This window comes from Oncorhynchus gorbuscha, unplaced genomic scaffold, assembly GCF_021184085.1.
Source record: "Oncorhynchus gorbuscha isolate QuinsamMale2020 ecotype Even-year unplaced genomic scaffold, OgorEven_v1.0 Un_scaffold_601, whole genome shotgun sequence".
Lineage (NCBI taxonomy): Eukaryota > Metazoa > Chordata > Actinopteri > Salmoniformes > Salmonidae > Oncorhynchus > Oncorhynchus gorbuscha.
The window spans coordinates 15,134-159,312 of NW_025745438.1; the positions used below are offsets into that span (position 1 = coordinate 15,134).

General features: G+C 43.5%; 5 protein-coding genes across 8 annotated transcripts in view; 3 read left to right on the forward strand and 2 right to left on the reverse strand.

Moving 5' to 3' along the window:
• LOC124019011 (brain-specific angiogenesis inhibitor 1-associated protein 2-like) overlaps positions 1-29,347 on the forward strand; it is a 36,800-nt gene extending 7,453 nt beyond the window's left edge. The window contains exons 3-11 of the mRNA XM_046334356.1: positions 4,040-4,192; positions 6,177-6,452; positions 14,533-14,700; positions 15,192-15,252; positions 15,705-15,915; positions 16,362-16,430; positions 16,969-17,122; positions 19,214-19,254; positions 27,554-29,347. Of these exons, the coding sequence (XP_046190312.1) occupies positions 4,040-4,192; positions 6,177-6,452; positions 14,533-14,700; positions 15,192-15,252; positions 15,705-15,915; positions 16,362-16,430; positions 16,969-17,122; positions 19,214-19,254; positions 27,554-27,647 (1,227 nt within the window). The 3' untranslated portion in view covers positions 27,648-29,347. The remainder of the gene's footprint in view (positions 1-4,039; positions 4,193-6,176; positions 6,453-14,532; positions 14,701-15,191; positions 15,253-15,704; positions 15,916-16,361; positions 16,431-16,968; positions 17,123-19,213; positions 19,255-27,553) is intronic.
• Positions 29,348-45,237: 15,890 nt separating this feature from the next.
• LOC124019021 (zinc finger protein 239-like) lies at positions 45,238-60,305 on the reverse strand. 3 transcript variants are annotated; one of them, XM_046334374.1, is made up of 4 exons: positions 60,021-60,305; positions 53,583-53,931; positions 52,936-53,113; positions 45,238-46,908 (listed from the first exon to the last, which is right to left on the reverse strand). In XM_046334374.1, exon 4 carries the CDS (start codon positions 46,840-46,842, stop codon positions 45,718-45,720), a length of 1,125 nt encoding a protein of 374 aa, XP_046190330.1. In that variant the 5' UTR covers positions 46,843-46,908; positions 52,936-53,113; positions 53,583-53,931; positions 60,021-60,305; the 3' UTR covers positions 45,238-45,717. The 3 variants fall into 3 exon arrangements, with proteins under 3 accessions (XP_046190330.1, XP_046190327.1, XP_046190328.1); XM_046334371.1 differs by having other exon boundaries at positions 45,239-46,908; positions 52,924-53,113; positions 60,021-60,304; XM_046334372.1 differs by lacking the exon at positions 53,583-53,931 and having other exon boundaries at positions 45,239-46,908; positions 52,924-53,113; positions 60,021-60,304.
• A 16,746-nt stretch (positions 60,306-77,051) lies between these two features.
• Positions 77,052-100,123, reverse strand: LOC124019020 (gastrula zinc finger protein XlCGF57.1-like). Of its 2 annotated transcripts, XM_046334370.1 has the most exons (4): positions 99,836-100,123; positions 99,579-99,615; positions 96,493-96,673; positions 93,593-95,266 (listed from the first exon to the last, which is right to left on the reverse strand). In XM_046334370.1, exons 2-4 carry the CDS (start codon positions 99,585-99,587, stop codon positions 94,332-94,334), a joined length of 1,125 nt encoding a protein of 374 aa, XP_046190326.1. In that variant the 5' UTR covers positions 99,588-99,615; positions 99,836-100,123; the 3' UTR covers positions 93,593-94,331. The 2 variants fall into 2 exon arrangements, with proteins under 2 accessions (XP_046190325.1, XP_046190326.1); XM_046334369.1 differs by lacking the exons at positions 93,593-95,266; positions 96,493-96,673 and adding exons at positions 77,052-78,391; positions 82,032-82,209 and having other exon boundaries at positions 99,579-100,117.
• A 5,987-nt stretch (positions 100,124-106,110) lies between these two features.
• On the forward strand, positions 106,111-111,644 carry LOC124019022 (zinc finger protein 501-like). Its single transcript, XM_046334375.1, has 3 exons — positions 106,111-106,610; positions 110,173-110,359; positions 110,473-111,644. The coding sequence occupies exons 1-3, from the start codon at positions 106,602-106,604 to the stop codon at positions 111,462-111,464; spliced, it is 1,188 nt and encodes a 395-aa protein (XP_046190331.1). The 5' UTR covers positions 106,111-106,601; the 3' UTR covers positions 111,465-111,644.
• A 6,017-nt stretch (positions 111,645-117,661) lies between these two features.
• On the forward strand, positions 117,662-144,116 carry LOC124019012 (zinc finger protein 271-like). The gene is made up of 5 exons (XM_046334357.1): positions 117,662-117,884; positions 123,552-123,729; positions 124,123-125,270; positions 141,320-141,497; positions 142,633-144,116. The coding sequence occupies exons 1-5, from the start codon at positions 117,876-117,878 to the stop codon at positions 143,556-143,558; spliced, it is 2,439 nt and encodes an 812-aa protein (XP_046190313.1). The 5' UTR covers positions 117,662-117,875; the 3' UTR covers positions 143,559-144,116.
• The last annotated feature ends 63 nt before the right edge of the window (positions 144,117-144,179 follow it).

Genomic DNA, 144,179 nt, shown 5'->3' on the forward strand with positions numbered 1-144,179 from the left:
TGAAAAGCTTCAAGTTCCTCTGCTTGCAATCACTGACAATCTGAAATGGTCCACTCACACAGACAGTGTGGTGAAGAAGGCGCAATAGCACCTCTTCAACCTCAGGAGGCTGAAGAAATGTCACAGGAAGGCTGGGGAAGATCATCGTGGACCTCAGCCACCACCCGAGCCTGACCTCAGCCACCACCCGAGCCTGACCTCAGCCCCCACCCGAGCCTGACCTTAGCCACCACCCGAGCCTGACCTCAGCCACCACCCGAGCCTGACCTCAGCCACCACCCGAGCCTGACCTCAGCCACCACCCGAGCCTGACCTCAGCCACCATCCGAGCCTGACCTCAGCCACCACCCGAGCCTGACCTCAGCCACCACCCGAGCCTGACCTCAGCCACCACCCGAGCCTGGCAGGCCAAAGATCCATCCCACCAAAACAGGCTGAAATGTCAGTCTTATCAAACGTGCTGGTCCAGATACTGTCTTTTCTCTCCCTCGCTCTCTCGCTCTGCAGTATGTAGCGTGACTCATTCCACAGCAGTCTAACTTTTTCACGAAACAGAAATAACTAATAAAGAGAATAAAACCATCTTCATCTTGTCAGACTTCTGTATTCCATTCTGTGCTGTAATGGTTCATTGAAATGGCTCCCATCACGACTACTGACTCGCTTTATTTCTCTACTCTGGCTGGGACACACACACACACACACACACACACACACACACACACACACACACACACACACACACACACACAGACAGAGACAGACAGAGACGGACAGAGACACACACACACACACACACACACACACACACACACACACACACACACACACACACACACACACACACACACACACACACACACACACACACAGACAGAGACACACACACACACACAGACAGAGACACACTCGGACACACACACAGAGACAGAGACACACTCGGACACACACACTCAGACACACACACAGACACACATACAGACACACATACAGACACAGGAATCTCTAGTCATGATCCTTCCATCTCAGGTTGTGTCTGCTCTGAGTTGTTGTAAAGGATAGTTGGTGGGTTTATCCTAATGCACAAGCTATTTCATCCATCTAAAGGAGTTTTCATGGTGTTCAGTTTCATCTGTCTGGTTTTGTTGATTCCAACGCAGTTGAAATTCCAATGTACAGGTGTCCATTGTTGGTCAGTGGGGAAACAGCGCCCAGTGCTGGTGAAGATGTGTAACTGCTCTGTCTCAAACACAACCATACAACCTAATGGAATAAAACTGAACTCTCCTTTTTGATGCAATGGTTTTCCATTTGGAGTAAACATTTTGCATAACAAAACATTTTTTTCAACTGTTTGCTACGGTCTTCGTCTAATGAATACACCCCAGAGCTCAGTGGATAGTGGTACATTTCAAATCTAATCAGCCTCGTTCCTTTCAGCTCTAATCAGCCTCGTTCCTTTCGGCTCTTATCAGCCTCGTTCCTTTCGGCTCTAATCATCAGCCTCGTTCCTTTCAGCTCTAATCAGCCTCGTTCCTTTCGGCTCTAATCAGCCTCGTTCCTTTCGGCTCTAATCAGCCTCGTTCCTTTCGGCTCTAATCAGCCTCGTTCCTTTCGGCTCTAATCAGCCTCGTTCCTTTCGGCTCTAATCATCAGCCTCGTTCCTTTCGGCTCTAATCATCAGCCTCGTTCCTTTCGGCTCTAATCATCAGCCTCGTTCCTTTCGGCTCTAATCATCAGCCTCGTTCCTTTCGGCTCTAATCATCAGCCTCGTTCCTTTCGGCTCTAATCATCAGCCTCGTTCCTTTTGGCTCTAATCAGCCTCGTTCCTTTCGGCTCTAATCAGCAGCCTCGTTCCTTTTGGCTCTAATCAGCCTCGTTCCTTTTGGCTCTAATCAGCCTCGTTCCTTTCGGCTCTAATCAGCCTCGTTCCTTTCGGCTCTAATCATCAGCCTCGTTCCTTTCAGCTCTAATCAGCCTCGTTCCTTTCGGCTCTAATCAGCCTCGTTCCTTTCGGCTCTAATCAGCCTCGTTCCTTTCAGCTCTAATCAGCCTCGTTCCTTTCGGCTCTAATCAGCCTCGTTCCTTTCGGCTCTAATCATCAGCCTCGTTCCTTTCAGCTCTAATCAGCCTCGTTCCTTTCGGCTCTAATCAGCCTCGTTCCTTTCGGCTCTAATCAGCCTCGTTCCTTTCGGCTCTAATCAGCCTCGTTCCTTTCGGCTCTAATCAGCCTCGTTCCTTTCGGCTCTAATCATCAGCCTCGTTCCTTTCGGCTCTAATCATCAGCCTCGTTCCTTTCGGCTCTAATCATCAGCCTCGTTCCTTTCGGCTCTAATCATCAGCCTCGTTCCTTTCGGCTCTAATCAGCCTCGTTCCTTTCGGCTCTAATCATCAGCCTCGTTCCTTTTGGCTCTAATCAGCCTCGTTCCTTTCGGCTCTAATCAGCCTCGTTCCTTTCGGCTCTAATCAGCAGCCTCGTTCCTTTCGGCTCTAATCAGCCTCGTTCCTTTCGGCTCTAATCAGCCTCGTTCCTTTCGGCTCTAATCAGCCTCGTTCCTTTCGGCTCTAATCATCAGCCTCGTTCCTTTCGGCTCTAATCAGCCTCGTTCCTTTCGGCTCTAATCAGCCTCGTTCCTTTCGGCTCTAATCATCAGCCTCGTTCCTTTCGGCTCTAATCATCAGCCTCGTTCCTTTTGGCTCTAATCAGCCTCGTTCCTTTCGGCTCTAATCAGCCTCGTTCCTTTCGGCTCTAATCATCAGCCTCGTTCCTTTCGGCTCTAATCATCAGCCTCGTTCCTTTCGGCTCTAATCAGCCTCGTTCCTTTCGGCTCTAATCAGCAGCCTCGTTCCTTTCGGCTCTAATCAGCCTCGTTCCTTTCGGCTCTAATCATCAGCCTCGTTCCTTTCGGCTCTAATCAGCCTTGACTGATGAAGCTATGGGAGAATAGGGTATTATGATTGAATATGATTGTTGTGAGATTTCTGTATTGTGTGTGGATCGAGAGTGAGAGAGCGGTCTCATTAGATACCGTCTGTCACTCACACTGTAGAGATATGATACAAGTCAATAACAATGGCTGACTGGCTGGGAGCTCCACTCTTGTGTGTGTGTGTTGGAATAGAGTCATATATCTGATCTCCAGTGTCGGAGATTAATAAACTCTCTTTCCCAGAATGAGTGTTCACACATAGGAATGCCACTGTTATTATGAAGTTCATTATCAACACACAGAAAGACCTGCCACTGTTATTACAGAGTTCATTATCAATACACAGAAAGACCTGCCACTGTTATTACGGAGTTCATTATCAATACACAGAAAGACCTGCCACTGTTATTACGGAGTTCATTATCAACACACAAAGACCTGCCACTGTTATTACAGAGTTCATTATCAATACACAGAAAGACCTGCCACTGTTATTACAGAGTTCATTATCAATACACAGAAAGACCTGCCACTGTTATTACGGAGTTCATTATCAATACACAGACAGACCTGCCACTGTTATTACGGAGTTCATTATCAATACACAGAAAGACCTGCCACTGTTATTACAGAGTTCATTATCAACACACAGACAGACCTGCCACTGTTATTACGGAGTTCATTATCAACACACAGAAAGACCTGCCACTGTTATTACAGAGTTCATTATCAATACACAGACAGACCTGCCACTGTTATTACAGAGTTCATTATCAACACACAGAAAGACCTGACACTGTTATTACAGAGTTCATTATCAACACAGAAAGACCTGCCACTGTTATTACGGAGTTCATTATCAATACACAGACAGACCTGCCACTGTTATTACGGAGTTCATTATCAATACACAGACATACCTGCCACTGTTATTACGGAGTTCATTATCAATACACAGACAGACCTGCCACTGTTATTACAGAGTTCATTATCAACACACACAGGTGCACAATCGCTGTTTACAATACAGTTGACATTGTCCTAACATATAAAGGTGTGTTTTGGAGGGCCACTGTCTCACCTCTTGTCTCCTGTGTTTTGTCCTGTAGTTTGTGGAGACCATCAGTAGTAAGCAGAGTGAATTGGACACCTTCATAGCAGAGGGCTACAAGACTGCTCTGTCCGAGGAGCGCAGGAGGTACTGTTTCCTGGTGGACAGACAGTGTGCTGTGGCCAAGAACAGCAGCGCCTACCACGGCAAGGTAAGGGCTAACACAACTGGCTCTGTGGGGGGGGGGTTGTTGTCCAGGTTGCAATGTAAAATGCATGGGTTTGGTATCTGTCTGTCTCAATGGTGTAATCAGTAATATTTTCTGCTGTTTATAATGGTCATATAACTGAATGATAAGCCTATACTTCTCTGTAATATAATCTATGTATACAAATATATAGATATATTGTGTGTGTGTGTTTTATTTTATTTCACCTTTATTTAACCAGGTAGGCAAGTTGAGAACAAGTTCTCATTTACAATTGCGACCTGGCCAAGATAAAGCAAAGCAGTTCGACAGATACAACGACACAGAGTTACACATGGAGTAAAACAAACATACAGTCAATAATACAGTATAAACAAGTCTATATACAATGTGAGCAAATGAGGTGAGAAGGGAGGTAAAGGCAAAAAAGGCCATGGTGGCAAAGTAAATACAATATAGCAAGTAAAACACTGGAATGGTAGATTTGCAATGGAATAATGTGCAAAGTGTGTATATATAACTCTGTGACCTTGGCCTGGGGTCATCTCATCACAACTCTATTTGTCAAAACTGATTAAGGTATCATTCCAAATGGCACCCTATTCCCTATGTAGTGCACTACTTTAGACCAGGGCCCTCTTTGAAAGGTTACCATTTGGGACATAATATATGACAGGCTGTTAGGAGATGTTCTGGCTTCATGATAGATCCAGTTGATATAATATTCATAGTCTATTTCATTGCTGCATATGAATAATACCGTATTTCCTGAGAAACGTTAAGGAGAGGAGGATATGTAAAGAGGTTGTACAGGTGTGGGTGGATGGGTGGGTGTTAGTGCAGCTGTTTCCTGGGATCACTAAGGAGGGAGGGTTGGTGTGTGTGGCGGATGGGGCGACAAGTACGTACAAACACACACACTGCTGCTGACCATTTCTAGAACATGGAGTCCAGTGGTTTAATCAGCACGGGGGTGTGTGTGGGAAGAGCTCAAAGGCTGTGCTGAAGAGTCCTCTCGGAGAGAGGGGAAAGAGAGAGATGCACAGAGAGAGAGAGAGAGAGAGAGAGAGACACACAGAGAGACGGAGTGAGTAAGAGAGACTGGCGAGCGAGAGAATGAGAGTACAGCTGCCGCAGCGAAGCATCGAGGTTGTGGTCTGGTGGTCTGAGTCACCTGGGACTCATTGGTGCAGCCTGGTTGGTTGTACACACACACACACACACACACACACACACACACACACACACACACACACACACACACACACACACACACACACACACACACACACACACACACACACACACACACACACACACACACACACACACACACACACACACACACACACACACACACACACACATACACACACACAGGGAAGCTGCTCTGCTCTCTGGGATGAATGGGGCTGAATAGAGGCTGTCTCTTAAATGGCACCCTATTCCCTACATAGTGCACTAGTTTAGCCCAGAGCCCATACAAAGTAGGGTGGGAATAGAAAGCCATTTGGAACCCAGAGAGAGAGGGAATATAAGAGAGGAACAGAACAGGAATGTTGGAGGGAGAGTGAAAGTTACCATGAAAGATGACTGGAGATCTTCAAGGTGATGATGTGTGTTAGATCAGAAGAGCTTGGTGTGGCAGACGTTGTAGTCAAGACGACAAGGATCTAAAGAAGTGGATCTCTAAATCTTAGTCATGTGTTATAGCTTCCATCTAGAGAAGTAGATCTCTAAATCTTAGTCATGTGTTATAGCTTCCGTCTAGAGAAGTAGATCTCTAAATCTTAGTCATGTGTTATAGCTTCCGTCTAGAGAAGTGGATCTCTAAATCTTAGTCATGTGTTATAGCTTCCGTCTAGAGAAGTAGATCTCTAAATCGTAGTTGTGTGTTATAGCTTCCATGTGTTACACTAATCAATGACTGTTGTCTATAGCCTCATCTGGTGTGTGTTGACTTATTGATTGATCTCTATCTGTCCAGGGTAAAGACCTGCTGACCCAGAAGATCCCAGTATGGCAGCAGGCTTGTTCAGACCCCAACAAGCTACCAGAGCGGGCCATGCTCCTAGCCCAGCAGATGGGCTCCGGGTCCAGCACGGGCACCGCTTCCCTGACCATGGGGGGCTCCAGCCCCCTGAACACCTCCAAGTCTAACCTGTCCAACCTGGTCATCTCTGACCCCATCCCCGGGGCTCAGCCACTCCCTGTCCCCCCAGAACTGGCTGTCTTCATGGGTGGTGGGCTGGGACACCAGGCGGTGAGTGGTGGGCTGGGGCACCAGGCGGTGAGTGGTGGGTCTGGGGCACCAGGCGGTGAGTGGTGGGTCTGGGGCACCAGGCGGTGAGTGGTGGGTCTGGGGCACCAGGCGGTGAGTGGTGGGTCTGGGGCACCAGGCGGTGAGTGGTGGGTCTGGGGCACCAGGCGGTGAGTGGTGGGTCTGGGGCACCAGGCGGTGAGTGGTGGGTCTGGGGCACCAGGCGGTGAGTGGTGGGTCTGGGGCACCAGGCGGTGAGTGGTGGGTCTGGGGCACCAGGCGGTGAGTGGTGGGCTGGGGCACCAGGCGGTGAGTGGTGGGTCTGGGGCAACCCGAGTTGGGTGTCACGGTTTTCATGTGGTGAAGGAGAGTCAGACCAAACTGCAGCGTGTATATTGCGATCCATGTTTAATCACACAACGTAACACGAATCCAAGTCACAAACTCTACAAAACAATAAATGTAGTGAAAACCGAAACAGCCTTAACTGGTGCAAACTAACACAGACTAAGGACATCAAGACAATCACCCACAATACAACCAAAGAATATGGCTGCCTAAATATGGTTCCCAATCAGAGACAACGATAAACACCTGCCTCTGATTGAGAACCACTTCAGACAGCCATAGACTCTCCTAGAACACCCCACTAAGCTACAATCTCACTAAGCTACACACCACATACAAAAACCCATGTCACACCCTGGCCTGACCAAATACATGAAGAAAACACAAAATACTACGACCAGGGCGTGACATTGGGGCAGTCTGGAAGTTGATTTCGTTTCAACAGTTTAAGTCGTTTAAGGGCTAATAATAATATGAGTATATAAGAAATGTAGAGAATACACACCTAATTACAACAAATTCATTGATACTCTTAATTTAAGCTTGGATTTCAGGCGAGTGTGTCTGTGAATAAATTGTCTCTGCTTCCTGAGTAAACAGACTAAATCAGCCTGTAAGCCAGAGACTCCTGGCCCTCGGTGGGGAAACTAAACTACTCATTTACATATTACACTTTTAATGATGCAGCGTATTAATTAGGTATTAAACTCGTTTTGTAAGATGAGAAGTGGAGGCTTTACATATGACCTATAAACAACACCTCTGTCTGAATATTCATTCTCTAACTGGATCTTTGCCAAAAGCTTTTATCCATCATTTCACTTTCTGAATAAACCCCCAGGAAGTCAGTCAACAAACTGGTTAAATCGTCTCTATGCTCCATGGCAGAAGGTGAAGAATTGCAGGAAATGACCTCTAAAAGTTCTCTCTGCTGTCAAGAGGGGGGCCGCTAAAATATTTTGCTCACAAAGTTGCTGCATGTGTGGGTACGGGTGTGGGTACGGGTGTGGGTACGGGTGTGGGTACGGGTGTGGGTACGGGTGTGGGTACGGGTGTGGGTACCCCCATCATATTTGATTTGGCCCCACCCCCATCATATTTGATTTGGCCCCACCCCCATCATAAGTAGCCTGTCCCTGTTCTAGACGAAACATTGAACGCAAGACTGTGTATGGATATACTGTAGCTTCTCCTACACACACTATAGATACCAGACTGTATATGGATATACTGTAGCTTCTCCTACACACACTGTAGATACCAGACTGTATATAGATATACTGTAGCTTCTCCTACACACACTGTAGATACCAGACTGTATATAGATATACTGTAGCTTCTCCTACACACACTGTAGATACCAGACTGTATATAGATATACTGTAGCTTCTCCTACACACACTATAGATACCAGACTGTATATGGATATACTGTAGCTTCTCCTACACACACTGTAGATACCAGACTGTATATGGATATACTGTAGCTTCTCCTACACAACCTACACACACTATAGATACCAGACTGTATATGGATATACTGTAGCTTCTCCTACACACACTGTAGATACCAGACTGTATATAGATATACTGTAGCTTCTCCTACACACACTGTAGATACCAGACTGTATATGGATATACTGTAGCTTCTCCTACACACACTATAGATACCAGACTGTATATGGATATACTGTAGCTTCTCCTACACAACCTACACACACTATAGATACCAGACTGTATATAGATATACTGTAGCTTCTCCTACACACACTATAGATACCAGACTGTATATGGATATACTGTAGCTTCTCCTACACACACTATAGATACCAGACTGTATATGGATATACTGTAGCTTCTCCTACACAACTGTATAGATACCAGACTGTATATAGATATACTGTAGCTTCTCCTACACACACTATAGATACCAGACTGTATATGGATATACTGTAGCTTCTCCTACACACACTGTAGATACCAGACTGTATATAGATATACTGTAGCTTCTCCTACACAACCTACTATAGATACCAGACTGTATATAGATATACTGTAGCTTCTCCTACACAACTACACACACTATAGATACCAGACCATATGGATATACTGTAGCTTCTCCTACACACCTACACACACTATAGATACCAGACTGTATATAGATATACTGTAGCTTCTCCTACACACACTATAGATACCAGACTGTATATGGATATACTGTAGCTTCTCCTACACACACTATAGATACCAGACTGTATATGGATATACTGTAGCTTCTCCTACACACACTATAGATACCAGACTGTATATGGATATACTGTAGCTTCTCCTACACACACTATAGATACCAGACTGTATATGGATATACTGTAGCTTCTCCTACACAACCTACACACACTATAGATACCAGACTGTATATAGATATACTGTAGCTTCTCCTACACACACTATAGATACCAGACTGTATATGGATATACTGTAGCTTCTCCTACACACACTGTAGATACCAGACTGTATATAGATATACTGTAGCTTCTCCTACACAACCTACACACACTATAGATACCAGACTGTATATAGATATACTGTAGCTTCTCCTACACAACCTACACACACTATAGATACCAGACCATATGGATATACTGTAGCTTCTCCTACACACCTACACACACTATAGATACCAGACTGTATATAGATATACTGTAGCTTCTCCTACACACACTATAGATACCAGACTGTATATGGATATACTGTAGCTTCTCCTACACACCTACACACACTATAGATACCAGACTGTATATAGATATACTGTAGCTTCTCCTACACACACTATAGATACCAGACTGTATATGGATATACTGTAGCTTCTCCTACACACCTACACACACTATAGATACCAGACTGTATATAGATATACTGTAGCTTCTCCTACACACACTATAGATACCAGACTGTATATGGATATACTGTAGCTTCTCCTACACACCTACACACACTATAGATACCAGACTGTATATAGATATACTGTGTTTCCAGAGGCTACATGGGATACCAGACCATATGGATATACTGTATTCTCCTACACACACTATAGATACCAGACTGTATATGGATATACTGTAGCTTCTCCTACACACACTGTAGATACCAGACTGTATATAGATATACTGTAGCTTCTCCTACACACACTGTAGATACCAGACTGTATATAGATATACTGTAGCTTCTCCTACACAAACTGTAGATACCAGACTGATATACTACAGATATGGGGTGTAGCTTCTCCTACACACACTATAGATACCAGACTGTATATGGATATACTGTAGCTTCTCCTACACACACTGTAGATACCAGACTGTATATGGATATACTGTAGCTTCTCCTACACAACCTACACACACTATAGATACCAGACTGTATATGGATATACTGTAGCTTCTCCTACACACACTGTAGATACCAGACTGTATATGGATATACTGTGCTTCTCCTACACACACTGTAGATACCAGACTGTATATGGATATACTGTAGCTTCTCCTACACACACTATAGATACCAGACTGTATATGGATATCTGTTAATTCTCCTACACACACTATAGATACCAGACTGTATATACTGTAGCTTCTCCTACACAACCTACACACACTATAGATACCAGACTGTATATAGATATACTGTAGCTTCTCCTACACACACTATAGATACCAGACTGTATATGGATATACTGTAGCTTCTCCTACACACACTATAGATACCAGACTGTATATGGATATACTGTAGCTTCTCCTACACACACTATAGATACCAGACTGTATATGGATATACTGTAGCTTCTCCTACACAACCTACACACACTATAGATACCAGACTGTATATAGATATACTGTCCTACACACACTATAGATACTTATATGGATATACCTACACACACTGTAGATACCACTGTATATAGATACCTCACTATAGATCCAGACTATATGGATATACTATTTTACACACACTGAAGATACCAGACCATATGGATATACTGTAGCCTACACACCTACACACACTATAGATACCAGACTGTATATGGATATACTGTAGCTTCTCCTACACACACTATAGATACCAGACTGTATATGGATATACTGTAGCTTCTCCTACACACCTACACACACTATAGATACCAGACTGTATATAGATATACTGTAGCTTCTCCTACACACACTATAGATACCAGACTGTATATGGATATACTGTAGCTTCTCCTACACACCTACACACACTATAGATACCAGACTGTATATAGATATACTGTAGCTTCTCCTACACACACTATAGATACCAGACTGTATATGGATATACCACACACCTACACACACTATAGATACCAGACTGTATATGATATACTACTGATACCAGACCATATGGATATACTGTAGCTTCTCCTACACACACTATAGATACCAGACTGTATATGGATATACTGTAGCTTCTCCTACACACACTATAGATACCAGACTGTATATGGATATACTGTAGCTTCTCCTACACTGTAGATACCAGACCATATGGATATACTGTAGCTTCTCCTACACACCTACACACTATAGATACCAGACTGTATATGGATATACTGTAGCTTCTCCTACACACACTATAGATACCAGACCATATGTATACTGGATCTATAGATACCAGACCATGGATAGTTCTCCTACACACCTACACACACTATAGATACCAGACTGTATATGGATATACTGTAGACACACACTATAGATACCAGACCATATGGATATACTGTAGCTTCTCCTACACACCTACACACACTATAGATACCAGACTGTATATGGATATACTGTAGCTTCTCCTACACACACTATAGATACCAGACCATATGGATATACTGTAGCTTCTCCTACACACTCTATAGATACCAGACCATATGGATATACTGTAGCTTCTCCTACACACCTACACACACTATAGATACCAGACTGTATATGGATATACTGTAGCTTCTCCTACACACACTATAGATACAGACTGTATATGGATATACTTAGTAACACACACTATAGATACCAGACTGTATATGGATATACTGTAGCTTCTCCTACACAACCTACACACACTATAGATACCAGACTGTATATGGATATACTGTAGCTTCTCCTACACACACTGTAGATACCAGACTGTATATGGATATACTGTAGCTTCTCCTACACACCTACACACACTATAGATACCAGACTGTATATGGATATAGTGTAGCTTCTCCTACACAACCTACACACACTATAGATACCAGACTGTATATGGATATACTGTAGCTTCTCCTACACACCTACACACACTATAGATACCAGACTGTATATGGATATACTGTAGCTTCTCCTACACACACTATAGATACCAGACTGTATATGGATATACTGTAGCTTCTCCTACACACACTATAGATACCAGACCATATGGATATACTGTAGCTTCTCCTACACACCTACACACACTATAGATACCAGACTGTATATGGATATACTGTAGCTTCTCCTACACACACTATAGATACCAGACTGTATATGGATATACTGTAGCTTCTCCTACACAACCTACACACACTATAGATACCAGACTGTATATGGATATACTGTAGCTTCTCCTACACACACTGTAGATACCAGACTGTATATGGATATACTGTAGCTTCTCCTACACACCTACACACACTATAGATACCAGACTGTATATAGATACACTACACTGTACCAGACTGTCTCCTCCACACACACTATAGATACCAGACTGTATATGGATATACTGTAGCTTCTCCTACACACCTACTATAGATACCAGACTGTATATGGATATACTGTAGCTTCTCCTACACACACTGTAGATACCAGACCGTATATAGATATACTGTAGCTTCTTCTACACACACTATAGATACCAGACCGTATATAGATATACTGTAGCTTCTCCTACACACACTGTAGATACCAGACCGTATGGATATACTGTAGCTTCTCCTACACACACTGTAGATACCAGACCGTATGGATATACTGTAGCTTCTCCTACACACACTATAGATACCAGACCATATGGATATACTGTAGCTTCTCCTACACACACTATAGATACCAGACTGTATATGGATATACTTCTCCTACACACACTGTAGATACCAGACTGTATATGGATATAGTGTAGCTTCTCCTACACAACCTACACACACTATAGATACCAGACTGTATATGGATATACTGTAGCTTCTCCTACACACACTGTAGATACCAGACCGTATATAGATATACTGTAGCTTCTTCTACACACACTATAGATACCAGACCGTATATAGATATACTGTAGCTTCTCCTACACACACTGTAGATACCAGACCGTATGGATATACTGTAGCTTCTCCTACACACACTATAGATACCAGACCGTATGGATATACTGTAGCTTCTCCTACACACACTACAGATACCAGACCATATGGATATACTGTAGCTTCTCCTACACACACTATAGATACCAGACTGTATATGGATATACTGTAGCTTCTCCTACACACACTATAGATACCAGACCATATGGATATACTGTAGCTTCTCCTACACACACTATAGATACCAGACTGTATATGGATATACTGTAGCTTCTCCTACACACACTGTAGATACCAGACCGTATGGATATACTGTAGCTTCTCCTACACACACTGTAGATACCAGACCATATGGATATACTGTAGCTTCTCCTACACACACTGTAGATACCAGACCATATGGATATACTGTAGCTTCTCCTACACACACTATAGATACCAGACCATATGGATATACTGTAGCTTCTCCTACACACACTATAGATACCAGACTGTATATGGATATACTGTAGCTTCTCCTACACACACTGTAGATACCAGACCATATGGATATACTGTAGCTTCTCCTACACACACTATAGATACCAGACTGTATATGGATATACTGTAGCTTCTCCTACACACCTACACACACTATAGATACCAGACTGTATATGGATATACTGTAGCTTCTCCTACACACCTACACACACTATAGATACCAGACTGTATATGGATATACTGTAGCTTCTCCTACACACCTACACACACTATAGATACCAGACTGTATATGGATATACTGTAGCTTCTCCTACACACCTACACACACTATAGATACCAGACTGTATATAGATACACTGTAGCTTCTCCTACACACACTATAGATACCAGACTGTATATAGATATACTGTAGCTTCTCCTACACACACTATAGATACCAGACTGTATATGGATATACTGTAGCTTCTCCTACACACCTACACACACTATAGATACCAGACTGTATGGATATACTGTAGCTTCTCCTACACACACTGTAGATACCAGACTGTATGGATATACTGTAGCTTCTCCTACACACACTGTAGATACCAGACTGTATATAGATATACTGTAGCTTCTCCTACACACACTATAGATACCAGACTGTATATGGATGTATGTACAGTATACTACTGGTGTTAATGTGTCATGTAGTGCACACTTCCCCAACTGGTGGCCCGTCAAATTTACCGTCTACAAATGATCATGTTCCGGCCCACCGATCATGCGCTCAATCATTTTGTTGTTGCCTGCAGGTAAATCTTGTTGATGATCCCTGCTGTAGTGCATGTTTCTGAATGTATATATTCCGTGTTTCCAGAGGCTGATGGGTTCAGATGGGATTTCCATGGTGAACGGTACGACAGGACTCCACGGAGAGGAAGAGTACTGGACAGAGGGTGGGGTGTCAGTCTCCCAGCTCCAAGGAAGACCCTCCTCCCCCCAGGCCCCTTCCCTACCCCAGGGACAGGCCCCCACCCAGAGACAGGTCAGCACAGAACACAGAATTACATATATAGTATATATACTGGTGGTATATTGTACAATTGATATACTCCAGGGATCCATCTTAGTGTCTGCTAATGCTAAAATGTTATGTAAATGTGTGTCTGTTAATATTCAAGTGGATGCAGATGATTCTGTAACTGTTGTTTCTACACTGGGTCAAAACAAGCAATGTGATTGGTGATCGCTTAGGTCACTTTGTTTTTGCCCATTCTAACGTTCAATTGAACAGTAACTGAATGCCTCGATGCCTGCCTGCCTGCTTTATAAAGCAAGCCACAGCTACGTGACTCACTGTCTGTAGGAGTGGTCTATTTTCATGAACGGGGTAGTGTACCTAATAAACTGTCTACTGAGCATATATATATATATATATATCTCACACACACACTGTATGTAGATAATATACAGGTCATGTAGATAATATACAGGTCATGTAGATAATATACAGGTAATGCATGTATCTCTATGCAGGTCAGTGAGCACTACTCCAATACCCTGCCCGTCCGCAGGCCCCAGCCTGCCAAGAACAAGAAAGAGAACTTAAGCTAACTCTGCGTGTCTCTGGTAGATAACTATATACTGTTACTGTCTGGTAAGAGAACTTAAGCTAACTCTGCTAGTCTCTGGTAGATAACTGTATACTGTTACTGTCTGGTAAGAGAACTTAAGCTAACTCTGCTAGTCTCTGGTAGATAACTGTATACTGTTACGTTACTGTCTGGTAAGAGAACTTAAGCTGACTCTGCTCGTCTCTGGTAGATAACTGTATACTGTTACGTTACTGTCTGGTAAGAGAACCGTATACTGCCAGTGTCACGTAAACAGGTTAATCTCCTCAAAGCAGATGGGAATAACAATGACGCTGTGAATCAGCTAGTCTTAGTAACCAAGTTAGCAACTAACATAGCATCTTCCTTAGTAAAAACTCTTCCAGGAGCCACATTGTGCTGTGTAGCGTGACACTGATGTCCCCCTTCTCCACCCCGGCCCCAGGTGAGACCCGTACCCTGCCCAGGTCGAGCTCCATGGCAGCGGGGCTGGAGAAGAACGGTCGTGCCCGTGTCCAGGCCATCTTCTCCCACGCGGCCGGAGACAACAGCACCCTGCTCAGCTTCTCTGAGGGAGACATCATCACCCTGCTGGTCCCAGAGGCCCGTGACGGATGGCACTACGGGGAGAACGAGAAGAACAAGATGTAAGTGTATGTCTGTCACAGAGACATGGAATGAAAGCTTGTGTGTTCAGTAGTACATATCAATGGAGGCTGCTGAGGGGAGGACGGCTCATAATAATGTCTGGAACGGAGTCAATGGAATGGCATCAAACCCACGGAAACCATGGAAACAATGGAAACCATGGAAACCATGTGTTTGATGCATTTGATACCATTCCACTTACTCCGCTCCAGCCATTACCACGAGCCCGTCCTCCCCAATGAAGGTGTCACCAACCTCCTGTGCTGCATATTAACCTGAAGACTGACATTCAGAACTGAGGATTTTGCACAAGTCTTTGGTTAAACATCAATGTGTGATTTCCACAGAAGTCCGAGTTAACCGCAGATCTCAAGAGGATTCAGATCTAATGTAGTTTCCAGCATGTGTCTTCATCTTAACTCATCTTACCTGTTTCCCTCCTCAGGCGTGGCTGGTTCCCCTTCTCTTACACACGTGTGCTGCCAGAGAGTGAGAAGGAGAAGCTCCAGGTGAAGTAAGTAGATAATATCCTAGCCAGTACTACACCGTTCAGGTGAAGTAAGTAGATAATATCCTAGCCAGTACTATACTAACAATAATATGATAGTGTCCATTTTTTTATATATATATTTCACCTTTATTTAACCATGTAGGCAAGTTGAGAACGTTCTCATTTACAATTGCGACCTGGCCAAGATAAAGCAAAGCAGTTCGACACATACAACAACACAGAGTTACACATGGAGTAAAACAAACATACAGTCAATAATACAGTAGAAAAACAAGTCTATATACAATGTGAGCAAATGAGGTGAGATAAGGGAGGTAAAGGCAAAAAAAGGCCATGTTGGCGAAGTAAATACAATATAGCAAGTAAAACACTGGAATGGTAGATTTGCAGTGGAAGAATGTACAGAGTACAGAGAGAAATAATGGGGTGCAAATTAGCAAAATAAATAAATACAGTAGGGGGAGAGGTAGTTGTTCCATCTCATCTCTTCACCTTCAGTAAAGATTGATTTGATTGACTGAATGATTGCTGTCCCCTCCAGTCTGCACCATGGGAAGAGCAGCAGCACCGGGAACCTGCTGGAGAGCGATATGTCTCTGCCCATGCCCGACTACGGCCTGACTGCCCGCCTGCTGGCACAGAGCCTGGCACAGAGCAGACCCAGGCCCTACAGCATGGCAGGCTTTACCACACAGGTCAGTGTTTGTGAGTGAACACGCAGTCGGACAGATGCTGACACACACCAGGACACGGCCCTACACCATTTTCTCTACACAACTGAAACAGACAGCCATATACTTCTAAAGACACACAACAAACACAATCTCCCGCTCAGAACACACCCTCTTCCCAGTAATCCACTGAGATTGATTCAGTCTGGAGAGTAGAGGTGTCTGGTCTGATTGGCTATCTGGAGGACTCCAGACAGAATCTCCCACTCAGAACACGCCCTCTTCCCAGTAATCCACTGAGCTTGATTCAGTCTGGAGAGTAGAGGTGTCTGGTCTTATTGGCTATCTGGAGGACTCCAGACAGAATCTCCCACTCAGAACACGCCCTCTTCCCAGTAATCCACTGAGCTTGATTCAGTCTGGAGAGTAGAGGTGTCTGGTCTGATTGGCTATCCGGAGGACTCCAGACAGAATCTCCCACTCAGAACACGCCCTCTTCCCAGTAATCCACTGTGTGGCTGATTCAGTCTGGAGAGTAGAGGTGTCTGGTCTGATTGGCTATCTGGAGGACTCCAGACAGAATCTCCCACTCAGAACACGCCCTCTTCCCAGTAATCCACTGAGCTTGATTCAGTCTGGAGAGTAGAGGTGTCTGGTCTGATTGCCTATCTGGAGGACTCCAGACAGAATCTCCCACTCAGAACACACCATCTTCCCAGTAATCCACTGTGTGGTTGATTCAGTCTGGAGAGTAGAGGTGTCTGGTCTGATTGGCTATCTGGAGGACTCCAGACAGAATCTCCCACTCAGAACACACCATCTTCCCAGTAATCCACTGTGTGGTTGATTCAGTCTGGAGAGTAGAGGTGTCTGGTCTGATTGGCTATCCGGAGGACTCCAGTCAGTTTGCTGTATTGTTCTGTTAACACTATGTACTGTAAGGAGGAATACTGCAGGAGAACACTGGGATATAGAGTAGGAACGTGGCTATGGCGCCATCTGCTGGAGGTTCTCTATCAATAACTGCTTTTATACATGAGAGTTTCTGAAAGTGTTTTCTATCCAAATCCACCAATAATATGCATATATTAGCAACTGGGCCTGAGTAGAAGACAGTTTACTCTGGGAACCTTATTCATCCAAGCTACTCAATATTTCCCCCAGCCATAAGAAGTTTTAGGGAGTGTTCTAATGTAATAATAATAATAATAATAATAATAATATATGCCATTTAGCAGACGCTTTTATCCAAAGCGACTTACAGTCATGTGTGCATACATTCTACGTATGGGTGGTCCCGGGAATCGAACCCACTACCCTGGCGTTACAAGCGCCATGCTCTACCAACTGAGCTACAGAAGGACCACATAATGTAGGAATGAACTGTGTGTTAAGGAGTGTTCTAATGTAGGAATGAACTGTGTGTTAAGGAGTGTTCTAATGTAGGAATGAACTGTGTGTTAAGGAGTGTTCTAATGTAGGAATGAACTGTGTGTTACGGAGTGTTCTAATGTAGGAATGAACTGTGTGTTAAGGAGTGTTCTAATGTAGGAATGAACTGTGTGTTACGGAGTGTTCTAATGTAGGAATGAACTGTGTGTTAAGGAGTGTTCTAATGTAGGAATGAACTGTGTGTTAAGGAGTGTTCTAATGTAGGAATGAACTGTGTGTTAAGGAGTGTTCTAATGTAGGAATGAACTGTGTGTTAAGGAGTGTTCTAATGTAGGAATGAACTGTGTGTTAAGGAGTGTTCTAATGTAGGAACGAACTGTGTGTTAAGGAGTGTTCTAATGTAGGAATGAACTGTGTGTTAAGGAGTGTTCTAATGTAGGAATGAACTGTGTGTTAAGGAGTGTTCTAATGTAGGAATGAACTGTGTGTTAAGGAGTGTTCTAATGTAGGAATGAACTGTGTGTTAAGGAGTGTTCTAATGTAGGAATGAACTGTGTGTTAAGGAGTGTTCTAATGTAGGAATGAACTGTGTGTTAAGGAGTGTTCTAATGTAGGAATGAACTGTGTGTTAAGGAGTGTTCTAATGTAGGAATGAACTGTGTGTTAAGGAGTGTTCTAATGTAGGAATGAACTGTGTCATGATAATGCTCTTTTCCATTTCAGCCTGCCCTTGAGGACTACGACAGTCGCTTTGCTGCTGCAAGGTAAGAACCTTATTATCAACCTCCCTGAACTACTGACCTGGTAGTGACACTGAGTGGTATGTAGTATGAATGTGATCTACTGTACTGACCTGGTAGTTACACTGAGTGGTATGTAGTATGAATGTGAACTACTGTACTGACCTGGTAGTTACACTGAGTGGTATGAATGACTGATCACCATGTAGTATGAATGTGATCTACTGTACTGACCTGGTAGTTACACTGAGTGGTATGTAGTATGAATGTGATCTACTGACCTGGTAGTTACACTGAGTGGTATGTAGTATGAATGTGATCTACTGACCTGGTAGTTACACTGAGTGGTATGTAGTATGAATGTGAACTACTGTACTGACCTGGTAGTGACACTGAGTGGTATGTAGTATGAATGTGATCTACTGTACTGACCTGGTAGATACACTGAGTGGTATGTAGTATGAATGTGATCTACTGTACTGACCTGGTAGTTACACTGAGTGGTATGTAGTATGAATGTGATCTACTGTACTGACCTGGTAGATACACTGAGTGGTATGTAGTATGAATGTGATCTACTGTACTGACCTGGTAGTTACACTGAGTGGTATGTAGTATGAATGTGATCTACTGTACTGACCTGGTAGTTACACTGAGTGGTATGTAGTATGAATGTGATCTACTGTACTGACCTGGTAGTTACACTGAGTGGTATGTAGTATGAATGTGATCTACTGTACTGACCTGGTAGTTACACTGAGTGGTATGTAGTATGAATGTGATCTACTGTACTGACCTGGTAGATACACTGAGTGGTATGTAGTATGAATGTGATCTACTGTACTGACCTGGTAGATACACTGAGTGGTATGTAGTATGAATGTGATCTACTGTACTGACCTGGTAGATACACTGAGTGGTATGTAGTATGAATGTGATCTACTGTACTGACCTGGTAGTTACACTGTAGATACACTGAGTGGTATGTAGTATGAATGTGAACTACTGTACTGACCTGGTAGTTACACTGAGTGGTATGTAGTATGAATGTGATCTACTGTACTGACCTGGTAGATACACTGAGTGGTATGTAGTATGAATGTGATCTACTGTACTGACCTGGTAGTTACACTGAGTGGTATGTAGTATGAATGTGAACTACTGTACTGACCTGGTAGTTACACTGAGTGGTATGTAGTATGAATGTGATCTACTGTACTGACCTGGTAGATTACACTGAGTGGTATGTAGTATGAATGTGATCTACTGTACTGACCTGGTAGTTACACTGAGTGGTATGTAGTATGAATGTGATCTACTGTACTGACCTGGTAGTTACACTGAGTGGTATGTAGTATGAATGTGATCTACTGTACTGACCTGGTAGTTACACTGAGTGGTATGTAGTATGAATGTGATCTACTGTACTGACCTGGTAGATACACTGAGTGGTATGTAGTATGAATGTGATCTACTGTACTGACCTGGTAGATACACTGAGTGGTATGTAGTATGAATGTGATCTACTGTACTGACCTGGTAGTTACACTGAGTGGTATGTAGTATGAATGTGAACTACTGACCTGGTAGATACACTGAGTGGTATGTAGTATGAATGTGATCTACTGTACTGACCTGGTAGTTACACTGAGTGGTATGTAGTATGAATGTGATCTACTGTACTGACCTGGTAGTTACACTGAGTGGTATGTAGTATGAATGTGATCTACTGTACTGACCTGGTAGTTACACTGAGTGGTATGTAGTATGAATGTGATCTACTGACCTGGTAGTTACACTGAGTGGTATGTAGTATGAATGTGATCTACTGTACTGACCTGGTAGTTACACTGAGTGGTATGTAGTATGAATGTGATCTACTGTACTGACCTGGTAGTTACACTGAGTGGTATGTAGTATGAATGTGATCTACTGTACTGACCTGGTAGATACACTGAGTGGTATGTAGTATGAATGTGATCTACTGACCTGGTAGTTACACTGAGTGGTATGTAGTATGAATGTGATCTACTGTACTGACCTGGTAGATACACTGAGTGGTATGTAGTATGAATGTGATCTACTGTACTGACCTGGTAGATACACTGAGTGGTATGTAGTATGAATGTGATCTACTGTACTGACCTGGTAGTTACACTGAGTGGTATGTAGTATGAATGTGATCTACTGTACTGACCTGGTAGTTACACTGAGTGGTATGTAGTATGAATGTGATCTACTGACCTGGTAGTTACACTGAGTGGTATGTAGTATGAATGTGATCTACTGTACTGACCTGGTAGTTACACTGAGTGGTATGTAGTATGAATGTGAACTACTGTGGCGGGCTGGGTGCAGTGCGCGCGAACCAGGTCGCCAGGTGCACGGTGTTTCCTCTGACACATTGGTGCGGATGGCTTCCGGGTTGGATGGGCGCTGTGTTAAGAAGCAGTACGGCTTGGTTGGGTTGTGTATCGGAGGACGCATGACTTTCGACCTTTGTCTCTCCCGAGCCCGTACGGGAGTTGTAGCGATGAGACAAGATAGTAGCTACTAACAATTGGATACCAAGAAATTGGGGAGAAAAAGGGGGTAAAAACTCAAATAAAAATAAATAAATACACAGCACTGACTAGACTGGGATATGAGAGGAAAAATAAAACTACAATGAACAAAAATATAAGCGCAACATGAGTTACAGTTCATAAGGAAATCAGTCAATTTGAATAAGTTCATTAGGCCCTAATCTATGGATTTCACATGACTGGGAATACAGATACGCATCTGTTGGTCAGAGATACCTTAAACAAAACAGTAGGGGAGTAGATCAGAAAACCAGTCAGTATCTGGTGTGAACATTATTTGCCTCGTGCAGTACGACATCACCTTCCCATAGAGTTGATCAGGCTGTTGATTGAGGCCTGTGGAATAGCTGTGCAAAGTTGCTGGATATTGGCGGGACCTGGAACACGCTGTCGTACACGTTGATCCAGAGCATCCCCAACATGCTCCATGGATGACATGTTTGGTGAGTATGCAGGCCATGAAAGAACTGGCACATTTTCAGCTTCCAGGAATTGTGTACAGATCCTTGCGACATGGGGCCGTACATTATCTTGCTGAAACATGAGGTGATGGCGGTGGATGAATGGAACAACAATCTCCTCAGGATCTCGACATGGTATCTCTGTGCATTCAATTTGCCATCGATTCAAATGCAATTTTGTTTGTTGTCCTTAGCTTATGCCTGCCCATACCATGACCCCTCCGCCACCATGGGGCACTCTGTTCACAACGTTGACATCAGCAAACACCATACCATAACCCCACCGTCACCATGGGGACCTCTGTTCACAACGTTGACATCAGCAAACACCATACCATAACCCCACCGTCACCATGGGGACCTCTGTTCACAACGTTGACATCAGCAAACACCATACCATAACCCCACCGTCACCATGGGGACCTGTTGACATCAGTAAACACCATCCATAACCCCACCGTCAGGGGACTGTCAGCAAACACCATACCATCCCCTCCGTCACAACGCAAACACCATGACATCAGCAAACACCATACCATAACCCCTCCGTCACCATGGGGACCTCTGTTCACAACGTTAACATCAGCAAACACCATACCATGACCCCACCGTCACCATGGGGACCTCTGTTCACAACGTTGACATCAGCAAACACCATACCATAACCCCTCCGTCACCATGGGGACCTCTGTTCACAACGTTGACATCAGGAAACACCATACCATAACCCCACCGTCACCATGGGGACCTCTGTTCACAACGTTGACATCAGGAAACACTATACCATAATCCCACCGTCACCATGGGGACCTCTGTTCACAACGTTGAACCACTGTTCACAACGTTGACATCAGTAAACACCATACCATAACCCCACCACCACCATGGGGACCTCTGTTCACAACGTTGACATCAGCAAACCGCTTGCCTACACAACACCATGTCTGCCATCTGCCAGGTACAGTTGAAACCAGGACTCATCTGTGAAGAGCACACTTCTCCAGCGTGCCATTGGCCAGTGAAGTCTGTTACGATGCCTGTCAGGTCAAGACCCTAATTAGGACTACAAGTATGCATATGAGCTTCCCTGAGACTGTTTCTGACAGTTTTTGCAGAAGTTCTTCGGTTGTGCAAAGCCTCGGTTTCATCAGCTGTCTGGGTGGCTGGTCTCAGACGATCCCGCAGGTGAAGAAGCTGGATCCTGGGCTGGCGTGGTTACACGTGGTCTGTGGTTACACGTGGTCTGTGGTTACACGTGGTCTGTGGTTACACGTGGTCTGTGGTTACACGTGGTCTGTGGTTACACGTGGTCTGTGGTTACACGTGGTCTGTGGTTACACGTGGTCTGTGGTTACACGTGGTCTGTGGTTACACGTGGTCTGTGGTTGTGAGACCGGTTGGACGTACTGCCAAATACTCCAAAACGACATTGGACGCGGCTTATGGTAGAGAAATGAACATTAAATTCTCTGGCCACAGCTCTTGTGGACATTCCTGCAGTCAGCATGCCAATTTCACACTCCCTCAAAACTTTTGGGACATCTGTAGCATTGTGTTGTGTGACTGCATATTTTAGAGTGACCTTTTATTGTCAACAGCACAAGATGCACCTGTGTAATGATCATGCTGTTTAATCAGCTTCTTGATATGTCACACCTGTCAGGTGGATGGATTATCTTGGCAAAAGAGAAATGCTCACTAACATGGAGGTAAACAAATTTGTGCACAAAATTTGAGAGAAATAAGCTGTTTTGTGCGTATGTAAATATTGGGGGAACTTCTATTTCAGCTCATGAAACATGGAACCAACACTTTACATGTTGTGTTTATATTTATGTTCAGTGTTGATCATTAAAGACAAATATTGCTTTGATGTGGAAGTTTAGCTGTTTAGTTTGAGTTAAAACTTGGAGACACTGTAGCTCTTCAGGCTATGGATAAAAGTGTCTGCTAAATGGCATATATTATATAAGACCAGTCTTGGATGTCCAGCTCTGAGGAAGCTTTTCATTTCTCCTCTTTTGGGTTCTTGCTTGCTTTTTCCTCAGACTCCATAGCTGCTATATTGACTTGTGTCATTTAATGACAACAGCATTTCATATAACTAGTGTCTAGAAGGTTTATTCTCCAACTGTTTCTGAGTCAATGTTTGTCTCTCAAACTGACTCTATCCCAAGTGGCACCCTATTCCCTACATAGTGCACTACTTTTAACCCCAGCCCAATGGCACCCCATTCCCTATAGTGCACTACTTTTAACCCCAGCCCAATGGCACCCCACTCCCTATAGTGCACTACTTTTAACCCCAGCCCAATGGCACCCTATTCCCTATAGTGCACTACTTTTGACCAGAGTCCTATGGGCCCTTTTCAGAAGCAGTGCAGATAATTAGGAATAGGGTTTGATTTGGGACAGAGTTAGTTTCTGTAATCCAATCAGAAGTCAGATCCACTGCTCTGGGAGGAGGGGTTAACCTAGGTTCATCCGAAGAGATTGATTTATTTCTGTCTGTCTGACAATGGGGAAAGGTGTGTGTGTGTGTTTACTTGTATGTATGTGTCTTGTGACATATCGAATGACATCATTCTGACCTCATGTTGACATCACTGCTTGGTGAGGCTGGGGCTCTGATGAGCTCTGGTCTGGCGCTGCAAGTGCTTCTACATAGAGTTTGATAGAGAGCTCTTTTTTGCATCTATGCCATAATGGCTTCTGTGACAGCATTGGTGGCACCATTGAGGGATTTCTCCATTTTAAAGGAGTATCTTTTGGTATTTGTTTCATTAGTACATTGTTGACGTTGTACCAAAAATGTTTTATTTGTCAGCAATCAAGTTTTCAACATATGTAACGTAAAAACAAACAGAAATCACACCCATCATATGATGCTGTATTTTATGGGGATGATTTCAGTTTTTTTTAAAGTTGCATATCTTGCTGACATGAAACTTGTTGGGGACTATGTCAACAATGGACCAATGAAACAAATACCAAAAGATCGCTTCTGGGTGGAGTTTTCCTCTGAAAGAAAGAAGGCAATTTCTTCTTCTTCTTCTATTGACAGTCTGTTAACAAACTGAAATGATCAACACTGCCACCTGTAGTCTGAACAGGTATAAATCCATGGTTGGCTATATACAACCACCTCCATTTATATAATGTTTGTTCCGTAGTATCATTCATTGGCTGATCCCTCCTGATGACCTGGATGGAATTATATGATCCTTCCATAATCAATAGGAAGTCCCACCCAGTTGACTACTTCAAAATGGTGAATGTCCTCAATGGAGCTGTCCATGCTAAAACAGGCTTCGTTGCACTTGAGCTGTCTATCCAAGTCTATGGTCGTTTCACATACTCCTTTTGTTCCTGAATATCTGATTCTGGGTCAGATCTTGTATTTATAGACCTAACAGGCCCAGGGTGTCTCCACCCTAGAGGCACTGAACTCATCTTACACCAGACGCCCACTGCCAATCAGATGACATGGATTACCTCATCACAAATGGCCTCTAGGTTACTTGGGTTCAATTTGCATATTGTTCAAAAAGACAAGTGATTCTGTGAAACATTCAAATATCAATACATTCCATTTCTTTACCCTTCAGAAGTTAGTTTTGTGCTATCATCATTAATATTCAGATAGATATAGAGGCCTGGGTTGTGTTCATTAGGTTACCAAACGGAGGAAAACTGACAAACAAGTGGTACTAACCTGGACTTGTACAATAAGAAACGCAAATGTCTGTTGCAAAGCGTTTTGTGTGTCCTAATGAACATGACCCTGATGAAGGGAGTCCCATCTCGGTAACTATGGCAGCCAGGTGTGTTTTGGTGTGGGAGGTTTAGGTGGGAGGGAAGTACTTGCTACTCGTGTGTGTGTGTTTTGAGATGGACGACACTGCAGTCTGACTGTGCAGAATCACTGATCTTCAACTAACTACTGATCACAACTCATTGTGTGATCAAGATGAGTGATTCTGTGCCTTGCCTTGTTCAAACTGATCCACTCAAAACACACTGATGGTACAGCACCCTTTTCCTCCCTACACCGCTCCTCCCAAATCCACCCCTGCCTGCCTGCCTGCCCTCCTTGCCTTGTGGCTGTCTTGTCCCTCCATCTTCTCTCGGTGTGTCTCTTCTCTTCCCACCTGGCAAGCTTCCTTTCTCTTTGTTCCTTGTTCCACAGTTCTGATCCCGATGGCAAATTGATTTCGACAGTGTGAGAACAGACAGACAGAGACAGCTCCCTACCGGATAGCACAGGGGCCGCCCCCTCTCTTCCCAGCCCCCCCCCCCCTGTCTCTCCCCCTTTCAGTCTCTTCCCAACAATCTCACCACTTAGTCTCTCCACCTCAATCTCACCACTTAGTCTCTCCCCATTAGTCTCCTCCCTGTCTCTCCCCATTAGTCTCCTCCCTGTCTCTCCCCATTAGTCTCCTCCCTGTCTCTCCCCCTCAGTCTCCTCCCTGTCTCTCCCCCTCAGTCTCCTCCCTGTCTCTCCCCCTCAGTCTCCTCCCTGTCTCTCCCCCTCAGTCTCCTCCCCCCCTGTCTCTCCCCCTCAGTCTCCTCCCCCCCTGTCTCTCCCCCTCAGTCTCCTCCCCCTGTCTGTCTCCTCCCTCTCCCAGTCTCCTCAGTCTCCTCCCTGTCTCTCCCCCTCAGTCTCCTCCCTGTCTCTCCCCCTCTCAGTCTCCTCCCTGTCTCTCCCCCTTAGTCTCCTCCCTGTCTCTCCCCCTCAGTCTCCTCCCTGTCTCTCCCCCTCAGTCTCCTCCCTGTCTCTCTCCCTCAGTCTCCTCCCTGTCTCTCCCCCCTCAGTCTCCTCCCTGTCTCTCCCCTCAGTCTCCTCCCCCCTGTCTCTCCCCCTGTCTCAGTCTCCTCCCTGTCTCTCCCCCTCAGTCTCCTCCCTGTCTCTCTCCCTCAGTCTCCTCCCTGTCTCTCTCCCTCAGTCTCCTCCCTGTCTCTCCCCCTCAGTCTCCTCCCTGTCTCCTCCCTGTCCCCCTCAGTCTCCTCCCCTCCCTGTCTCTCTCCCTCAGTCTCCTCCCTGTCTCTCTCCCTTAGTCTCCTCCCTGTCTCTCCCCCTCTCTCTCTCCCTCAGTCCTCTCCCTCAGTCTCCCTGTCTCTCCCCCCAGTCTCCCTGTATCCCCCCTCCTCCCCCTGCTTCCACGCACTCCTTCTCCAAGTGGAAGAGCTCCAAGTCTCATCCCTCCTTTCTGTCCTTTCTTCCTCTCCTTGATCCCTCCTTCACTCCTTCCTTCCTCGGGTCGGTGGCGGTGACAGTGGCGGTTGGTGGGTAGAGGATGAGGAGGGCGCTGAGAGGGAGAGCCAGGGAGAAGCCCGTCCACCAATCGGCTTGCAGCGTTTCCCACTCTGAACTCTTAACTTTGAATTTCTCTATCTAATCAATGTCTGTGCGAGAGACAAAATGGACACTACTAAACTCTCAATCTCAAACAAGAGACTGCCTTTGCCACTGCTTGTCTTTGACTGTCATGCATGTACATGGTTGTGTCATTTTGTTCAATCTGAAAAGACATGTTCGTGTACGGTACAAGTGCCAAAAAGATCAACATTGTATACAGTCATTGTACTTCACTCAGCCACTGAACTGGACGAAACTGCTTTTCTAAAGCAGGTGGAATGACTCAACATGATAATGGAGACTTCGGATGTGTCAAATGGAACCCTATTCCCTATGTACATTTGCCCAGGGCCCATTCTATGGGGAATAGGTGCTGTTTGGGACGTAGCCTTTGTTTGCATTGAGGCTGGTCAGATATTCTGTCTGTTGTTCCTTTGATATACACTATGTGGCGTTGCACTCATTGCCTGGTGTGACCTGTCAATGCTGAAGTCCATTTGAGGGGGTTTCCGACGGTGTCATTATGCCTTACTTCTGAAATGTTCCTTTTCTTCTGTGGTAGTTTAAATGTGCGACTTAGGTTGTGGAATATAAATATCTTACTTTAACTTGGACACCCCTTTCAAATTTGACGCAAGAATCAACTTTTGTTTTATCAACTTTTGTCTGGGTGATCATTACCATCCAGGACGAATTTCGTATTTTCCCCTTTTTATGATTCTTAAAATCAAGATGATTATTTTGTTAAAAATATAAATACATGTTTCATAGTGCAAAATATCTGGTTTCAAATTCAGATATCACTATATACATCCAGTCCTTTCTAGGACCTCCTCCAAGCCATCTTATGAGTGGTCAGTCTGAAATATTCATTTTCCTTCAAATACTCCTTGATGGAGCTCAGTTTGGACCTTTTCTGACCCCTGAATATGCTCTTTCAGCAGTTGGGGCAGTCATCATTGACCCCTCTACAACCATTTGAACCTTCCATGACCTTTGTCTAGTTTTCTCCATAACTGCTGTGATCTAGTTGAAAGAAAGTACAAACAATATGTTTAATAATATGATTATCATCGTATGTCCTGAGTGATTATGTCCTTTTTTGGTCTTCATTTCTTTGAAAAATGCGTTAAGTGTTTGTTGTAAAAAGATTTCCAGAAAAATATAAAATATTTATTTGAATAATATAAAAAGTCCTTATCTTTGAGCATGCTACGGCGCAATGATCAGAAATGTGATACTATTGAACTTTGACATTGAATGTATGGTGACTTTTTACAAAAAGTATTCTAAATAAAACATATCTATATATTAATAAACAGTTTGTTCAGAGGAGATATCTGTTCTGTCAAATTAATGACTTAAAAAATATATATATTTGAAATGATTTAATTTAATATTTTTTTCTATTTTGATTGACATCAGTATGTTTTGGACCAGTACTGGCCAAACATATGAAGTATTGTCTGTTGTCATGGCGTCTGCATCGTCCACACCTCATCCCTACCTCTCCCTGTCCACCTCATCCTCTATGCACTACCTCTGGCGTCCCATAGCAACCAAGCTCTGATCGCCACGTCATCATGATGTGATTTGAACCATTTGAGTATCAGTGTGTGTGGTGAATGTGTGTGTTTGTGAATGCCACTATAGATGTGTTCCTCTCCTTTCCTTCCTACCTTCTTTCCCTTCCTGCCTCCTCTCCTCTCCTTCCTGCCCTCTCTCCTTTCCTTCCTGCCTCCTCTCCTTTCCTTCCTTCCTTCCTTCCTCTCCTTTCCTTCCTTCCTGCCTCCTCTCCTTTCCTTCCTTCCTGCCTCCTCTCCTTTCCTTCCTTCCTGCCTCCTCTCCTTTCCTTCCTTCCTGCCTCCTCTCCTTTCCTTCCTTCCTGCCTCCTCTCCTTTCCTTCCTGCCTCCTCTTTCCTTCCTTCCTGCCTCCTCTCCTTTCCTTCCTGCCTCCTCTCCTTTCCTTCCTGCCTCCTCTCCTTTTCCTTCCTGCCTCCTTTCCTTCCTTCCTGCCTCCTCTCCTTTCCTTCCTTCCTGCCCCTCTCCTCCTTCCTGCCTTCCTGCCTCCTCTCCTTTCCTTCCTGCCCCCTCCTCTTCCTTTCCTTCCTTCCTGCCTCCTCTTCCTGCCTCCTCTCCTTCCTTCCTGCCTCCTCTCCTTTCCTTCCTGCCTCCTCTCCTTTCCTTCCTGCCTCCCTCTCCTTTCCTTCCTGCCTCCTCTCCTTTCCCTTCCTGCCCCCTCCTTTCCTTCCTCCTTCCTCCTTTCCTTCCTGCCCCCTCTCCTTTCCTTCCTTCCTGCCTTTCCTTCCTCCTCCTCTCCTTTCCTTCCTGCCTCCTCTCCTTTCCTTCCTGCCCCCTCTCCTTTCCTTCCTGCCTCCTCTCCTTTCCTTCCTGCCCCCTCTCCTTTCCTTCCTGCCCCCTCTCCTTTCCTTCCTGCCTCCTCTCCTTTCCTTCCTGCCTCCTCTCCTTTCCTTCCTGCCTCCTCTCCTTCCTGCCTCCTCTCCTCTCCTTCCTGCCTCCTCTCCTCTCCTTCCTGCCTCCTCTCCTTTCCTTCCTGCCTCCTCTCCTCTCCTTCCTGCCTCCTCTCCTTTCCTTCCTGCCCCCTCTTCTTCTTCAGACAGTATTTCTCTAGTTTTGCTGCCATGTGAATATAATCCTGGTTTGTTTGAACTTCCAGTTGTATCAGGGTTATAGCCTGAAGCCATAGGACACATCCTAGTACCCCCTGTGTATAGTCCTAGTACCCCCTGTGTATAGTCCTAGTACCCCCTGTGTATAGTCCTAGTACCCCCTGTGTATAGTCCTAGTACCCCCTGTGTACAGTCCTAGTACCCCCTGTGTAAAGTCCTAGTACCCTGGTTGTGGAGACCTGTAGTAGAGAAGGTGCTGTGCTATAGCAGCCACACAAGTCCCATTGACAGCTCTGTGGTTAGGCTTTTTACACATCATCTCTGCAGGCAAACATCAGGCTGTGACTTGGCTAAGTTGAGGGCATGAAAATGTGTATTGTCAGTCTTCCATCGTTCTTCACAAATCCAGTCCAAAGAGCTGGTTTCCCAGACACAGATGAATCCTGTAGTCTTGGAACAAAAAATAATCATTTCTCAAGCAACCATGATTTTTAAACCAGGAATAGAGTGCCTCCCAAATGGAACCCTAATCCCTTTATAGTGCACTACTTTTGATCAGGACTCTGGTCTAAAGTAGTGCACTATATAGAGAATAGGGCTCTGGTCTAAAGTAGTGCACTATATAGAGAATAGGGCTCTGGTCTAAAGTAGTGCACTACTTTTGATCAGGACTTCTGGTCTAAAGTAGTGCACTATATAGAGAATATGGTTCTGTTGTGGACATATACCAGGTTTAATTTGTGCCTGGGAAATTAACCGTATATCAGTATGTTCATCTGACATCCGACTAACTAGCTGTGCCAATGCCTTTAAGAACTGTGACCTCACTATGCATGACTTCACTATGAGAGATGAGCTTTAAGCACCCTATTCCCTACATAGTACACTGAAACGTAGTGCACTGCGTAGGGAATACGGTGCAGTTTTGGATGCACACTAAGGCAGTCAAACCCAAGGGTTTTCTTTACCTTCCAGTTTGGGTCCAGAAATGTCCCGGTTCTGAAAGAACAGGACGTCAGTAAGTCACCAGCCTCCATCGCCGCTCACTCACTCAGCCAACCAACTAATCACACTCTCTCTGGTTCTCTCGGCTGTCATTGGCTGTCTGGCTTCAGTAAGGTGCTGGACATCCCTGTTTTGTTTTTTCCTTTTCCAACCTTCGACCTCTCTGATTGGCTTTCCTTCCTGAGGCGGGGTTTCTTCCGGCCAATCCAGGAGGCCCTGGGTTGCAAAATAATGTTTTTCCATGGAGGTAAAAGTGTCACAAGGCTCTTTAAGTCCTTCTAACCCTGCCTGTCTGTTCTGTACTCTCAGAGTAAATGTTTAACACTTCACTCCAATAATAAGCACTACAGCATGGTTTGTTCTCGCCTGCATGCTGGCTCTAACATTCCCTTTATAAATAATAACTACAGACACATTGAGAAAGAAAAGTATTTAGTCAGTGGAGAATGGCTACTGTTACTGTACTCTGGTTTCTATAGGGGTCACTATAATCTACCAAACAGAAGACTGAAGATAAATACCTTAGGGTGGGTGATGAGTTGGGATTAGGGGTTTGACCTAAGTGTCTTCCATGTGTGTTCTATCCAGACTAAACATCTCTCTTCCTTGCTCCCTCTCTCCACAGTGACCGAGCCCTGGAGATTTACTTCAGACAACCCATCAATGATGACAGATCAGCCCCTATATTCTACTAGCAGGGGCCCTCACAGCACCCCTGTAGGTCCCTGGCCTCTCACCCTCCCCTCACAGCACCCCTGTAGGTCTCTGGCCTCTCACCCTCCCCTCACAGCACCCCTGTAGGTCTCTGGCCTCTCACCCTCCCCTCACAGCACCCCTGTAGATCCCTGGCCTCTCACCCTCCCCTCACAGCACCCCTGTAGGTCCCTGCCCACTCATCCTCCCCTCACCGCACCCCTGTAGGTCCCTGGCCTCTCACCCTCCCCTCACAGCACCCCTGTAGGTCCCTGGCCTCTCACCCTCCCCTCACAGCACCCCTGTAGGTCCCTGGCCTCTCACCCTCCCCTCACAGCACCCCTGTAGGTCCCTGGGGCTCCCTGGCCTCCGATCCTCCTCTCACAACCCCCCTGTAGGCACCTGGGGTCCCACCTCCCCCTAACCAGCTTGTGTGTCCCTGGCCCCTTGCCCTCCTCTTAAGACCCCTGTAGGTATCTGGCCTCTAGTCACAATACTGATAATGATGAACATATATTTTTTATTTCTATGTTCCTGTAACTTAAATAATGTACAGCAAACTGTCTTAAGAGGTTGAAGGTAAATATTGAGAGGGAGGACAACGTGTGGTATGTATATAGGTTATATTACAGTAAATTTATAGTTACACTGGATGTAGATGTACAGTATAATATAAGTACATTTGTAAATACTTTTTTCCTTTAAAACTATTACTTGATATTTTAAACCAAGTCTGCCCAACGCTCTTCCTGAAGATCTACCATCCTGTAGGTTTTCAATCCAACCGTAATCAAACATACCTGATTCCACTAGTTAAGGTCTGGGGGACCTGCTAATAATTAGAATCAGGTGAGTGAGTGAAAAAGTACAGACCGGTAGGTCTTCAGGAAGAGGGTTGGGCAGCCCTGCAGCAGGCCTACATGCTAGCCTGGAACTGCTGTCAACTAGGATGGGCGTTAGGGAGGCTCCACCACTACAACTACACTTACACTGCCTTGCAAAAGTGTTCACACCCCTCGGATTTCCTCACATTTTGTTGGTACAAAGTGGGATTAAAAATAAATACAATCTTTTTTTGTTGTCAACAATCTACACAAAATACTCAAGTCAAAGTGTTTTATTGATTTAATATGAATAGAGATTACATAACAAAAATATTGTCGTTGCATAAGTATTGAGCTCCCTAAGTCAATACATTTGACTTAGGGGGCGATTACATCTGTGTCTTCCTGGGATTTGATTTGATTTGAAGAAAAAAAGTATTTTAAAGCTTTACACACCTGGATTGTGCAATATTAGCCCATTTATTATTTTTATAGTTCTTCAAGCTCTGTCAAGAAGTCTCGCTATTGATTTAAGCAGATTTCGGTCTAACTGTAACTTGGCCACTCAGGAACATTCACTGTCTTCTTGGTAAAATACTCCAGTGTAGATTTGGCCTTGTGTTGTAGGTTATTGTCCTGCTGAAAAGTGAATTCCTCTCCCAGTGACTGGTGTAAAGCAGACTGAAGCCTCAAGGATTTTGCATGTGCACATAGCTTCATCCCGTTTCTTTTTATCCTGCAAAACTGCCCAGTATTTGCTGACGTCAAGCATACCCATAACATGATGCAGCCACCACCATGCTTAAAAATAAGGAGGCAGTTAGTTACTCTGTGTTGTTGGATTTGCCCCAAATGTAAGGCTTTGCAGTGTTTTTTTAAAAGTATAACTTGTGTGCCTTGTTGCATACAACATGCATGTTTTGGAATATTTTTATTCTGTATATTTGTATTGTTCTTTTCAATCTGCCATTGTAAGTCGTTATTGTGGAGTCTCTACAATGTTGTTTGGCCAACCTCAGTTTTCTCCCATCATAAAATCACCATGGTGACATCCCTGAGCTGTTTCAATCCTGCTGCTCAGTTCAAAAGGAGGACTGCATCTTTTATGTCTCTGGGTGGTTTAATACACCATCCACATAATACTTATTAACTTCACCATGCTTAAATATATATTCAATGTCTGATTTGCTATTGTTACCCATCTACCAATCACTGCCCTTCTGAAAAAGGCTTTCGAAAAGGTCACTGGTCTTTGTAATTTAATCTGTGCTTGAAATTCAATACTTGACTGAAGGACCTTACAGATGGTGTATGTATGGGGTACAGAGGAAGGGTTAGTCACTAAAATATCATGTCAACCCCTATTACACACAGTAAGTCCATATAACTTCAAATCAAATTTTATTAGTCACATGTACCGAATACAACAGATGTAGACCTTACATTGAAATGCTTACTTACAAGCCCCTAACTGACAATGCAGTTAAAAAATATATGGATAAGAATAAGAGAGAAATGTAACAAGTAATTAAAGAGGAGCAGTAAAAAATAACAATATATACAGGGGGGTGCCGGTACAGAGTCAATCTGCGGGGGCACCGGTTAGTTGAGGTAGTATGAACATGTAGGTAGAGTTAATTAAAGGGACTATGCATAGATATGACAACAGAGTGGCAGTGGGGGGGCAATGTGAATAGTCTGGGTAGCCATTTGACTAAATATTCAGGAGTCTTATGGCTTGGGGGTGGAAGCTGTTTAGAAGCCTCTTGGACCTGGACTTGGTGCTCTGGTACCGCTTGCCGTGTGGTAGCAGAGAGAACAGTCTATGACTGGGGTGGCTGGAGTCTTTGACAATTTTCAGGGCCTTCCTCTGACACCGCCTGGTATAGAGGTCCTGAATAGCAGGAAGCTTGGCCACAGCGATGTACAGGGCTGTTCGCACTACGCTCTGTAGTGCCTTGTGGTCAGAAGCCGAGCAGTTGCCATACCAGGCAGTGAAGCTCTCAATGGTGCAGCTGTAGAACATTTTGAGGATCTGAGGACCCATGCCAAATATTTTCAGTCTCCTGAGGGGGAATAGGTTTTGTCATGCATGCTTCACGACTGTCATGGTATGTTTGGACCATGTTAGTTCGTTGGTGATGTGGACACCAAGGAACTTGAAGCTCTCAACCTGCTCCACTGCAGCACCGTCGTTGAGAATGGGGGTGTGCTCGGTCCTATTTTTCCTGTAGTCCTCAATCATCTCAATTGTCTTGATCACATTGAGGGAGAGGTTGTTGTCCTGGCACCACATGGCCAGGTCTCTGACCTCCCTATAGGCTCGTCTCATTGTCGGTGATCAGGCCGAGCACTGTTGTGTCATCGACAAAATTAATGATGGTGTTGGATTCGTGCCTGGCCGTGCAGTCATGAGTGAACAGGGAGTATAGGAGAGGACTGAGCACGCACCCCTGAGTGGCCCCTGTGTTGTAATGTGGTCTGCAGTTTATCATGAGAAACTACCTCAGATGAGCAATGGCTCGAGACTTCCTTAGATATTGTGCACCAGCTGTTTACAAAAATACATAGACCACCACACCTTGTCTTACCAGATGCTGCTGTTCTATCCTGCCGGTACATAGTATAACCAGCCAGCTGTATGTTGATATTGTTGTCATTCAGCCACGACTCCGTGAAGCTTATGATGCTACAGTTAATGTCCCGTTGGTAGTTAATGTCCCGTTGTCCCTTGACTCGTCCATTTTATTGTCCAAAGATTGCATGTTTGTGAGCAGAATTGCGGGGAGTTAGGGTTTATTCGATCGCCGCCATCTCCTCAGAAGGCAGCCCGCCCTCCGGCCTCTATCTCCACCTCCTCTTCACGCAGATCACTGGGGCCTGTTCCTGAGGGAGCCGTATATCCTCAGCCTCGGGCTCATCAGAGTTGTGGAAGAAGAGAAAGGTTTCTGCTAGTCCGTGGTGAGTAATCTCAGTCCTGATGTCTAGAAGTCATTTTCGGTCATAAAAGACGGTAACGGAAACATTATGTACAAAAACAAGTCAAACAACGCAGATAAAACAAAAAAACACAATCGGTTGGGGTAAAACATCTGCCTTCTGCTCCTGGGCCAACTTGTGTTATTTGTTAAATCAAACTAATTTAGGCCTGAACAAAGGGGCTATATTTTAGTTATCTACTTTTATTTATCTTCAAATAAATCTTCCACTTTGACATTGGTGTATTTTGAGTCAATTGTTGACCCCCCAAAAAATACAATTTTATCAATTTGAATCCCACTTTGTAACACAAAATGTGAAGAAAGCCAAGGGGTATGAATACTTTTGCAAGGCCCTGTAGATAGTTAATGTCTTCTTGCAGTTTAAAAGGTGTCGGTTTGTTTGACCAATCCATTTGTTTTCATTTGTACAAATCATGTTTTTCCATAATAGACCTCAGTATTCTTTGATGAAAACACTGTACATTTGACATTGAACATCCTATAGATAGACTACTAACTTAAAGTATGAGCATTGAATGAAGGCTTGCAGAAACCCGGTCAGATATGCCGATCACCAACTCTTTCTTGTTCAGTCCATACCGATCTTCTTTGCAGTGAAATGAGGTACCTTACAGCCATGTGTCCTCCAGCTAAGGCAGGGGTCGTTTAGCAGCTCATGGAAATGCATAGTGATGTACAATGAATGTGATCAAACACAACTGCAAACATTAGCTAATGCTTCTGTACAGGCCATAGACCACCATAAATAACACCATATTGTCTAGGAGTCGTGAAACAGTATGCCCAGTAACATGGGGACTGTGCCTTCTGTCTGCCTGTCGTTTCCTATGCAGCTTCAGGTTAAACCATCATCCTAAAACACTGCTATAAGCAAAGGGAACATGTATCACTTTTATCTGGATATTGTTTGTTATATTGTTCTTCAGAATGTCACAAATGTTGTTTTTCTTTGATTTACACTTTTCAAAAATGTTTGATCAGTCTGCTAAGTAATTCTACTGTAAACAAAATGTTATTGTTGCTTGAATATGTTAAACTACTACTGTACTACTACATACTCTAATGGTAGAATACAAATAGAGAAATGCTATGAATTCCCTTCTCCATTTTTTTCTTTTTAAAGTGAGTATTATAACTTTATAATAAGATGTTAGCTAGCTACAGTAGAAATAATAGCTGATATGATTTGACGTTCAGATCTAGTTTCCCTCCTCAGAATAACAAATCAAATGTTATTGTCATAGTGTGATCATGCTGACTCAGTATTATACACTGTAGGCCTATCTGAAACCACACCCTGTTCCCTTTAGTGCACTACTATTGGTCAGAGCCAATCTGGGCACTACGTAGGTAATAGGATGCCATTTTGGACACTTATTGTCTTCAATAGGGGTCAGAGAATGGACAGTAGTCACGCTGGTTAGTGTGGCGGTATGAGAGAGAGAAACTGATATGAGTGTAAGAATCAGTCTCAACAGATACCACTGGTTGGATTCAACTTTAGACGACTGTTTGCGAATAGGTAAACCACTGGCTAGGCACACCAGAAGGGTTTCAAATACATTTTATACGGTTTTATAATATTTTCTCACTCTGTTCCTGTATCTGTATATCTGTACAAAAATGACCTTTGTACACATTCATGACCTTGTATGAAATAAAACAATTGGACACAAGAAGTGTGTGCTAACTACTACTATTCATGTCAGAAACAAAGGATGATGACCTGGGTTGTGTTCAGTAGAGCATACCATGATGACCTGGGTTGTGTTCAGTAGAGCATACCATGATGACCTGGGTTTTGTTCAGTAGAGCACACCATGATGACCTGGGTTGTGTTCAGTAGAGCACACCATGATGACCTGGGTTGTGTTCAGTAGAGCACACCATGATGACCTGGGTTGTGTTCAGTAGAGCACACCATGATGACCTGGGTTGTGTTCAGTAGAGCATACCATGATGACCTGGGTTGTGTTCAGTAGAGCACACCATGATGACCTGGGTTGTGTTCAGTAGAGCACACCATGATGACCTGGGTTGTGTTCAGTAGAGCACACCATGATGACCTGGGTTGTGTTCAGTAGAGCACACCATGATGACCTGGGTTGTGTTCAGTAGAGCATACCATGATGACCTGGGTTGTGTTCAGTAGAGCATACCATGATGACCTGGGTTGTGTTCAGTAGAGCACACCATGATGACCTGGGTTGTGTTCAGTAGAGCACACCATGATGACCTGGGTTGTGTTCAGTAGAGCATACCATGATGACCTGGGTTGTGTTCAGTAGAGCATACCATGATGACCTGGGTTGTGTTCAGTGAGCATACCATGATGACCTGGGTTGTTGACCTGGGTTATGTTCAGTAGAGCACACCATGATGACCTGATGAGCATACCATGATGACCTGGGTTGTGTTCAGTAGAGCACACCATGATGACCTGGGTTGTGTTCAGTAGAGCATACCATGATGACCTGGGTTGTGTTCAGTAGAGACACCATGATGACCTGGGTTGATGACCTCAGTAGAGCATACCATGATGACCTGGGTTGTGTTCAGTAGAGCACACCATGATGACCTGGGTTGTGTTCAGTAGACACCATGATGACCTGGGTTGTGTTCATACCATGATGACCTGGGTTGTGTTCAGTAGAGCATACCATGATGACCTGGGTTGTGTTCAGTAGAGCACACCATGATGACCTGGGTTGTGTTCAGTAGAGCATACCATGATGACCTGGGTTGTGTTCAGTAGAGCACACCATGATGACCTGGGTTGTGTTCAGTAGAGCATACCATGATGACCTGGGTTGTGTTCAGTAGAGCATACCATGATGACCTGGGTTGTGTTCAGTAGAGCACACCATGATGACCTGGGTTGTGTTCAGTAGAGCATACCATGATGACCTGGGTTGTGTTCAGTAGAGCACACCGGTAAAGTAGAAAGAAAAAAAACTGCAACAGAAAAATTTGCTGCAAACGGCAATGAAATTGGGTGCTGCCTGACTTGTGAGCTGAAAGAGACCGTTGCATGGAGGCATTATACGTCCTCCCCCTTGAACATGTAACAGACGAAAAAAAGTTAAGTTGATAGAGCAAAGAAGTGGACTTATTTCAGATACCATATTGCTTAGCTTTCCTCAATGTACACACACACAGTTGAAGTCAGAAGTTTACATAAACCTTGACCACATTTCAACTCAGTTTTTCACAATTCCTGACATTTAATCCAGGTAAAAATTACCTGTCAGTTAGGATCACCACTTTATTTTAATGTGAAATGTCAGAATGATTTATTTAAACTTTTATTTCTTTCATCACATTCCCAGTGGGTCAGAAGTTTACATACACTCGATTAGTATTTGGTAGCGTTGCCTTTAAATTGTTTCACTTGGGTCAAATGGTTCAGGTAGCCTTCCACAAGCTTCCCACAATAAGTTAGGTGAATTTTGGCCCATTCCTCCTGACAGAGCTGGTGTAACTGAATCAGGTTTATAGGCCTCCTTGCGCACACACGCTTTTTCAGTTCTGCCCACACATTTTCTGTAGGATTGAGGTCAGGGCTTTGATGGGCACTCCAATACCTTGATTGTGTTGTCCTTAAGCCATTGTGCCACAACTTTGGAAGTATGTCTGCTAAATGACTTAAATGTAAATGTATGTTTGGGGTCACTGTCCATTTGGAAGACCAAGCTTTAACTGATGAGATGTTGCTTCAATATATCCACATAAATGTCCCTCCTGCAGCAAACCACCCACACAACATGATGCTGTCATCTCCGTGCTTCATGGTTGGGATGGTGTTCTTTGGCTTGCAAGCCTCCCCATTTTTCCTCCAAACATAACGATGGTCATTATGGCCAAACAGTTCTATTTTTAGACCAGAGGATATTTCTCCAAAAAGTATGATCTTTGTCCCATGTGCAGTTGCAAACCGTAGTCTAGTTTTATTTATAGCGGTATTGGAGCAGTGGCTTCTTACTTGCTGAGCGGCCTTTCAGGTTATGTCAATATAGGACTCATTTTACTGTGGATATAGATACTTTTGTACCTGTTTCCTCCAGCATCTTCACAGGATCCTTTTGCTGTTGTTCTGGGATTGATTTGCACTTTTCTCACCAAAGTACGTTAATCTCTGAGACAGAACGGGTCTCCTTCCTGAGTGGTATGACAGCTGCGTGGTGCCATGGTGTTTATACTTGCGTACTATTGTTTCTACTGATGAACGTGGTACCTTCAGGCATATGGAAATTGCTCCCAAGGATGAACCAGACATATGGAGGTCTACAATGCAATTTTCTGAGGTCTTGGTGGAGTTCTTTTCATTTTCCCATGATTTCAAGCAAAGAGCCACTGAGTTTGAAGGTAGGCCTTGAAATACATCCACAGGTACACCTCCAATTGACTCAAATTATGTCAATTAGCCTATCAGAAGCTTCTAAAGCCATGATATCATTTTCTGGAATTCGCCAAGCTGTTTAAAGGCAGAGTCAACTTAGTGCATGTAAACTTCTGACCCACTGGAATTGTGATACAGTGAATTAAAAGTTAAACCATCTCCCCGTTAACAATTGTTGGAAAAATGACTTGTGTCATGCACAACGTAGATGTCCTAACTGGCTTGCAAAAACTACAGTTTGTTAACAAGACATTTGTGGAGTGGTTGAAAAACGAGTTTTAATGACTCCAACCTAAGTGTATGTAAACTTCAACTGTATGTGTGTGTGTATGCACACACACACACACACTGGGGAGAACAAGTATTTAATACACTGCCGATTTTGCAAGTTTTCCTACTTAAAGCATGTAGAGGTCTGTAATTTTTATCATAGGTACACTTCAGCTGTGAGAGGCGGAATCTAAAACAAAAATCCAGAAAATCACATTGTATGATTTTAAAGTAGTTAATTAGCATTTTATTGCATGACAAGTATTTGATCACCTACCAACCAGTAAGAATTCAGGTTCTCACAGACCTGTTAGTTTTTCTTTAAGAAGCCCCCCTGTTCTCCACTCATTACCTGTATTAACTGCACCTGTTTGAACTTGTTACCTGTATAAAAGACACCTGTCCACACACTCAATCAAACAGACTCCAACCTCTCCACAATGGCCAAGACCAAAGAGGGTGTAAGGACATCAGGGATAAAATTGTAGACCTGCACAAGGCTGGGATGGACTACAGGACAATAGGCAAGCAGCTTGGTGAGAAGGCAACAATTGTTGGCGCAATTAATAGAAAATATAAGAAGTTCAAGATGACGGTCAATCATCCTCGGTCTGGGGCTCCATGCAAGATCTCACCTCGTGGGGCATCAATGATCATGAGGAAGGTGAGGGATCAGCCCAGAACTACACGGCAGGACCTGGTCAATGACCTGAAGAGAGCTGGGACCACAGTCTCAAAGAAAACCATTAGTAACACAATACGCCGTCATGGATTAAAATCCTGCAGCGCACGCAAGGTCCCCCTGCTCAAGCCAGCGCATGTCCAGGCCCGTCTGAAGTTTGCCAATGACCATCTGGATGATCCAGATGAGGAATGGGAGAAGGTACTGTGGTCTGATGAGACAAAAATAGGGCTTTTTGGTCTAAACTCCACTCGCCGTGTTTGGAGGAAGAAGAAGGATGAGTACAAACCCAAGAACACCATCCCAACCGTGAAACATGGAGGTGGAAACATTCTTTGTGGATGCTTTTCTGCAAAGGGGAAAGGACAACTGCACCGTATTGAGGGGAGGATGGATGGGGCCATGTATCGCGAGATCTTGGCCAACAACCTCCTTCCCTCAGTAAGAGCATTGAAGATGGGTCGTGGCTGGGTCTTCCAGCATGACAACGACCCAAAACACACAGCCAGGGCAACTAAGGAGTGGCTCCGTAAGAAGCATATCAAGGTCCTGGAGTGGCCTAGCCAGTTCCCAGACCTGAACCCAATAGAAAATCTTTGGAGGGAGCTGAAAGTCCATATTGCCCAGCGACAGCCCCAAAACCTGAAGAATCTGGAGAAGGTCTGTATGGAGGAGTGGGACAAAAGCCCTGCTGCAGTGTGTGCAAACCTGGTCAAGAACTACAGGAAACGTATGATCTCTGTAATTGCAAACAAAGGTTTCTGTACCAAATACTTATGTCATGCAATAAAATGCTAATTAACTACTTTAAAATCATACAATGTGATTTTCTGGATTTTTGTTTTAGATTCCGCCTCTCACAGCTGAAGTGTTCCTATGATAAAAAATGACAGACCTCTACATGCTTTGTAAGTAGGAAACACTGCCGATTTTGCAGGTTATCAAATACTTGTTCTCCCCACTGTATACATATATATATATATACATACACACATATATACAGTATATCACAAAAGTGAGTATACCCCTCACATTTTTGTAAATATTTGGGTGTATCTTTTCATGTGACAACACTGAAGAAATTACACTTTGCTACAATGTAAAGTAGTGAGTGTACAGCTTGTATAACGGTGTACATTTGCTGTCCCCTCAAAATAACCCAGCACACGGCCATTAATGTCTAAACCACTGGCAACAAAAGTGAGTACACCCCTAAGTGAAAATGTCCAAATTGGGCCCAATTAGCCATTTTCCCTCACCAGTGTCATGTGACTCATTAGTGTTACAAGGTCTCAGGTGTGAATGGGGAGCAGGTGTGTTAACTTTGGTGTCATCGCTCTCATAGTGACTGGTCACTGGAAGTTCAACATGGCACCTCATGGCAAAGAACTCTGAGGATCTGAACAACAGAATGACCATGAACATGACCCCCTCCTCAGGACCATCTGTCAAAATGCCCAGAACATGTTCTATAAGTTATGATAGGAGACTGTGCCAGACATGCCGGAACCAACCCTATGAACTCTGTAACCTGTCTGTAACCAGTATATAAGAGATCTAATGGGACTGCCCTGAGGGAGCTACCTTCAGAACGGTACTTTATGCTTCCTAAGTTTGACTTTGACCTCTAGAGCATGCTGATAATAAACAATGATTCATTTAAGATTGACTTAGACTGTACACTACATGACCAAAAGTATTTGGACACCTGCTCATCAAACATCTCATTCCAAATGGATGCGGACACTTTGGACACTTGCTCGTCGAACTCACTCCAAAATCACTGGCATTAATATGGAGTTGGTCCCCCCTTTGCTGCTATAACAGACTACACTCTTCTGGGAAGACTTTCTACTAGAAGTTGGGATTGCAATTCACCCACAAGAGCATTAGTGAGGTCGGGCAATTAGGCCTGGCTTGCATTCCAATTCATCCCAAAGTTGTTCAATGGGGTTGATACATTGAACATACACACACCCAAACACACCCACACCAGCACAGAGAACAAAGAACTCAGCTCTGCACCAATGAAGAAGTGACAGCGGGACCAGACCCCGCCCTGTCGTTCCACGCCAACCAGTCCGAAGCAAGAACAAAGACGATTCTACCTACGTCATTCTATGTACAAAAATCTCATGCACACAATGTTTCGGGGCGAGCTTCAGCTGTCTCTCTCTGAGTCAAGTGAACGAGCCCGTGCACGCCTGAGCAATACTTTCCACTGTTAATAAACAGCCTTACTTATACTTTAATCCACCGTGTCCTGGTTCATGACCGAGTCCAGTTCCTCCAATCTTATCATCAACACTAACCAGTTATGTTTTGCGAAAAAATGTAGGCCTGGCATTTGGACGTGAACTTGCTATCGTTAACTAGCTTTTTGTGTTGATGTCAGCTGTTGTCTGCTAGCCAATGGCTATAGTTTATTTGTGTAAAAGATATTCCATAAACAATTACAGCTAGCTACCTTTTCCATTTCGTTAGGCTAGCTACCTAGCTAGCTTTCAGCATACTTGTGTAAGCTAGCTACAGAGGCCAGCTGCTGAAAGAAGCCAACCTTTAGCTAAAGCAACCAAGTCGCTGACCTGGTTAGAACGCTGAGATTTGTCTGTTTGCTACACAAATGTAGCACATGGTTGGTTCCTAATGGACACGTACGTGTATTTGAGTTGTCACTGTAGTGGACTAAGCATAGGTGATTTAGATGATGTTGAAGTTGAAATGGTGCTTGAATAGTGGAGGCAGCGCCTGCTTTATTTGCGTAACTAATGCAATAGTTGTTAAGTAGTCCGAAAACGTAGGGAACATGCTTGACTGTTCTGTAGGTCATGTAACTTTTTTACGTGCAACATTTTTTTGTGAACCTAACAAGACAGATGTTGCTCTCCGGTTTCATGATTTAATAACAAAAGTGTGGTTGAAATGATTCTGCCACGGTCTTCTTGTCAAGGCATATGAAGTAACAGGCTAGAACAAAAAATGCAATTATCACAACACGTGGGTTGTAATATGGCTTCCCGGGTGATTTTTACCTACACACCGCTACTGCAAGTTGTAGATTTAGCCTCATTATTTCTCCATGGTTCTGACTTTACCTGCTTGTTGCGCATTGCCTTGAATCAATCTGTGTGCTTTAGGCTATTAGGTTACTTTGCTAAAGGACAAAATATCCCACGTGTTTATTACCACCATTGTTTATTTTGTCCAGTTGTTCAAATGGAACGAATAGATATGGAAGATCAAAGATGATTAAACTAGACATGTTATACCACAGTAGGAAAACTGTTAATAAGTAAACCAAATTTACCCAATCCGTAGTTAGCTATTCTTTCTTCAGCGTTTAAAAGTGACAGTAAATCTGTAGCTAGCCTACACTACAGTTAGTTTCTTTGTTACCGTGTTCAGATAAAGAACAGCCAGACCAGAGCAATCAAACATTTTTAAATATTAAAACTAGATTTAAGTTTTGACAAATAAAGGTCTGATGTTGGTTAATCCTACTTCATAAAGGTCCTGGATAAGATTTGACCTGATCTATTAAAGTCAAAACGTTTAACACCCTATTCACCAATAATCCTGTTATTGTCTACCTCTACCCCAGCGACACTTGGAACAACGTCCTCTTCGAGAGTCCAGGTAGTTTTATTGTCTGATGCCCAGTAAGTGTAGCCTATAAAATACCAGACTGATTACCGCTGCGCTAGATTTGTGTGTCGGTTAACAATTAGTGGTATGGGCATTAACATTAGGATAGTAATACATTAAAACATTGGTTTAGGTGTTATTATATGATCGGTTGAAGTCATTGCGTTATTCATAAATGATTACTCACCTGATAACATAACATACTACATTAAATGGAAAATTATTACTATAATAATTCAATATTTTATCATTAACAATCAAGTTATTACATTAACCGTTGTTACAAGATAGCATACATAGTTCTTGCCTTTGATCTCATGGATATTATTACTCAATGTATAATTGATTCATTTTAGGAACAAATCCATTTAGATATTATTAAAGTTCTTGTTTAGAAGATAATGGCTAGAATGTATTGATCAATTGAATACATGAGTTATTTTAATTGAAACTTTATTTAACTTGGCAAGTCAGTTAAGAACAAATTCTTATTTAGAATGACAGCCTACCGGGGAACAGTGGGGTAACTGCCTTCTTCAGGGTCAGAGGACAGATTTTTACCTTGTCAGTTTGGGAATCGATCCAGCAACCTTCCGGTTACTCGCCCAACTGCCGCCCAATATACACCTATTGTTCAAACATTCTACATAATGACATTTTTATAATAATAGTGTCATAAGTATATGAAAGAAGATACAATTATCAACACCCCCCCCCATCCAACACACAGGTTTACTATGACATTATCAATGATAACGTTTATCAATTTAAATCAATGTGTGATATTACATAGACACAGGGGAGACCTGATCCTAGATCAGAGCTGCACATTATGCTGCACAGAGGTTACCATGGTGATCAGACTGAGGAAACTATTTAAGAATGGGAGATGAATATGACTGTTCACTAGATGTGTTCTATTGATCCTTTATTTAGGGATCTGGAAATTGTGTCAAATAGGAGGGAGTTGAAATATGGCAAATTTGAGCTTTCTGGTGTTTTTTAATTTGCCCTAAACGAGCAAAGCTCTCTCCACATAGACAGACATAGGGTTTCTCTCCAGTGTGTGTTCGCTGGTGTGAGATCAGGGTCCCTGACTCGGCAAAGCTCTTTCCACAATGATCACAGCTATAAGGCTTCTCTCCAGTGTGTGTTCGCTGGTGTGTATTCAGGGTCCCTGACTCAGCAAAGATCTTTCCACAATGATCACAGCTATAAGGCTTTTCTCCAGTGTGTGTTCGCTGGTGTGCAGTCAGGGTGGAAGCTAGAGCAAAGCTCTTTCCACACTGATCACAGCTATAAGGCTTTTCTCCAGTGTGTGTTCGATGGTGTATAGTCAGTGTGGAAACTCGAGCAAAGCTCTTTCCACACTGATCACAGCTATAAGGCTTCTCTCCAGTGTGTATGCGCTGGTGTTTATTCAGGGTGGAAGCTAAAGCAAAGCACTTTCCACACTGATCACAGCTATAAGGCTTCTCTCCTGTGTGTATGCGCTGGTGTATAGTTAGTTTATCTGATACAGCAAAGCTCTTCCCACACAGATTACAGCTATAAGGCTTCTCTCCAGTGTGTATGCGCTGGTGTCTAATCAGGGTGGAAGCTACAGCAAAGCTCTTTCCACACTGATCACAGCTATAAGGCTTCTCTCCTGTGTGTACACGCTGGTGTATGGTTAAGGCTCCTGCATTAACAAAGTTTTTCCCACAATCAAGGCAGGGGTAAGGCTTCTCCCCTTCATAAATTCTCAGATGATATTTGAAGGTGTTATATGAAGCAAAACTCTTCCCACATTGATCACAGCTGTAAGGCTTTTCTCCTGTGTGTGTTCGCTGGTGTGTAGTCAGGTTGGAAACTCGAGCAAAGAACTTCCCACACTGATCACAGCGATAAGGCTTCTCTCCGGTGTGAATACGCAGGTGAATTATGAAGGACCTCCGTGTAGTGAAACTCTTCCCACAGTCAGAGCAGCTGTGGTGAGATTTCTTCCCCTGTACGTCTGTGCTGGTGTTTGAGGTGTTCTGATTGGGAGAGACTCTTCTCTGCCTCGTCAGCAACATGTTGTAGTTGAACCTCCCCAGATGATAAGTCCCTCCCACTGAGAGAGCGACGGTTAGGAGAGTCCCCTGTGAAACAGACAATGAATAACTAGGTTTTGGAAATATCCATAAACAAATATCAACAATATATTACTCAGTGGATAGTTCATTAGGTACGCTACCCCGTTCATGAAAATAGGTCACTCCTACAGACAGTGAGTAACGTGGCTATGGCTGTCATGTTTGTCATTTATTATCATGTCTTGTCCCTGTGCTCCCCATTCTGTTCGTTTCCCTCTGCTGGTCTTATTGGGTTCTTTCCCTCTTTCTATCCCTCTCTCTCCCCCTCCCCCCTCTCACTCTCTCGCTCTCTCTTCTCTCTATCGTTCCGTTCCTGCTCCCAGCTGTTCCTATTCCCCTAATCATCATTTAGTCTTCCCACACCTGTTCCCGATCCTTTCCCCTGATTAGAGTCCCTATTTATTCCTTTGTGTTCCGTTCCTGTCCCGTCGGTTCCTTGTTTAGTATTCACCATGCTGTGATTGCGTTTCGCCCTGTCCTGTCGTGTTTTTTGCTGTGATTGTGTATCGCCCTGTCCTGTCGTGTTTTTTGCCTTCATCAGATGCTGCGTGTGAGCAGGTGTCTCTGTCAACTACGGCCTGCGCCTACCCGAAGCGACCTGCAGTCTGTGGCCGCTTCTCCAGTTATTCCCCTCTACAGACTAGAGGATTTTTGTTATTCCCTGTTTGGACTTAAATAAACTCTGTTTCTGTTAAGTCGCTTTTGGGTCCTCTTTCACCTGCATGACAGAAGGAACCGACCAAGGAATGGACCCAGCGACTTCAGACGCTCGTTACACTGCCGTCAAGATCCAAGGAGCCATGCTCGGCAGACACGAGCAGGAATTGTCTGCTGCTCGCCATGCCGTGGAGAACCTGGCCGCTCAGGTTTCCGACCTCTCTGGACAGTTCCAGAGTCTACGTCTCGTGCCACCTGTTACTTCCTGGCCTGCCGAGCCTCCAGAACCTAGGGTTAATAACCCACCTTGCTACTCCGGGCAGCCCACTGAGTGCCGCTCCTTTCTCACGCAGTGTGAGATTGTGTTCTCTCTCCAACCCAACACATACTCTAGAGAGAGCTCGGGTTGCTTACGTCATTTCACTCCTTACTGGCCGGGCTCGAGAATGGGGCACAGCTATCTGGGAGGCAAGGGCTGATTGCTCTAACAAGTTCCAGAACTTTAAAGAGGAGATGATTCGGGTTTTTGACCGTTCAGTTTTTGGTGGGGAGGCTTCTAGGGCCCTGTTCCTTATGCCAAGGTGAACGGTCCATAACGGATTATTCTATTGAGTTTCGCACTCTTGCTGCCTCTAGTGAGTGGAACGAGCCGGCGCTGCTCGCTCGTTTTCTGGAGGGACTCCACGCAGTGGTTAAGGATGAGATTCTCTCCCGGGAGGTTCCTTCAGATGTGGACTCTTTGATTGCTCTCGCCATCCGCATAGAACGACGGGTAGATCTTAGTCACCGGGCTCGTGGAAGAGAGCTCGCATCAACGGTGTTTCCCTGCTCCGCATCGCAACCATCTCCCTCCTCTGGCTTTGAGACTGAGCCCATGCAGCTGGGAGGGATTCGCATCTCGACTAAGGAGAGGGAACGGAGGATCACCAACCGCCTGTGCCTCTATTGTGGAGTTGCTGGACATTTTGTTAATTCATGTCCAGTAAGAGGCCAGAGCCCATCAGTAAGCGGAGGGCTACTGGTGAGCGCTACTACTCAGGTCTCTTCATCTAGATCTTGTACTACTATGTCGGTCCATCTACGCTGGACCGGTTCAGGTGCTACATGCAGTGCCTTGATTGACTCTGGGGCTGAGGGTTGTTTCATGGAGTGGGTTCGGAAACATAACATTCCTTTCAGACCGTTAGACAAGCCTACGCCCATGTTTGCCTTAGATGGTAGTCATCTTCCCAGTATCAAATTTGAGACACTACCTTTAACTCTCACAGTATCTGGTAACCACAGTGAGACTTTCTTTTGATTTTCCGTTCACCGTTTACACCTGTTGTTTTGGGTCATCCCTGGCTAGTATGTCATAATCCTTCTATTAATTGGTCTAGTAATTCACAATATTGATTGATCCTATCCTGGAACGTTTCTTGTCATGTGAAGTGTTTAATGTCTGCCATCCCTCCCGTTTCTTCTGTCCCTACTTCTCAGGAGGAACCTGGCGATTTGACAGGAGTGCCGGAGGAATATCATGATCTGCGCACGGTCTTCAGTCGGTCCCGAGCCAACTCCCTTCCTCCTCACCGGTCGTATGATTGTAGTATTGATCTCCTTCCGGGGACCACTCCTCCTCGAGGTAGACTATACTCTCTGTCGGCTCCCGAACGTAAGGCTCTCGAGGATTATTTGTCTGTGTCTCTTGACGCCTCCTGGTACCTTAGTGCCTTCTTCTTCTCCGGCCGGGGCGGGGTTCTTTTTGTTAAGAAGAAGGACGGTACTCTGCGCCCCTGCGTGGATTATCGAGGGCTGAATGACATAACGGTTAAGAATCGTTATCCGCTTCCCCTTATGTCATCAGCCTTCGAGATTCTGCAGGGAGCCAGGTGCTTTACTAAGTTGGACCTTCGTAACGCTTACCATCTCGTGCGCATCAGAGAGGGGGACAGTGGAAAACGGCGTTTAACACTCCGTTAGGGCATTTTGAGTACCGGGTTCTGCCGTTCGGTCTCGCCAATGCGCCAGCTGTTTTTCAGGCATTAGTTAATGATGTTCTGAGAGACATGCTGAACATCTTTGTTTTTGTCTATCTTGACGATATCCTGATTTTTTCTCCGTCACTCGAGATTCATGTTCAGCACGTTCCTGTTCTACAGCGCCTTTTAGAGAATTGTCTCTACGTAAAGGCTGAGAAGTGCTCTTTTCATGTCTCCTCCGTTACAAAGTTATTTCCGCTGAAGGCATTCAGATGGATTCCGCTAAGGTCCAAGCTGTCAGTGATTGGCCCGTTCCGAGGTCACGTGTCGAGTTGCAGCGCTTTTTAGGTTTCGCTAATTTCTATCGGCGTTTCATTCGTAATTTCGGTCAAGTTGCTGCTCCTCTCACAGCTCTTACTTCTGTCAAGACGTGTTTTAAGTGGTCCGGTTCCGCCCAGGGAGCTTTTGATCTTCTAAAAGAACGTTTTACGTCCGCTCCTATCCTCGTTACTCCTGACGTCACTAGACAATTCATTGTCGAGGTTGACAGCTTCAGAGGTAGGCGTGGGAGCCATTCTATCCCAGCGCTTCCAGTCTGACGATAAGGTTCATCCTTGCGCTTATTTTTCTCATCGCCTGTCGCCATCTGAGCGCAACTATGATGTGGGTAACCGTGAACTGCTCGCCATCCGCTTAGCCCTAGGCGAATGGCGACAGTGGTTGGAGGGCGACCGTTCCTTTTGTCGTTTGGACAGACCATAAGAACCTTGAGTACATCCGTTCTGCCAAACGACTTAATGCCCGTCAAGCTCGTTGGGCGTTGTTTTTCGCTCGTTTCGAGTTTGTGATTTCTTACCGTCCGGGTAGCAAGAACACCAAGCCTGATGCCTTATCCCGTCTGTTTAGTTCTTCTGTGGCTTCTACTGATCCCGAGGGGATTCTTCCTTATGGGCGTGTTGTCGGGTTAACAGTCTGGGGAATTGAAAGACAGGTTAAGCAAGCACTCACGCACACTGCGTCGCCGCGCTTGTCCTAGTAACCTCCTTTTCGTTCCTGTTTCCACTCGTCTGGCTGTTCTTCAGTGGGCTCACTCTGCCAAGTTAGCTGGTCATCCCGGTGTTCGAGGCACTCTTGCGTCTATTCGCCAGCGCTTTTGGTGGCCGACTCAGGAGCGTGACACGCGCCGTTTCGTGGCTGCTTGTTCGGACTGCGCGCAGACTAAGTCGGGTAACTCTCCTCCTGCCGGTCGTCTCAGACCGCTCCCCATTCCTTCTCGACCATGGTCTCACACCGCCTTAGGCTTCACTACCGGTCTGCCTTTGTCTGCGGGGAAGACTTTGAGAGCCGCCAATAAACGCAGGATTAAGAGTCCAAGGTATTGTTGCGGCCAGAGAGTGTGGCTTTCCACTCGCAGCCTTCCTCTTACGACAGCTTCTCGTAAGTTGACTCCGCGGTTCATTGGTCCGTTCCGTGTCTCCCAGGTCGTCAATCCTGTCGCTGTGCGACTGCTTCTTCCGCGACATCTTCGTCGCGTCCATCCTGTCTTCCATGTCTCCTGTGTTAAGCCCTTTCTTCGCACCCCGTTCGTCTTCCCTCCCCCTCCCGTCCTTGTCGAGAGCGCACCTATTTACAAGGTACATAAGATCATGGACATGCGTTCTCGGGGACGGGGTCACCAATACTTAGTGGATTGGGAGGGTTACGGTCCTGAGGAGAGGAGTTGGGTTCCGTCTCGGGACGTGCTGGACCGTTCACTCATCGATGATTTCCTCCGTTGCCGCCAGGATTCCTCCTCGAGTGCGCCAGGAGGCGCTCGGTGAGTGGGGGGTACTGTCATGTTTGTCATTTATTATCATGTCTTGTCCCTGTGCTCCCCATTCTGTTCGTTTCCCTCTGCTGGTCTTATTGGGTTCTTTCCCTCTTTCTATCCCTCTCTCTCCCCTCCCCTCTCACTCTCTCGCTCTCTCTTCTCTCTATCGTTCCGTTCCTGCTCCCAGCTGTTCCTATTCCCCTAATCATCATTTAGTCTTCCCACACCTGTTCCCGATCCTTTCCCCTGATTAGAGTCCCTATTTATTCCTTTGTGTTCCGTTCCTGTCCCGTCGGTTCCTTGTTTAGTATTCACCATGCTGTGATTGCGTTTCGCCCTGTCCTGTCGTGTTTTTTGCTGTGATTGTGTATCGCCCTGTCCTGTCGTGTTTTTTGCCTTCATCAGATGCTGCGTGTGAGCAGGTGTCTCTGTCAACTACGGCCTGCGCCTACCCGAAAGCGACCTGCAGTCTGTGGCCGCTTCTCCAGTTATTCCCCTCTACAGACTAGAGGATTTTTGTTATTCCCTGTTTGGACTTAAATAAACTCTGTTTCTGTTAAGTCGCTTTTGGGTCCTCTTTCACCTGCATGACAATGGCTTGCTATATAAAGCAGACAGACAGGCAGAGGCATTAAGTTCCTGTTTGATTGAACATCCGAATGGGCAAAACAAGTGACCTAAGCGACTGAGCGAGGTATGATCGTCGGTGCCAGTCGCGCCGGATCCAGAATCTCAGAAACAGCCGCCCTCCTGGACTTTTCTCACACGACAGTGTCCAGAGTTTACCAAGATTGGTGCGACAAACAAAAAAACATCCAGTCAGCGGCAGTCCTGTTGGTGAAAACAGCTCATTGATGAGAGAGGTCGAAGGAGAATTGCAAAAATCGTGCCAGCTAACAGGCGGGCCACAAATAGACAAATAACAGCGCAGTACAACCGTGGTGTGCAGTGTGAGATCTTGGAACTAAAAACTCTCAGATCCTCGTCACTAATGGGCTATTTCAGCAGACGACTACACTGTTTCACTTCTATCGGCTAAAAACAAGAAGAAGCTGCTCCAGTAAGAACGCAATCACCAACACTGGACAATTAAGGAGTGGAAAGAAATCAAGGTTCCTTTTGCTTCGTGCTGATAGCAGAGTCAGAATTTGGCATAAGCAGCATGAGTTCATGGACTCATCTGCCTGGTGTCAACGGTACAGGGTGGTGTACTGATGTGGGGGATGTTTTCCTGGCACACGTTTAGGTCCCTTGATACCAACTCAGCACCACAGTGTATCTGAACATTGTTGCAGACCAAACCCAACAGAGTATCTTGGGGATGAGATGGAACGGGCTGTTGGCAACATGAATGTGGCGCTGTCCAATCTGCAGCAACTGCGTGATGCCATCGCGTCAGCATGGACCAACATCATCCCCGTGGTACGTTGCAGAATCCACACGCCAGACAATTCAGGCTGTTTTGGAGGAAAAAGGGGGTCTGTTCCAGAACCAAACAGGTGTACCTAACATACTGGCCACTGAGTGTATATTGTTTATCAATCAATTAATAGAATTTGCAGAATGAGATTGAAGTATAATTCACACACCCACCATTGTTCTTACTTGATGAAATCAGATCTCCATCCTCCTGTCCTTCTCTCACAGCTCCACTCTGCCCCGGTGTTTTCCTGCAGTCGACCAGCCACACAGACACCCTCTTCAGACCCAGCAGTAAGGAGCTACCAGGAGAGTTGTGACCAGGGGACTCCGGCAGGGTGGAGGGGGACGGACTAGCTCTGTCCTGGTGACCACAGGAAGTATTGTACATAGAATATCATTAGACCAAACATTTGATTACTTTAGTCTAAATCTCTGATTGATTGGTGCATCCTTATGATACCTCCTTTCTCCTGAAGTGTGTCATCGTTCACTACTTTCCATAAAAGTACAGTTTTTTTCCCAAATAACTTTGGCACATTTTTCAAATGGAAGATGTTTATTTTTTCACTCTTAAAACAAATGGTCAAAACTGATAACTCTTAATGCCCCGGCTTATGTTCAGAACCTATCAGAATAATTGGAGTTCACCCCTGAGATAATATTGATTGATGCAAGTTGGTGCAGACAGAGATGGTCACCTCGCTTCGAGTCCTTAGGAAACTATGCATGTTTTTTAAATGTATTTCTTATATTGTTACCCCCAAGAAATCTGAAGTCTTATTATATACAGCTGGGAAGAACTATTGGATATAAGGGCGACGTCAACTTACCAACATTACCACCAGGAATACGACTTTCCCGAAGCGGATCCTTAGTTCGGACCACCACCCAGGACAGTGGATCTAATCCCAGAAGCCGACACAAAACAATGTTGCCGCAGAACAGGCAGACTGAGCGGCCTCCTGGTCAGGCTCCGTAGGCGTGCACTTTGCCCACCGTTTCCGAGTATACTACTTGCCAATGTCCAGTTGCCTTCCAGAGGGATTGCCTTCCAGAGAGACATCAGAGATTGTAACATCCTCTGTTTCAAGGAAACATGGCTCTCTTGGGATATGTTGTCAGAGTCGGTTCAGCCACCGGGCTTCTTCATGCGCCGCACCGACAGAGATCAACACCTCTCTGGGAAGAGAAGGGCAGGGTTGTATGCTCCATGATTAACGAATCATGGTGTAATCATAACAACATACAGGAACTCAAGTCCTTCTGCTCACCCAACATTGAATTCCTTACAATCAAATGCCGGCCAAATTATCACCCAAGAGAATCTCATCAGTCATCGTCACAGCTGTGTATATACCCCATCAAGCAGACGACGGCCCTCAAGGAACTTCACTGGACACCATCTATTCTGGGGATGCATTTATTGTAGCTGGGGATTTTAGCAAATAAAATTTGAGAACAAGGCTACATAAATTCTATCAGCCTATTGATTGCAGCACTGGCAATACACTCAACCCCTGCTACTCTAACTTCCACAATGCATACAAGGCCCTTCCTTTGGCAAATCCGACCACAACTCCATCTTGCTCCTACAGTCTTATAGGCAGAAACTCAAAACGGGATGTACCTGTGACTAGAACCATTCAATGCATGTCTGTCCAATCAGAATTCACGCTTAAAGATTGTTTTGATCACGCGGATTGAGAAATGTTCCGGGCAGCCTCAGAACAACATCAATCTATACGCTGACTCGGTGAGTGAGTTTATAAGGAAGTGCATTGAAGATGTTGTACCCACTGTGACTTAAAAGCTACCCTAACCAGAAACCGTGGATGGATGGCAGCATTTGGGCAAAACTGAAAGCGCGAACCACCGCATTTAACCACTGGGAATATGGCCGAATACAAACAGTGTAGTTATTCCCTCCGCAAGTCAATCAAACAAGCGAAATGTCGGTATAGAGACAAAGTGGAGTCGCAATTCAACGACTCAGACACGAGACGTATGTGGCAGGGTCTACAGGCAATTACGGACTACAAAAAGAAAACCAGCTACATCACAGACACCAACGTCTCGCTTCCAGACAAACTAAACACCTTCTTTGCCTGCTTTGAGGATAATACCGCGCCACAGTCGCGGCCCGCTAACAAGGACTGCCCCCCTCAGTGGCTGGCGTGAGTAAGACATTTAAACGTGTTAACCCTCGCAAGGCTGCTGACCCAGACGGCATCCCTAGCCGCGTCCTGGTGTGTTTACGGACCTATTCAATCGCTCCCTATCCCAGTCTGCTGTCCCCACATGCTTCAAGATGGCCACCATTGTTCCTGTACCAAAGAAGGCAAAGATAACTGAACTAAATGACTACTGCCCGTAGCACTCACTTCTGTCATCATGAAGTGCTTTGAGAGACTAGACAAGGATCATATCACCTCCATGTTACCTGCCACTCTAGACCCACTTCATACCGCCCCAACTGGTCCACAGACGATGCAACCACCATCACACTGCCCTACTGTTGATTTGCACAGATTTTGATTAAAAGGAGCATAATAGAATCTATTCTGGATGCGTGAAACTGTTTTGTCCTGATGTTAGCAAGCAGGCATTTGCTCACTGCAGTGCACAACATGCAGTTTACATTTGTATTGTTTTCTCAGCCACAGTTTGAGTTGTGTCTTGTCTGACAGTGAAATATGGCTAGATCTTACCGTAGCTTGGACTACAGAGTAGCTAGCTAGTGCTGCAAAAGCCAAATTGCATTGCAAGGTAGTATTTTGACACTTTCCACATAGTTTGATGTTGGTTTTGAACTGATGTAGTTAGCCATCTATGTTTTGTGGAAATATTTAGCACTGGCTATCGTTAGTGAACTAGCTGTCGTTAGTGAACTAGCTATCGTTATCTACCTTCTGTGTTGAGGTTATATGTTGTTGTCTAGCTCTGGCTAGCTAATGGCTGACGTTATTTGTGTAACAAATCTTCCATAAACAAATATAGCTAGCTACATTTCTTTGCATGTTCATTTGCTAGCTTTCAGCTGACTGGTGTTAGCTAGCTATTTACAGAGGCTGGACTTCGGACAAGCAAGCTAACATTAGCTAATAGCAGCTGTATTGTTGCAGAGCAACATAGTTGCTGACCACCATCATGCGTTTCCACCTCCTCATTCTCATATTACTTTCTTGAGCGTGCCGAGGCGTTGTCAACAGTTTCGTGAAATATGTTTCATTGTGAGATCATGTTACTATCGATGTTCCCCAATAGATTTCACTTGGTTTCCCAAATTAAGCATTGGTTAGCTACAGGAACAGGATTGGAGAGCCAATGGGCATACAGAGTTTGGGTGGAATATCACCTGTCGTGCAGCGAGAGCATGCTCCTCAAACAGTGGTTGATGTGGAGTGAAATGTGTTTTTATATTTATTTCTTAGTTGCTCATATTAAGCACATGATCTGCAAAAAGGAAAAAAAGTAGCCTAACTGGTCGGTGTGCTGCCACCATTTGCTGTTCAACTGAGTAAGGATGACATGTCTTCGGCTTGTCACCAAAAACACTCACAAACTTCTACAGATGCACAATCGAGAGCATCCTGGTGGGCTGTATCACCGCCTGGTACGGAAACTGCTCCGCCCACAACCCTAAGGCTCTCCAGAGGGTAGGGAGGTCACAAAGCATCACCGGGGGCAAACTACCTGCCCTCCAGGACACCTACACCACCCGATGTCACAGGAAGGCCATAAAGATCATCAAGGACAACAACCACCCAAGCCACTGCCTGTTCACCCCGCTATCATCCAGAAGGCGAGGTCAGTACAGGTGCATCAAAGCTGGGACCGAGAGACTGAAAAACAGCTTCTATCTCAAGGACATCAGACTGCTAAACAGCCACCACAAACATTGAGTGGCTGCTGCCAACACACTGACTCAACTCCAGCCACTTTAATAATGGGAATTGATGGGAAATGTAAAATATATCACTAGCCACTTTAAACAATGCTACCTAATATAATGTTTACATACCCTACATTATTCATCTCATATGTATACGTATATACTGTACTCTATATCATCTACTGCATCTTTATGTAATACATGTATCACTAGCCACTTTAACTATGCCACTTTGTTTACATACTCATCTCATATGTATATACTGTACTCGATACCATCTACTGTATCTTGCCTCTGTACCATCACTCATTCATATCTTTATGTACATATTCTTTATCCCCTTACACTTGTGTGTATAAGACAGTAGTTTTGGAATTGTTAGTTAGATTACTTGTTGGTTATTACTGCATTGTCGGAACTAGAAGCACAAGCATTTCGCTACACTCGCATTAACATCTGCTAACCATGTATATGTGACAAATAAATTTGATTTGATTTGTCTGTTTCACCCTGTTCCCTTTCCTGCCCATTTGATAATGGGCCATTCTAAATCAGAACAAGATTAAATTGAGAATAGTCTGATGGGTGAAAATCTGACCACTTGATTTGAGAACAGCTGTACAGCCTGAGGCAAGGAACAGAGCACAAGCTTCTTTCTTTTGTAACTGCCTGAAATCATCAACAGGCTACAGTCACATTGTGCAGCCCATATATGTTTTGATTTCAAATACATTCTAGGTTTATAAATTCAGTTCAATTTGCTTTATTGGCATGACATAACAATGTACATATTGCCAAAGCCTATTTTGGATATTTACAATATAAAAAATGAGAATCAAAATTGTCAACAGGACAACAGTAACAACAATAACCATACATTCAACAATAACAATAAGCATACAGTAGAGGACATGTGTAGGTTGACTGGTCTGTCAGACACTGTCCCTCATCTTATGGCAGGCAGCGATGTAGTGCGCTGCCACCCCACAGCTCTCTGTCCCCTCTCCCAACAGGACGGGTAGCCTACTCTCATCAGAGGGGTCTTTAAAGCCTTGAATAAGGGTTTCAAATTTGGGGAAATTATTATTATTATTTTTTTTAAACATTTTGTCAGGAAATGCAACTCTCAGGTTCTCCTGTGGTGCAGTGGTTGCACAGCCTTTCCTCCACAGGGAGCCAGGTTCTGCTGTGGTACAGTGGTTGCACAGCCTTTCCTCTACAGGGAGCCAGGTTATCCTGTGGTACAGTGGTTGCACAGCCTTTCCTCCACAGGGAGCCAGGTTCTGCTGTGGTACAGTGGTTGCACAGCCTTTCCTCTACAGGGAGCCAGGTTATCCTGTGGTACAGTGGTTGCACAGCCTTTCCTCTACAGGGAGCCAGGTTATCCTGTGGTACAGTGGTTGCACAGCCTTTCCTCTACAGGGAGCCAGGTTATCCTGTGGTGCAGTGGTTGCACAGCCTTTCCTCTACAGGGAGCCAGGTTATCCTGTGGTACAGTGGTTGCACAGCCTTTCCTCTACAGGGAGCCAGGTTCTGCTGTTGTGCAATGGTTGCACAGCCTTTCCTCTACAGGGAGCCAGGTTATCCTGCCGTACAGTGGTTGCACAGCCTTTCCTCTACAGGGAGCCAGGTTATCCTGTGGTACAGTGGTTGCACAGCCTTTCCTCTACAGGGAGCCAGGTTATCCTGTGGTACAGTGGTTGCACAGCCTTTCCTCTACAGGGAGCCAGGTTATCCTGTGGTACAGTGGTTGCACAGCCTTTCCTCTACAGGGAGCCAGGTTATCCTGTGGTAGCACAGAGCCAGGTTATCCTGTGGTACAGTGGTTGCACAGCCTTTCCTCTACAGGGAGCCAAGTTATCCTGTGGTATTGTGGTTGCACAGCCTTTCCTCTACAGGGCGCCATGTTTTCCTGTGTCTACCCTTCTCAATGTCAAGGCTGTGTTCACTGAGCCTGTACTTTGTCAAGGTTTTGATCAGTAACTATGGTCAAATATTTAGCCACGGTGTACTGTCGATTTAGGGCCAGATAGCACTGCATTTTGTTTTGTGTTTGTGCTTGTTTTTCCCATTAAGCAATGTAGTTCTGTTTTGACTGTGTTTGTCATTTGGTTTATTCTGATTGATTGGATGTTCTGGTCCCGAGGCTTCAGTGTGTTAGTAGAACAGGTTTGTGAACTCAGCCCCAGGACCAGCTGGATGAGGGGACTCTTTTCTTTGCTCAGCTCTTGGCATTTATCATTTACAACTAAAGTTGCCAAATAACTCCAAATGTAGCATATAGGACCGGTTTCAAATGAACACTTTTATGCTCAAGATGGCCACTTCCTATTCGCTCCGGAATGGGAAAAATATCCTATTTTATTCAGCTAAGATCAATTATATTCTTCTTACTATAAAAATGATTTAATGTAAAAGAATGACATGGGCCTTAAGTATCTTTTGTCAGCTAAATGAACAAGCCTACAGCCTTTTCCAGCAGCATACCACACTGCGTCTGAAGCTAAGCTGGGATGGTCCGAGTTGGTCCCTGGATCGAAGACTGGATACTGCTGGAAGTGATGTTGGGAGGCCAGTAGGAGGCACTCTTTCCTCTGGTCTAAATATCCCAATGCCCCAGGGAAGTGATTTGGGACATTGCCCTGTGTAGTGGGACATCAGCTGACTGGAGTAAGCTAGCTATTTACAGAGGCTAGCTGCTGGATTTTGGACAAGCAAGCTAATAGCAGCTGTATTGTTGATGACCAGTTTAGATAACCTCAGAATTTATAATTGTCAGAAATTCTACAAAAAAAGGAACTCATTGTTGGTTCCTAACGTAATGCGTGGAATGTGCATGTGAGCGATACATTATGAATTGTAATCAAATCTGTTGCACCTACAAACTTAGTCAATCCATTTTCTATGGTAGCTATATGCTGGTTTTAATCTGACTTCTAGACTTTGAGCTTGGTGGGTGCAGAAAATACTCACCAAGGTAAAGTTGGTTTTCTATTTCAGACATTCGCCAAAAGCCATTTAAAATGGCAAATTTCAATAACTAATGCATTGATCGTCACAGAAACAAAAATAACAAATAACAAAAATAACCATCACTGGTGTAGCATCTCAATGGCCAATACATATCAGCAGAAAACAAGGATTTATATACATCACTGGTGCTTAATTATTTCTCCATGGTTCTGACTTGACCTGCCGGTTGCGCATTGCGTGTATCAATCGGTGTTCGATTGGCCACTTTGATGAAATTACCACCATAGTTTATTTTGTCTAGCTGTTCAAATGTAACGCATAGATGTGGAACATCAAAGAAAACTAGACCTAGACGTTGTCTACACCACAGTAAGGACACTGTTCATAAGTCAACCAAACTTACCCCATCCATCGTGGAAGCGATTATTTCTTCAACGTTTCTTAAAATAACTAAATGTGTACGGTAGTTACTTTGTTTGTACGCTAGGAGTTACGTTCCTTGTCACCGTGTTCAGATAAAGAAAAGCTAAACCAGCGCAATCAAACGTCCTTTTACATATCAAAACTGGATTTAAATCCTGACAAACAAACGTCTCATTGAGACTAATTTTACATCAGAAAGATCCTGAAGAATTATATTTGGTTTAAAAACTAGATAGAGGATGGTAAAAGTACTTCCTGTTGATGCTTTTCAGCTTCTTCTGTGGTGTTTAAAAGGTGCCGCCACCTACTGTATATAGTCATCAACACCTCTCTTCAAGTGGGTGAAGCAGTTTTGGGAGTGTAATTTATTGCTAGAAAATAACTGTTTGTATGGCCTCAAACATATTGTATGCTAAATTAATGGCACAAATGTAGGCTATTTTTGGTATATTCAATACATCATTCATCAATTTAAATTGTAAATTATTAGATCTATTACGTTTTTTGTCATCCTCAATGCTTGTAAATGCATTATGTCCACGTGTGGTTGTATTATTTTAAAATGGGCAAATACAATCAAAATCACAACAAATCATAAGATGTTTATATAAACAACTAAAATAGCTTGCAGCCTCTGACTGACTGAGGTTTGCTGGACGGTGGCAGGCTGAATATGAGATTAGAGAAATTCCGTGTTATTGTCTTTCAAATGAGCTCATGGCTAGATGGCTTTTTAGGGTTTATTTGTATTTATTATGGATCCCCTTTAGTTCCTGCCAAGGCAGCAGCTACTCTCCCTGGGGTCCATCAACATTAAAGCAATTATATACAATTTTAAATATTACAATTCATACCACTTTTCACAACACATTGTGTTCCCTCAGGCTACTTCTCTACTATACCATATCTACAATACAAAATCAATGTGTACTTGTGTGTAGAGTGCGTGTTTTATGTGTACTTGTGTGTAGAGTGCGTGTTTTATGTGTATGTGCGTCTGTGTGTCTCTTCACAGTCCCTGCTGTTCCATAAAGTATATTTGTATCTGTTTTTTAAATCTGATTCTACCGCTTGCATCTTGTACCTGATGTGAAATGGAGTTGCATGTAGTCATGGCTCTCTGCGCCTCCCATATTCTGTTCTGTCTGACTAAGATCACACATAGTCAGACAGCATAGACATAATAAATCGTTCAGCTGTCTCCTTACTCAAACCCCAGAACCATAAACCAACCCTCCATATCAACAGGCATATATCAAATTGTCATTTAGATACAACCAACTCTAAATACAACCAATCCTGGACAAACTCACAGAGGATAGAATGATTCCAGACACTGCCATCCTCCATGGGAAAAGTAGGGAGTGAACTGGCACACACACAGTGGAGCAAAAGATATGTTTACACAAGATGATACCTTGACCTCTAGATATAGTAGATATTCTATCCACACACTGTCCATGGAGTTGGTTCTTTCTTTGCTGCTATAACAGCATCCACTCTGCTGGGATGGCTTTCCACTAGATGTTGGAATATTGCTGTGGGGCCTTGCTACAATTCAGCCATAAGATTATTAGTGAGGTCGGGTACTGAGGTTGGCCGATTAGGCCTGGCTACAGCTTGCATTGCAAATCATCCCGAAGGTGTTCGATGGAGTTGAGGTCAGGGCTCAGTGCTGGCCAGTCAAGTTCTTCCACACCAATCTCGACAAACCATTTCTGTATGGACTTCACTTTGTGCACCGTAGACTCCCTGATCAAATTAAGGCTAAATAAAAACAGGTGTTTTAATCCAAAGCAAGAATTTGAGCTAAACAGGTGCAGAAAATACTCTAAACTCACGGCTATAATATAATGGAATATAACAAAATAATAATTGTCCAAATGATATTTTTTGAAAATGTGTTGGTAGTGAGATGTGTATATCAAAGTTACTGATCAAAAAAATTGTAATAATTTGAAAAGGGGCAAACATCATGCTGGGACTAGCGCATCGTTGGCCATGAATTAAAGGCTTTCAAACATCATGCTGGGACTCGCGCATCGTTGGCCATGAATTAAAGGCTTTCAAACATCATGCTGGACTAGCGCATCGTTGGCCATGAATTAAAGGCTTTCAAACATCATGCTGGACTAGCGCATCGTTGGCCATGAATTAAAGGCTTTCAAACATCATGCTGGGACTAGCGCATCGTTGGCCATGAATTAAAGGCTTTCAAACATCATGCTGGACTAGCGCATCGTTGGCCATGAATTAAAGGCTTTCAAACTTCATGCTGGACTAGCGCATCGTTGGTCATGAATTAAAGGCTTTCAAACATCATGCTGGACTAGCGCATCGTTGGCCATGAATTAAAGGCTTTCAAACATCATGCTGGGACTAGCGCATCGTTGGCCATGAATTATAGGCTTTCAAACATCATGCTGGACTAGCGCATCGTTGGCCATGAATTATAGGCTTTCAAACATCATGCTGGGACTAGCGCATCGTTGGCCATGAATTATAGGCTTTCAAACATCATGCTGGACTTGCGCATCGTTGGCCATGAATTAAAGGCTTTCAAACATCATGCTGGACTAGCGCATCGTTAGCCATGAATTAAAGGCTTTCAAACATCATGCTGGACTCGCGCATCGTTGGCCATGAATTAAAGGCTTTCAAACATCATGCTGGACTAGCGCATCGTTGGCCATGAATTAAAGGCTTTCAAACAAGCATTTTAGTCAGGTTGCCTAGTGTAACGGATGTGAAACAGCGAGCTAGTTAGTGTTTCAATTGGTGACGTCACTTGCTCGAAAGGTTGCAAGTTCGAATCCCCGAGCTGACAAGGTACAAATCTGTCGTTCTGCCCCTGAACAGGCAGTTAACCCACTGTTCCTAGGCCGTCATTGAAAATAAGAATTTGTTCTTAACTGACTTGCCTAGTAAAATAAAAAAGACTAAACCTCGATGATTAGATTAGCCCTGTTATCTTTGTGATTTGCGGTAATACTTCCTGCGCTATGCAGAGCAGACTGTGAAGGAAGGGTCTTCTTGATATTATGGCGGTTCACTAAAAATGGTAATAGGTGCATGGCGCTATCTACTGATTTGTCTGTTTATCAGCCTACTATTCTGTAACATGAGTCAATTACACTGTGAAAAAAATACCTAACCAACTAACCTTACACCTATTCAAACCTCATTATTCCACTACTTTGGCCCTCTGATTCAACACCAGGCCATCAGACTGGGAGGACGGGATATTATTGTTCAAAACACCTTGTAACTCTGCAGTAAAATATTGTAATATAATAATAATAATAAATGCCATTTAGCAGAAGCTTTTATCCAAAGCGACTTACAGTCATGTGTGCATACGTTCTACGTATGGGTGGTCCCGGGATCGAACCCACTACCCTGGCGTTACAAGCGCCATGCTCTACCAACTGAGCTACAGAAGGACCAAGTTCTCTGCAGCTGCCACCACAACATCTATCCACTGTGTTTTATATTCTATTCCTGTGGTACAGTTGACAAACATGGCCATGAACTCCAAAAAATAGATCTTACTGAAGCATGTTATTCCTGTCACTCTCTATTGACCTCGGCCTAATCACAGGGATCCTCTCAGGATCCCTCACCCTGGACCCTTCTTCCTCTAGTACTCTCTTCACTGCTTCAGCATACAACACCTTCTGCACTACTGTGATCCTGGTAACCTCAACCTGTCTTTCTCTCACTGGACACATCTGATCTCCAGCACCATGTGTACCCCTACAGTTTATACACACAACTTTTTACATCAATACTACACATTCCATTCTCTCAGGTCCTCCTGCACACTTCTCACATCTAGGAATCTCCCTGATACACACTGCTGGAAGGAAGTAGTCAAGGAAGGGAGTTTGTGTTTATACAGGAAGTACCGCCCCCACTTACCGTCAACCAATCATTTCGAGCTATGCGAGCTCGCCAGCTTGGAGTCTTGAAACTCGGAAATGAGATACATTTGGCTCGTACATCCATCCCAATGGGGAAAATGTTTGGTTTTGGAATAAATACCGAAAATAAGATAAGCACAGGCTTGAGGAGATCTTAAACGTTTGTTCTATGAGATAATAGCAGTCAGTTAATATGAACTTTATATACACTGCTCAAAAAAATAAAGGGAACACTTAAACAACACAATGTAACTCCAAGTCAAGCACACTTCTGTGAAATCAAACTGTCCACTTAGGAAGCAACACTGATTGACAATACATTTCACATGCTGTTGTGCAAATGGAATAGACAACAGGTGGAAATTATAGGCAATTAGCAAGACACCCCCAATAAAGGAGTGGTTCTGCAGGTGGTAACCACAGACCACTTCTCAGTTCCTATGATTCCTGGCTGATGTTTTGGTCACTTTTGAATGCTGGTGGTGATTTCACTCTAGTGGTAGCATGAGAAGGAGTCTACAACTCACACAAGTGGCTCAGGTAGTGCAGCTCATCCAGGATGTCACATCAATGCGAGCTGTGGCAAGAAGGTTTGCTGTGTCTGTCAGCGTAGTGTCCAGAGCATGGAGGCGCTACCAGGAGACAGGCCAATACATCAGGAGACGTGGAGGAGGCCGTAGGAGGGCAACAACCCAGCAGCAGGACCGCTACCTCTGCCGTTGTGCAAGGAGGAGCAGGAGGGGCACTGCCAGAGCCCTGCAAAATTACCTCCAGCAGGCCACAAATGTGCATGTGTCTGCTCAAACGGTCAGAAACAGACTCCATGAGGGTGGTATGAGGGCCCGACGTCCACAGGTGGGGGTTGTGCTTACGACAGCCCAACCCCATGCAGGACGTTTGGCATTTGCCAGAGAACCCCAAGATTGGCAAATTCGCCACTGGCGCCCTGTGCTCTTCACAGATGAAAGCAGGTTCACACTGAGCACATGTGACAGACGTGACAGAGTCTGGAGACACCGTGGAGAACATTCTGCTGCCTGCAACATCCTCCAGCATGACCAGTTTGGCGGTGGGTCAGTCATGGTGTGGGGTGGCATTTCATTTCATGGTGTGGGGTGGCACAGACCTCCATGTACTCGCCAGAGGTAGCCTGACTGCCAATAAGTACCGAGATGAGATCCTCAGACCCCTTGTGAGACCATATGCTGCTGCGGTTGGCCCTGGGTTCCTCCTAATGCAAGACAATGCTAGACCTCATGTGGCTGGAGTTTGTCAGCAGTTCCTGCAATTTAAAAAAAAATGGTTTTTATTTCACCTTTATATAACCAGGTAGGCTAGTTGAGAACAAGTTCTCATTTGCAACTGCGACCTGGCCAAGATAAAGCATAGCAGTGTGAACAGACAGTGTTACACATGGAGTAAACAATTAAGTCAATAACACAGTAGAAAAAAAGGGGAGTCTATATACAATGTGTGCCAAGGGCATGAGGAGGTAGGCGAATAATTACAATTTTGCAGATTAACACTGGAGTGATAAATGATCAGATGATCATGTACAGATAGAGGTATTGGTGTGCAAAAGAGCAGAAAGGTGAATAAATAAAAACTGTGGGGATGAGGTTTGGTGAAAATGGGTGGGCTATTTACCAATAGACTATGTACAGCTGCAGCGATCGGTTAGATGCTCAGATAGCTGATGTTTGAAGTTGGTGAGGGAGATAAAAGTCTCCAACTTCAGCGATTTTTGCAATTCGTTCCAGTCACAGGCAAAAGAGTACTGGAACGAAAGGCGGCTGAATGAGGTGTTGGCTTTAGGGATGATCAGTGAGATACACCTGCTGGAGCGCGTGCTACGGATGGGTGTTGCCATCGTGACAAGTGATCTGAGATAAGGCGGAGCTTTACCTAGCATGTCCTTGTAGATGACCTGGAGCCAGTGGGTCTGGTGACGAATATGTAGCGAGGGCCAGCCGACTAGTGCATACAAGTCGCAGTGGTGGGTGGTATAAGGTGCTTTAGTGACAAAACGGATGGCACTGTGATAAACTGCATCCAGTTTGCTGAGTAGAGTGTTGGAAGCAATTTTGACATCGCCGAAGTCGAGGATCGGTAGGATAGTCACTTTTACTAGGGTAAGCTTGGCGGCGTGAGTGAAGGAGGCTTTGTTGCGGAATAGAAAGCCGACTCTTGATTTGATTTTCGATTGGAGATGTTTGATATGAGTCTGGAAGGAGAGTTTGCAGTCTAGCCAGACACCTAGGTACTTATAGATGTCCACATATTCAAGGTCGGAACCATCCAGGGTGGTGATGCTAGTCGGGCATGCGGGTGCAGGCAGCGATCGGTTGAAAAGCATGCATTTGGTTTTACTAGCGTTTAAGAGCAGTTGGAGGCCACGGAAGGAGTGTTGTATGGCATTGAAGCTCGTTTGGAGGTTAGATAGCACAGTGTCCAATGTTGGGCCGAAAGTATATAGAATGGTGTCGTCTGCGTAGAGGTGGATCAGGGAATCGCCCACAGCAAGAGCAACATCATTGATATATACAGAGAAAAGAGTCGGCCCGAGAATTGAACCCTGTGGCACCCCCATAGAAACTGCCAGAGGACCGGACAGCATGCCCTCTGATTTGACACACTGAACTCTGTCTGCAAGGCAGTCATCAGAAAAACCTAGGCTACTGAGTCTGCCGATAAGAATATGGTGATTGACAGAGTCGAAAGCCTTGGCAAGGTCGATGAAGATGGCTGCACAGTACTGTCTTTTATCGATGGCGGTTATGATATCGTTTAGTACCTTGAGTGTGGCTGAGGTGCACCCGTGACCGGCTCGGAAACCAGATTGCACAGCGGAGAAGGTACGGTGGGATTCGAGATGGTCAGTAACCCGTTTGTTGACTTGGCTTTCGAAGACGTTAGATAGGCAGGGCAGAATGGATATAGGTCTGTAACAGTTTGGGTCCAGGGTGTCTCCCCCTTTGAAGAGGGGGATGACTGCGGCAGCTTTCCAATCCATGGGGATCTCAGACGATATGAAAGAGAGGTTGAACAGGCTGGTAATAGGGGTTGCGACAATGGCGGTGGATAGTTTCAGAAATAGAGGGTCCAGATTGTCAAGCACAGCTGATTTATACAGGTCCAGGTTTTGCAGCTCTTTCAGAACATCTGCTATCTGGATTTGGGTAAAGGAGAACCTGGAGAGGCTTGGGCGAGGAGCTGCGGGGGGGGGAGCTGTTGGTCGAGGTTGGAGTAGCCAGGCGGAAGGCATGGCCAGCCGTTGAGAAATGCTTGTTGAAGTTTGATGGATTTATCGGTGGTGACCGTGTTACCTAGCCTCAGTGCAGTGGGCAGCTGGGAGGAGATGCTCTTGTTCTCCATGGACTTCAGTGTCCCAGAACTTTTCGGAGTTGGAGCTACAGGATGCAAACTTCTGCCTGAAGAAGCTGGCCTTAGCTTTCTTGACTGACTGCGTGTATTGGTTCCTGACTTCCCTGAACAGTTGCATATCGCGGGGACTATTCGATGCTATTGCAGTCCGCCACAGGATGTTTTTGTGCTGGTCGAGGGCAGTCAGGTCTGGAGTGAACCAAGGGCTGTATCTGTTCTTAGTTCTGCATTTTATGAACGGAGCATGCTTATCTAAAATGGTGAGGAAGTTACTTTTAAAGAATGACCAGGCATCCTCAACTGACGGGATGAGGTCAATGTCCTTCCAGGATACCCGGGCCAGGTCGATTAGAAAGGCTTGCTCACAGAAGCCAGGGTAGTGGGTTCGATCCCCGGGACCACCCATATGTAGAATGTATGCACACATGACTGTAAGTCGCTTTGGATAAAAGCGTCTGCTAAATGGCATATATTATTATTATTATTATAAGTGTTTTAGGGAGCGTTTGACAGTGATGAGGGGTGGTCGTTTGACTGTGGCTCCGTAGCGGATACAGGCAATGAGGCAGTGATCGCTGAGATCCTGGTTGAAGACAGCGGAGGTGTATTTGGAGGGCCAGTTGGTCAGGATGACGTCTATGAGGGTGCCCTTGCTTACAGAGTTGGGGTTGTACCTGGTGGGTTCCTTGATGATTTGTGTGAGATTGAGGGCATCTAGCTTAGATTGTAGGACTGCCGGGGTGTTAAGCATATCCCAGTTTAGGTCACCTAACAGAACAAACCCTGAAGCTAGATGGGGGGCGATCAATTCACAAATGGTGTCCAGGGCACAGCTGGGAGCTGAGGGTCGGTAGCAGGCGGCAACAGTAAGAGACTTATTTCTGGAGAGTGATTTTCAAAATTAGTAGTTCGAACTGTTTGGGTATGGACCTGGAAAGTATGACATTACTTTGCAGGCTATCTCTGCAGTAGACTGCAACTCCTCCCCCTTTAGCAGTTCTATCTTGACGGAAGATGTTATAGTTGGGTATGGAAATCTCTGAATTTTTGGTGGCCTTCCTGAGCCAGGATTCAGACACGGAAAGGACATCAGGGTTAGCAGAGTGTGCTAAAGCAGTGAGTAAAACAAACTTAGGGAGGAGGCTTCTGATGTTGACATGCATGAAACCAAGGCTTTTTCGATCACAGAAGTCAACAAATGAGGGTGCCTGGGGACATGCAGGGCCTGGGTTTACCTCCACATCACCCGCGGAACAGAGAAGGAGTAGTATGAGGGTGCGGCTAAATGCTATCAAAACTGGTCGCCTAGAGCATTGGGGACAGAGAATAAGAGGAGCAGGTTTCTGGGCATGGTAGAATATATTCAGGGCATAATGCGCAGACGGGTATGGTGGGGTGCGGGTACAGCGGAGGTAAGCCCAGGCACTGGGTGATAATGAGAGAGGTTGTATCTCTGGACATGCTGGTTGTAATGGGTGAGTTCACCGCATGTGTGGGAGGTGGGACAAAGGAGGTATCAGGGGTATAAAGAGTGGAACTAGGGGCTCCGTTGTGAACTAAAACAATGATAACTAACCTGAGCAACAAGGCATATTGACATTTGAGAGAGACATACAGCGAGGCATACAGTAATCACAGGTGTTGAATTGGGAAAGCTAACTAAAACAGTAGGTGAGACAACAACCGCAGGTAAAATGGTGTTGACTAGGCAACGGGGCCGACAGATAAAACAAACAAGCAGAATGGAGTACCGTGATTAATGGACAGTCCAGCGTGCATCAGCTATGGAGCCAAGTGATCAGTGTCCAGGGGGCAGCGGTGGATGGGGCAGGGAAGCTGCACTGGTGAGTGTTATCCAGGTTAAAAAACTAACAATGACTAAATAGCTTGTAGCTAGTTAGCTGGTTAGCTTCTGGAGGTTCTTGAGTGTGTTCTAAAAATTTAAAATAATAGCGATTCAGTATCACATTGGGTGAGGCAGGTTTCCGGAAGGTATAAACAAATTAAAAATCGGAAAGAGATAGAAAGTACATATAGGTCCAGTGAGTGTTTGGGACACGGCGATGCAGACAGTTAGCAGGCCTGTGCTAACAAGCTAACAGTTAGCAGGCCGGGGTAAACAAGGTAGCAGTTAGAGGACTAGAGAGTTAGCCTTTGGGGGACGTCGCGATGGGGTGAGTCTGTTTATTCCTCTTCATGCGGTGACATCGATAGACCGGTCGTGGGCCCGGGTATTGTAGCCCAGGAGTATGCTACGGTGGTAAGCACAGGTGCTCTGGCCGGGCTAGCTTCAAGCTAAGTGGGTGGAAACGCTAGCCAGGAGTAATCATCCGGGGTTGCGGTTTAGCTAGATAGCTAGTTGTGAAGATCCAGCTGAAAAATTTTCAGTTTGCGGTGGGAATCCGGGGATAAAAGATACATAGGTCCGTTATGCTCTGGTTAGCGTCGCGTTGTTCGAACTGGCGAGAGCTTTCCGAGCTAGAGGTTAGCTGATGACCGGTTAGCTGAAGAACGCTAGCATAGCTGGTGGTTAGCTGGCTAGCTTCAGTTGAGGGGTTCCGGTTCCGAAGTAAATATAAATACTTTAGGAAAAAGTAGCTACATTGGGTGAGGCGGGTTGCAGGAGAGTATTTGGAAGCTTAGGTTTAGCAAAATGTTTTTAAAGATATGCAAAGAAAAATATGTAAAAACAAAAAATAAACGATATATACAAGGGACACGATACGACGACTTACTGCTACGCCATCTTGGAAATTACAGCGCACCACCGCTAACTAAGCTAACCGTTTCACATCCGGTACATTGACACAGAACCAGGACATCTTCTACAGGGACTGGGGCTTTTGGTATATCAGCACCTTCAGGACAGTCCACTGGTCAGGGATCCTTTCAACATGGATGCCAGAGGTCTCCAGGACAGTCCACTGGTCAGGGATCCTTTCAACATGGATGCCAGAGGTCTCCAGGACAGTCCACTGGTCAGGGATCCTTTCAACATGGATGCCAGAGGTCTTCAGGACAGTCCACTGGTCAGGGATCCATTCAACATGGATGCCAGAGGTCTTCAGGACAGTCCACTGGTCAGGGATCCTTTCAACATGGATGCCAGAGGTCTCCAGGACAGTCCACTGGTCAGGGATCCTTTCAACATGGATGCCAGAGGTCTCCAGGACAGTCCACTGGTCAGGGATCCTTTCAACATGGATGCCAGAGGTCTCCAGGACAGTCCACTGGTCAGGGATCCTTTCAACATGGATGCCAGAGGTCTTCAGGACAGTCCACTGGTCAGGGATCCATTCAACATGGATTCCAGAGGTCTCCAGGACAGTCCACTGGTCAGGGATCCTTTCAACATGGATGCCAGAGGTCTTCAGGACAGTCCACTGGTCAGGGATCCTTTCAACATGGATGCCAGAGGTCTTCAGGACAGTCCACTGGTCAGGGATCCATTCAACATGGATGCCAGAGGTCTTCAGGACAGTCCACTGGTCAGGGATCCTTTCAACATGGATGCCAGAGGTCTTCAGGACAGTCCACTGGTCAGGGATCCATTCAACATGGATGCCAGAGGTCTTCAGGACAGTCCACTGGTCAGGGATCCTTTCAACATGGATGCCAGAGGTCTTCAGGACAGGAAGTGGTCCACCAGGGTTTCCAGTTCAGTGTCTCCAAAATCTAGAATAACTGTATACATTACAACAAGATCATGCAGTTTTACTTCTCAAAGTATAAAAATATTATCCTGAACCTGACTGCCCTGTAATACAAAACAATGTAACCTGACTGCCCCGTAATACAAAACAAAGTAACCTGACAGCCCTGTAATACAAAACAAAGTAACCTGACTGCCCTGTAATACAAAACATAATGTAACCTGACTGCCCTGTAATACAAAACATGAAGTAACCTGACTGCCCAGTAATACAAAACATGAAGTAACCTGACTGCCCTGTAATACAAAACATGAAGTAACCTGACTGCCCTGTAATACAAAACATGAAGTAACCTGACTGCCCTGTAATACAAAACAATGTAACCTGACTGCCCCGTAATACAAAACAAAGTAACCTGACAGCCCTGTAATACAAAACAAAGTAACCTGACTGCCCTGTAATACAAAACAAAGTAACCTGACTGCCCTGTAATACAAAAGATAATGTAACCTGACTGCCCTGTAATACAAAACATAAAGTAACCTGACTGCCCTGTAATACAAAACAAAGTAACCTGACTGCCCTGTAATACAAAAGATAATGTAACCTGACTGCCCTGTAATACAAAACATGAAGTAACCTGACTGCCCTGTAATACAAAACATGAAGTAACCTGACTGCCCTGTAATACAAAACATGAAGTAACCTGACTGCCCTGTAATACAAAACATAAAGTATCCTGACTGCCCTGTAATACAAAACATGAAGTAACCTGACTGCCCTGTAATACAAAACATGAAGTAACCTGACTGCCCTGTAATACAAAACATGAAGTAACCTGACTGCCCCGTAATACAAAACATGATGTAACCTGACTGCCCTGTAATACAAAACAATGTAACCTGACTGTCCTGTAATACAAAACATGAAGTAACCTGACTGCCCTGTAATACAAAACATGAAGTAACCTGACTGCCCTGTAATACAAAACATAATGTAACCTGACTGCCCTGTAATACAAAACAATGTAACCTGACTGTCCTGTAATACAAAACATGAAGTAACCTGACTGCCCTGTAATACAAAACATGAAGTAACCTGACTGCCCTGTAATACAAAACATAATGTAACCCGACTGCCCTGGGCTTCTCCTATGGTGATGGTGGACCTCTGCAGACAGGTTGTTATGGTGATGTTGGACCTCTGCAGACAGGCGAACAGGTTGCTCAGGTGTGTTAGAGTGTCATGCAGGAAGCCACAGAAGTGGATAACAACAGCCGGACACCTCAGACATTTCGCAGTACTGTAGTATTTCCTGGCCTTGGCCTGCCGGACACCTCAGACATTTCGCAGTACTGTAGTATTTCCTGGCCTTGGCCTGCCGGACACCTCAGACATTTCGCAGTACTGTAGTATTTCCTGGCCTTGGCCTGCCGGACACCTCGGACATTTCGCAGTACTGTAGTATTTCCTGGCCTTGGCCTGCCGGACACCTCGGACATTTCGCAGTACTGTAGTATTTCCTGGCCTTGGCCTGCCGGACACCTCAGACATTTCGCAGTACTGTAGTATTTCCTGGCCTTGGCCTGCCGGACACCTCAGACATTTCGCAGTACTGTAGTATTTCCTGGCCTTGGCCTGCCGGACACCTCGGACATTTCGCAGTACTGTAGTATTTCCTGGCCTTGGCCTGCCGGACACCTCAGACATTTCGCAGTACTGTAGTATTTCCTGGCCTTGGCCTGCCGGACACCTCAGACATTTCGCAGTACTGTAGTATTTCCTGGCCTTGGCCTGCCGGACACCTCGGACATTTCGCAGTACTGTAGTATTTCCTGGCCTTGGCCTGCCGGACACCTCAGACATTTCACAGTACTGTAGTATTTCCTGGCCTTGGCCTGCCGGACACCTCAGACATTTCGCAGTACTGTAGTATTTCCTGGCCTTGGCCTGCCGGACACCTCAGACATTTCGCAGTACTGTAGTATTTCCTGGCCTTGGCCTGCCGGACACCTCAGACATTTCGCAGTACTGTAGTATTTCCTGGCCTTGGCCTGCCGGACACCTCAGACATTTCGCAGTACTGTAGTATTTCCTGGCCTTGGCCTGCCGGACACCTCAGACATTTCGCAGTACTGTAGTATTTCCTGGCCTTGGCCTGCCGGACACCTCAGACATTTCGCAGTACTGTAGTATTTCCTGGCCTTGGCCTGCCGGACACCTCAGACATTTCGCAGTACTGTAGTATTTCCTGGCCTTGGCCTGCCGGACACCTCAGACATTTCGCAGTACTGTAGTATTTCCTGGCCTTGGCCTGCCGGACACCTCAGACATTTTGCAGTACTGTAGTATTTCCTGGCCTTGGCCTGCCGGACACCTCAGACATTTTGCAGTACTGTAGTATTTCCTGGCCTTGGCCTGCCGGACACCTCAGAAATTTTGGGCATCAGCAGATTGTTCTTCATGTATTTCAGATTCAAAGACACACAAATAGACAATGAATTGCTGTCCAAAAAAAACTATATTAGATATGTCATTTTATCAGTACATAAAGCATTGAAACATGATGTTACCAATTGTAACCGTGTTTGTTGTTATTTACTGGGCATTGCATATTGATGACTTCTGGAGTACTTAGAATAGCAATCTAGAGCCACTACCTGTCCCAGACGCTGGACAAGCCCCTGGTACCGTCACAGGAAGAGGTCCAGTGCACGCAATAGGTGTCCTTCCCCATCGGGTCCTGCCAATTCTGGTGGGCACCAGCGGTGTGTGCCCAAGAGCCTGGAAGCTGTTCACCAGGTTTGACCTGTTCAGTGGACTGGTGTGGTAGAAGGTGTACAGTCATGGCCAAAAGTTTTGAGAATGACACAAATATTAATTTCCAAAGTTTGCTGCTTCAGTGTCTTTAGACATTTTTGTCAGATGTTACTATGGAATACTGAAGTATAATTACAAGCATTTCACAAGTGTCACAGGCTTTTATTGACAATTACATAAAGTTGATGCAAAGAGTCAATATTTGCAGTGTTGACCCTTCTTTTTCAAGACCTCTGCAATATGGTGCATAAACTCTTTGTCCTGCTTCTCATTTCTATTAGTTGAGCCCGCAGAGATTCCTTTTTTCTCATCCAAACCGCAAAAATAAAGACATCAAATTAATTCAATAATAATTAAATATACAATCATGTTATCCAATATAGCTGTCAGTTGATTGTGCTAAATTAGCCTTCTAGCCTTTGTTTACTTAAGGGTCAACACTATAAGGCTGGTAAAGTCAATTGTGTCACATTGCTTCAAAATGTAAACAGCATCTGGAGACAAACATTCAAATAGAATGTCACAGAGCCATAGGAAAGCATGGCGATCCATGTCATCATCAGTAGGCCTATCATTTGGTTATTTATACACTATTTTGAGGTGAACCAAAGCTTATTAATAACTGAGAAATAACCTACAATACTGGACCACGTCTGCTAAATAGACTTGAAAAATCTAGCTACAAAAGTACTAGTCTAGCTACAAGAGTAACAACATTCACTTACTCGCACATCCACTCCAAGTCAGAAAGTGGTCTCACCTTCTTGCCAATGGCATGTACAGTCCTAAACAGTATCTTCATCTTCGTGCTGGTCTGCTCTGACATTATTGTCGTCACAGAGGGTGTCAAGAGGAGAGGCTCTGATTGAGCCTGGGACACTCGGCACGCAGGCAATGTGACACTTGCTGTGTTCATGGTCACAAAAAAAAAATGTACCTTTATTTTACTAGGCATGTCAGTTAAGAACAAATTCTTATTTTCAATGACGGCCTAGGAAATGTTCTCCAGCTTCATCATTTTATTTCTGATAACAAATTAGTTGTTTCTGCTTTAATCTTCAGCACACTGGTGACACACAGAACAATTTATCACCACAGTCTCCGCATCTTACTGTAGCCAGCCTCTTGAAACGCCTTTATCTCCAAACCTTCATTTCTCACAAAACTTCCTGTGATTCGTCCTCCTTTTCATCAGTGGGTTTTCGTTTCAAAAGGTTGGCTCACTCCAGGTAAATATAGCCACATAATAGCTATTTATTGAACAGTAGCTAGCAGCAGACCCGTGGCAAGTGAGCGATGTCGAGTAGCTAATGTACCGTGTGGTAAACAGTGCCGCGAAACTAGAAGCACTAGAGACGGTCTGTGGTAGGCTGGCAAACATGAGTAATTCCCTTGAGCCATCATGCCAGATTTGATTACATTACTATTTTGGTACAAACATTTACCCGCCAGTGTGGCGGAAAACCTTCTGACATTTACTCGCCAGTGTGGCGGAAAACCTTCTGACATTTACTCGCCAGAGTGGCGGAAAACCTTCTGACATTTACCCGCCAAATGAAAAATCTACCTGCATTTGGCGCTTGGCGGGTGTTAATTTCAGAACCTGCCGCCATCTATCTACGGTTTCTGGTTGGGGTAGGTTATAATAGTAGGTACAACATCTCCAATGCACTTCCTTATAAACTCACTCACCGAATCAGCGTATAAATCGATATTATTTTCTGAGGCTACCTGGTACATGTCCCAGTCCACACGATCAAAACAATCTTGAAGCGTGGGTTACGCTTGGTCAGACCAGTGTTGAATAGTCCTCGTCAGGAGATACATCCTGTTTGAGTTTCTGCATATAGGAAGGCAGGAGCAAAATGGAGACGTGGTCAGATTTGCCGAACGGAGGGCAGGGGAGAGCCTTGTATGCATCGCGGACGATAGAGTAGGAGTGATCCAGTGTATTGCCCTCACGAGTGCTACAATCAATATGCTGATAGAATATAGGTAGCCTTGTTCTCAAATTTGCTTTGTTAATTAAAATACCCAGCTACAATAAATGCAGCCTTAGGATATATCGTTTCCAGTTTGCAAAAAATCCAGTGAAGTTCCTTGAGGGTCGTCGTGGTATCGGCTTGAGGGGGGATATACATGGCGGTGACAATAACAGACGAGAATTAACTTGGGAGATAATACGGTTGGCATTTGATTGTGAGGAATTCTAGGTCAGGTGAACAAAAGCACTTGAGTTCTTGTACGTTGTTACGATTACACCATGAGTCGTTAATCATGAAACAAACAACCTGCCCTTCATCTTCCCAGAGATATGTTTATTTCTGTCAGCGTGACGCATAAAGAATCCCGGTGGCTGTACGGACTCCGACAACATATCCTGAGCCATGTTTCCGTGAAACCGAGTATGTTACAGTCCCCGATGTCTCTCTGGAAAGCAATCCTTGCCCTAATTTCTTCTACCTTGTTATCTAGAGACTGGACTTTAGTGAGTAATATACTCGGAAGCTGTGGGTGGTGTGCACGCCTCCGAATTCTGACCAGAAGGCCGCTCCGTCTACCACTTCTGCGGCGACGTTGTTTTGGGTCAACCTCTGGAATCAGATCGAATGCCCTGGGTGGTGGTGCGAACAAAGGATCTGCATCGGGAAAGTTGTATTCCTGGTCAAATTGTTGGTAAGTTGACGTCACTCTGATATCCAATAGTTCTTCCCGGCTGGACTAGAAGCGAGGCGACCCTTTCTGTTGGCACCATCTTGCTCACACAAGAAAACTATAACATTAAAGTGATATCTTGTTTATAAGATATTGGATTGAATTTATTGATTAATTGAATACATGAATATACACCTATTGTTGAAACATTATACATAATGAGATTTAATAATAGTATCATGTGTATATGAAAGACGATACAATTATCAACACCCCCCCCCCCCACACAATATTATATTTTCTATGATAACATTTATCCATTTAGATCCAAATGTGTGATATTACATAGACACAGGGGGAGACCTGATGCTTGATCAGACCTGCATATTATGCTCCAGAGGTTACCATGGTGATCAGACTAAGTGAACTGTTTAAGAATGGGAGATGGATATGTTTTCTATAGAGCCTTTAATTTAGGGATCTATAACCACTGTCGGGTATAGGATGGAGATGAAATATGGCACGTTTTTGATTTCTGGTGTTTTTTTATTTGCCCTAAAAGAGAAAAACTCTTTCCACATAGACAGACATAGGGTTTCTCTCTAGTGTGTGTTCGCTGGTGTGAATTCAGGGTCCCTGACTCAGCAAAGCTCTTTCCACACTGATCACAGCTATAAGGCTTCTCTCCAGTGTGTGTTCGCTGGTGTGAATTCAGGGTGGAAGCTCGAGCAAAGCTCTTCCACACTGATCACAGCTATAAGGCTTCTCTCCTGTGTGTGTTCGCTGGTGTATAGTTAGTTTATCTGATAGAGCAAAGCTCTTCCCACACTGATCACAGCTATAAGGCTTCTCTCCAGTGTGTATGCGCTGGTGTTTATTCAAGGTGGAAACCACAGCAAAGCTCTTTCCACACAGATTACAGCTATAAGGCTTCTCTCCAGTGTGTGTTCGCTGGTGTATAATCAGGTTGTTAGCTACAGCAAAGCTCTTTCCACACTGATGACAGCTATAAGGCTTCTCTCCTGTGTGTACACTCTGGTGTATGGTTAGGGATCCTGCACTCGCAAAGTTTTTCCCACAATCAAGGCAGGGGTAAGGTTTCTCCCCTGTATGAATTCTCAGATGATATTTGAATGTGTAATATGTAGCAAACCCCTTCCCACATTGATCACAGCTATAAGGCTTTTCTTCGGTGTGTGTTACCTGGTGTCTAGTTAGGTTGGAAGCTTGAGCAAAACTCTTCCCACATTGATCACAGCTGTAAGGCTTCTCTTCTGTGTGTGTCACCTGGTGTCTAGTTAGGTTGGAAGTGTAAGCAAACCTCTTCCCACACTGATCACAGCTATAAGGCTTCTCTCCAGTGTGTGTTACCTGGTGTGCTGTCAGGTTGCCTGAGTGATTGAAGCTCTTCCCACACTGATCACAGCTGTAAGGCTTCTCTCCAGTATGTGTTAGCTGGTGTGCTGTCAGATTGCCTGCCTGATTAAAGCTCTTTCCACACTGAACACAGCTATAAGGCTTCTCTCCAGTGTGTATTACCAGGTGTGTAGTCAGCTGTCCAGACCGAGCAAAGCTCTTCCCACACTGATCACAGCTATAAGGCTTCTCTCCAGTGTGTGTTGCCTGGTGTGTTGTCAGGTTGCCTGACTGATTGAAGCTCTTTCCACACTGATAACAGTGATAAGGCTTCTCTCCGGTGTGAATACGCAGGTGAATTATGAAGGACCTCCGTGTAGTGAAACTCTTCCCACAGTCAGAGCAGCTGTGGTGAGATTTCTTCCCTGTACGTCTGTGCTGGTGTTTGAGGTGTTCTGATTGGGAGAGACTCTTCTCTGCCTCGTCAGCAACATGTTGTTGTTGAAGCTCCCCAGATGATAAGTCCCTCCCACTGAGAGAGCGACGGTTAGGAGAGTCCCCTGTGAAACAGACATTGAATAACTCGGTTTTGGAAATATAGGTCCATAAACAAACATCAACAATATATCATTATACACTCAGTGGACAGTTTATTAGGTACACTCCCCAGTTCATGAAAATAGGTCACTCCTACAGACAGTGAGTAACGTGGCTATGGCTTGCTATATAAAGCAGACAGACAGGCAGAGGCATTAAGTTCCTGTTTGATTGAACATCAGAATGGGAAAAACAAGTGACCTAAGCGACTAAGCGAGGTATGATCGCCGGTGCCAGGCACGCCGGATCCAGAATCTCAGAAACAGCCGCCCTCCTGGACTTTTCACACACGACAGTGTCCAGAGTTTACCAAGAATGGTGCATCAAAAAAGCAAATATCCAGTCAGCAGCAGTCCTGTTGGTGAAAACAGCTCATTGACCAAAGAGGTCGCAGGAGAATGGCAAGAATCGTGCAAGCTGACAGGCGGGCCACAAACAGACAAATAACTGCATAGTGTTTCTGAACATTGTTGCTGACCAAACCCATTAGAGCAGGGGTGTCAAAGTCAAATGGACGGAGGGCCAAATAAAAAATTTAGCTACAAGCCGAGGGCCGGACTGTTCGAATGTTCATTGAAAATTTTTTAAATGACGCATATAGTCTAGTGAACCTAATTGAACCTACTGAAAACCTAACAAATATATTCCAATATGATCAGATAAATAAAGCAATATTTTCTTATGGCTCTGTCAGTAATCTTTAATTTTCAACAGACACAAAAGACAAATTTCCTTTATATAAAAATCCCCATAACATGAACATTAAATGAAAGAAACCGGTATTCAAGGCACCATCAGTAGCCTATATTTTCTATTTTAGCAAAAGTGGGCTAAATTTACTTCAAAGAAAAAAACAATAGCAATTTTCTATCATCCACTCAACTGAAATATTTTTAAAATATAATTGGATTGAAATACAATAAAATAAAGTGCAAAAATCTATTAATCAAAAACAACACTTTGTTTAAGGAGAAGTAACATACAGTGAAAACAAATATTAAACTTTAACTTTTAAACTTGAACTGAGTAAAAACTCTAAATATGTGATTGCACAGTAATGTTCACTTGTTTGAGGTTGAGGGTGATACTTGGTGGTGTCCCATCTTTTCCACAAGTTCATCAATGTTCGGGGTAAGGCTCTGAGCTGAGGAAATCCTCAGAATTGAGTGGAGGTGTTCAGCAGTAAGTCGACTTCTGTGTGATGTTTTGTTCAAGTTCATCAAAGAAAACAGTTGTTCACACAGGTATGTGCTGCCAAACATAGACAACGTTTGAGCAGCCTGGATGCGCAGCTGGGGCATTGTGTCGGGGAGGAAACGGGCGAACTCCGCAGCACCCACTGCCGCATATTTTGCCCTCAGTGCATCATTGCATTGGAGGTCAATCAACTCCATTTGGAGGTTTGGTGGTGAGCTTTCCACGTCAACAGCAAATGGGTTACCGAGCAGTTCCAACCTGCTTTTTTGTGCTTCAAAGTCAGCAAATCGGCGTCGAAAGTCAGCGGCAAGCATACCTATTTTATCAGCCAACTGTGCGCTCGGGAACGCACTGGTAGAGAGCTTCTCTTTCATGGTCTGGCAGCTGGGAAAGTGGCTCAAATTTTCTTTCCGCATCTGCATCTCCCACAGAGTCCGTTTGGTTTTAAATGCCTTCACTGTACTGTACATATCAGAGATGACACGATCCCGACCCTGCAGCTGCAAGTTCATTGCATTCAGATGACTCGTAATGTCACACAGAAAAGCCATTTCACACAGAAACATTTAGTCTCGGAGTTGTGTTGTGTCTTTCCCTTTGCTGTCCAAGAACAGACAAATCTCCTCACGAAGCTCGAAACATCTTTGAAGCACCTTTCCCTGGCTTAGCCATCGCACCTCTGTGTGATAAGGCAAATCACCATGCTCCGTTTCTAACTCCGTCAGAAATGCCTTGAACTGGCGGTGATTCAAACCTTTGGCTCTGATAAAGTTAACTGTGCGCGTGATGATGCTCATTACATGCTCCATTTTCAAGGCTTTACCGCACAACGCTTCCTGGTGTATGATACAATGATAAGCTGTCAGCTCACCTGTCGCGTTTTCCTCTTGCATCTTTTCCCGTATCTTCCCCACCAGTCCGCTCCTGTGTCCACACATCGCAGGTGCTCCGTCGGTTGTCAAACCCACGAGTTTTTCCCAAGGCAGCTCCATCTCATTTACACATCTTGACACCTCTTCATACAAATCATGCCCCGTAGTTGTGCCATGCATAGGACGTAAAGCCAAAAACTCCTCTGTCACGCTTAGGCTGGAGTCCACTCCGCGGATGAAAATTGACAACTGGGCAATGTCAGAAATGTCGGTGCTCTCATCCACAGCCAAGGAATATGCAATGAAATCTTTTCCCTTTTTCACAAGCTGCTCTTTTAGATTGATGGACAACTGGTCTACTCTCTCGGCAATGGTGTTTCTGCTCAGACTCACATTTAAAAAGAGTTGCCTTTTTTCTGGGCAAACTTCGTCACAAACTTTAATCATGCAGTTTTTGATGAAATCCCCTCCGTAAATGGCCGGGCTGATTTAGCGATCTCTTCTGCCAAAATAAAACTGGCCTTGACAGCAGCCTGGCCTTGTGATTTGGCTTTTTTGAACAGAGCCTGTCGAGATTTGAGGCCTCGTTTTAATTCCTCTGCCTTTTGTAGCCTTTGTTCCATGTCCATATTCTTGTTTTTGTCCGCGTGTTTCGTTTCATAATGTCGTCTCAGATTATACTCTTTCAGTACCGCCACACTTTCTCCACACAGAAGACACACAGGTTTTCCAGCTACCTCCGTGAACAAATACTCCGACTCCCACCTTGTTTGAAACCCCCGGTTCTCAGTGTCCACCTTCCGTTTTGCCATTTTTGATGGGTATCTGAAAGTTAATTTTACTGTGATGCTGACAACTGCTGTGCCAATAAATATTGAAATGAAGCAGCCTACAGCTCGGTGCGTCACCGTTGCATTGTGGGAAATGTAGTATTGGTGCGTGTAAAAGATCTGCGGGCTGCCGGCTTGCTGCGGTCTGCGGGCCGGTTCTAATAATAAATCAAGATCATCCCAGGGGCCGTAAAAAACCTTCTCGCGGGCCGGATGTGGCCCGCGGGCCTTGACTCTGACATATGTGCATTAGAGTATCTTTGGGATGAGATGGAACGGGCTGTTGGCAGCATGAATGAGCAGCCGTCTGCAGCAACTGCGTGTTGCCATTGCGTCAGCATGAACCAACATCCCTGTGGTACGTTTCCGACACCTTGTAGAATCCACACTCCGGAGAATTCACTGTTTTTAAACTTCTGTATGTGTAATGTTTACTGTTAATTTTTGTTGTTTTTCACTTTATATATTCACTTTGTATGTTGTCTACCTCACTTGCTTTGTCAATGTTAACACATGTTTCCCATGCCAATAAAGCCCTTGAATTGAATTGAATTCAGGCTGTTTTGGAGGCAAAGGCTGGCCCGATCCGGTACTAGATTGGTGTACCTAATAAACTGGCCAATTAGTATATATTGTTTATCAATGAATTAACAGAAGTTGCAGAAGCAGATTGTGGTCTCATCCACACACCCCATTGTTCTTACTTGATGAAATCAGATCTCCATCCTCGTGTCCTTCTCTCACAGTTCCACTCTGCCCTGGTGTTTTCCTGCAGTCGACCAGCCTCACAGACACCCTCTTCAGACCCAGCAGTAAGGAGCTACCAGGAGAGTTGTGACCAGGGGACTCTGGCAGGTTGGAGGGGGCCGGACTAGCTCTGTCCTGATGAACACAGAAAGTATTGTACAAAAATGTGATGACTTCAGTCTAAATCTCTGATTGATGCTGCATCCTTATAATACCCCATTTCTCCTGAAGTGTGCAATCGTTCACTACTTTCCATAAACGTACATATTTTTTCAAATCACCCAAGTATTTTAGCAGTGCATTGTACACCACACCATAATTTCTAATGGTAGCACAGTGACTCACTTTGCCCTACTGTATAGAAGTCCACTGGCTGAAGAAGAGTGGTGTCGTATTTACAGTCAAATCCATGAATTATTTGGTTTTAACTTCCAACCTAAATTAAATTGATGTCAATTTATACCGTTTTTTTTTCAAACTGTACGTAAACTCGATACTATCCAATTTTGGTTTCGTGGTTCAGTTTTTAGCAGTTTCATTAAATTATAGATAAATGTATAGTTTACAAATGACAGGAAAATCTTTTCAAAAGTAATTTATTGAAAATGGCCTAAGAATTTTTAAACAGATTTGTGCTTAGAGTTGTGAAAATGGACCACATCCTTGTGAAAATTCCACCAAAGAGAGAAAAAAACGTCATTGGATTGGTGGAGTCATGTGATAGTGGGAGAATCCACCATATGTTTTATAACAGCCATTTCCTTTCAAATCAGTGAAGGAAAGTGAACAAGTGCACAGTTAGGGAGGAAGGAAAGACAATTAGGGATTCCTTAACATATTATCTAGGCAGAAGTAGAGCAAGCATGAGGGCCAAGGGTGCAACACTAGAACCGCGATTTGCCACATCATTCAACAGAGTTCTGGCACACCATTGAGCGCTGCTGAAAAGCAGAGGCGCTACCGTGCCAGACGTGATGCTGATTAATCTGTTTGGGTGAGGGGGCAGCATTTTCACGTTCGGATGAAAAGCGTTCCCAGTGTAAACGTCCTGCTACTCAGGCCCAGATGCTAATATATGCATAATATTAGTAATGTTGGACAGAAAACACTGAAGTTTATAAAACTGTTTGAATGATGTCTGTGAGTATAACAGAACTCATATGGTAGGCGAAAACCTGAGAAAAATCCAACCAGGAAGTGGGAAATCTGAGGTTTGTAGTTTTTCAACTCATTGCCTATTGAATATACAGTGTCTATGGGGTAATATTGCACTTCCTAAGGCTTCCACTAGATGTCAACAGTCTTTAGAACCTTGTTTGAGGCTTCTACTGTGAAGTGGGGGAGAATAAGAGCTGATTGAGTCAGGTGTCTGCCAGAGTGGCATGAGCTGATCACGCTCACTCACGTGAGAGCGACCTGCTTCCAATGCAATTCTAAAGACAAAGGAGTTTTCTAGTTGGAACATTATTGAAAATGTATGTTAAAAACATCCTAAAGATTGATTCTATACATCGTTTGACATGTTTCTACGGACTGTAACGGACATTTTTGACTTTGTCTGGACCTAGTGATCGCGCGTCATGGATTTGTGAACTCAAGGCGCGAACAACAAGGAGGTATTTGGACATAAATGGACTTTATCGAACATTTGTGGAACTGGGATTCCTGGGAGTGCATTCTGATGAAGACCATCAAAGGTAAGTGAATATTTATAATGCTATTTCTGACTTCTCTTGACTACACAACATGGCGGGTATCTGTTTGGCTTGTTTTGGTCTCTGAGCGCCATACTGTGATAATTGCATGGTTTACTTTTTCCGTAAAGCTTTTTTGAAATCTGACAAAGCGGTTGCATTAAGGAGAAGTATATCTATAATTCTGTGCATAATACTTGTATCTTTTATCAAAGTTTATTATGAGAATTTCTGCAAATTGATGTGGCTCTGTGCAAATTCACAGGATGCTTTGGAGGCAAAGCCAAATGTAAACTGAGGTTTTTGGATATAAATATGAACTTGATCGACCAAAACATACATGTATTGTTACATTAGTGTAAGCACAGATCATAAGGATATATTTACGATTTACAATGGGCGTGAGGTGTCATGAAACCCCCCACCTCCATACCTCTCGATCTCTCCCCCTCTGGTGGGGTGTGAGAGATGTCTCTGCAGGATTGTGGTCCACAGTAACCTGACCCGAACAGGCCAGTCATGACAATACTTATGTTAAGCCCTGATATGGCTATGCCATATGGCTGTTGGCTACACTAGTTCATTTAGCAGGCAAGATTTGCTTAGAATTCCGTGGCATTATTTTATAGTATGAAGAAAACAATTGAACTTAGCTGTATAAAATAGAAAGGATATTTTCTTCAAGCGATTTGAAGGAGTGTGAACACATGCGGCCATTCTGTGTTGAGAGGTGAACAAAGAAAACAGGTACTTGCATACGCTTAAGTAAAGAAAAGGAACTATCTGCACAATGAACAGTGAAATAGGCATCACTTTGACTTGACAGGTATAATATGTAATAATTAAGGGTAACACTTTATAATAACCATCCTTAGTAAGTCATTTATATCTATTAATTACTGGGTAACGACCCTCAAATAAGTTGCTACTGTGAAATCAATAATGAAAGTATCTATATGGTTACAGTTAACGGCTGGCGCTGTCTATTTTGCTGCAGGTGAAATGGTTAAGTAACAATATATTTACATGTTTCTTTTAGGCAACATGACTTTGGGAGAAGAAAAGGAGTGCTGTCAAAGCTAAATTAAACAGGGAGCTGCAGAAACTACAAGATCAGTTGAGGAAAGTCGAACAGCGAGCAGAGAAATACAGAAAGCGGCTCCAACGATCGAAAAAGGACCACCCATCTCCAAGATCCAAAGTCAACAAGTTGGTTCGGCAAATCTCAGGCACATCCCTAAGGAGAACCCTGTTTCATACAGCAGTAGCTGAGGAAGTACATAACAAGTACACACATTCAAAGAGAGAGAGTGACAGACAAGTCATTGCAGGAATAGTCACCAGCAAAATCCTGAAGTACAGGTTGCAGAGATTGGCAGAGGAGGTTGTGGATACAACTGGTAAATTAAAATGTCTACAGGTACCAGAGGAAGAAGCACAAGGGGATTGCTGCCACGCTGAGCTCAACGGTGAGATGATTATTTTTATGTGACGATGTCAGCAGGATCACAACAGGAAAAAAAGAAAAAAGGTGACAAAAAAAAGAAAATGCAGAAAAGATAGTGGATTCAATGAAGACCCTCCATTTGAAGTTCCTAGATGAGCAAACCAACCTCCGTCTATCATACTCACTGTTCTGCACACTTCCCCTCCTACTGGGTTGTGCTTCCAACATCGGCAGATCGAGACACATGCATGTGCAAACAACATGAGGCTTTATTTAACCTAAAAGCTTCACCAGATGCACATCATCTACACATCCAATGTGGAGAGCCTGACACATGCCATCACAAGCAAGCTATGTATGTATGTATGTATGTATGTATGTATGTATGTATGTATGTATGTATGTATGTATGTATGTATGTATGTATGTATGTATGTATGTATGTATGTATGTATGTATGTATGTATGTATGTGTATGTATGTATGTAAAAAGGAGAAAGGAAGAAAGAGCAGTAAGATGAGTGAAGAAAAGAGGAGAAAGATTGGAGGAAGGAAAAGAGTAATAAGAGCAGACAGAGGAGGTACAATGGCTCTCCCCAAGAAACGTAATGAATGATATATGGACAGCAGCAAGAAATAGGTTCACTGTTCCTACCATCAAGGCCGTGCTTATTGTGAAGACAAACTTCAACCTTCCCTGCCAGGAGTTCATGGAGAAGCAGGCCAAAGACAGAGAAATGCTTTAAGAAGATACATTCTTCTGAGAAATATACAGATTAGGTTGGTATAAACTATATTATGTAGTTACCAATCACGTCATTGTCTTATTTCTTTATTGTGTTGTTAAGTATTTCACATATACTATTGCCTGTTTTTTCCCCCAATTTTGCTCATGTTCACTTATGCTCTTATTCTACCCAGACCAGCAGGACCACTGAATGGCTGTTCAGATTGGACAGTTCAGTCTCGTCTGTAGTGTGTCTGTAGTATAGTTGTTTTCTCTATCACAGTGTGCCTGTTAGACTAAATACATGAAGCCTTAAGTGTCCCCCTTTTTTTATGTCAGATAATAACATTGAATATTTTAATGATATATTGACCGCCGAACTGGAAATGTCCCCGGTTTTCATTTCAGAAATCTGGTCTCCTTATTGTAAGTAACGTTAAGCATTTCACTGTAAAGTCTACAACCGTTGTATTCCCGCATGTGACAGAAAATTTGATTTGATAGGCCCGACTGTGGACCACATTAGGATCTTGATATGCTAAATAAGGACAATCTGATAGATATTTGCGTTGAGAACATGCTCAGTAATTTGACTAACATTAACTCCATATCATTATTCGACACGAGCTATCATTGTTGTTTTACTTCCGCATAAAGACGCGGGAAAACACAAGCTAACAGCACCTTAACTGGTAGCCTAGCAACAATAATCACCTATTTTCAACTGTCCTTTTTTTATTATTTGGGCACCAAAAATGTGTGTAAACGGTGTGTGTGGTCAAACTGGAGAAAAAGTGAGAAGGTGTTCAGAAAATACCTCAAAGGAGGGTAACTGGTGGCTTCAAAGCCTCTCAATGGTCAATATAAAGCATCAACAATCCAGGGTTTATATACATAATTGGTGTTAGGCGATTCCTAATTATTTCTCCCTGGTTCTGACTTGACCTGCTTGTTTCGCATTGCCTTGTTTCATCCATCTGTGTGCGATGAGCTAGTAGGCTACTTGGCTGAAATTACCACCGTGGTTTCTTTTCTCCTGCTGTTCAAATCAAACTCATGGTTATTGAAAAGTTCAAAGATGAAGACCTAGACATGTTATACACCACAGTAGGCATACTGTTAATACAAGTCAAACAAACTTACCCGATCCATCGTGGAAGCTACTGTATTCGTTCTTCAACGTTTCAAATAACAAACAAGACAGTAAATGGTGTACACTGCAGTTAATTTCCTTGTCGTAGCGTTCACAACAAATAAAAGCTAGATCACACCTAATTAATGATCAAAACTCGATTTCAAATTGGGACAAATAAACGTCTCATGTAGACTAATTTTACATCCGAAAAGATCCAGCAAAAGCCTGTGGCTCTTTATTTGGTTTGAAAACTAGTTAGAGGATGGTAACAAAGTACTTCCTGTTGATGCTTTTCAGCTTCTTCTGTGGTGTTTAAAAGGTGCCGCCACCTACTGTATATAGTCATCAACACCTCTCTTCAAGTGGGTGAAGCGGTTTTGGGAGTGTAATTTATTGCTAGAAAATAACTGTTTGTATTGTCTCAAATATATAGTATGTTAAATTAATGTCAAAAATTGTAGGTTGTTTTTGCTATAATCAATATATCATTAATCTATTTGAATTTTTAATTATTTTATCAGATTTTTGGTGTCATCCTCAATGATTGCAACTGCATTATGTCCACGTGTGGTTGTATTATTTTAACATTTGCAAATAAAATCGAATTAAAATCACAACAATTCTAAGGTATTTATAGAAACAACTTGCTGTCTATGGCTGGCTTCGGTTTGCTGTAAAGTGGCAGGCCGAATTTGAGATTAGTGAAATCCCTTGCTATTGTCTTTCAAATTAGACCATGGCTAGGTGGCTCGAGTTGGGCTTCCTCTCTGACAGCGTTCTCTTCCAGAGTCCAGATATTGTTATTGGCTGAGGCCCAGTAAGAGTAGCCTCGTAAATAACAGACTGATTACCACTACGCTATCCATGCAGTGAACCAGTAAAGCCCGTGACGATTTCAGCATGTAAATCTTGGTGGGGCAAACCCCAAACATTTTTGGGGATGCATGTCAGCAAAGCAACAACAGAACACTAAACAATACATTAATTGCACTGTAACAGTGACAAACGTTGCCCACAAAGTATTAGCACCATGGAGTGAATCCTTACCCTTAATATTAACAGCGCCTTGTCTGGCAGCCTAACAGTTCATTCAGCCTCATTTACTGCCTTTAAAAAAAACATAGCTGATATGGCTGACTTGCTTAAACAAATGTGGTTTCTACTGACAATTGAGATGTACAAACTATGACACAAGGGAACGATGAGCAGATGAGGCAATCCGTAATTTCAATTGACAATGAACAACGTAGTAGTAATCAATATAAAGTAACAGTCAATATAACTATTTGTATTTATTTATTTGTAATAATAACAATTACAACAATACTGAATGAACACTTATTTTAACGTAATATAATACATCAATAAAATCAATTTAGCCTCAAATACATTTACATTTAAGTCATTTAGCAGACGCTCTTATCCAGAGCGACTTACAAATTGGTGCATTCACCTTATGACATCCAGTGGAACAGCCACTTTACAATAGTGCATCTAAATATTTTAAGGGGAGGGGGGGTGAGAAGGATTACTTTATCCTATCCTAGGTATTCCTTAAAGAGGTGGGGTTTCAGGTGTCTCCGGAAGGTGGTGATTGACTCCGCTGTCCTGGCGTCGTGAGGGAGTTTGTTCCACCATTGGGGGGCCAGAGCAGCGAACAGTTTTGACTGGGCTGAGCGGGAACTGTACTTCCTCAGTGGTAGGGAGGCGAGCAGGCCAGAGGTGGATGAACGCAGTGCCCTTGTTTGGGTGTAGGGCCTGATCAGAGCCTGGAGGTACTGAGGTGCCGTTCCCCTCACAGCTCCGTAGGCAAGCACCATGGTCTTGTAGCGGATGCGAGCTTCAACTGGAAGCCAGTGGAGAGAGCGGAGGAGCGGGGTGACGTGAGAGAACTTGGGAAGGTTGAACACCAGACGGGCTGCGGCGTTCTGGATGAGTTGTAGGGGTTTAATGGCACAGGCAGGGAGCCCAGCCAACAGCGAGTTGCAGTAATCCAGACGGGAGATGACATAAATAATGAAACATGTTCAATTTGGTTTAAATAATTCAAAAACAAAGTTTTGGAGAAGAAAGTAAAAGTGCAATCTGTGCCATGTAAGAAAGCTTACGTTTAAGTTCCTTGCTCAGAACATATGAAAGCTGGTGGTTCCTTTTAACATGAGTCTTCAATATTCCCAGGTAAGAAGTTTTAGGTTGTAGTTATTATATGAATTACAGGACTATTTCCCTCTATACCATTTGTATTTCATTAACCTTTGACTATTGGATGTTCTTATAGACACTTTAGTATTGCCAGGGTAACAGTATAGCTTCCGTCCCTCTCATTGCTCCTCCCTGGGCTCGAACCAGAAACACAACGACAACAGCCACACTCGATGCAGCGTTACCCATGCAGAGCAAGGGAAACAACCACTCCAAGTCTCAGAGCGAGTGACGTTTGAAGCGCTATTAGCGCGCGCTAAATAGCTAGCCATTTCACTTCAGTTACACCAGCCTCATGTCGGGAGTTGACAGGCTTGAAGTCAAACAGCGCAAAGCCTGACGCACAATGAAGAGCTGCTAGCAACTTGCCTTGGATTACTGAATTCGCGTAACAGGCAGTTAGTCTCCTTGTGGAGTGCAATGAGAGGCAGGTCGTTATTGCGTTGGACTAGGTAACTAAGGTTGCAAGATTGAATCCCCCGAGCTGACAAGGTGCCAATCTGTCGTTCTGCCCCTGAACGAGGCAGTTATCCCACCGTTCCTAGGCCATCATTGAAAATAAGAATGTGTTCTTAACTGACTTGTCTAGTTAAATAAAGATAAAATAAAGGTGTAAAAAAAAATCAAAGAAATTGGCAAAATCAGTGTCCGATTGTTATGAAAACTTGAAAATAGGCCCTAATTAAATCGGTCGACCTCTAATACCAACCATACTATTTGTGAGGTAAATTGAGTTTGCAGTGTGCTTATTAGTCATAGTTAGTATGCCAAAAAGTCCCGGGTTGTCGTACTACATTCACCAAAATATGAGGTATACAAGCAATGGACACCATTTCCGTACTTTTTGGGCGCATAATGAAATTCAGAAAATGGGCTTGGCTTCACAACGTTTTTAGGTTGGAAGAAAATATGCAGTCGAAGGCCGACAAGAGGGGATACAAATTCATTGCTAATTATGACAAAATGTTAAAGAAGATGTGCAACACAGCGTAACTAGAGAACATTACCAACCACAATGTCCTGTATTCTCCGCTGGCTGCCGCACAACCACAGAAAGCATTGAGCTAGGCTTGAAACACCTGCATTTTGGAGCTGCCTTAAGAAAGAAAGAAACGTTTGTATGCAGCTTTATTAACTCAATTATTTATACATTTTTAAAAATAGTTTGCAAACTGATATGAAACATGTATTAATGGCAAAACAACAGCCTATTTTTATACAAATATATCTATTTTCTGCCCACATGCCCTGAATGACGGGTCGCCATTCAGTATTTAAGGCGATGCTTCCTCCACAGAAGTCAGGCATTCGGAAATGGTCTTCTTCGGTGTCATGGCATTTGCATGGTTGTGCATGCTGCCACCTACTCTGCAGTAGTGGGTGTTTCAATCATGTTACATGTTAAATACAAAAAAGAAAGACAATTTCACCACCAACCAAACCGACACCTAATATATATATATATATAGTTGAAGTCGGAAGCTTACATACACTTAGGTTGGAGTCAATAAAACTTGTTTTTTAACCACTCCACAAATTTCTTGTGAACAAACTATAGTTTCGGCAACTCGGTTAGGACGTCCACTTTGTGCATGACAAGTCATTTTTCCAACAATTGTTTACAGACAGATTATTTCACTTATAATTCACTGCATCACAATTTCAGTGGGTCAGAAGTTTACATACACTAAAAGTTCACTGTGCCTTTAAACAGCTTGGAAAATTCCAGAAAATAATGTCATGGCTTTAAAAGCTTCTGATAGGCTAATTGAGATTTGAGTCAATTGGAGGTGTACCTGTGGATGTATTTCAAGACCTACCTTCAAACTCAGTGCCTGTTTGCTTAACATCATGGGAAAATTAAAAGGAATCAGCCAAGACCTCAGAAAATAATATTGTAGCCTCAAATTCTGGTACCATGTTCACCTGTACAAACATTAGTATGCAAGTATAAACACCATGGGACCACGCAGCCATCTTACCACTCAGGAAGGAGACACGTTCTGTCTCCTAGAGATTAACGTACTTTGATGCGAAAAGTGCAAATCAATCCCAGAACAACAGCAAAGGACCTTGTGAAGATGCTGGAGGAAACAGGTACAAAAGTATCTATATCCACAGTAAAATGAGTCCTATATCGACATAACCTGAAAGGCCGCTCAGCAAGGAAGAAGCCACTGCTCCAAAACTGCCATAAAAAAGCCAGACTATGGTTTGCAACTGCACATGTGGACAAAGATTGTACTTTTTGGAGAAATGTCCTCTGGTCTGATGAACCAAAAATAGAACTCTTTGGCCATAATGACCATTGTTATGCTTGGGGGTGGCAGCATCATGTTGTGGGGGTGATTTGCTGCACGAGGTACTGGTGCACTTCACAAAATAGATGGCATCGTGAGGATGGGAAAATTATGTGGATATATTGAAGCAACATTTCAAGACATCAGTCAGGAAGTTAAAGCTTGGTCGCAAATGGGTCTTCCAAATGGACAATGACCCCGAGCATACTTCCAAAGTCGTGGCAAAATGGCTTAAGGACAACAAATTCAAAGTATTTTAGAGGCCATCACAAAGCCCTGACCTCAATCCCATAGAAAATTTGCGGGCAGAACTGAAAAAGCGTGTGCGAGCATGGATGCCTACAAACCTGACTCAGTTACACCAGCTCTGTCAGGAGGAATGGGCTAAAATTCACCCAATTTATTGTGGGAAGCTTGTAGAAGGCTACCCGAAACATTTGACCCAAGTTAAACAATTTAAAGGCAATGCTACCAAATACTAATTTAGAGTATGTAAACTTATGACCCACTGGGAATATTTTTCTGACATTTCACATTCTTAAAATAAAGTGGTGATCCTTATTGACCTAAGACAGGGAATTTTTACTATGATTAAATGTCAGGAATTGTGAAAAACTGAGTTTAAATGCATTTGGCTATGGTGTATGTAAACTTCTGACTTCAACTGCAACACTCAGCAAAAAATGAAAACGGCCCTTATTCAGGACCCTGTCTTTCAAAGATAATTTTTAAAACCCAAATAACTTCACACATCTTCACTGTAAAGGGTTTAAACACTGTTTCCATGCTTTTTCAATGAACCATAAACAATTAATCAACATGCACCTGTGGAGCGGTCGTTAAGACATTTACAGCTTACAGACGGTGGGCAATTATGGTCACAGTTATGAAAACATAGGACACTAATGAGAGGCCTTTCTACTGACTCTAAAAAACACCAAAAGAAAGATGTCCAGGGTCCCTTGCTCACCTGCATGAACGTGCCTTAGGTATGCTGCAAGGAGGCATGAGGACTGCAGATGTGGCCAGGGCAATAAATTGCAATGTCCGTACTGTGAGACACCGAAGACTACAGGGAGACAGGACTGACAGTTGATCGTCCTCGCAGCGGCAGACCACGTGTAACACCTGTACAGGATCGGTACATTTGAACATCACACCTGCCGGACAGGTACAGGATAGCAACAACAACTGCCAGAGTTACACCAGGAACACACAATCCCTCCATCAGTGCTCAGACTGTCCGCAATAGGCTGAGAGAGGCTGGACTAAGGGCTTATAGGCCTGTTGTAAGGCAGGTCCTCACCAGACATGACCGGCAACAACTTCACCTACGGGCACAAACCCACCATCGCTGGACCAGACAGGACTGGCAAAAAGTGCTGTTCACTGACGAATCACGGTTTGGTCTCACGCGTTTATCGTAGAAGTTATGAGCGTTACACCGAGGCCTGTACTCTGGAGCGGGATCGATTTGGATGTGGAGGGTCCGTCATGGTCTGGGGCGTTGTCTTACAGCATCATCAGACTGAGCTTGTTGTCATTGCAGGCAATTTCAACGTTGTGCGTTACAGGGAAGACATCCTCCTCCATCATGTGGTACCCTTCCTGCAGGCTCATCCTGACATGACCCTCCAGCATGACAACGCCACCAGCCATATTGCTCGTTCTGTGTGCGATTTCCTGCAAGACTGGAATGTCAGTGTTCTGCCACGGCCAGCGAAGAGCCCGGATCTCAATCCCATTGAGCACGTCTGGGAGCTGTTGGATCGGAGGGTGAGGGCTAGGGCCATTCCCCACAGAAATGTCAGGGAACTTGCAGGTGCCTTGGTGGAAGAGTGGGGTAACATCTCACAGCAAGAACGGGCAAATCTGGTGCAGTCCATGAGGAGGAGATGCACTGCAGTACTTAATGCAGCTGGTGGCCACACCAGATACGGACTATAAATTTCGATTTTGACCCCCCCCCCTTTGTTCAGGGACACATTATTCCATTTCTGTTAGTCACATGTCTGTGGAACTTGTTCAGTTTATGTCTCTGTTTATCTTACGTTCATACAAATATTTACACATGTTAAGTTTGCTGAAAATAAACGCAGTTGACAGTGTGAGGACGTTTCATTTTTTGCTGAGTTCATATATATTTCCTTCTCAAAACATCTATTAACTCTCCTGCAGTACAATATTGTACAACCAGGTACTTCTCAGCAGCTGCCACCTTCACATTAAAAACCCACTACCCCATTCCACTACTTTGACCCGATCTGCTCCTGCACCACCCCTACAGCCTGGGAGGACGGGACACCACCCTTCAACACACCATGCAACTCTTCTGAAGCCAAATCTCATATAGCCAAATAAGTCTCTGCAACTGCCACCACAGCATCTATTTTCTGTGATTTACGTTCAATTTCTGGGGTACAAGATATTACATTACACATCTAAAAGTTATTACATTAACCGGTGTTACAAGACGATATGCATAGTTCTTGCCTTGACCGATTATCCAATGCATCATTGATTAGTTTTATGAGCACACACACACACACACAGGTTGACTATGACATCTTCTATGATAACATTTATCCATTTAAATCCCATTGTGTGAAATTACAGACACAGGGGAGACCTGATGCTAGATCAGAGCTGCATGTTATGCTCCAGGTTACCATGGTGATCAAACTAAGTCAACTGTTTAACAATGGGAGATGGGATATGCCTGTTCACTAGAAGTTTTTTGTTGATAGTTTATTTAGGGATTTGGAACAGGTGCCGTATAGGATGGAGATGAAATACGGCACGTTTTTGTTTTCTGGTGACTTTTCATTGTCCCTAACTGAGCAAAGCTCTTTCCACAAAGACAAACATAAGGTTTCTCTCCAGTGTGTGTTCGCTGGTGTCTCGTCAGGGAGGAAGCTACGGCAAAGCTCTTCCCACACTGTTCACAGCTATAAGGTTTCTTTCCAGTGTGTATGTGCCGGTGTGAAGTCAGAACGGAAGCTAGAGCAAAGCTCTTCCCACACTGATCACAGCTATAAGGCCTCTCTCCAGTGTGTATCCGCTTGTGTACAGTTAGGTTTCCTGCACTAACAAAGCTTTTCCCACAACAAAGGCAGGGGTAAGGCCTCTCGCCAGTATGAATTATCAAATGCGATTTTAAGGCACTAGATACAGCAAAACCCTTCCCACACTGAAAGCAGCAGTACGGTTTCTCTCCTGTATGGACTCTCAGGTGAGATTTTAAGGCGGTAGATACAGTAAAACTCCTCCCACACTGAGAGCAGCAGTAGGGTTTCTCTCCTGTATGTATTCTCAGATGAGATTTTAAGGTGCCAGATAGAGCAAAACTCTTCCCACACTGTGAGCATCTGTAAGGTTTCTCTCCTGTATGGATTCTTTGGTGTTCTTTAAGACGCCCTGCAGAGATGTGCCTCTTCCCACACTGAGAGCAGAAATACGGTCTCTCGCCGGTGTGAATCCGCTGGTGAATAATGAAGCAACTCCGGCTAGTGAAATTCTTCCCACAATCAGAGCAGCAGTGTTGAGGTTTCTTCCCTATACATCTCTGCTGGTGTTTCTTGAAGTGTTCTGATCTGGAGAGACACTTCTCTGCCTCGTCAGCAACATGTGGTTGAAGGTGAGCAGATAAGCCCCTCCCACCGAGATAACCACGTTTAGGTGTGTCCCCTGTGAAACGAAGACATTGAATAACTAGGTTTATGAAATACGTGTCCATAAACCAATAATTATCATCAATAAATACAGTACACTCAGTGACCAGTTTATTAGGTACACTGTCAGACAGTGGGTCACATGGCTGTGGTTTGCTACCAAAAGCAGGCAGACAGGTAGAGACATTCAGTTACTGTTTGATTAAACGTTAGAATAGGCGAAACGAGTGACAAACAAAAGACAATGTCAGCAGTCCGGTGGGTGAAAACAGGTTAAAGGTTGAAGGTTGAAGAAATGGCAAGAATCGTTCCAGCTGACAGGCGGGCCACAAAAATAACAGCGCAGTACAACAGTGGTGTGCAGAACGGCATCACGGAACGCATAACTAGTCGATCCTCGTCACGGGTGGGCTATAACAGCAGAGGACCGCACCGGGTTACACTCCTATTAACTAAAAATAAGAAACGGCTGCAGAGGGCACGCCATCAACACTGGACAATTATTATATTTTTTATTTATTTTTTATTTATTTTATTTATTTTTATTTTCTTTTTTTATTTTACCTTTATTTAACCAGGCAAGTCAGTTAAGAACTCATTCTTATTTCAATGATGGCCTGGGAACAGTGGGTTAACTGCCTGATCAGGGGCAGAACGATAGATTTGTACTTTGTCAGCTCGGGGGTTTGAACTTGCAACCTTACGGTTACTAGTCCAACACTCTAACCACTAGGCTACCCTGGAAAACATTACCTGGTCCGACAAATCCCGGTTTTTGTTGCGTCATGCTGATGGCAGTCTGGATTTGGTGTGCAAAGCATGAGCCCAAGGACACATTCAGCCTGGCGGTGGTGTACTGGTGTGGGGAATGTCTTCCTGGCACATGTTAGGTACCTTGATACCAACTGAGCAACGATTTAACGCCACAGCCAATCTGAACATTGTTGTAACTTTGGGATGAGATGGAACGGGCTGTTGGCAGCATGAATGTGACGCTGTCCAATCTGCAGCAACTGCGTAATGCCATCGCGTCAGCATGGATCAACATCCCTCTGGAAAAATTCCGGCGCCTTGTAGAATCAATGGCCCGAAGAATTACGGCTGTTCTGGAGAAAAAGGCAGCTCCGATCCGGTACAAGATGGGTGTACCTAATAAACTGGCAAGGAGTGTATATTGTTTATCAATTAACCGAAGTTTCAGAAGCAGAATGTAGTCTAATCCACATAGAACATTGTTCTTACTTGATGAAATCAAATCTCCATTTTCCTCGTGTCCACCTCTCGAAGATCCACTCTGCCCTGGTGTTTTCCTGCAGTCGATCAGCAATGAAGCCACCCTCTTCAGACCCAGCAGTAAGGCGCTACCGGGAGAGTTGCAACCCGGGGACTCTGGCAGGGTGGAGGGGGACGGACCAGCTCTGTCCTGGTGACCACAGGAAGTATTGTACATAGAATTATAATTATTACCCTCCATTTCATGATTTCCAATTGGTAATTAACAGTCTTGTCCCATCGCTGCAGTTCCAGTACGGCCTCAGGAGAGGCGAAGGTCGAGAGCCATGTGTCCTCCCGAAATACAACCCTGCCAAGCCGCGCTGCTTCTTGACACACTGCTCGCTTCACCCGTAAGCCAGCCGCACCAGGGATGGAACCCGGTTCTGTAGCGATGCCTCTAGCACTGCGATGCAGTACCTTAGACCGCTGCCCCACTCAGGAGGCGAGACCAAATATTTCTGATTGATTGGGTCTACTACTTCGACTAAATAAAACATTTTGTTGCTGCACTTACAACATCTCCACTGTCACTACCTACAACATCTCCACTGTCACTACCCACAACAGCCTCCACTCCTTCTGTGCCCCAGTATGTAGTCCCCAGTGTCCCTCTCCCTCCATTACCTGCAGCAGACACAGCCCTGAGCATGCCTCTCTCACACGTGACACCTGCACCACAGCATCTTATAGAGGAGATGATCAGCCTGGTGCGTCAGCATAGGGAGGAGATCCGGGAGCAGCAGTGTGCAATGAACAATGTTGAGGAGGACAACCAGACTCTCAGGATGGAAGCCTGCAGACTTAGAGAGGAGCTGTCCAGTACAGTCAACACTGGCCACATGCAGGACCTGTAGAAGGAGCTACATGAGCCAAGGCAGGTATTTCTCAGCCACCACTATCCACTCTACAAAGAGTTCCACAAACACCTTGGACTAGGACAACAGCTGAATCAGAACATACAAACCAATCCAACCAAACAATGCACCAACCCAGCTGACCCCCTCCATCCCCATCTCATGGCTTGTAATTACTCCCATCAATCAAATGGCAAGCTTATATTAGAGAATCAACTTTTCAAAAATAAAATTCTGTCAAAGTTATGGTGCACCACAACGGACAGAGCTACTGTGGCCCAGCTTGGCTCCCTAAGCCATATCATCATTCATATGTGGACCAATGACCTGCATGCCCAACAGGAGAGGGTGACCACATCACTAAGGGGAGTGACAGAGATGGCCTCCACCATCTCCCCCCTTGCAAAGACAGTAACATCTACCCTGTTCCAGAGGAGAGGTTTCCACCCTGCCACCATTGTTGCCAAGCAACAGAGATGCTGACCAGGTTAGAACTCTGAGATTTGGCTGAAACGAAGTTGGCTTTTGCAGAAATAATACACAAAGGTAGTCAATGGTTCTTAGTGGACAATAAATGTGCACTTGAAAGTGATACATTATACATTTGATAAACTGTTGCACCTACAAATGTTGTCAAACATTTTAAGTCCAATGGTCACTTTATGGAAGCAATAGTGCTGTTTTATTTGCAAGACTTTTAGCGAAGTAGGTGCAGAAAATACAGAACACTCACGACAGGAATATAATGGAATCTAAAACAATAAAATAAACATTTGGGGAGGGGGACATTGTAGTGAGACGAGCATCTCAGTTACTTCTCAAAAAGAGTAATCATTTGAAAAGGGGCTATTAACTAGCTGGCTGGGGCACCGTTGCCCATGAATAGAGGTTTACAAGGCTAGTGTGCCAGCACCTTAGCCAGGTCACAGAGGACAGAAAAAAAACTAAAAGCATGTACTTATTGACAGAGGATGATGGCATTTGCATTTCTCCACCAGTTGGGTGAGTCAACATGTTTTTTTTCTACTTGCACATGAATAGATGCATCATATTAAGCTTAGGTTGTTCGGACTAAATCGTGTTTTGGCAGGGGCGCATCTTTGGTTTCAGAAGTGGGTGGACATAATGATTACATAATGATCCTAAAGCACACAGTCTCCTCATTTAGTATCACAGTACAATGATACAACTCAGGGGGGACAAAATGTCAATTTCAGAACGTGGTGGGGACATGTTCACTCCATCCCCAGTGAAAATTGCACCCCTGGTTTTTGGTATATTTTAGTTGTCACTGTAGTAGACTAAGCATAGCAGATTAGAGGATGTTGAAGTTGAAATGGTGTTTGAATATTGGAGGCAGCGCCTGTTTCCTTTTCGACCTGCGGTAACTCTAAATCAATAGTTGTTTAGTATTCTGAAAACGTTGGAAAATGTCATTTGCTTGACCATTCTGTAGGTCGTGTAACTGTTTGTTGTTACATGTGTAACAGTATAGCTTTAGTCCGTCCCCTCACGCATACCCAGACTCGAACCAGGGACCCTCTGCACACAAACAGTCACCCACGACTGTTGTCTGTGTTCCCACCGCTCCACAAAAGCCGCGGCCCTAGCAGAGCAAGGGGAACCACTACTTCAAGGTCTCAAAGCGAGCGACTTCACCGATTTAAATGCTATTTGCCCGCACCCCGCTAACTAGCTAGCCGTTTTCACATCCAACATGTTTTGTGAACTCAACTGGACTGATGTTCCTCTCCGGTTTTATGATTGAACAAAAGGTGTATTTGAATTTATTCAGCCACCTTCTTGTCTCGGTTGTGTCAAGGCATATGAACTAACAGGTTGTTATAGAGCAAACAAAGCAATTATCACAACACATAGGTTGTAATATGGCTGTTTTTCTGCCTTGGCTTCCCGGTGACCCCGGTGCTGCAAGTTGTAGCCTTGCCCTCATTATTTCTCCATGGTTCTGACTTTACCTGCTTGTTGCGCATTGCCTTGAATCAATCTGTGTGTTTTAGGCTAGTAGGCTACTTTGCTGAAGGACAAAATATCCCAAATGTTTATTACCACCATTGTTTATTTTGTCCAGTTGTTAAAATGGAGCGAAGATATATGGAAGATCAACTATTGTTAAAACTAGGCCTCGACATGTTATACACCACAGTAGGCATACTGTTAATAAAAGTAAACCAAACTTACCCGATTCATCGTGGAAGCTATTCTTTCTTCAGCGTTTCTTCAAATATAAAAACGTGAGAGTTAATCTGTAGCTAGTTTACACTACAGTTACTTTGTTTGTCACAGCTAGACCAAAGCAATCAAACGTCCTTTTAAATATCAAAACTCGATTAAACTAAAGTAATCTTACTTCAGAAAGACCCTCGATAAGATTGTAATCTATTAAAGTCAATAAAACGTCCAACACCCTATTCACCCAAAATACTGTTGTCGTCTACCTCTAACCCAGAGTCTGTTGGAACAACGTCCTCTTCCGAGATTCCAGGTAGTTTTAATTGTCTGAGGCCCAGTAAGTGTAGCGTACAAAAATACCAGACAAATTACAAGCTATACGTGCTGCGAACCATGCAGCATTTACAGCAATGCAACCTCCGAAGTAGTCAATGTGTTACAAGCATTTCGCTACACCCGCTATAACATCTGCTAAACACAAGTATGTGACCAATAAAATTGGATTGATTTATAATTCTTCCGCTTTACAGACCAGATCCAGAGATGTTGAGAAGGAAGTGGTCTTCTTCTTCGTTAGTGTTATGGCGGTCCGCAAACTATTATTGGTGCATGCTGCCACTTAGTGTATTGGCTGTGCATCAGACTACTATTCTGTAGTAATAACTCACTACACTTTGTGAAAAACAAAGTAACCCTACACCCATTAAAACATCATTATTCCACTACTTTGGCCCTCTGATTCAACACCAGGCCAGCAGACTGGGAGGACAGGATATTATCCTTCAAAACACCTTGTAACTCTGCAGTAAAATATTGTACACCCAAGTTCTCTGCAGCCACCACAACATCTATCCACTGTGTTTTACATTCTATTCCTGTGGTACAGTTGATGTTATTCCTATCATTCTCTATTGACCTCCGCCTAATCACAGGGATCCTCTCAGGATCCTTCACCTTGGACCCATCTTCCTCTACTACTCTCTTCACTGCCTCAGCATACAACACCTTCTGCACTACTGTGATCCTGGTAACCTCAACCTGTCTTTCTCTCACCGGACACATCTGATCTCCAGCACCATGTGTACCCCTACAGTTTATACACACAACTTTTTACATCAATACTACACATTCCTTTCTCTCAGGTCCTCCTGCACACTTCTCACATCTAGGAATGTCCCTGATACACACTGCTGGAAGGAAGTAGTCAAGGAAGGGAATTTGTGTTTATACAGGAAGTACCTCGCCAACGTAAACAAATCATGTCAATGTCGAGCTATATGAGCTCTTCAGCTTGTAGTCTTAAAACTCAGAAATTAGTTACCTTTGGCTCATTCAGCCATGCCATTGGGAAAAAAATGGAAGTTTTGGAATAAACACTGAAAATAAGGTCAGCACTGGCTAAGGAGATCTTATACGTTTTGATCTATGAGATAATAGCAGTCAGTTAATATGACCTTTATGAATAATGTAGTGTTTGTGATTTATATGCTTTTTTAGTTAAACAAATTCTTAAATTCACAAGTGACGTTAGCTGATAAAGATTCTGGAACAAATCTAATAAGATCTCCTAAACCTGTGTTTACAACAGTCCTTATTTTCAGCATTTATCCAAACACCATACAAAAACACTGTTACATTTTCTCCACAGGCTTTGTCCAATGAACCATGGAAAATTAGTGCCTATAAAAAAAATGCCATTACTAGTCCTCTCTTTAGAGCCCCACATGGACGAGTCATAAAACCCATAAAACCTGGTGACCAAACAAGGAAATGGTTCCAATTGCTATCCACCATTCATTTTTCCCTATAGGGGATTTCCCATAGGCTTACCCTGGCGAGACATTTTGATTACCCTGAAAATCTCTTGGACAAGGTGACTTTTATAAATATAGTCTGCTCTTTTTAATCTCAAATGTCACTAATGCTAATTAGCATGAAAATAGACATCATGCAATTAAACAAATCCCTTAAACGCTCCTGCACATCATCTCTAGCCGACAACATCACTAACATGTATTGTGACATTTTAAAACTTGCCCATGACAGGTCCCAGAATTGTCAATATATAGAAATGTAGCCAATTTATTCATTACTACATTTAGCTAATATTAGATAGTTAATCCAGAGATTCTTACCTTTAATGCTAGATCATTGATTGCAAGATATTAGCTCGTCACTTAGTCTTTTAATGAATGCATAACGGTAAACCTAGACACTTGCATCGTATAGTATTCTGAGTGGTGACTCAAGGCTCGCTACCTTGGTTAGATTCATTGATACAATTATGGGTCTTTAGCATTCATGTAATATTGGAGTCAGAGTCAAAATGTTCTTCACTCTTCACCTTCTTCATGCAACGGTCCATAATTGGTCCCTTACTCTTTTTTTATTTGCTTCAATGATCTTAACATTTTCCTAATGTGTATTTTGTCCAATTGACAACACATTGCATTATCAAAGTGTTTGTCTATTTCCTGTTTCTATCTGAAAATACACTGCTCAAAAAAATAAACACTAAAATAACACATCCTAGATCTGAATGAATGAAATATTCTTATTAAATACTTTTTTATTAACATAGTTGAATGTGCTGACAACAAAATCACACAAAAATTATCAATGGAAATCAAATTTATCAACCCATGGAGGTCTGGATTTGGAGTCACACTCAAAATTAAAGTGGAAAACCACACTACAGGCTGATCCAACTTTCATGTAATGTCCTTAAAACAAGTCAAAATTAGGCTCAGTCGTGTGTGTGGCCTCCACGTGCCTGTATGACCTCCCTACAATGCATGGGCATGCTCCTGATGAGGTGGCGGGTGGTCTCCTGAGGGATCTTCTCCCAGACCTGGACTAAAGCATCCGCCAACTCCTGGACAGTCTGTGGGGCAACGTGGCGTTGGTGGATGGAGCGAGATATGATGTCCCAGATGTGCTCAATTGGATTAAGGTCTGGGGAACGGGCAGGCCAGTCCATAGCATCAATGCCTTCCTCTTGCAGGAACTGCTGACACACTCCAGCTACATGAGGTCTAGCATTGTCTTGCATTAGGAGGAACCCAGGGCCAACCGCACCAGCATATGGTCTCACAAGGGGTCTGAGAATCTCATCTTGGTACCTAAAGGCAGTCAGGCTACCTCTGGCGAGCACATGGAGGGCTGTGCGGCCCCCCAAAGAAATGCCACCCCACACCATGACTGACCCACCGCCAAACCGGTCATGCTGGAGGATGTTGCAGGCAGCAGAACGTTCTCCACGGCATCTCCAGACTCTGTTACGCCTGTCACGTGTTCAGTGTGAACCTGCTTTCATCTGTGAAGAGCACAGGGCGCCAGGCAAATTTGCCAATCTTGGTGTTCTCTGGCAAATGCCAAACGTCCTGCACGGTGTTGGGCTGTAAGCACAACCCCCACCTGTGGACGTCGTGCCCTCATACCACCCTCATGGAGTCTGTTTCTGACCGTATGAGCAGACACATGCACATTTGTGGCCTGCTGGAGGTCATTTTGCAGGGCTCTGGCAGTGCTCCTCCTTGCACAAAGGCAGAGGTAGCGGTCCTGCTGCTGGGTTGTTGCCCTCCTATGGCCTCCTCCACGTCTCTGGCCTGTCTCCTGGTAGCACCAGGAGACAGGCCACAGGAAGCGGCGCAGGTCCTAATCCAGGCACTTGTCATCTCCCGTCTGTTGGCTGGGCTCCCTGCCTGTGCCATTAAACCCCTTCAACTCATCCAGAACGCCGCAGCCCGTCTGGTGTTCAACCTTCCCAAGTTCTCTCACGTCACCCCGCTCCTCCGTTCTCTCCACTGGCTTCCAGTTGAAGCTCGCATCCGCTACAAGACCATGGTGCTTGCCTACGGAGCTGTGAGGGGAACGGCACCTCAGTACCTCCAGGCTCTGATCAGGCCCTACACCCAAACAAGGGCACTGCGTTCATCCACCTCTGGCCTGCTCGCCTCCCTACCACTGAGGAAGTACAGCTCCCGCTCAGCCCAGTCAAAACTGTTCGCTGCCCTGGCCCCCCCAATGGTGGAACAAACTCCCTCACGACGCCAGGACAGCGGAGTCAATCACCACCTTCCGGAGACACCTGAAACCCCACCTCTTTAAGGAATACCTAGGATAGGTTAAGTAATCCCTCTCACCCCACCCCCCCTAAGTTTTAGATGCACTATTGTTAAGTGACTGTCCCACTGGATGTCATAAGGTGAATGCACCAATTTGTAAGTCGCTCTGGATAAGAGCGTCTGCTAAATGACTTAAATGTAATGTAAATGTAAGCACCTCCATGCTCTGGACACTACGCTGACAGACAACAAACCTTCTTGCCACAGCTCGCATTGATGTGCCATCCTGGATGAGCTGCACTACCTGAGCCACTTGTGTGGGTTGTAGACTCCGCTTCATGCTACCACTACAGTGAAATCACCACCAGCATTCAAAAGTGACCAAAACATCAGCCAGGAAGCATAGGAACTGAGAAGTGGTCTGTGGTCACCACCTGCAGAACCACTCCTTTATTGGGGGTGTCTTGCTAATTGCCTATAATTTCCACCTGTTGTCTATTCCATTTGCACAACAGCATGTGACATGTATTGTCAATCAGTGTTGCTTCCTAAGTGGACAGTTTGATTTCACAGAAGTGTGATTGACTTGGAGTTACATTGTGTTGTTTAAGTGTTCCCTTTATTTTTTTGAGCAGTGTATGTTGCACTCTTACAGTGTTCTGCCTTTGACATCAGAGTTCTCTGAGGCATGTAGTGACCTCTCTGAGGAGTGGTGGTCTGGGTGGAGGTGGTAGCTCATGATGGGGTGGGGGTCCGGACTCCCCCCGAGGCCTGGACACATTTGAAAGGTAAATTTATGACATTATAAAACAGTAAAACATTCAGTGGCCAGTAAATTATCGATACAGTTTCATTAAGGAGGTGAACAATCTGTCTGTACCTTTTGAATAAGGTACTTAACCCTAATTGTTATTGTATTTGTTTACGGACCCATATTTCCAAAACCTATTTATTCAATGTCTTTGTTTCACAGGGGACACTCCTAACCGTTGCTCTCTCAGTGGAAGGGACTTATCTGGGGGGCCTCAACAATATCATGTTGCTGACGAGACAAAGAATCTCTCCAGATCAGAACATCTCAAGAACACCAGCAGGGACGTATAGGGAAGAAACCTCACCACTGCTGCTCTGACTCTGGGAAGAGTTTCACTAGAAGGAGTGGCTTCATTATTCACCAGTGGATTCACACTGGAGAGAAACCTTACAGATTTCTCTCTATAGAGACAAATAGTAATGCCATCATTTTATAGGCACTAATTTTGCCATGGTTCGCTGGACAAAGCCTATGGGGAAATGAATGGTGTTTTTGTGTGGTGTTTGGATAAATGCAGACAATAAGGTCTGTGGAAACACAGGTTTAGATGCTATACAATCTATCAGCGAATGTCACTTCTTGTGAATTTTGAAGTATTTATGTAATAAAACAAAGCACATCACAAAGGCTTCATAATTCATAATGGTCATACTCACTGACTGCTATTATCTCAACAAAAATGTATAAGATCTCCTTAGCCTGTGCGAACCTTATTTTCGCCATCAATTCCAAAACCCACATTTTTCCCCATTAATTTTTCCCATTGGGATGGCTGAACGAGCCAAAAGTAACTCATTTCCGAGTTTTAAGACTACAAGCTGAAGATCTCATATAGCTCGACATTGACATGATTGGTTTACGGTAAATGAGGTGGTACTTCCTGTATAAACACAAACTCCTTTCCTTGACAACTTCCTTCCAGCAGTGTGTGGCAGGGAGATTCCTAGATGTGAGAAGTGTGCAGGAGGACCTGAGAGAAAGGAATGTGTAGTATTGATGTAAAAAGTTGTGTGTATAAACTGTAGGGGTACACATGGTGCTGGAGATCAGATGTGTCCAGTGAGAGAAAGACAGGTTGAGGTTACCAGGATCACAGTAGTGTAGAAGGTGTTGTATGCTGAGGCAGTGAAGAGAGTAGTAGAGGAAGATGGGTCCAAGGTGAAGGATCCTAAGAGGATCCCTGTGATTAGGCGGAGGTCAATAGAGAGTGATAGGAATAACATGCTACAGAAAGGTTGTTTTGTTTTGTTTTCATGGCCATGGTTGTCAACTGTACCACAGGAATAGAATGTAAAACACAGTGGATAGATGTTGTGGTGGCTGCAAAGAACTTGGGTGTACAATATTTTACTGCAGAGTTACAAGGTGTTTTGAACGATAATATCCCGTCCTCCCAGTCTGCTGGTCTGGTGTTGAATCAGAGGGCCAAAGTAGAGGAATAATTCTAAAGTTTTAATGGGTGTAGGGTTAGTTGGTTGGGCATTTTTTTCAAAGTGTAATGATTTCATTCTACAGAATAGTACTACAAAATAGTACGCTGATAAACAGACAAATCAGTAGGTGGCGACATGCACTTAACAATTGTATGCGAAGCGCTTATAATACCGAAGAAGAAGACCGTTTTATTACTTTTCAACAGCTCTCGCGGGAAGTCTTGACTTCGACCACGGTTGCATTGCTGTAAATGGACACTGAGGACGTCGGATTGGACATACATCGGGGGTTTCTGGTTCACTGCACGGATAGCGCTGCTGCTATCAGTCTGGTATTTTATAGGCGTCCATTACTGGGCCTTAGAGAATTACAACTATCTGGACTCTCGAAGAGGACGTTGTTCCAACAGACTCGTATAGAGTTAGACGATAACAGACAACAGGATTCTTGGTGAATAGGGTGTTGAACGTTTTATTGACTTTAATAGATCAGGTAAAATCTTATCCTGGATCTTTCTAAACTAAGATTAGCCCACATCAGACACTTATTTGTCACCACTTAAGTTTTGATATTGATAATGACATCTGATCGCTCTGATCTAGCTGTTTTTTAAATCTGAATTCTGCAACAAAGAAAGTAACTGTAAATGTAGGCGAGCTACAGATTTACTGTCACTTTTTTATTTGAATAAACGCTGAAGAAAGAATAGCTTCCACTATGGATCGGGTAAGTTTAGTTTACTTTTATTAACAGTATGCCCAATGTGGTGTATAACATGTTTAGGTCTAGTTATCAACTTCGTTTCATTTGAACAACTGGACAAAAAACAACTGGTGGCAATAAAACCCAGGGAAATGTTGTCCTTCAGCAAAGTAGCCTACTAGCCTAAAGCGCACGCATTGATACAATGCAATGCGCAACGAGCAGGTAAAGTCAGAACCATGGAGAAATAATGAGGCTAAAGCTACATCTTGCAGTAGCGGTGAAGTCACCAGGAAGCCAGTGAGAATTGCGTCGTTTGCTCTATAACCTGTTAGTTAATAGTATGCATTGACAAGACAGTGGCAGAATAAATTCAACCACACTTTTTGTTCAGTCATACATTTTGCAAGTAACAAAGTTACATGACCTACAGCATGGTCAAGCCAGTTATTGTTTCCGACATTTTAGAACTACTAAATAACTATTGATTTAGTTACCGCAAGTCACAAAGAAAACGGGCTGCCTCCACTTTTCCAGCATTACCTCACGTGCACATTTCCGTCCATTATGAACCAATGACGTGCTTCCTTTTTGTGGCATTTCTGATGCGAGTTTATTTTCAGCTTCATCTCAGAGTTCTAGCCTGGTCAGCATCTCTGTTGCTTGGCAACAATAAGTTAGCTTGTTTAGTCCAAAGTCCAGCAGCTAAGTTATCTTTTGTAGCTAGCTAACAGGCAATGAAAGGTGTAATTGTTTCTGGAAGGTTTGTTTTAAAAAAAGACCAAAGTTACCTAACAGACAAGAACAGCTGACGATAGATAGTTACATTTACATTTAAGTCATTTAGCAGACGCTCTTATCCAGAGCGACTTACAATGTCCAAACGGCTGTCCTACAGTTTTCCACAAAACATAATTAGCTAGCTAACGTTACATCAGTTAAAAACAACATTGTCACGCTGTTACCTTACAATGCAATACAATGAACTTTTGCAACTTGTAATTATTCTAATCAAAAGGAGAGACTTTTATATTTCTACAAAACCATCCAACTTTATTATTAATTACTGCAGTAAATGGAGCGTTAGTGGTCACCAGATGGTGTAGAGCAAAAAGCCCAAATAAGCAGGGTTATGTTACTACTTTTTATAGTCCTCCTGAGTCCTCATAAGTAACAGATTTGTGAAATTATACAAGGGTACAGACAGTAACAGACAGTGAGATTTACATGGCGCCAGATGTCTGTCTCTAGGTCATTTACTGCTTGTTTATACAGAAAAGATCATGCTTAGGACACTAGATCCTTCCCTCAACAGATGAAGTCCAGTGTCCATTTGTGATGTGGGAGAGAAACGGGAGGGAGAGTTTTCCTGGCCCTGGCAGAACAGCATTTGACACACACTAATCATGTAGTGGAATGTAGTTTAGGTTTCATCACCAAGGCATTGTAAATAAACTGCCAGCATTAGGCACCAGAGGCTCCTCTCAGGCCAACAGACAGTGTGAAAGTACTAATTGAAGAATATTCTAATATAAAAGGTCATTTGAATAACAATGTTGTAATTTATACCAAACACTAGCTAGCTATGACATCGCCGAAGTCAAGGATCGGTAGGATAGCCAGTTTTAGGAGGGCATGTTTGGTGGCGTGAATAGGAAGCCGATTCTAGATTTAATTTTGGATTGGAAATGTTTAATATGAGTCTGGAAGTAAAGTTTACAGTCTAGCCAGACACAGTTGAAGAACATGCATTTAGTTTTACTAGCGTTTAAGAGCAGTTGGAGGCCACGGAAGGAGTGTTGTATGGCATTGAAGCTCGTTTGGAGGTTTGTTAACACAGTCAGTTCTTGAAAAGATGTACGTGGAAAACAACGGCACAAGATGGCAGCTTCAGCAAGTCCTATTACTTTGTTTGTACCGATCCTCACGTTGAGAGCATAGCAGGAGGTACACAGTCTTGTGGCCTTAGAGCTTGTGTTATTTGTTTATGTAACAGTAAAGACCTTAAGACATTTGTCCTCAGTTCCAACATTTCATACCGGGTACCAAACTGCCTCTGGACGCAATGTTAGCATAATAACTCCTGGTCGGGAGTTTCATGAAATGGGTTTCCATAGCTGAGCAGCCGCACACAAGCCTAAGATCACTATGTGCAATGCGAAGCGTCGGCTGGAGCGGTGTAAGGCTCGCCACCGACGGACAAATCTGGGTTTGGTGGATGTCAGGAGAATGCTACCTTCCCCAATGCATAGTGCCAACTGTAAACTTTGGTGGAGAAGGAATAATTGTCTGGGACTTTTTTTACATGGTTCGGGCTAGGCCCCTTAGTTCCAGTGAAGGCAATTCTTAACGCTATAGCATACAATTACATTCTGCCCTTCCAACTTTGTGGTAACAGTTTGGAGAAGGCCCTTTCCTGTTTCAGCATGACAATGCTCCTGTGCACAAAGTGAGGTCAATACAGAATTGTTTTCTCGAGATTGGTGTGGAAGAACTTCACTGATCCGCACAGAGCCCTGTCCTCAACCCCATCAAACACCTTTGGGATGAATTAGAACCCAGACCCCGAGCCAGGCCTAAACGGCCAACATCAATGCCCAACCTCACTAATGCTCGTTGCTGAATTGAAGCAAGTCCCAACAGCAATGCGCCAACATCTAGTGGGGAGACTTCTCAGCAGAGTGGAGGCTGTTATAGCACCAAAAGGGGGACGGACCAACTCCAAAATAATGCCTGTGATTTTGTTAAGAGTTGTTCGACGAGCAGGTGTCCCTATACCTTTGGTCATGTGGTGTATGATGAGATAGTCGTGTAAATGCAACACACAAATGCCCCCCAAACCCTTATTATATAAATGTATAGGATACATAACTCTGCAACGCTTTAGGCTAGAAACAAACTGTAAAAGGCAACAGAAAGCGGTGGCTCTATTGTACATGGGGATAACTGTATAGATTTACATTCATTTAATTTAGGGTGGAGGGTAAAACCAAATAATTGATGGATTTAGCTCTAAAAACTACATCATAATGAGCAGCAGTAGTTCAGGTGTTTTGCTTTTTCCTCTGGTTATTACGACAAATCACGGTTTCGCAGGTGTTGGCGTTCGCCAACATTTTGGAAAGGGGAAGGGACATTCGGCCCATATCTTGAGGGTGGAGCTCTTCCTTCTAGCATCTGTTAAGCTCTCATCCTAACATGTATGAACTCAGAACTAAATCGTGCAGCTGACTAATTACATGAGACATTAGTTCTGTGTTAACCAAGATTGGCTCAGGGGTGAAAAACTTGTTCAACTCCAATGAATACTCAAAGGTTCTGAACATAAGACAGGAGGCATTACAAGTGTACTTCTTCCATTTAGAAATTTAGAAATTAGAAGTGTTATACGTTTTTACATTTGTAAAAAAATCTACCACTAACATTTGAAAAATTATCTGAAGTGATTGAAGTGTAAAGTAGTGAACGATTACACACTTCAGGAGAAAGGAGGTATTATAAGGATGCAGCCATCAATCAGAGATTTAGACTAATCAAATGTTTGGTCTAATGATATTCTATGTACAATACTTCCTGTGGTCACCAGGACAGAGCTAGTCCGTCCCCCTCCACCCTGCCGGAGTCCCCTGGTCACAACTCTCCTGGTAGCACCTTACTGCTGGGTCTGAAGAGGGTTTCTGTGCGGCTGGTCGACTGCAGGAAAACAGCAGGGCAGAGTGGAGCTGTGAGAGAAGGACACGAGGAGGGAGATTTGATATCATATCTTGAGCAAGGTACTTAACCCTAATTGCTGCTGTAATTCTCTCTGGATAAGAGCGTCTGCGAAATAACAAATGTATTTATTCACACATATTTCCAAAACCTAATTATTCAATGTCTTTCACAGGGGACACCCCTAACTCTCGTTCTCTCAGTGGGAGGGGCGTATCATCTGGGGAGCCTCAGCCACACGATGTTGCTGAAGAGACAGAGAAGACTCTCTCCAAATCAGAACATCTCAAGAAACCCCAGCAGAGACGTACAGGGAAGAAACCTCACCACTGCTGCTCTAACTGTGGGAAGAATTTCACAAGCCGAAGTGGCTTCATTATTCACCAGCGGATTCACACCGGAAAGAAACCGTACTGCTGCTCTCAGTGTGGGAAGAGTTTCACTGCTTCTCAAACCTTAAAATATCATCTGAGAATTCATTCAGGGGAGAGGCCTTACCCCTGCCTTGATTGTGGGAAAAGCTTTGCTTATTTGGGCGCCCTAAACATACACAAGCTAACACACACTGGAGTGAAGCCTTATAGCTGTGATCAATGTGGGAAGAGCTTCAGTCAGTCTGGCCACCTGACAACACACCAACTAACACACACTGGAGTGAAGCCTTATAGCTGTGATCAGTGTGGGAAGAGCTTTGCTCTAACTTCCTCCCTGACTAGACACCAGCGTACACACACTGGAGAGAAACCTTATGTCTGTCTATGTGGGAAGAGCTTTGCTGTAGCTTCCAATCTGACTACACACCAGCGAACACACACCAGAGATAAGCCTTATAGTTGTTATCAGTGTGGAAAGAGCTTTGCTTCTTCAGAAACACTAACTATACACCAGCGCATACACACAGCAAAGAAACCTTTTTGCTGTGGTCAGTGTGGGAAGAGCTTTGCTGTAGCTTTCTCCCTGATTATACACCAGCGAACACACACTGGTGAGAAGCCTTACAGCTGTGATCATTGTGGGAAGAGATTCAGTCAATCCGTACACCTGAATACACACCAGCGAACACATACTGGAGAGAAACCTTATACCTGTGATCAGTGTGGGAAGAGCTTCAGTCAATCAGGGAACCTAAATTCACACCAGCAAACACACACTGGAGAGAAACCTTAGATGTGTGGAAAGCATTGTTCATTTAGGGCCTATGTGGAAAAACACCAGAAAACTAAAAATGTAAGATCTTTGTCCCCATGTGCAGTTGCAAACCGTAGTCTGGCTTTTTATGGCGGTTTTGGAGCAGTGGCTTCTTCCTTGCTGAGCGGTCTTTCAGGTTCAGAAGCTTCTAAAGCCATGTCAATTTTCTGGAATTTTCCAACCTGTTTAAAGGCACAGTGTATATAAACTTCTGACCCACTGGAATTGTGATAGTGAATTATTAGTGAAATAATCTGTAAACAAATGTTGGGAAAATGACGTGTCACACACAAAGTAAATGTCCTAACTGACTTGCCAAACTATAGTTTGTTAACAAGAAATGTGTGGAGTGGTTGAAAAACGAGTTGTAATGGCTCCAACCTAAGTGTATGTAAACTTCTGACTTCAACTGTAGATGCAGTAAAGAAGTCAATCAAACTCGAGCAAAACAATGGAATTGCCATGGAAATATGTGGGAGAAAAGGCCATGGGGGGAATAATCCTGAATCTCAATTCAATTCAATTCAAGGGCTTTATTGGCATGGGAAACATGTGTTAACATTGCCAAAGCAAGTGAGGTAGACAACATACAAAGTGAATATATAAAGTGAAAAACAACAAAAATTAACAGTAAACATTACACATACAGAAGTTTAAAAACAGTAAAGACATTACAAATGTCATATTATATATATATATATACAATGTACAAATAGTTAAATGACACAAGATAAAATGAATAAGCATAAATATGGGTTGTATTTACAATGGTGTTTGTTCTTCACTGGTTGCCCTTTTCTCGTGGCAACAGGTCACAAATCTTGCTGCTGTGATGGCACACTGTGGAATTTCAACCAAAAGGTATGGGAGTTTTTCAAAATTGGATTTTTTTCCGAATTCTTTGTGGATCTGTGTAATCTGGGGGAAATATGTCTCTCTAATATGGTCATACATTGGGCAGGAGGTTAGGAAGTGCAGCTCAGTTTCCACCTCATTTTGTGGGCAGTGAGCACATAGCCTGTCTTCTCTTGAGAGCCATGTCTGCCTACGGCAGCCTTTCTCAATAGCAAGGCTATGCTCACTGAGTCTGTACATAGTCAAAGCTTTCCTTAATTTTGGGTCAGTCACAGTGGTCAGGTATTCTGCCACTGTGTACTCTCTGTGTAGGGCCAAATAGCATTCTAGTTTGCTCTGTTTTTTTGTTAATTCTTTCCAATGTGTTAAGTAATTATCTTTTAGTTTTCTCATGATTTGGTTGGGTCTAATTGTGCTGTTGTCCTGGGGCTCTGTAGGGTGTGTTTGTGTTTGTGAACAGAGCCCCAGGACCAGCTTGCTTAGGGGACTCTTCTCCAGGTTCATCTCTCTGTAGGTGATGGCTTTGTTATGGAAGGTTTGTGAATCACTTCCTTTTAGGTGGTTGTAGAATTTAACGGCTCTTTTCTGGATTTTTATAATTAGTGGGTATCGGCCTAATTCTGCTCTGCATGCATTATTTGGTGTTTTACGTTGTACACGGAGGATATTTTTGCAGAATTCTGCGTGCAGAGTCTCAATTTGGTGTTTGTCCCATTTTGTGAAGTCTTGGTTGGTGAGCGGACCCCAGACCTCACAACCTTAAAGGGCAATGGGCTCTATGACTGATTCAAGTATTTTTAGCCAAATCCTAATTGGTATGTTGAAATTTATGTTTCTTTTGATGGCATAGAATGCCCTTCTTGCCTTGTCTCTCAGATCGTTCACAGCTTTGTGGAAGTTACCTGTGGCGCTGATGTTTAGGCCAAGGTATGTATAGTTTTTTGTGTGCTCTAGGGCAACAGTGTCTAGATGGAATTTGTATTTGTGGTCCTGGTGACTGGACCTTTTTTGGAGCACCATTATTTTGGTCTTACTGAGATTTACTGTCAGGGCCCCGGTCTGACAGAATCTGTGCATAAGATCTAGGTGCTGCTGTAGGCCCTCCTTGGTTGGTGACAGAAGCACCAGATCATCAGCAAACAGCAGACATTTGACTTCGGATTCTAGCAGGGGGAGGCCGGGTGCTGCAGACTTTTCTTCATTGCCCCCCAGCAAAATGATCCTACATTTAGACTATTCTTTATATGTGTATGTCACAATATATTGAGGTACAAATCAGAGTATAATGCTTGTATGTCAACCCCAACCAGCAAATGTTAATTTCATATTCCCCAATCAACTGCATTACAGTTAAAAATGATTGACTACCACAGATGCTAGCTATGCTAACCGGAGTAAGCATTTAGAAGTCACTTAAACTTTTAAACGTTATCCTGCAAAAACAGCCAAATATATCCAAATTGGACTTAAGTAACCACATTGTGAGCCTGTTACAATACATATAGTGCATTCGGTAAGTATTCAGACCCAGTGATGACCCCAAATTAGTCGATTGTTTGGTTGTCAGGCTGTTGGTTTTAGTCAAGTAGGAACGTGTGTGTGAGACACACATACATTTTCGGATCAAGCATGAATATGCTTTTAGTCTAGGCCTCCAATAGATTAGTTACCTGAGATGGGATTTTAGTCTAGGCCTCCAATAGATTAGTTACCTGAGATGGGCGCAAATATATATATGCTCCTCCCAAATGTTGTAACAATGTGGAGGGCTCTTTAGCTCCGCGTTGACGGTACATCGTGTAGAAAATAAACTCACTTCTTGCGCTGTTTCGCGAAGTGCAAGTAGTATGAATTCCCTGACTTCTACTGAGGCCTTATCACCATAAATGCTGCATGGCCAATGCAGATGTCAGATTGACCATAGAGCGCCCAGATGCACAATGTGCTTCTCTCTCCAAAACGCTCTCTCTCTCCTGCCAATTTGTGCACATTCATTGTTTCATAACTTCATTGTGTGAATTGTTTGCGTTTGATATCACTTCCCCATTACATATCACCAGTAGTTCATTCTAACGTTAATTCCTAATCTACAATGTTTGTTACTTTGGTTACGGTAATTTATGTTAATGCATTCAATATAATTATTCCAGTATTATTGTCGGAGTCGACACGTTGTTTGCAGACCGCACAACCTATGCTGCACTTGAGAGAAACGAGGTTTGGTTGATTTCATTCCATTTATGAGTTTTGTCATTTTAGTCAGTCTTTTGTTTGGAGCCTCCTGTCAATGTTGAGTAAAGACCCACATGCATAGAAGTAGGTCTATAGGCTACCTGGCCTGCGGGCAAATGTACATAAATGTGCCCATTTGGAGATCTGATAGTATTTCTGGTTGGCTTAACGCACCATCACTAATGACCCGTGGAGCTTCTCAAAGTAAATGTTGTCTTCTTCACCTCAAAACAGCAAGCCACCAAAGTCTGTTTTTACATCCATTGAGAATTGCAATATTTAATCATTGTATTTGGAAAATCTTTCCAGCTCTCTCACTTGAAATAACCAGTGTGAAAAGATAAAATGCCATCCTCTGATCCAGTGGAAATGTCATAATAGGCCTACCTGATCACTTCTTATCAGTGCTTGACTTGGACTGAAACAGGTTCTGGTACTCATGCTGGTACTGTTTATATTTTGGTACAGAAGCTCTACAATACTTTTGAGCTAATATTCTACAAGACTAACAGAAGCTCAAGCAGTCGAACCTTTTGAGGTGCCGGTACTCAGCTCCATTGAGCTCCTGCCGAAGTGTCTGATCCCGTGTGCAAATGACCTACACCTGTGTCTATCCAGAGCTCATTGGAACAGGAAACCGAGGGTTCATCTCATCTTTTCTTCATGTTGCAAGTTCGCTAGCATAAGCTTCGAGCCGGACCCACGTTAATAGTTGATATAAGTTAGTTGCAGACAGGCCATATGTCGTCAATGTGATTCATAGGATATTTCATTTTAAAAAATCGGGATATTTTCTACCTGCAGGCTGCAATGTTTATTTGTTGGCTTCATGTAGGCTATTTTTACATAGTTGGCAATTGCAATATAAGTTACTTTTTTAGGTTTGTACCATTTATTAAGATTTGGCTAGGGTTGTTTAACCACATGATAAATGTGCATATGAAAACCATAACTGGCACGCAGATTGGTAGAAATGGTAAGATATATTGGCATTCCACATGAGAAAGGTTGCCAACTCCTCCTGTAGCCCATTACTGGCAACTTCAGGAGAGTAATGGCAGAATCGGAGAAAGCCAGCAGGAGCGGGAGGAGAATAGTTGGATCAGGTACGTTTTTTTTTATCTAGATCTCTGGCGCCCTCGAGGCATTTGCCTTATTTCATTAAACCTTAAGCTTAAAATCATCAGATAAAATCAGTGCATATAGTTAATTTTATTAAAACACATTGGGTGTGTCTATATGTAGAAAAAATACACTTTGAAACATTTAGATCAATCAGTTGGTCAAAAGAACAAATGAATTTCGGTCTACAGAATTGTTTTGTCGGGATAGCCCTAGTCTGAATACTTTCCAGATGCTGTATATCATGACGATTTGACGAATATCCACTTTGTTAGATCAGATATGTTGAACGGTCTTCGTTCCATTGACTCCTTTACTGCATCTATAATATGCAGCTCTGATCTAGAAGCAGGTTTGCCATGTCCATGCAATATCACACATTGTCATCTAAATGGATACATGTTATATATTATATTGATTTAAAAGTCACCTTGTCCGACAGAGATTAACATGGTTATAAAAAATGTCTTGGCAGGGTAGGCCTACATGAAACACAGCCCTTATAGTTAGTGTTTCTAAAATCTCCTAGGGGATAAATGAATGGTGGAAAAACTATTGGAACCATTTCCCTGTTTGACCACCATGTTTTATGGGTGTTATGACACGTCCACTGTGGGGCTCTAAAGCATGAAATGGTAATGGTATCTTTATAGGCACAAATGTTGCCATGATTGGAAGCCATTTTGGGGGGAGTGACGTTTTTGGATATATGCCAAATATAAAGGTCTGTGGGATACGTTTTGTTCTATGAGAGTCTTCATCAGCTAATGTAACTTTGAAGGATTTATGTAATAAATATTGTAATTGTAATTATTTAAGGTCATTAACTGACTGATACTATCTCATAGAACAAAACCTATAACTTCTCCTAAGACTTATTTTCTGCATTAATTCCAAAAACCCTATTCTTTCTCCCATTTAATTTTACCCATAGAGATGGCTGAACGAGTCATAGGTAAACTCATTTCCGGGATATAGGACTACAAGCATATTTTTTTTAAAGGACTACAAGCTCTATAGCTCTGAATAGTTCCACATTGATATGATTGGTTGATGGTAGTTGGGGACTCTGGTCTAGCGGTTCTTTATCTGAACGCTGTAACAAAGAAAGTACATGTAGTGTAGGCGAGCTACATATTTACTGTCACTAAGAAACGCTGAAGATTAATAGCGTCAACAATAAATCGGGTAAATTGTGACGTATTAACAGTATTCCTACTGTGGTATAACATGTCTAGTTATCATCTTTGATCTTCCATATCCATTCCTTCCATTTGAACAACTGGACAAAATAAAAAATGGTGGTAATAAACACGTGGGATATTTTGTCCTTTAGCAAAGTAGCCTACTAGCCTAAAGCACACAGATTGATACAAGGCAATGCGCAACAAGCAGGTAAAGTCAGAACCATGGAGAAATAATGAGGGCAAAGCTACAACTTGCAGTAGCGGTGTGTAGGTAAAAATCACCAGGGAAGAAAGCCAGAAAAATAGCCATATTACATGTTGTGATAATTGCGTTGTTATAACCTGTTAGTTCATATGCCTGGACTCAGCTGAGACAAGAAGACAGTGGCAGAATACATTCAACCAGATCTTTGTTACATCATAAAACTAGAGAGCAACATCTGTCCTGTTAAGTTCAAAGAATGTTGCATGTAACAGTTACATGACCTTCAGAATGGTGAAGCAAGTGAATGTTTCTGACATTTCAGGAAACTAAACAACTATTGATTTAGAGTTACCGCAAGTCAAAGAAAATATGCGCTGCCTCCACTATTCAAAAATAGCCTACATTTTTCCCATTAGGTTAACACCATATATTTGAGGGAATATAGTTATTTTCTAGCATAATGACTCCCTAAACCGCTTCAGGCACTTGAAGTGTTGATGACTATATACAGTAGGTGGCGGCACCTTTTAAACACCACAGAAGAAGCCGAAAAGCATCAACAGGAAGTACTTTGTTACCATCCTCTCTCGTTTTCAAACTAAAATAAATTCCACAGGATCGTTTTGATGTAAAATTTGTCTCCATTTAAATCCAGTTTTGATATGTAAAAGGACGACTGATTGCGCTGATCTAGCTTTTCATTATCTGAACGCCGTGACAAACAAAGTAACTCCTAGCGTACACATTTACTTTCATATTTTTTTATTTGAAGAAATAATCGCTTCCACGATGGATCGGGTAAGTTTGGTTGACTGTTATGAACAGTGTCCTTACTGTGGTGTAGACAACGTCTAGGTCTCGTTTCCTTTGATGTTCCACATCTATGCGTTACATTTGAACATCTAGAGAAAAGAAACCAGGGTGGTTATTTCAGCAAAGTAGCCCACTAGTCAATCGCACACAGATTGATGATACAAGCAATGCGCAACCAGCAGGTCAAGTCACAAGGGAAAATAAATAATTAAGTATAGGCTACTCCAGTGATGTTTATAAATCCTGGTTTGCTGATGATATGTATTGGCCATTGAGAGGCCACACCAATGATGCATGTTACATCTCACTTTTGCAACATTTTTCACATTTGATTAATTCTATTCCATTATGTTGTAGTCGCGCTGAGTATGCATTGGTTGAAGCGCAATGTCAAATTAACATTTCCCTACCATCATATCTAAGCCATTATGAAGCCAATCTCGTAAATCAACTTGACAACACTCCCCACCTCTCAGGAGCTGTCCAGCCGTCACGGAGTAACATATTCTTACCTTCTAACAGGGTCTTTAGCAATTGAGTTGTCAACTCCCACCAAGCTCAAATTATGTTAATCAAATGAAAACGAGCAAAGAGCCACCATAAAGTGACCATTTGATTTAAATGTCGGATTGAGTCAATTTGTAAGTGCAACAGATTTGATTACTTATTGCTCTCACATGCATATTTCTGTCCATTAGGAACCAACAATGAGCTCCTTTTTGTAGCATTTCTGACTTATTTTTAGCCGTATGTCAAGAGTTATCTAAACGGGTCAGCAACTGTTCTACAGCAACACAGCTGCTAATGAACAGGCTCAGGTAGCTAGCTATATTTGTTTAAGTAAGGTCTGTTACACAACTTCAACCATTAGTTAGCTCTAGCCAGACAACAGCTGACTAACACAAGGTAGCTAACGTTAGTTCACTTCCAAACGTCAGTCCTAAATATTTCCAAAACATAGCTAGCTAACTACATCGGTTCAACAAACCAACACCAAACGTTGGGCAAATTGTCACGTTGCTACCTTGCAATACAAGTAGGCTTTTCCAACACACTCTATAGTCGAAGATACGGTAAGAGCTAGCCATATTTCACTGTCAAGACAAGACAACTCAAACTGTAGCTGAGAAAACAAAATGCACATTTAAACATGTGCAGTGAGCAAATGTATGCTGGCTGGTATCAGAACAAACTCCTCAGTTTCAAACATCCAGAATACATTCCAGTATGCTCCTTCTCCTGTCTTCTTGACATTGTGATCCATATCTGTGCTGATCAACTCTGCCATTAGACAGGCTTGATTGTATTTACAGCTCCATCTGGACTCTCCCTCAACTTGAGACATCTGTGGCACATTGTTTTGTGTGGAAAAACGGTACATTTTAGGGTGGCCTTTTATTGTCTCTAGCAGAACGCACAACTATGTAATGATCATCCTGTTTGATCAGATTTTTGATATGCCACACCTGGCAGGTGGATGCATTCTTGGCAAAGGAGAAATGCTCACTGACGGGGATGTAAACAAATTTGTGCACACAATTTGAAAGAAAAAAACTTTTTGTGAGAATGGACCATTTCACTGAGTATTACAAAACATTACACTTCTGTCATCATGAAGTGCTTTGAGGCTAGTTAAGGATCATATCACCTCCACCTTACCTGACACCCTAGACCCACTTAAATTTTCTTACCGCCCCAACAGATCCGCAGACGATGTAATCGCCATGACAATGCCCTATCCCATCTGGACAAATCAAATCAAAGTTTATTTGTCACGTGCGCCGAATACAACAGGTGTAGACCATACAATGAAATGCCTACTTACAGGCTCTAACCAAAAGTTCAAAAAGGTACAAGGTGAACAATAGGTAAGTAAGGAAACAAAACAACAGTAAAAAGACAGTGAAAAGTAACAGTAGTACATACAGACACTGGTTAGTCAGGCTGATTGAGGTAGTATGCACATGTAGATATGGTTAAAGTGACTATGCATATATATGATGAGAGGAATACCTATGTAAGAATGTTGTTCATTGACTATAGATCAACCTTCTACACCATAGTACCCTCCAAACTCATTAAGCTCAGGGCCCTGGGTCTGAACCCTGACCTGTGCAACTGGATCCTGGACTTCCTGATGGGCCGCCCCCAGGTGGTGAAGGTAGGAAACAACACCTCCACTATGCTGATCCTCAACACTGGGGCCCAATAAGGTTGCGTGCTCAGCCCCCTCCTGTACTCCCTGTTCACCCATGACTGCGTGGCCACGAACGCCTCCAACTCAATCATCAAGTATGCAGACGACAACAACAGTAGTAGGTCTGATTACCAACAAAGATGAGACAGCCTGCAGGGAGGAGGTGAGGCCCCGGGCGGAGTGGTGTCAGGAAAATAACCCCTCCCTCAATAAAACAAAGGAGCTGATGGTGGACTTCAGGAGACAGCAGAGGGAGCACACCCGTATCCACATCAACGGGACCGCAGTGAAGAAGGTGAAAAGCTTCAAGTTCCTTTGTGTAAACATCACTGACAATCTGATGTGGTCCACCCACACAGACAGCGTGGTGAAGAAGGTGCAACAGCGCCTCATCAACCTCAGGAGGCTGCATAGATTCTGCTTGGCCCCTAAGACCCGTCACAAACTTTTACGGATGCACCATTGAGAGCATCCTGTTGGGTTGCATCACCACAAGGACATCAACCACCCGAGCCACGGCCCATTCACTCCTCTATCATCCAGAAGGCGAGGTCAGTACAGGTGCATCAAAGCTGGGACCGAGAGATTGAAAAACAGCATCTATCTCAAGGCCATCAGTCTGTTAAATAGCCATCCCTAGCTGGCTACCACCCTGTTACTTAACCCTGCACCTTAGATGCTGCTGCCCAATGTACATAGTCATTGAATCACTGGTCACTTTAACAAGGTTGACATACTGTTTTACTAATTTCATATGTACTGTATACTACTGTATTTCAATCAATGCCACTGACATTGCTTGTCCAGATATGCTATACATTTCTTAATTCCATTCATTATTTTAGATTTGTGTGTCTTGTTATGAGTTGTTGGATACTACTGCACTGTTGGAGTAGGACTACAAGCATTTCGCTAGATCTGCAATAACATCTGCTAAATATGTGTATGTGACCAATCAAATTTGATTTGATTAAGAACACCTGCTCTTTGGCTCAATCAAGCTAGTTGTCTTCGGAAATCGAATCAAATTGTATTTGTCCCATGCGCCGAATACAACAACCTTACAAAGCCCTTAACCAACAATACAGTTTAAGAAAAATAGATGTTTAGTAACAAATAACAAATAATTAAAGAGCAGCAGTAAAATAACAGTAGTGAGGCTACCGTTGAAGTCTGAAGTTTACATATACCTTAGCCAAATACATTTAAACTCAGTTTTCACAATTCCAGACATTTAATCCTCATAAAAAATTCCCCGTCTTAGGTCAGTTAGGATCACCACTTTATTTAAAAAATGTGAAATGTCAGAATAATAGTAGAGAGAAGGATTTATTTCAGCTTTTTTTTCTTCCATCACATTCCCAGTGGGTCAGAAGTTTATATACACTCAATTAGTATTTGGTAGCATTGCCTTTAAATAATTTAACTTGGGTCAAACATTTCAGGGAGCCTTCCACAAGCTTCCCACAATAAGCTGGTGGAATATTGGCCCATTCCTCTTGACAGAGCTGGTGTAACTGAGTCAGGTTTGTAGGCCTCCTTGCTCGCACATGCTTTTTCAGTTATGCCCACAAATGTTCTATATGTTCATTTGTAAAAAATGACAAATTAAATGGAAAAACATAACTCCCCTTTGACATTATAGGGTATTGTGTGTAGGCCAGGGACGACAAATCTCAATCGTATCCATTTTTAATTCAGGCTGTAACGCAACAAAATGTGGAAAGTCCAGGGGTGTGAATACTTTTAAAGGCACTGTATATCAATGTTGCTATGTCTTAGTGTTAAATCATGTTTGAAAGTGTTAAAGCTGCAATATGTTTGTTTTTGGGAGAATTCACATAGCAATGTCAGTTATAGATCTGTCATTCTCATTGAAAGCAAGTCTAAGAATCAGTAAATCTGTTCTGTGTGTGTTATTTCTATGCTTCCCATTTTTATTTTGTTTTTCAGTCTTACTTTCGGTTTTGTGCACCAGCTACAAACATCTGAAAATACAATATTTTGGGTTATGGAAAATATATTTCACAGTGGTTTGTTTAGGTGGTACAACAAATCTCTACAGTGCACTTCTTAGCAATTTTAGCAACCAGGAAATGGTGGAGCAATTTCTGCATAGGAGTTTAAATAATATTTGTAAGTGTTACATAAGGTTCTATAGTGTTACATCGTGTTTTAGTGTGTTACATCATGTTTTTGGTAGGCTAGATAAGGCATGTTAAGAAATTCCTAATTATCTTCCCTTCCAACATCGTCACTTGTTCACTTCCCTGATTTTGAAAGGAAATGATTTGTATAAAACATATGGTGTGAACACCCATGAGCCCATGCTTCCACCAATCCAATGCCGTTAAGTTGAGTTTTTTTCATCACTTTGTTGCATTTTTGAAGTATGTGGTACATTTTCACAGTTCTAAACACATGTTTCCAAAGGTCATTTACAATTAATTACATAAAAAATATTTTCCAGTTATTTGTAAACAATACATTTAACTATAATTGAATCAAATTGCTCAAAACTTAACTACTAAACAAATTGTATAGTGTCAAGTTTAAGTACAGTTTGAGAACTGTATAAATTGACATTCTTTTAATTTATGTTGGAAGATCAAGCAAAGCAGTGTGACAACAACAACACAGTTACACATGGGATAAACAAAGTCAATAACACAATAGAAAAATCTGTACACAGTGTGTGCAAATGAAGTAAGGAGGTAAGGCAATAAATAGGCCAATAGTGGTGAAGTAATTAGAATTTAGCAATTTATACAGGAGTGATATGTGCAGATGAGGATGTGCAAGTAGAAATAGTGGTGTGCAAAAGAGCAGAAAAATAAAAACAAATATGGGGATGAGGTAGGTAGTTGGTTGGATGGATGGGCTATTTACAGATGGGCTGTGTAGAGCTGCAGCGATCGGTAAGCTTCTCTGACAGCTGACTAGTTAGTGAGGTAAATGTAAGTCTCCAACTTCAGTGATTTTTGCAAATTGTTCCAGTCATTGGCAGCAGAGAACTGGAAGGAAAGGCAGCCAAAGGAGGTGTTGGCTTTGGGGATGACCAGTGAAATATACCTATGGTGCATAGTGATTTAACAGGTGTTACAATCTTTCACATTTTGGAAGGGGAGGGGACATTCGGCCTGTATCTTGAGATGGTGGAGCTCCTCTGTCCATAAACTCTTAAGCTCTCCTAACACGTATGAACTAAATTGAGCAGCTAATTTGTTCAACACCAATGAATGCTCAGTCAACATTCAACATAAGAAGTTCCATTTGAAAAATTTGCCAAAGTGATTTAAAAAAAATACTAGACATTTGTGTAAAGTAGTGAACGATTACACACTTCAGGAGAATGGAGTTATAAGGATGCACCCAATCAATCAGAGATTTAGACTAAAGTAATCAAATGTTTGGTCTAATGATATTCTATGTACAATTCTTCCTGTGGTCACCAGGACAGAGCTAGTCCGTCCCCCTCCACCCTGCCGGAGTCCCCTGGATACAACTCTCCCGGTAGAGCCTTACTGCTGGGTCTGAAGAGGGTGTCTGTGTGGCTGGTCGACTGCAGGAAAACAGCAGGGCAGAGTGGAACTGTGAGAGAAGGACACGAGGAGGGAGATTTGATTTCATCAAGTAAGTACAATGGGGTGTGTGGATTAGACTACAATCTGCTCAATTGATTTATAAACAGTAAAAACACTCAGTTGCTAGTTTATTGTCGTTTGAATTTTGTGACCGGAGGGTGGTATACCTAATAAACTGGCCACTGAGTGTATTGATGATAACAGAGGCAGGTAGTCTTGGTTTAGAGCGTTGGGCCACAAATTGAAAGCTTGCTGGTTTGGATCTCTGAGCCGACTAGGTGGAAAATCTGTCTGCCCTTGAGTAAGGTACTTAACCCTGATTGGTCCTGTAAGTCACTCTGGATAAGAGCATTTGCTAAAAAACATTATTTTAAATTGTTATAGTATTTGTTTATCGATCCATATTTCCAAAACCTAGTTATTCAATGTTTTTGTTTCACAGGGGACAGCCCTAACCGCCGTTCTCGCAGTGGGAGGGGCTTATCATCTGGGGCGCTTCAACCATATCATGTTGCTGACAAGACAGAGAAGAGTCTCTCCAGATCAGAACGTCTCAAGAAACACCAGCAGAGGTGTATAGGAAAGAAACCTCACCACTGCTGCTCTGACTGTGGGAAGAGTTTCACAAACCGGAGTGACTTCATTATTCACCAGCGGATTCACACCGGAGAGAAACCGTACTGCTGCTCACAGTGTGGGAAGAGTTTCGCTGCTTCTAACACCTTCAAATCTCATCTGAGAATTCATAAAGTGGAGAGGCCTTACCCCTGCCTTGATTGTGGTAAAAGATTTTCTTATTTGGGAGCCCTAAACATACACCTGCGAACACACACAGGAGAGAAGCCTTATAGCTGTGATCAGTGTGGAAAGAGCTTCAGTCAATCTGGGACCTTAAATTCACACCAGCGAACACATACTGGAGAGAAACCTTATAGCTGTGATCGGTGTGGGAAGAGATTTGCTCAGTCAAGAGAGCTGACTAGACACCTGCGAACACACACAGGAGAGAAACCTTATAGCTGTGATCAGTGTGGGAAGAGCTTTGCTCTATCAAAAGCCCTAACTATACACCAGCGTATACACACTGGAGTGAAGCCTTATAGCTGTGGTCAGTGTGGGAAAAGCTTCAATCAGTCAGGCAACCTGACAACACACAAGCTAACACATACTGGAGTGAAGCCTTATAGCTGTGGTCAGTGTGGGATGAACTTTGCTCGAGCTTCCACCCTGAATAGACACAAGCGAACACACACTGGAGAGAAACCTTATAGCTGTGATCAGTGTGGGAAGAGCTTTGCTCTATCAGATAAACGAACTATACACCAGAGAACACACACTGGGGAGAAGCCTTATTGCTGTTACCAGTGTGGAAAGGGCTTTGCTGTAGCTTCCACCCTGATTAGACACTATCGAAAACACACTGGAGAGAAGCCTTATAGCTGTGATCAGTGTGGGAAAAGCTTTGCTGTAGCTTCCACCCTGAATACACACCAGCGAACACACACTGGGGAGAAGCCTTATAGCTGTGATCAGTGCGGGAAAAGCTTTGCTGTAGCTTACAACATGATTAGACACCACCGAACACACACTGCAGAGAAACATTAGATAGATATGCAGTACAGGTAAGCCCTGTTGATAGCTGCCAACAAGCCATGTTGGGTGTGTCAAAGATCAGTGGTTGGCTAGCTAGGGGCTTCTAAAAATGTGCGTAAGCTAGAAAGCCACTGATTGTAACGTTAGTTGTGTGTAACGCATGTTACCTTCCTTACAGGTCAAAAGAAAACCAGCATAGGACAGCATAATGACTGACATTTCATGACTGACAAGCCAGGACACCAGGGTTAACACCCCTACTCTTACAATACGTGCCATGGGATATTTTCGTGACCAGATAGTCAGGACACCCGTTTAACGTCCAGTCCGAAAGACAGCACCCTATACAGGGCAATGTCCCAAATCACTGCCCTGGGGCATTGGAATATTTTTTTAAACCAGAGGAAAGAGTGCCTCCTAACTGGCCTTCCAACACCACTTCCAGCAGCATCTGGTCTCCCATCCAGGACCAACCCTGCTTAGCTTCAGAAGCCAGCCAGCAGTGGGATGCAGACATGCTTCCTGCAAAGGCTGTAGGCTTGTTCATTTAGCTGACAAAAGATGCTTATAAGGCCCATGTCGTTATTTTATATTAAATTATTTTCATAGTAAGAAGAATACAATTGATCTTAGCTGAATAAAATAGGATATTTTTCCCATTCCAGAGCGAATAGGAAGTGGCTTTGTTGAATGTAAAAGTGATCATTTGAAAAAGGTCCTATACACTAGTTTTAGAGTTATTTGGCAACTTTAGTTGTAAATGATAAACCTTATGTTATGATTTCAAAGACATTCTATATGGGCTGCATGATGCGATTATAGCCTATTGATGATTTTGGGAAGTTACAAAAAAAATAAGCTTGTGCTCTGTTCCTTGCCTCAGGCTGCACAGCTGTTCTCACATCAAGTGATCAGATTTTCACCCAACAGACTATTCTCAATTTAATATTTTCTTTACTAATGTGTAGTATTAGTTCTGATTTAGAAAGGCCCATTATCAAATGAACAGGAACAGGGGGAAAAGACATGTCATCCTTACGCACTTGAATAGCAAATGGTGGCAGCACACCGACCAGGTAGGCTACTTTTTTTTTTGCAGAGCATGTGCTTAATATGAGCAACTAAGAAATAAATATAAAAACACTTATTTCACTCCACACATCAACCACTGTTTGAGGAGCATGTGCTCTCTGCGCAACAGGTGTTATTCCCCCCAAACACTGTATGCCCATGGGCTCTCCAACCCTGTTCCTGTAGCTACCCAATGCTTAATTTGGGAAACCAAGTGAAATCTGTTGGGGAACAGCAAGAAGGAAGAAGGCGCTCAGGAAAGGAATAAAGGAGAGAGAGGAGGAGATGGAAACATGGGACTGAGATATTCTGTATATCTAAAGGGAATGTGTCATCCTATTGAAGAATAATATGAATAGAAAAAAGTCCCTACTAAAAACAAATTCACTATAATTGTAAGCCGCCCTGCACTATCAATGAACCAACTGCATCGCCTAGGTCTATACATTTTCTCACAGATGTTGGAATGTAGCATAAGGTAATCAGTTCATCTAGTATGCATAATACTACAATCCACACTCAAACACACAAGAGATCTTAAATGTTTATTTTTAACATTTATTTTCACGTTTTTCTGCCGTGTGTAATATGTGGTAGGCTAAGCATTGTATAATGGCACAATCATCATTTTTATACAGTTTTTTTTGGGGGGTTTGGCTTGGACTCATAACTCATAACTATGCATATATATGTTTTGAAATAATCATCACCTTAAAGGCTGTCCATTTTGTTGTGTTTGGCTTTGAAACAACCTGCTGTTGAATTTCTTTCTTCAAATGTATTTTCACAGTGAAGTGAGTTTTAAAAGCATGATACTGTCTTGATGATAAGTGCTTGACATCAAATGCAATTGAAAATCACATCATAGTGGCAGGTCCTACAGGCTCTAGTTCTGTCACACCTGGACTACTGTTTAGTAGGGGCCTCGGAACATTTACATTGGCTCAGAACAGGGCAGCATGGCTGGCGCTTAGATGTACATGGAGAGCTAACATTAATATCAAATCAAATCAATTTTTATTTGTCACATACACATGGTTAGCAGATGTTAATGCAAGTGTAGCGAAATGCTTGTGCATGTCAATCTCTCATGGCTCAAAGTGGAGGAGAGATTGACTTCATCTCTACTTGTTTTGTAAGAGGTGTTGACTTGCTGAATGCATAGAGGTATCTGTTTAAACTACCAGCACACAGCTCGGACACCTATGCATACCCCACTACACATGCCACCAAAGGTCTCTTCACAGTCCCCAAGTCCAGAACAGCTTATTGGAGTGGCACAGTATTACATAGAGCATTGGCTACATGGAACTCTATTCCACATCAGGTAACTGATACAAGCAGTAGAATCAGATTTAACAGATACAAATAAACCTTATGTAACAGCAGGGACTGTGAAGAGACACACAGGCACAGACACACACATACACATTAAACACACACGTACACATTGATTTTGCATTATAGATATGTGATAGAGAAGTGGCCTGAGGGAACACACTTAATGTGTTGTGAAAAGTGGTATGAATTGTCATGTCATGTAATATTTTAAATTGTATATAGCAGCCTTAATGTTGCTTTTACCCCAGGAAGAGTAGCTGCTGCCTTGGCAGGAAGTAATGGGGATCCATAATAAATAAACCATAGAAAGCCATCGAGCCTTTTGAAAGACAATAACAAGACATTTCTCTAATCTCATATTCAGCCTGCCACCTTCCAGCAAACCTCAGTCAGTCAGAGGCTGCAAGCTATTTTAGTTGTTTATATAAATATCTTAGCATTTGTGATTTTTATTATATTTGCCAACAATACAACCACACGTGGACAAAATGCATTTACAATCATTGACAACGTGATGCATCTAATAATTTACAGTTTAAATAGATGAATTACATATTGATTATACCAAAAATCGTCTACATTTGTCATTGATTTAACATAATATATATGAGGGAATACAAACAGTTATTTTCTAGCAATAAATTATACTCCCTGAACCGCCTCACCCACTTGAAGAGAGGTGTTGATGACTATATACAGTAGGTGGCGGCACCTTTTAAACACCACAGAAGAAGCTGAAAAGCATCAACAGGAAGTACTTTGTTACCATCCTCTGTCGAGGTTTCAAACTAAAATAACATTTCACAGGATCGTTCTGATGTAAGATTAGTCTCAATGAGACGTTTGTTTGTCCGGACTTATATCCAGTTTTGATATGTAAAAGGACGTCTGATTGCGCTGATCTAGCTTTTCTTTATCTGAACGCCGTGACAAGGAACGTAACTCCTAGCGTACACATTTAGTTTCATGGTGTTTTATTTGAAGAAAGAATCGCTCCCAAGATGGATCGGGTAAGTTTGGTTGACTGTTATGAACAGTGTCCTTACTGTGGTGTAGACAACGTCTAGGTCTCGTTTCCTTTGATGTTCCACATCTATGCGTTACATTTGAACATCTAGACAACATAAATCAGGGTGGTTATTTCATCAAAGTAGCCCACTAGTCAATCGCACACATATTGATGATACAAGCAATGCGCAACCAGCAGGTCAAGTCAGAAGCGAAAATAAATAATTAAGCACCAGTGATGTTTATAAATCCTGTATTGCTGATGATATGTATTGGCCATTGAGATGCTACACCAGTGATGTTTATAAACTCTGTATTGGCCATTGAGATGGCTACACCAGTGATGTTTATAAACTCTGTATTGGCCATTGAGAGGCTACACCAGTGATGTGGGCCATTGAGATGCTACACCAGTGATGTTTATAAACTCTGTATTGGCCATTGAGATGCTACACCAGTGATGTTTATAAACTCTGTATTGGCCATTGAGATGCTACACCAGTGATGTTATAAACTCTGTATTGGCCATTGAGATGCTACACCAGTGATGTTTATAAACTCTGTATTGGCCATTGAGATGCTACACCAGTGATGTTTATAAACTCTGTATTGGCCATTGAGATGCTACACCAGTGATGTTTATAAACTCTGTATTGGCCATTGAGATGCTACACCAGTGATGTTTATAAACTCTGTATTGGCCATTGAGATGCTACACCAGTGATGTTTATAAACTCTGTATTGGCCATTGAGATGCTACACCAGTGATGTTTATAAACTCTGTATTGGCCATTGAGATGCTACACCAGTGATGTTTATAAACTCTGTATTGGCCATTGAGATGCTACACCAGTGATGTTTATAAACTCTGTATTGGCCATTGAGAGGCTACACCAGTGATGTTTATAAACTCTGTATTGGCCATTGAGATGCTACACCAGTGATGTTTATAAACTCTGTTGGCCATTGGGCCATTGAGAGGCTACACCAGTGATGTTTATAAACTCTGTATTGGCCATTGAGATGCTACACCAGTGATGTTTATAAACTCTGTATTGGCCATTGAGAGGCTACACCAGTGATGTTTATAAACTCTGTATTGGCCATTGAGATGCTACACCAGTGATGTTTATAAACTCTGTATTGGCCATTGAGATGCTACACCAGTGATGTTTATAAACTCTGTATTGGCCATTGAGATGCTACACCAGTGATGTTTATAAACTCTGTATTGGCCATTGAGATGGCTACACCAGTGATGTTTATAAACTCTGTATTGGCCATTGAGAGGCTACACCAGTGATGTTTATAAACTCTGTATTGGCCATTGAGAGACTACACCAGTGATGTTTATAAACTCTGTATTGGCCATTGAGAGGCTACACCAGTGATGCATGTTACGTCACACTTTTGCAATATTTTCAATATTTTTTTAGTTCTAATCCATTATGTTGTAGTCTCGCGGAGTATGCATTGGTTGAAGCTCAACGATAAAGTACAATTTCCCTACCATCGAATCTAAGCCATTATGACGCCAATGTCGATGAAGTTTCGCAAATGAACTTGATTGGATAAACACAACACCCCCCCCCACATCATGATCTGCCCAGCATTTACATTTACATTTAAGTCATTTAGCAGATGTTTATAAACTCAAATGGTGCATTCACCTTATGACATCCAGTGGAACAACCACTTTACAATAGTGCATCTAAATATTTTAAGAGAAGCTTTATCCTATCCTAGGTATTCCTTAAAGAGGTGGGGTTTCACCAAGGTGGTGATTGACTTGTCCTGGCGTCGTGATTTGTTCCAAGCCAGAGCAGCGAACAGTTTTGACTGAGCTGAGCGGGAACTGTACTTCCTCAGTGGTAGGGAGGCCAGGCCAGAGGTGGATGAACGCAGTGCCCTTATTTGGGTGTAGGGCCTGATCAGAGCCTGGAGGTACTGAGGTGCCGTTCCCCTCACAGCTCCGTAGGCAAGCACCATGGTCTTGTAGCGGATGCGAGCTTCAACTGGAAGCCAGTGGAGAGAGCGGAGGAGCTGACGTGAGAGAACTTGGGAAGGTTGAACACTTGCGGCGTTCTGGATGAGTTGTAGGGGTTTAATGGCACAGGCAGGGAGCCCAGCCAACAGTTTAGTAATCCAGACGGGAGATGACAAGTGCCTGGATTAGGACCTTGTGCAGGGTCATTGATGTTGTAGAGCATGAACCTACAGGAACGGGCCACCGCCTTGATGTTAGTTGATTTGTTGTCCAGGATCACGCTTCTTAGCGCTCTGGGAGGAGGACACAATGGAGTTGTCAACCGTGATGGCGAGATCATGGAACGGGCAGTCCTTCCCCGGGAGGAAGAGCAGCTCCGTCTTGCCGACAGCTTGAGGTGGTGATCCGTCATCCACACTGATATGTCTGCCAGACATGCAGAGATGCGATTCGCCACCTGGTCATCAGAAGGGGAAAGGAGAAGATTAATTGTGTGTCACCTGCATAGCAATGATAGGAGAGACCATGTGAGGTTATGACAGAGCCAAGTGACTTGGTGTATAGCGAGAATAGGAGAGGGCCTAGAACAGAGCCCTGGGGGACACCAGTGGTGAGAGCGCGTGGTGAGGAGACAGATTCTCGCCACGCCACCTGGTGATGTTTATAAACTCTGAGAGGGTGGAGAGGAGGATCTGATGGTTCACAGTATCGAAGGCAGCCGAGGTCTAGAAGGATGAGAGCAGAGGAGAGAGAGTTAGCTTTAGCGGTGCGGAGCGCCTCCGTGATACAGAGAAGAGCAGTCTCAGTTGAATGACTAGTCTTGAAACCTGACTGATTTGGATCAAGAAGGTCATTCTGAGAGAGATGCGGGAGAGCTGACCAAGGACGGCACGTTCAAGAGTTTTGGAGAGAAAAGAAAGAAGGGATACTGGTCTGTAGTTGTTGACATCGGAGGGATCGAGTGTAGGTTTTTTCAGAAGGGGTGCAACTCTCGCTCTTGAAGACGGAAGGGACGTAGCCAGCGGTCAGGGATAAGTTGATGAGCCAGGTGAGGTGGGAGAAGGTCTCCGTGGTCTGGATAAAGGGGATAGGGTCTCAGGTTGTTGGGCGGCCGGCCGTGACGCCATCTGGAGAGAGAGGGAGAAAGAGGTCAGAGCACAGGGTAGGGCAGTGTGAGCAGAACCAGCGGTGTTGTTTGACTTAGCAAACGAGGATCGGATGTCGTCGATCTTCTTTTCAAAATGGTTGACGAAGTCATCTGTAGAGAGGGAGGAGGGGGGGAGGGGGAGGAGGATTCAGGAGGGAGGAGAATGTGGCAAAGAGCTTCCTAGGGTTAGAGGCAGATGCTTGGAATTTAGAGTGGTAGAAAGTGGCTTTAGCAGCAGAGACAGAGGAGGAAAATGTAGAGAGGAGGGACTCTGGATGCCAGGTCCGCAGGGAGGCGAGTTTTCCTCCATTTCCGCTCGGCCTTCCGGAGCCCTGTTCTGTGAGCTCGCATTGAGTCGTCCCACGGAGCGGGAGGGGAGGACCGAGCCGGCCTGGAAGATAGGGGACATAGAGAGTCAAAGGATGCAGAAAGGGAGGAGAGGAGGGTTGAGGAGGCAGAATCAGGAGATAGGTTGGAGAAGGTTTGAGCAGAGGGAAGAGATGATAGGATGGAAGAGGAGAGAGTAGCGGGGGAGAGAGCGAAGGTTGGGACGGCGCGATACCATCCGAGTAGGGGCAGTGTGGGAAGTGTTGGATGAGAGCGAGAGGGAAAAGGATACAAGTTAGTGGTCGGAGACTTGGAGGGAAGTTGCAATGAGGTTAGTGGAAGAACAGCATCTAGTAAAGATGAGGTCGAGCGTATTGCCTGCCTTGTGAGTAGGGGGGAAGGTGAGAGGGTGAGGTCAAAAGAGGAGAGGAGTGGAAAGAAGGAGGCAGAGAGGAATGAGTCAAAGGTAGACGTGGGGAGGTTAAAGTTTAACTGTGAAGGTGACCCGTCCTCAGGAAAGGAGCTTATCAAGGCATCAAGCTCATTGATGAACTCTCCGAGGGGACCTGGAGGGCGATAAATGATAAGGATGTTAAGCTTGAAAGGGCTGGTAACTGTGACAGCATGAAATTCAAAGGAGGCGATAGACAGATGGGTAAGGGGAGAAAGAGAGAATGACCACATGGGAGAGATAAGGATCCCTATGCCACCACCCCGCTGACCAGAAGCTCTCGGGGTGTGCGAGAACACGTGGGCGGACGAAGAGAGAGCAGTAGGAGTAGCAGTGTTATCTGTGGTGATCCATGTTTCTGTCAGTGCCAAGAAGTCGAGGGACTGGAGGGAGGCATAGGCTGAGATGAACTCTGCCTTGTTGGCTGCAGATCGGCAGTTCCAGAGGCTACCGACCTGAACTCCACGTGGGTCGCTGGGACCACCAGATTAGGGTGATGCGGTGTGGAGCGTTTGTATGGTCTGTGCAGAGAGGAGAGAACAGGGATAGACAGACACATAGTTGACAGGCTACAGAAGAGGCTTGGACTACACGTCTCGAATGTTCAGAAAGTTAAGCTTACGTCAAATCAAATCAAATCAAATTTATTTATATAGCCCTTCGTACATCAGCTGATATCTCAAAGTGCTGTACAGAAACCCAGCCTAAAACCCCAAACAGCAAACAATGCAGGTGTAAAAGCACGGTGGCTAGGAAAAACTCCTAGAAAGGCCAAAACCTAGGAAGAAACCTAGAGAGGAACCGGGCTATGTGGGGTGGCCAGTCCTCTTCTGGCTGTGCCGGGTAGAGATTATAACAGAAAATGACCAAGATGTTCAAATGTTCAAAAATGACCAGCATGGTCAAATAATAATAAGGCAGAACAGTTGAAACTGGAGCAGCAGCACAGTCAGGTGGACTGGGGACAGCAAGGAGCCATCATGTCAGGTAGTCCTGGGGCACGGTCCTAGGGCTCAGGTCCTCCGAGAGAGAGAAAGAAAGAGAGAATTAGAGAGAGCATATGTGGGGTGGCCAGTCCTCTTCTGGCTGTGCCGGGTGGAGATTATAACAGAACGTGGCCAAGATGTTCAAATGTTCATAAATGACCAGCATGGTTGAATAATAGTAAGGCAGAACAGTTGAAACTGAGCAGGAGCATGGCCAGGTGGACTGGGGACAGCAAGGAGTCCTCATGTCAGGTAGTCCTGGGACATGGTCCTAGGGCCCAGGCCAGTTGAAACTGGAGCAGCAGCATGGCCAGGTGGACTGGGGACAGCAAGGAGTCATCATGTCAGGTAGTCCTGGGGCATGGTTCTAGGGCTCAGGTCCTCCGAGAGAGAGAAAGAAGGAGAGAAGGAGAGAATTAGAGAACGCACACTTAGATTTACACAGGACACCGAATAGGACAGGAGAAGTACTCCAGATAAACAAACTGACCCTAGCCCCCCGACACATAAACTACTGCAGCATAAATACTGGAGGCTGAGACAGGAGGGGTCAGGAGACACTGTGGCCCCATCCGAGGACACCCCGGACAGGGCCAAACAGGAAGGATATAACCCCACCCACTTTGCCAAAGCACAGCCCCCACACCACTGAGGGAAATCTACAACCACCAACTTACCATCCTGAGACAAGGCCGAGTATAGCCCACAAAGATCTCCGACACGGTACAACCCAAAGGGGGGAAACCCAGACAGGCCGACCACAACAGTGAATCAACCCACCCAGGGACGGCACGAGAGAGCCCCAGCAAGCCAGTGACTCAGCCCCCGTAACAGGGTTAGAGGCAGAGAATCCCAGTGGAAAAAGGGGAACCGGCCAGGTAGAGACAGCAAGGGCGGTTCGTTGCTCCAGAGCCTTTCCGTTCACCTTCCCACTCCTGGGCCAGACTACACTCAATCATATGACCCACTGAAGAGATGAGTCTTCAGTAAAGACTTAAAGGTTGAGACCGAGTTTGTCTCTGACATGGGTAGGCAGACCGTTCCATAAAAATGGAGCTCTATAGGAGAAAGCCCTGCCTCCAGCTGTTTGCTTAGAAATTCTAGGGACAATTAGTGACCGTAGCGTTTAGGTATGTACGGCAGGACCAAATCAGAGAGGTAGGTAGGCAAGCCCATGTAATGCTTTGTAGGTTAGCAGTAAAACCTTGAAATCAGCCCTTGCTTTGACAGGAAGCCAGTGTAGAGAGGCTAGCACTGGAGTAATATGATCAAATTTTTTGGTTCTAGTCAGGATTCTAGCAGCCGTATTTAGCACTAACTGAAGTTTATTTAGTGCTTTATCCGGGTAGCCGGAAAATAGAGCATTGCAGTAGTCTAACCTAGAAGTGACAAAAGCATGGATTAATTTTTCTGCATCATTTTTGGACAGAAAGTTTCTGATTTTTGCAATGTTACGTAGATGGAAAAAAGCTGTCCTCGAAATGGTCTTGATATGTTCTTCAAAAGAGAGATCAGGGTCCAGAGTAACGCCGAGGTCCTTCACAGTTTTATTTGAGACGACTGTACAACCATTAAGATTAATTGTCAGATTCAACAGAAGATCTCTTTGTTTCTTGGGACCTAGAACAAGCATCTCTGTTTTGTCCGAGTTTAATAGTAGAAAGTTTGCAGCCATCCACTTCCTTATGTCTGAAACACATGCTTCTAGCGAGGGCAATTTTGGTGCTTCACCGTGTTTCATTGAAATGTACAGCTGTGTGTCATCCGCATAGCAGTGAAAGTTTACATTATGTTTTCGAATAACATCCCCAAGAGGTAAAATATATAGTGAAAACAATAGTGGTCCTAAAACAGAACCTAAACACCGAAATGTACAGTTGATTTGTCAGAGGACAAACCATTCACAGAGACAAACTGATATCTTTCCGACAGATAAGACCTAAACCAGGCCAGAACATGTCCGTGTAGACCAATTTGGGTTTCCAATCTCTCCAAAAGAATGTGGTGATCGATGGTATCAAAAGCAGCACTAAGGTCTAGGAGCACGAGGACAGATGCAGAGCCTCGGTCCGATGCCATCAAAATGTCATTTACCACCTTCACAAGTGCCGTCTCAGTGCTATGATGGGGTCTAAAACCAGACTGAAGCATTTCGTATACATTGTTTGTCTTCAGGAAGGCAGTGAGTTGCTGCGCAACAGCCTTCTCTAAAATCTTTGAGAGGAATGGAAGATTTGATATAGGCCGATAGTTTTTTATATTTTCTGGGTCAAGGTTTGGCTTTTTCAAGAGACTTTTATTACTGCCACTTTTAGTGAGTTTGGTACACATCCAGTGGATAGAGAGCCGTTTATTATGTTCAACATAGGAGGGCCAAGCACAGGAAGCAGCTCTTTCAGTAGTTTAGTTGGAATAGGGTCCAGTATACAGCTTGAAGGTTTAGAGGCCATGATTATTTTCATCATTGTGTCAAGAGATATAGTACTAAAACACTTGAGCGTCTCTCTTGATCCTAGGTCCTGGCAGAGTTGTGCAGACTCAGGACAACTGAGGTTTGGAGGAATACGAGGTTTAAAGAGGAGTCCGTAATTTGCTTTCTAATAATCATAATCTTTTCCTCAAAGAAGTTCATGAATTTATCACTGCTAAAGTGCAAGTCATCCTCTCTTGGGGAATGCTGCTTTTTAGTTAGCTTTGCCACAGTATCAAAAAGGAATTTCGGATTGTTCTTATTTTCCAATTAAGTTAGAAAAATAGGACGATCGAGCAGCAGTAAGGGCTCTTCGGTACTGCACGGTACCATCCTTCCAAGCTAGTCGGAAGACTTCCAGTTTGGTGTGGCGCCATTTCCGTTCCAATTTTCTGAAGCTTGCTTCAGAGCTCGGGTATTTTCTGTGTACCATGGAGCTAGTTTCTTATGAGACATTTTTTTAGTTTTTAGGGGTGCAACTGCATCTAGGGTATTGCGCAAGGTTAAATTGAGATCCTCAGTTAGGTGGTTAACGGATTTTTGTCCTCTGGCGTCCTTGGGTAGGCAGAGGGAGTCTGGAAGGGCATCAAGGAATCTTTGTGTTGTCTGTGAATTTATAGCACGACTTTTGATGTTCCTTGGTTGGGGTCTGAGCAGATTATTTGTTGCAATTGCAAACGTAATAAAATGGTGGTCTGATAGTCCAGGATTATGAGGAAAAACATTAAGATCCACAACATTTATTCCATTTATTCCACGTAGCAAGAATCTTATTGACTAAAATTATTAAAAATGATACAGTACTGCTGAAGTAGGCTAGCTGGCAGTGGCTGCGTTGTTGACTTTGTAGGCTAGCTGACAGTGGCTGCGTTGTTGACACTACACTAATCAAGTCGTTCCGTTGAGTGTAGTAGTTTCTACAGTGCTGCTATTCGGGGGCTAGCTGGCTAGCTAGCAGTGTTGATTACGTTACGTTGCGTTAAAAGAACGACAATAGCTGGCTAGCTAACCTAGAAAATCGCTCTAGACTACACAATTATCTTTGATACACAGACGGCTATGTAGCTAGCTATGTAGCTAGCTACGATCAAACAAATCAAACCGTTGTGCTGTAATGAAATGAAATGAAAAATGTGATACTACCTGTGGAGCGAAGCGGAATGCGACCGGGTTGTTGAGTGCGGAAGTTCTATTCAGTAGACGTTGGCTAGCTGTTGGCTAGCTAGCAGTGTCTCCTACGTTAAGGACGACAAATAGCTGGCTAGCTAACCTCGGTAAATTAAGATAATCACTCTAAGACTACACACTCTAAACTACACAATTATCTTGGATACGAAGACAGCAAAGACAACTATGTAGCTAGCTAACACTACACTAATCAAGTCGTTCAGTTGAGTGTAATAGTTTCTACAGTGCTGCTATTCGGTAGACGGTGGACGTTTGCTAGCTGGCTAGCTGCTGGGCAGATAGCAGTGTAGACTACGTTAGGACGACGAAATGAAATAGAAGTGCTGACTGTTTCACTTTGTTGTCCTCTTTCTTTTCCTTTTTCTTCTGTCCTTCTTTTGTCCTTATTTTGTCTTCCTTTCTTCTGTTAACTAGATATTTTTTGTTGTTATTCTTTGTAAGCTAGCTAGCTTCTTCCAGGAGAGTCCCTAGCAACTGCTTAGCAACAAGTAAACAATTCTGCTAGCAATTCACCTAGCTAAGATAACTGTACAATTTTATGAAAAAAATAGTTATTTTTTCAAAAGCCTGTCTTGTTTAGTTTGTTCCTTGTTTTGTCTTCTATTGAGTCTTGCAGTTTTCTCTTGATTTTTTCGATGTACTTCACTCTAAAAAAAACATTAAAATCTCAATAAATACAGGAGCTCATTTTTCAGCAGCTGCTCAATTTAGAACTCCAGCCGTTACGGAGCACCATATACCGGATTTCTAACAGGGTCTTTAGCAATTGAGTTGTCAGAGTATTTTCTACGCCCACATGCCTCAAGTCTAGAAGTCAGATTTAAAACAAGCATAACGCTACCATAAAGTGACCATGTCATTTAAAAAATGTCGGATTGACTAAATTGATTGACTGAACGAGTCAGAAACTGTTGTTCTGCAACAACACAGCTGATATTAGCTAACATTAGCTTGCTTGTCCAAAGTCTAACAGCTAGACTCTGTAAATAGCTAACAGCTGAAAGCTAGCTAATGAACAGGCAAATAAATGTATCTAGCTATATTTGTTTACGGAAGATTTGTTACACAAATAACTTCAGCCATTAGCTTGCTAGAGTCATTGCAACAACAGCTGACCTGAACACAGAAGGCATCTAATGATAGACAATTCACTTCCAAATGTCAGCCCTAAATATTTCCACAAAACATAGATGGCTAACTATATAATTTCAAAACCAACAACAAACTTTGTGGAAATTGTCACGATACTACCTTGCAATGCAATTTGGCTTTTACAGCACTAGCTAGCTACTCTGTAGTCCAAGCTACGGTAAAATCTAGCCATATTTCACTGTCAGACAAGACACAACTCAAACTGTGGCTGAGAAAGCAATACAAATGTAAAGTGCATGTTGTGCACTGCAGTGAGCAAATGCCTGCTTGCTAACATCAGGACAAACCAGTTTCACGCATCCAGAATAGATTCTATTATGCTCCTTCTCTCGTCTTCCTGACGTTTTAATCCACATCTGTGTAGATCAACAGTCATTTGACCGGCTTGATTATTTGTATAACTCTGATCTGGATGGTGGACTAGCCCATGTGTTGGATATTTGCACTGCCGTTCTCGTGGTGAGGCGCTAATGAGGGCAAGAAAATATGTTATGAAATATTTGTTTTTCTTCTGAATGACATTTATCGCTCGAAAGGTTTAAGGAAATACAGGCAGGCTCCACATTTCTACAAGAAAAAAACGCCCGGTCAATGAATCATGATGGTCTTGCAAGTGTAAAAGCAAAGCTTGCTTTCATAAACACTGAACAAAAATAGAAATGCAACATGTGAAGTGTTGGTCCCATGTTTCATGAGCTGAAACAAAAGATCCCACAAAAAGCGTATTTCTCTATTTTTTTTGCAGAAGTGTGTTTACATCTCGTTTAGTGAGCCTTTCTCCTTTACAAGATAATCCATCCACTTGACAGGTGTGGCATATCAAGAAGTTGTTATAAAAGGCCACTCTAAATGTGCGGTTTTGTCACACAAAACAATGCCACAGATGTCTCCTAGTTTTGAGTGAGCGTGTAATTGGCATGCTGACTGCAAGAATGTCCAGCAGCGCTGTTGGCAGAAAATGTAATGTTAATTTCTAGTAACCTAAAGGTTGCAAGTTCGAATCCCCAAACTGACAAGGTACAAATCTGTCATTCTGCCCCTGAACAGGCAGTTAACCCACTGTTCCTAGGCCGTCATTGAAAATAAGGATATGTTCTTAACTGACTTGCCTAGTAAAATATATATATATATTTTAAATCAAACATTGGAGAAGTTTAGCCTTGTGCTTCAACGTTCTTGGTTATTGAGGAAATTGACCCACCATGCTGCTTACTTTGTACATGTCATATCTCTGAGTCTACCTTTAAACTCAGAATATGCTATTCTGTTCTTTTGAACCTTTTATTTTCTTAATTCCTGCCTAAAGATATGTTAGATTGTCATTGTTGGATTCTTCTAGTGTAGGCCTACCTCAAGTGCCGACAGTGTGTTAACTTATTTAAACTATTAAAGTTAACAAAATGAATAAAGTTAATAAATATAATAAAGTTAATAAATTCCCTGGTCCTTCCCCCACCAGCAGCCAACCAGCAGTGCAGCTACCAGTCCCAGGTGTCCCCTCAAGGAGGTGTAGTGACACACAGCTGTAGGGTACTTTAGCTTTATAAAATAAGCAACAACCACCTAGACCAATTCACTTTTGCCATGTCTTATAGTGTTACATAATATTTTATATGTAACACTATAAATATTTTATAGTGTTAAATAATGGTTTCTTTGTATCTGCAGGAACAGTCCTACGTGGCCCTCACGCTAGCTCTGCTTCTGCCAAGATAATGATCATGAATCTCTAGTCATCTTTCTGTCCTCCCTAACTGTGCACTTGTTCACTTCCCTTCACTGATTTGAAGGGAAATGGCTGGTATAAAACATATGGTGGAAACTCCCCCCTAGCCCATGACTCTGCCAATTGTCTTTGGTGCAATTTTCACAAGTATGTGGTACATTTTCACAACTCTAAGCACAAAAATCTGTTTCAAAACTCTTAGGCCATTTTCAGTTGATTACTTTTGAAAATATCTTCCTGTTGTTTGTTAAGACATTTAACAATAATTTAATCAAACTGCTCAAATCTGAGCTACGAAACTAAAAATGAGATAGTGTCTAGTTTACTTTCAGTTTTTAAAAAATCTAAAAACCATTTGAAATGATGTAGTGTACATTGGGTGGTATAATCCACTCATTATCTGAATGTTGTTGATACGCTGTAAACCAACCATTTTAGATGAGGATGCTGTTACAGTAACAAGTCACATAGAAAAGTGGATATTGAGCAATGTTATATGGGGCAGAAATTGCACCAGGCTACACCCATACCTTTTTACTGTAGGTTTCTACTACATGTTACAATACCCACATATCTGATGGTTTCTTCTATGTATTTACTGTATAAGGATACTGAAACTATGAGACTGACATTTTTCTCAACATTCTCCAAGTGGGATAACTAGCAGCAGTAGTTCTGGTGTTTAGGTTTTTCATCACTGGTTATTTGAACAACATGATTTAGCAGGTGTTACCATCTTTCACATTGGAAGGGGAGTGGACATTCAGCCCGTATCTTGAAAGAGACTGGGGAGCTCCTCATTCCGGTTCCGCTCCTCGTTCTAACATCTCCTAATCTCTCCTAACGTGTATGAACCCAGAACTGAATAGAGCGGCTGACCAATTACGTGAGACTTTAGTTGTGGGTTCTGGGGTGAAAGATGTGTTCAACTCCAATGAACGCTCAATCAAGGTTCTGAACATAAAATGGGGCATTACAAGTGTTATCAGTTTTGGCATTTGTACTAAGAGTAAAAAAATATATATAAACCACTTCCGTTTGAAAAAATCTGTACATTTGTGGAAAGTAATGAACAATTACACACTAAAAGAGAAAGGAGATATAAGGATGCACCAATCAGAGATTTAGACTAAAGTAATCAAAATGTTTGGTCTAATGATATTCTATGTACAATTCTTCCTGTGTTCACCAGGACAGAGCTAGTCCGTCCCCCTCCACTCTGCCGGAGTCCCCTGGTCACAACTCTCCTGGTAGCTCCTTACTGCTGGGTCTGAAGAGGGTGTCTGTGAGGCTGGTCGACTGCAGGAAAACACCAGGGCAGAGTGGATCTTCGAGAGGTGGACACGAGGAGGAAGACTTGATTTCACCAAGTAAGTTCTGTGGATTAGACTACATTCTGCTTCTGAAACTTCTGTTAATTGATTTATAAACAATATATACTCATTGGCCAGTTTATTAGGTACACCTGTCTAGTACCCTATCGGACCCCCCTTTTCCTCCAGAACATCCTGAATTCTTCAGGGTATGGATTCTACAAGGTGTCGGAAACGTTCCCCGGTGATGTTGGTCCATGCTGACGCAATGGAATCACGCAGTTGCTGCAGATTGGACGGTGGCACATTCGTGCTGCCAACAGTCCGTTCCATCTCATCCCAAAGATACTCTATTGGGTTCGGTCAGCACTGTGGCGTTAAAATGTTGCTGAATTGGTATCAAGGGACCTAACTTGTGCCAGGAAAAACATTCCCCACACCAGTACACCATCACCAACATCCTGTACCGTTGACAACCGGCTGTGCCATGAACTCATCCTGCTTACACCCAGTCCTGACTCTTATCAGCATGACGCAACAGGAACTGGGATTTACCGGACCAGGTAATGTTTTTCCACTCCTTAATTGTCCAGTGTTGGTGATTGCGTTCTTACTGGAGTAGCTTCTTCTTGTTTTTAGCTGATAGTAGTGGAACAGTGTAGTCGTCTACTTAAATAGCTCATCAGTGACGAGGATCGACGAGTTGTGCGTTCCAAGATGCCACACTGCACACCACGGTTGTACTGCGCCGTTATTTTTCTGTTTGCACAATTCTTTCCATTCTCCTTCGACCTCTCTCGTCAACAAGCTGTTTTCACCCACAGGACTGCCTCAGACTGGATGTTTTTTGTTTGTCGCACCATTCTTGGTAAACCCTAGACACTGTCGTGCGTGAAAAGTCCAGGAGGTCGGACGTTCCTGAGATACTGGATCCAGCACACTTGGCATCGACACTCAGGTCACTTACGTCACTTGCTTTGCCAATTCTAATGTTCAATCAAACAGTAACTGAATGCCTGTCTGCCTGCTTTGTATAGCAAGCCACAGCTGCGTGACACTGTCTGTAGGAGTGGTCTATTTTCATGAACGGGGTAGTGTACCTAATAAACTGGCTATTGAGTGTATATCGATGGTGATATGTTTATGGACCCATATTTCCAAAAACTATTCATTCAATGTCTTTGCTTCGCAGGGGACACCCTTAACTGTCGCTTTCTCAATGGTAGGGACTTATTTGGGGAGCCTCAACAACATGTTTGTGACAAGGTAGAGAAGAGTCTCTCCCGATCAGAACACCTCAAGAAGCACAGACGTACAGGGAAGAAACCTCACCACTGCTGCTCTGACTGTGGGAAGAGTTTCACTAGCAGGAGTGGTTTCATAATGCACCAACGGAGTCACACCGGAGAGAAACCGTACTGCTGCTCTCAGTGTGGGAAGAGTTTTGCTGCTTCTAACGCCTTCAAATCTCATCTGAGAATTCATACAGGAGAGAAACCTTACAGATGCTCACAGTGTGGGAAGAGTTTTGCTGCTTCTAACACTTTCAAATCTCATCTGAGAATGCATACAGGGGAGAAGCCTTACCCCTGCCTTGATTGTGGTAAAAGCTTTGCTAACACGGGAATTCTAACCATACACCAGCGTGTACACACTGGAGAGAAGCCTTATAGCTGTAATCAGTGTGGGAAGAGCTTTGCTCGGTCAGGAGAGCTGACTACACACCTGGTAACACACACTGGAGAGAAGCCTTATGTCTGTCTATGTGGGAAGAGCTTTGCTCTATCAGGACACCTGAATAGACACCAGCGAACACACACTGGAGAGAAGCCTTATAGCTGTGATCAGTGTGGGAAGAGCTTTGCGCTATCAGAACACCTGAATAGACACCAGCGAACACACACCGGAGAGAAACCTTACAGCTGTGATCAGTGTGGGAAGAGTTTCAGTCTATCATGGACCCTAAATACACACCAACGAACACACACCGGAGAGAAACCTTATGCCTGTCTATGTGGAAAGAGCTTTGCTCATTTAGGGCCAATGAAAAAACACCAGAAAGCAGAAATGTGCCGTATTTCCTCTCCCTCCTATCTGACACTGGTTCCAGATCCATAAATAAAGGATCAGTAGAAAACATCTAGTGAACAGTCATATTCATCTCCCATTCTTAGAAGGTTGCCTTAGTCTGATCACCATGGTAACCTCTGGAGCATAATATGCAACTCTGATCTAGGATCAGGTCTCCCCTGTGTCTATGTAATATTGCACATTGGGATTTAAATGGATAAATGTTATCATAGAATGTCATAGTCAACGTGTGTTTACGTACTCCTAAAACTAATCAATGACGCATTGAATAATAATATTCATGAGGTCAAGGTAAGATCTATGCATGCTGTGTCTTGTGACAATGGTTAATGTAATAACTTTTTGATTTATAATGTTATAAAACCGGGGAATGTAATATCTTGTTGGTTAATATGATAAAATGTTATATTGTTATAGTAATAACTTTTCCATTTAATGTAGTAAGTTACAGTATCATGTAACAACTTTTTATGAAAAATGTAATAACTTCAACCGATCATGTAATAACACCTAAACCAATGTTTAATCTGTTACTTCACTAATGTCACTTCTTGTGAATTTTGAAGTATTTATGTAATAAAACAAAGCACATCACAAAGGCTTCATAATTCATAAAGGTCATACTCACTGACTGCTATTATCTCAACA

What these genes read in the sequence shown, in the direction of transcription:
- LOC124019020 (XM_046334369.1), bottom strand. An exon ending in TGGAGATCTGATTTCATCAA is followed by an intron (nt 78,392 to 82,031) that starts GTAAGAACAATG and finishes TCTGTTTCACAG; the next exon opens with GGGACTCTCCTAACCGTCGC.
- LOC124019022 (XM_046334375.1), top strand. An exon ending in GATATCATATCTTGAGCAAG is followed by an intron (nt 110,360 to 110,472) that starts GTACTTAACCCT and finishes TGTCTTTCACAG; the next exon opens with GGGACACCCCTAACTCTCGT.
- LOC124019012 (XM_046334357.1), top strand. An exon ending in GACACCACCGAACACACACT is followed by an intron (nt 125,271 to 141,319) that starts GCAGAGAAACAT and finishes TGTGTTCACCAG; the next exon opens with GACAGAGCTAGTCCGTCCCC. An exon ending in GGAAGACTTGATTTCACCAA is followed by an intron (nt 141,498 to 142,632) that starts GTAAGTTCTGTG and finishes TTTGCTTCGCAG; the next exon opens with GGGACACCCTTAACTGTCGC.